General features: G+C 42.4%; 6 protein-coding genes across 9 annotated transcripts in view; 4 read left to right on the forward strand and 2 right to left on the reverse strand.

Annotated features, from left to right (window-relative positions):
* Positions 1-3,880: 3,880 nt before the first annotated feature.
* slc51a (solute carrier family 51 member A) lies at positions 3,881-22,110 on the forward strand. The gene is made up of 8 exons (XM_085362967.1): positions 3,881-4,224; positions 10,125-10,276; positions 10,358-10,431; positions 10,737-10,895; positions 12,571-12,682; positions 18,074-18,220; positions 18,353-18,458; positions 20,235-22,110. Exons 1-8 carry the CDS (start codon positions 4,104-4,106, stop codon positions 20,378-20,380), a joined length of 1,017 nt encoding a protein of 338 aa, XP_085219093.1. The 5' UTR covers positions 3,881-4,103; the 3' UTR covers positions 20,381-22,110.
* Positions 22,111-24,035: 1,925 nt separating this feature from the next.
* On the forward strand, positions 24,036-34,636 carry pdk3a (pyruvate dehydrogenase kinase, isozyme 3a). 2 transcript variants are annotated; one of them, XM_085362968.1, is made up of 12 exons: positions 24,036-24,368; positions 26,570-26,711; positions 26,855-26,926; positions 27,366-27,550; positions 27,648-27,737; positions 28,429-28,506; positions 28,729-28,805; positions 28,939-29,040; positions 29,151-29,258; positions 29,387-29,500; positions 32,587-32,711; positions 34,506-34,636. In XM_085362968.1, exons 1-12 carry the CDS (start codon positions 24,266-24,268, stop codon positions 34,585-34,587), a joined length of 1,278 nt encoding a protein of 425 aa, XP_085219094.1. In that variant the 5' UTR covers positions 24,036-24,265; the 3' UTR covers positions 34,588-34,636. The 2 variants fall into 2 exon arrangements, with proteins under 2 accessions (XP_085219094.1, XP_085219095.1); XM_085362969.1 differs by lacking the exon at positions 34,506-34,636 and having other exon boundaries at positions 32,587-33,993.
* A 3,164-nt stretch (positions 34,637-37,800) lies between these two features.
* On the reverse strand, positions 37,801-47,855 carry pcyt1ba (phosphate cytidylyltransferase 1B, choline a). 2 transcript variants are annotated; one of them, XM_085362447.1, is made up of 8 exons: positions 47,775-47,855; positions 42,560-42,659; positions 40,237-40,353; positions 39,981-40,132; positions 39,037-39,115; positions 38,811-38,953; positions 38,345-38,533; positions 37,801-38,025 (listed from the first exon to the last, which is right to left on the reverse strand). In XM_085362447.1, the coding sequence occupies exons 1-8, from the start codon at positions 47,853-47,855 to the stop codon at positions 37,801-37,803; spliced, it is 1,086 nt and encodes a 361-aa protein (XP_085218573.1). The 2 variants fall into 2 exon arrangements, with proteins under 2 accessions (XP_085218573.1, XP_085218574.1); XM_085362448.1 differs by lacking the exon at positions 47,775-47,855 and adding an exon at positions 46,566-46,604.
* Positions 47,856-49,583: 1,728 nt separating this feature from the next.
* On the forward strand, positions 49,584-113,846 carry pola1 (polymerase (DNA directed), alpha 1). Its single transcript, XM_085362449.1, has 36 exons — positions 49,584-49,677; positions 49,933-50,029; positions 50,135-50,212; positions 50,294-50,409; positions 50,617-50,679; positions 50,944-51,045; positions 51,150-51,321; positions 51,420-51,588; positions 52,354-52,526; positions 52,645-52,757; positions 52,989-53,102; positions 53,177-53,251; positions 53,353-53,491; positions 53,605-53,759; positions 53,872-53,956; positions 54,128-54,189; positions 54,925-55,014; positions 55,116-55,232; positions 55,342-55,517; positions 55,688-55,817; positions 58,505-58,624; positions 58,724-58,814; positions 58,907-59,031; positions 59,164-59,313; positions 62,120-62,242; positions 76,615-76,647; positions 76,963-77,055; positions 77,159-77,364; positions 77,480-77,612; positions 77,750-77,881; positions 77,982-78,156; positions 78,935-79,116; positions 83,163-83,294; positions 93,594-93,710; positions 100,911-101,007; positions 113,495-113,846. The coding sequence occupies exons 1-36, from the start codon at positions 49,654-49,656 to the stop codon at positions 113,629-113,631; spliced, it is 4,296 nt and encodes a 1,431-aa protein (XP_085218575.1). The 5' UTR covers positions 49,584-49,653; the 3' UTR covers positions 113,632-113,846.
* A 5,809-nt stretch (positions 113,847-119,655) lies between these two features.
* Positions 119,656-125,405, reverse strand: arxa (aristaless related homeobox a). Its single transcript, XM_085362450.1, has 5 exons — positions 125,057-125,405; positions 124,174-124,738; positions 122,704-122,749; positions 120,713-121,044; positions 119,656-120,023 (listed from the first exon to the last, which is right to left on the reverse strand). The coding sequence occupies exons 1-5, from the start codon at positions 125,244-125,246 to the stop codon at positions 119,756-119,758; spliced, it is 1,401 nt and encodes a 466-aa protein (XP_085218576.1). The 5' UTR covers positions 125,247-125,405; the 3' UTR covers positions 119,656-119,755.
* Positions 125,406-136,348: 10,943 nt separating this feature from the next.
* Positions 136,349-142,911, forward strand: part of hgd (homogentisate 1,2-dioxygenase) — a 7,602-nt gene continuing 1,039 nt past the window's right edge. Inside the window, exons 1-12 of one of the 2 annotated variants that reach the window (XM_085362971.1) lie at positions 136,349-136,527; positions 137,331-137,419; positions 137,705-137,776; positions 137,915-138,003; positions 138,107-138,212; positions 139,131-139,190; positions 139,276-139,367; positions 139,462-139,496; positions 139,597-139,676; positions 139,966-140,065; positions 141,014-141,138; positions 142,842-142,911. The exon at positions 142,842-142,911 is cut by the window's right edge and continues 35 nt beyond it. In XM_085362971.1, coding sequence (XP_085219097.1) covers positions 137,708-137,776; positions 137,915-138,003; positions 138,107-138,212; positions 139,131-139,190; positions 139,276-139,367; positions 139,462-139,496; positions 139,597-139,676; positions 139,966-140,065; positions 141,014-141,138; positions 142,842-142,911 — 826 coding nt within the window. In that variant the 5' untranslated portion in view covers positions 136,349-136,527; positions 137,331-137,419; positions 137,705-137,707. The remainder of the gene's footprint in view (positions 136,528-137,330; positions 137,420-137,704; positions 137,777-137,914; positions 138,004-138,106; positions 138,213-139,130; positions 139,191-139,275; positions 139,368-139,461; positions 139,497-139,596; positions 139,677-139,965; positions 140,066-141,013; positions 141,139-142,841) is intronic. The other variant, XM_085362970.1, reaches the window with a different exon arrangement.

Here is a 142,911-nt window from a genome sequence, read left to right on the forward strand (position 1 = left end):
CAGGATGATGGGGGGGAGTGGGGCTGTGTGCTTCCTGAAGTCCACAATAATCTCCACTGTCTTCTGGGCATTCAGCACCAGGTTGTTGTGGCTGCACCAGGACACCAGACGTTCAACCTCCCTCCTGTAGGCAGACTCGTCCCCGTCCGAGATGAGTCCAATAACGGTGGTGTCATCTGCAAACTTGATTAGCTTGACAGACTGGTGGGTGGAGGTGCAGCAGTTGGTGTACAGGGAGAAGAGCAGAGGAGAAAGAACACAGCCCTGAGGGGAGCCGGTGCTGATGGTCCGGGAGTCCGAGACATTCTTTCCCAGCCTCACATGCTGCTTCCTGTCCGTCAGGAAGTCAGTGATCCACCGGCAGATGGGATCAGGCACATTCATCTGGGAAAGCTTGTCTCGGAGATGGTCTGGAAGGATGGTGTTGAAGGCAGAGCTGAAGTCCACAAACAGGATCCTGGCGTAGGTTCCTGGGGAGTCCAGATGCTGCAGGATGAAGTGTAGGGCCATGTTGATGGCGTCGTCTACAGACCTGTTGGCTCTATATGCAAACTGCAGGGGATCCAGGAGGGGGGCCGTGAGGGTCCTGAGATGGGAGAGAACTAGGCGCTCAAAAGACTTCATGACCACAGATGTCAGAGCCACGGGTCTGTAGTCATTTAGTCCAGTGATCCTAGGTTTCTTGGGGACAGGGATTATGGTGGAGGACTTGAAGCAGGCAGGCACATGACATGCCTGCAGTGAGGAGTTGAAAATGCCAGAAAACACTGGGGCCAGCTCGTTTGCACAGTGTCTGAGGGTGGCAGGAGACACACCGTCTGGGCCGGGAGCTTTCCGAGCATTCAGGTTCTTAAACTGCTTCCTCACATCTGCTTCATGAATATGAAGAGTTGTCTTGGGAGGAGGTGGTGTGAAATCCTCTTTTGTGTGGGGTGAGGAGGGGGGTGTTGTAGGTGAACGGTTTGAAGGTGGTGATGGCTCTATGGAGGGGGGAGAGGTGGGGGAATTAGTGTCCAAAGTGTCTCTATTGTTGGGGCCGTTGGAGGTGTGAAGGCTGCCTGATGGCTCGTCAAAACGGCAGTAGAAGTCGTTAAGGGTGTTGGCTAAGAGCAAGTCATCAGTGGAGTGGGGGGTTTTAGGCTTGTAGTTTGTGATATTCCTAAAACCTTTCCACACAGAGGCCGAGTCATTCTCTGAGATCTGCTGCTGCATCTTCTCAGAGTGCTGATGTTTAGCAATGTCCACTTCTTTAGTGAACCTGTACTTGGCCTCTCTGTAGCAGTCCCTGTCTCCGCTTCTGAACGCCTTTCTCTTTTCCAGCCACAGCTTTTTGAGTTTAGGAGTAAACCAGGGTTTGTCATTGTTATAACTCACCCTGGTGCGTGATGGCACAATGCTGTCCTCACAGAAGTGGATATAGGAGGTGACAGTGTCCGTAAACTCGTCCAAGCTGTTAGAAGCAGCCTTCAATGTGTCCCAGTCTGTGGTCTCCAAACACATGCGAAGCTCCTCCACAGCCTCGTTGCTCCACAGTTTTTTAGTCCTCACGACAGGTTTGGAGAGCTTCAGCCTCTGTCTGTACGCGGGGATTAGGTGGATCATGACGTGGTCAGAAAGTCCGAGTGAAGCGCGGGGCACCGCACGATAGGCCCCGCTGATCGTGCTGTAACAGTGGTCTAATGTCCTCTCCTCTCTGGTCGGGCATTTAATATACTGCTTATATATTAAACATGCACTATGCATGTATATAGTGTTGTACTTATGTTGCTTTTCCTCTGTGTATATTGATTTCTGTACTTTTGCACTTTTGTGGTCTTGCTAATATCGCTGTGCAAGCAACTGTACAATGACAAAAAAAGTTCTAAGTTTTTCTATCAAAGCTACAGTGTGCACATTGAATGGGTATCTGTGTTTAGCCATGTGCTGTCAGAAGTGATTAGAAAGAGTAAACACTCGTTGTGGACTTAGATTCAGGAACCCTGTTGAGCATTGACCTTTGCTATCTCTGTGACACCCAGGCCCTTCACCTCTGGTGATGAGGTTGTTGTTTGCTCATTCTTGTGTCTTTCACGGACACTTTCTCTGTAAAATTGCTTGCAGCGCTTGTCCGCAAATCAAAGCGTTGGCACACGAAGACAGAAGAGCGTGTGTCTATTTCACGGGTCAGTTTAAGCAGCTACTGGAGCAAAATGTAGTAAAAAAGAAAAAAACGTAAACAAAATCCAAACAGTTCAAAAAAGAGGAAAAGAAAGAATTTCAACACAATAAAAACAGAAGAACTTTTGGTTTTCGCCCGTTTTCTACTCTCATCTGTAATGTGAGTGTTTGAGCTAATGTTGAGCCACCTAAGATAATAAAGTCTGAGTCACTTTTCCAGGGAAAGAAAACAGTATTTGCTTGTAAAAGAGGGGGGGGGAAGTATGAAAAGCAAAGGCAGCCACAGTTTCACTAAAGACCACTGTGTGGCTTATCCATTCAAGGGAAAGGCATTAAATAGTGATGGTGTTGACTGGATGGTGACATCAGGCTCTACAAACAAAGCCAGCCAGCAGGAAATTAGATGCAACCAATTGACAGTTTTATTTGAAATTTATCAGCTAAATTTAAGGTTGAACCCAAATGAACTTTAACCTAAATTTCTGGCTTCTAGATGCGAAATTGCTCAAATCAGTGATTTTTCGCCTATTTTGTGAATCACTGGCTGTAACAAGATTGCAGGTGTGAAGAGAAATCTGTTCAAACCTGTAAAACTGTGTCAGGGTTGAAGGCTGTAGAGTGTTGACGTTTTCGATCAATTACCCAAATGCAGGCTAGTCAGGGCAAATCAGTTCTAAAGAGTCAGTCTGTAGCAAACAAGGTGAGCCTTGAGAGCCAAGAGAGTTGCACAGGCTTGGTTAAAATGACTCAGTGTTAACTCATTCACTGCCAGCCATTGGCAGTGAATGAGTTAAACCCATTAACTCATTCACTGCCATTGACGGCTATAGAATGAGTTAATATGAGGTCAGAAAATGATGTGTTATATCATCCTTTTTTTGTACAGTGAAAGATGTGTACTTGTGTAAATCATCTGATGTGAGATGTGTCCCTGTTTTTGTGCCCCTCAGCCATCTCTGTTAATCATTCCTGTGACGGGTCTGTACATGAAACTCAAGGATAAAGGGGTTTAGTCTTGGTGTAAACAAAAAGAAAGGATCCAACCTCGCGAAAAGACAAGGTTTACCTGAACCAAAAAACAAACAAACCAGATATCCAGTGAGGCGTCCTATCATTGTAGTTGTATTTGGTGCTGTTCAGATGCTGTAAACCCACCTGGGTGGTCTCAAATATTTAACAGCCTTTTGAGTGCTGCTCAAAAGTATTGCAAAAAAAGTGAAAGCAGAAAGATGTGTGTGCTTTGTAGGCGCCTCAGTCCAAAGAAATCCCAAAGAAATCCACCACCGACACCACATACACATGCAGCCCCAGAGCGCAGCCCTGATGTTGTCAAACTGCCCCTCCTCCTCCGTCCTAAACTCCACTGCCTTGGTACTGTTTTGTAGTAAATTATAAAAGATGTTCCCACTTAGCTCAAATCCTCATCTGTGAAGAGTTGACAGTAACAGTGAAGTGAGTATAGCTAACCCTCTATCAGATTCCACCTTATATATGTGAGTGTGTCATAATGAACAGGAGAGGAGAACGGCTGCTTTTGCGTTCAACGACGCAGGACAAGTTTAAAGTGAGCAGCATTTACAAAAGGGGTCACAAACTACCACTATCCAAATCAGAATATGTTAACCAGATTGCCACCTGATTCTAACGAGTGGCACAAACAGGAATCACATATCAGCTCAGTGTTATCTAAACGGTGAGCAAATCAATATTGCACCAATTCAAAGGAAGCAAGAGTCTCTTAATGAGGGACTACTTTAAAGTCATCCTTTGTGCGTAAGTTCCCCGTCAGATGCAGACAGCTCACCCTTGTCGGTTATTCAAAGGAGGCGGGGTCCAGTTGCACTGACTGAGTGTTGCAGGGTATCTGAGAAGCAGATATGCCCTTTTAAAAAGTTTGAGGAGACTCTCAGGAGAAGCCACTTCGGACTTTTACGCATCGAGCGTCCATGGATGGAAAGGGGACCGAGAAGGCACCGACAGGAGCCAACATGAGCAATAGATCCTTCCCTATCTCTGACCCGATATGTCAAACGGAGGACGCTCCTTTCGCCATGGATGTCATCCGCAGTGAGTAAAGCGGGTTCCGCACGGCAGATTTGCCCGTTTTCACGGTTCCCCCCCAAGAGCTCCCTACGAGCAGCAAGAGTAGATCCACGGGATTGGTGGGAGGGTTTTTGTGCACCACTGGGTCGCAGTGCCCTGGCAACGGTGGCGGAGCAGAGAAACTAAACTGCTGGTTGTACTTCATTAGGACTTAATGGGATTCCTGGAAGTCTTTGAACCACACTGGGGAACGAAAGACTGAAGTTGTGCTATGTTGCTGCCCCTTTGCAGCACGATGGTCACTACTTTGAAGTGAGGATTTTTCAGACATATGAAATAAAACAAAATATAATATAATATAATATAATATAATATAATATAATATAATATAATATAATATAATATAATATAATATAATATAATATATAGATTTGGCGAGAATTACATATTAATACTGTGTTGGAATACACAGACGATAACATATACGTGTTTTATGGTATCTTGCTCGTGCCCCCCTCCCAGCAAACTATTTAAGCTCAGTTTGACGCTGTCTCAGAGCCAGGCGTGTGCCAACATCTGCTCGGTTTTTTCCCTACCACTGAAGTGTACAGCAAGTGATCTTTTAGTACAGTTACAGACTCCCCCTCATTCGCTTTACATTACTGTAACCCATCTGCGAACAATTAGACAAACCGCACAGCAAAGGTAAACTGTATTCCCCCTAAAACTTTCTACAGATGTGGAGTTAATATTGTTATTGTAATAACAATATCCCAATAATAAGAGCGTGAAAGTGTGAGCCATGTTTACACTTTCAGTTTTATTCTGTGGATGGCTTCCATTTGGCCCGAGGGCGTTTTTTTTCTTTTCTTTTCTTTTTCTTGATTTTTTAAAAAAAAAATTCTTTTTTGAAAAACGTGTTTATTATTTTAATGTGTTTAATGTCTGTTTTGGATCATGCGCACTGCTACACATGATCAGCAACGAGACACACTAAAATAAACAATATTTTGCCCAAATTTCTGACTTTAACTAAATATTTACGTGTAAATCTTCTTTGTGGTTTGCTTACATAAGAACAGTGTTAACTATTACATTTAATGGGATCTAGTTACATTTAAATTTACCTGATATATATTCAGTTTATACTAAGCGCATTTTCCTTAATTATTTTTATGAATTAACCTTCGATTCTACGCTAAATTATTGCTGCATCCTTTTTGTTGAAACTTCAAATTTTTATTTTTTGTAGCGCTGAGATAAATGTCCTTCAGACTGCATGTCTCAGTCAGCAAATGTGCTACAAAGATGTGTAATATTACGTTAGAAAATGAAACCAGATGATTGGCCAGTGGGTAATGTTGTTGTTGTTGTTGTTGTTGTTGTTGTTGTTGTTGTTGTTGTTGTTGTTGTTGTTGCTGTTGTTGTTGTTTAAATTAATTCTCAAAAATCAGCCCCAAAAATCAAGGATTGATTATCCACTGCAGGAGAGCGTAAAACCGTGTGGCCTCGTCACCACTTTGCTGAATTACCCAGACGGTGCCACATACATATCTGGCTCATCGTATGGTAGCTTGAGTGGTCAAAGAGAACACTTAAAATACCGCTAGAATTTGTGATTTATAGGCTCCAGATTTCAGTCACTGTCTGCCTCATCGCAAACAAATAAACGAACGAATGTCTCTTGTCTATCCTGTGCGCTCAAAACCATGAACAGAGAAGAAATGACACATATTACGAGAATCGTCTTAATTATATCAGCATGCCGGAACTTTTACTCAGCCCTTCCTCCCATTCTTGTTCAGACACAAACCGGATTGCAGATTTCTTATCACACACTGTTCTTTCTGTGAAAAAACAGTTTGAACAATTCAGCCGTAATTACACTTTCTAGCTGCTGGTTTCCAGCTGCTGTGGATGTTTCTGCAACTTACACTTTGCCCCGCATTGCTACTTTCCACTGTGCATAATCCTGCCCACATGCATGGCACCTTGTTTCAGAATCATTAACCAACTTACAAGAAGCTTACCTACTGCTGTTTCATTTTACGTCTGTGATGGCACTTATGTTTATTGACTACAAAGTAAGTTCTGCTAGCACAAAGATGAATATCAACAGCCTAACAGTGGGCAAAGCCACAGGAGCTTGGTTTGGTCTGGCAGTATTTGGCTTTAGTTTATTTGAATGGTTGTTGAATCATTTTAACAGAAGCCCACAAATATATTAACCTAGTAATACACTCCCCCATTAAACCCCCCATTGCCAGGATTTAACTAAGCAAACAGATAAGAGCCTTCCACTGGACAGTTACTGCAGCAATGATTCACCTCACAACAGCTGAATTCAGCACTGAGATTTCTTCAACATCTGTGTCAGTAGGCATATCCTGTGGTCGCGGTAAAAGATGTTTATCATTTTCAGAAGAGTCAAAATGTTGGCCTGTGTCAAGCAAAGAAAACGCCCAAGATTGCTGAAACTACTAAAACTGGGTTAACTCTCTGACACACTATTAAAACTAGGAAAGATAGCGGTGACCAAACATCTAGAAATCAACTGTAGAGCTCACATTTATGAAAATGAGAGCATTTCAATATACAATATCAGAATCAGAATCAGAATACTTTATTGATCCCTGGGGGAAATTATTTTTTGTTACAGTGCTCCATTTTAAACCAACATTAAGACAAGACAGACAATACGCTAACTAAGAATAGTACAATATATACATATATATACATGCATACATAAGTCACTCATAAATAAATAGCTGGAAAAGAAACATGTGTAGTTGTAGCAGCAAACAGTGTGTTAAGTGGATGCGTTGTACAGGGAGATGGCCACAGGCAGGAATGATTTCCTGTGTCGTTCAGTGGTGCTTTTCGGTAATCTCAGTCTCTCACTGAACGAGCTCCTGTGACTGACCAGCATGTCATGGAGTGGGTGGGAGGTGTTATCCAACATTGTCTTTATCTTGGACAGCATCCGCCTCTCCGACACCACCTTGAGGGAGTCCAGCTCCATCCCCACAACATTGCTGGCCTTACGGATCAGTTTATTAAGTCTGTTGGCATCTGCGACCCTCAGCCTGCTCCCCCAGCATGCAACAGCATAGAGGATCGCACTGGCCACCACAGACTCATAGAAAATCCTCAGCATTTTCTGGCAGATGTTGAAGGACCTCAGTCGCCTCAAAAAATAGAGACGACTCTGGCCCTTCCTGTAAAGTGCTGTGGTGTTTTTAGCCCAGTCCAGTTTATTGTCAATGTGTACTTCAAGGTATTTATAGTCCTCCACAATGTCAACACTGACCCCCTGGATTGAAACAGGGGTCAAGTGTTTCCTGGTCTTCCTGAAGTCCACGATCAGTTCCTTGGTCTTTGCCACGTTGAGCTGCAGATGATTCTGCTCACACCACGTGACAAAGGAGTCGACCACAGCCCGGTACTCTGTCTCATCATCCCTGCTGATGCATCCAACCACCGCAGAGTCATCAGAAAACTTCTGAAGATGGCAGGTCTCTGTGCAGTGGCTGAAGTCTGTGGTGTAGAGGGTGAAGAGGAAGGGGGAGAGGACAGTCCCCTGTGGTGCCCCTGTGTTGCTGATCACCTTGTCAGACACACACTGTGGGAGACGTACATATTGTGGTCTTCCTGTCAGGTAATCAACAATCCAGGACACCAGAGAAGCATCCACCTGCATCGCTGCTAACTTATCACCCAGGAGGGTCGGCCTGATGGTGTTGAAAGCACTGGAAAAGTCAAAAAACATGACCCTCACAGTGCTCGCCGGCTGGTCCAGATGGGTGTAGACACGATTGAGCAGGTAGATGATGGCGTCCTCTGTTCCGAGACGAGGCTGATAAGCGAACTGAAGGGGATCCAGATGTGGTCTTACTATGGGTCGCAGCTGGTCCAGGATGAGCCTTTCCAGGGTCTTCATGATGTGGGAGGTCAGTGCCACGGGCCTGTAATCCTGGGGGCCACTGGGACGAGGCGTCTTTGGTACAGGGACGAGGCATGATGTCTTCCACATCACCGGGACCCTCTGCAGACTCAGACTCAGCATAAACAGTTTATGAAAGACTCCACACAGCTGGGGGGCACAGGCCTTGAGGACAAGGGGACTCACTCCGTCTGGTCCAGCAGACTTGCCTGAGTGAAGTCTCCTCATTTGCATCTCAACCTGGTATTGAGTGAAGGTGATGGGTGGGGGAGGGGTGTCAGGAATCTCACAGGAGGCAACATGTGAAGAGACAGGCTGGCACAGTGGTGTGGCTCTGGATTCCAGGCTGACTACAGGTGAGGTTGTGGGGGTGGGAGCAGACACTGTGGTGTCGAATCTATTGAAAAACAGATTCAACTCGTCGGCTCTATTCTCACCTCCCTCAGCTCCCCTGCTGTTGGTTGGCCTGAATCCAGTGATGGTCTTCATGCCCCTCCACACCTCTCTCATGCTGTTCTGCTGGAGTTTCCACTCCAGCTTCCTCCTGTAATTGTCCTTAGCCTCTCTGATCTTGTCCTTTAGTAACACCTGGATCTTCCTCACCTCCTCTTTGTTGCCCCCTCTGAAAGCCCTCTTCTTGTTGTTGAGGAGGGCTTTGATGTCCTTAGTCACCCACGGCTTGTTATTTGGGTAACAATGAACAGTCTGAGCTGGAACAATGGAGTCGGTGCAGAAAGTTATGTAGTCTGTGATACACTCAGTAAGCCCATTGATGTCCTCGGCGTGAGGCTCACAGAGTGTTTCCCAGTCGGTCACCTCGAAACAGCCCTGTAGTTCCGCTATTGCCTCCTCTGACCACCTCCTAACAGTCCTGGTGGTCACAGGTTCCCTCCTCACAATTGGCACATAGCGGGGGGTGAGGTGAATCAGGTTATGATCTGACCTACCAAGTGGGGGGAGGGAGGAGGAGCTGTATGCATCCTTGACGTTAGCATACAGTAAGTCTAAAGTTTTCTCTCCCCTGGTGGGACAGTCCACATATTGTTTGAAGAAAACTCAACAAACTGGGATTAAACAGCTGTGAGCCTTAAGAAAAGTACTTATCAGTGAGGCTTGAAAAAAAAAGCCTTACTGAGCATAAAGGTTGGCATCTGGAGTGATGTGAGAAGATCATGTAGTCTGATAAAGATTAAAGTGATGGGAGCATCAGTGTCAGAGGAGAGCTGATGAAGCAATACTCAGCTGTCATGCCTGGTGTCTACCGAACAAGCCTGAGCAGTGCAGTGGGTGATGCTGTGATCTGGGGCTGCGTCAGCTGGTCGGGTCTTGGTTCATCGGTGTAATAAGGCCAAAAAACTGAGCTCAGTTGACAATATGAATATACTGAATCAAACAGGCACAGGCATATTTAGATTCAGACAAAGCCAGAGTTCACTGGGCTCAAATTGTGCAAGAGTGATTCAGGGAACATGAAATATCACGTTTCTCTTCGGCCCACTGAGAACCTTTGGGACATCCTGGAGGAGACTTTGGGCAGCAGTCACACTTGACTGATCTCTTTGACATCAGAGGGCTCTTGTGGTTTACAGGATCAAACCTAATTGGACTTTTTCCTCTAAACAGCATGCGAGCACTTAGCTTCTCATGTTGCCATATCAGGGTAACACTTTGCTGGCTCTGCACTTTGACATAACATTTTCAGCTGCAGGTAGTATTTTGAGCAAATGGTAAAAATATATCAGCAACAATACCCATGAGGAGAACCAAGTTTACATTTTATTCGCCACATGCAGTGACAGGTTGCCCTGCAGTGGAACGAACCCGTCCCCCGACCTTACGCACACAACACAGACATCACACGGGGATATAAGTGAGTGCTTATCAGTGTGTGCGTGTCCATAGTTCAGCTGACGAAGATCACATCGACCATCTCAGATTTAATGAAAGCAAATTTATTTTCCTTTTCCTTTGTTAATTTCAGGGTTTGGTGTCTTTGACTACATCCTGTATGGCATCTTGACCTTCATGGCAACAGTTTCTTTGCTGGTCTTCTTAGAGGAATGTATCTACATCTATAGGAAAGTACCTGCCAATAAGAAGAGTCTCATCATCTGGGTGAATGGAGCAGCACCGGTGAGAACAGTTTGCAGAAAAGAAACAGATGACACAAACGTATACCTGGATCTTTAATTGACGCTTGTCTCATTTTTTCAGGCGATTGGCACCATGTCATGTCTGGGGATGTGGTTCCCCAGAGCTACCCTGTTTACTGATATGTTCTCTGGCTGGTGGGTTTTTATTTCTTTTCCCCACTCGTCCCTTCTCTTTTACTCACCCTCCGTTTCCCACTGTGCTGTGTGTCTCTCTGACCAGCAGAGTCCTGCTGTGAAAGATAATAGTGAAACCTGAACCTCAGAACCTACAGAAAAACTGAAAACAGGAGTGCTGTTAAGTACTGTGTGACGTGTCATTTACTTTTCTACTACTCTTCCTGAGCCCTCCTCCAAAAACCTCTTTCTCTTATTCTTCCTACATTCCTAGATTTCATTCCCATGTTCCTTGTTTCCATTTACCTGCCTCTCTTTCACCGTAGTTACTTTGCCATCGTGGTGTTCAAGTTCCTGATCCTGATGGTGGAAGAGTTGGGTGGCGACGAGGCGTTTCTGAAGCGTGCAGGAAAATATAAACTGAAGATCAGCACGGGGCCTTGTTGCTGTTGCTGCTGTTGCCTGCCAGAGGTGGCCATCACACGGTAAATCCACAAGTGACACCGTCACTTTTCTGCTTTAGTTTTCTGTCGTGTAAGCTGAAAGCAAATCTACTTGTTTTTTAAAACGCAAATGACTAACTTCTGGAGAGCACTCAGCAGATGCATATCTTCAGAATAGTCACTAAAGCTGATGATGATGATGATGGACGTCTTCCAATCTTGGTTTTTTGTTATTCTTGGCAAAAGAGCCTTTTTCTTTGGTAGATTTTTTTCCTCCTTGGTAGGTAGGGGCGGAGGGGGCTTTAAGGCTATAAACACCAGATTAAATAAACTAGATTAAACCTCATGGCTAAGTTTGGCTTTTAAAGGAGCATGTCAACATCCGCAAAAGTTCTCTGAAAGCAGTCAGAGAGATCTGAAAGCAATTTTGCCAGTGCAATCAAGCATGAGCTCTCGTGTTTGCTTGTAGTCCAGGCTTATTTTATTGAAGTTTTACGTATAAGGAAGAATAGCCTTGAAATGGCGCATTCACCTGCGCCGTAGTTTCTATTTATTTACTGTCCACATTTAATAGTTCCAGCGAAGGGTGGTCAGTTTCCAAATATGTTTCCACCGATGCTTTGATATTGGGCAATTGCTCGAGAACAGGCAGATGGCAACAACCTGGAATGCTAATGAAGCACAGACCATGGCGGGTGGCTTTGAAGTAGTTTGCACCCCCGTTCAAACATTACACAAACACAGAGCCTCTTTGCATAGAGCATTGAATTCACACTAGAGCTTCAGTCTGGTTCTCAGAATCCAGGTTACACTACTGGTCATTCAACTTGTTCGGGGTGGGGCAGCATTTACAGAACAGACATATCACCCCCCTGTTTTGCAGAAAAAAGCCAAGTGGCACCATGTGTTGCAATGGACTTTCTGATTTGGCCATTTTAATCAGATACAGGAGTCGCACACTGGTTTGTCTGTCTGTCTGCAGAATGCATTATCTGAACAGAGCTGACCTGGCGTCCCAGTTCATTTTCATCCCTTAGAGAAGTGCCGATCTATGAACGCATTACTTTTGAAGCCTAAAGATGATGACCAGACAGAACAGCCGCTGCAATTAAAGTTCACAGTTAATGGCGATAGAAATGTTCGCTCCCAGTTCTGCTAATATGAACTTGATTGTAGTTTCAGTGTATAGAAAGGATAGATTCCAGGCCAAAGATCAAAAAGACCAAGGGGTCTAAACAAATAAGAAAAAGGGTGAACATGCCACATATTTGGCCACACAAGCATTATCTTCTTCCCACGTAGTTTCTTGGAATGAGGCCACACTGTTGCCAGGCAGTGACAGGCAAATGTGCAAAGTTAACAAAAAATCCTTTTAAAGCCTTCATTCTGCATTGCAAGATGATGACAATCAAGCCAGGGCATGCTCAGCTACTTATACTGTGCCCCGTTTTTATGTTTAAAAAACCCCCACTAATGCACCTCAGAAGCACAATGTTGTTTTGGTTGCGTAACCGCAGTCAAATCTTGACATGCCAGCAGCACACAGAGATGTGTCCAGATCCACTCTTTATTGCTCCAGACATCCTGAAGTAATGTTCGAGGGCAGGTACAGTGGAACTGCACAATGAACTTTTTGTGTTTTTTACTGTAAATCAGAGGTTAGATTATTCCGGGTCATCAGCAGATAATGAAATGGTTTCCTCTGTTTCGTCTCCAGACGCTCTCTCTTCCTGCTCAAACTTGGCTCCATCCAGTTTGCCGTCCTGAAGACTGCCTTCACCATCTTTTCCATTGTTCTCTACACCAACGACAACTACCATGTGAAGGATGTGAGTTGAAAGCACAGAAATGTAAACAACTATCTCTCCAAATACAAACCCAATTCTGAAACAGTTGGGGTGCTGTGTAAAGATTTTAAAATCTCACAAACAAATTTAATATTCACAATAGAATATTTTTAAAAGACATCAAATTTCTTAACCGTACCATTTTAGAAAAAAAAAATCATCTCATTTTGAATGTGGTGGCAGCAACACGTCTCCAACAATTTGGGACAGAGGCAACAAAAGGCTGGAAAATTCAAGTGTTTTTTTTTGGGGGGGGGAATATAGACGCCACATTCTCTGGACTAAAGAGGAGAGGAACCATCCAGCTTGTTATCAGTGTTCAGTTCAAATTCCTTCATCCCTGATAGGATGGGGTTACATTAGTGCCTGTAGAATTGGCAACTTGCACATCTGGTAAGGCGCCAGCAGTGCTGAAAAACATATAAAGGTTTTAAAGACACATATACTCTCATCCAGATGTATTTTTCAGGGAAGGCTTTGAATATTTCAGCAAGATACTGCATACTGCAGCTATTACAACAGATGGCTTTATAATAAAAAAGTCCAGGTGTTGAACTGGCCTGTCTGCAGGCCCAAACCTTTCACTAACGGAAAACATCTGGCACATCATGAAATAGAAAATACAGGAAAGAAGGACTGTTGGGCAACTAGAATCCTATATGGTGTAGAGCAGGGCTGCGTTAACGGTTCATTAAAATTTGGCTTCTGAAACAGAAATAGAAGCAATCAAATTATTACCCCATCAGGGACATAATTCAAAGACACCATTAAAAAAATTATGCATCAGATTTCCCACAAATTTTAAAGCAACAACTTAATATGGTACTCAGTTGTCTGAATGGCCCCCACGAGTTTGTATACATGCCTGAACATCTAGTTTAGATTTTTGGATTTTTGTTTTAATTGGGGCATGCTCCTAATGAGATGAAAGATGGTGCTCTGGAGAATCTACTTCCTAAATCTGGACCAGAGTATCACTGAGCTCCTGCACAGCTTCAGCTGGGACCTGGAGGCGTCGTTTAGACCGAAACATAATGTACTATTGCTACATAAGGCCAGGCATTGTCGTACACCAGGAGGAATCCAGGACCCACTGCACCAGCTTAGGGTCTGACAGTGGGTCCAAGGATTTCACTCCGATAATGGACGTTAGGGGGCCGTTGTCTAACCTGTAGAGATCTGTGCGTCCCTCCATGGATATGCTTTTGCAGACCATCACTGACCCACTGCCAAACCGATCATGCTGAACGATGTTACAGGCACCATAACGTTCTCCATAACTTCTCCAAACTCTTTCACATCTGTCACATGTGCTCAGGGTAACCCTGCTCTCATCTGTGAAAAGCACAGGGCAACAGAGATGGACCTGCCAATTCTCTTATTCTATTGCAAACTCAATCAGGCTCAATGGCGCTGGGCAGTGAGCACAGGGCCCAAAGGACATCCTGTCCACGGGCCACCCTCATGAAGTCTGCTACTGATTTTTTGGTCATAGACAATTACGACAATGGCCTGACGGAGGTCATCTTGTAGGGCTCTGGCAGTGCTCATCTTGCTCCTCTTTGCAGAAAGGAGCACATACCAGTCCTGCTGATGGGTTAAGGACTTTCTTTGACCCTGCAAAATTACTTTAGGAGAGATGTACATGTAAATTCCAGGAGCACGCTGTTGAAACATAGCAAACCTTCTGCTACATGCTGATGTGCTCTCCTGGAGGACTTGGACTACCTGTGCAACCTATGCAGTGTCCAGGTATACCCTCATACTGACCCTAGCCAAATGCAAAATCTAGTGAAAATCTTTCAGTGGTCGCCATCTGTAAAAGCAGTCCTGTCTTGGTGGTTGTCTCATTGTTTCATCTCTTGTGCACCTGCTGTTACTGTCATTTCATGAACACCAAAGCAGCCAAAACTGCTACATAAACGATCAGATCAGTGTCCCAGTATTTTAACTGACTTAATGCTATCCTCTGATTAAAAATAGTTCATTTAATTCTTTTAAGCCGTGTGTAAACTCAAGTTACTCATGTCCATTTATACTCATGCACAGCCCTCAACACGCTCCTGGAAACATTCCTGTGAGATTTTTGCCCATATCCACATGATTCTATCACAGTTAGCATCTGCAGATTTGTTGGCTGCACGTCCATGATATCAATCTACCGTTCCACTGCATCTCAAAGATGCTCTGTTGCATTAAGATCTGGTGATTGTGGATGGTGTTTGAGGACAGCAAACTCATTGTTGTGTCCAAAAAAGCAGTTTCAGATGATTTGAGCTTTGTGGCATGGTGTGTTATCTTGCTGAAAGCAGCCGTTACAGGATGGGTACACTGGTCATAAAGGGATGGACACAGTCAGCAACAATACTCAGATAGGCTGTGGTGTTTAAACATCTCCCACACCATTACACCAGCAGCCTGAACTGGGTGAATCCAGTCTTTCATACCAAATTCTGACCCTACTGTCCAAATCTCAGAGCAGAATTGAGACTTATCAGACCAAAGAGCATATTTCCAATCTTCTATTGTCCAATTTTGGTGAGCCTGTGTGAATTACAAAAGTATCACTTTTGAATTACTGATGCCTTTCTTTCCATTCAAAGCAATTCACTACCAAACCTAGGCATCAACCAGGCATTTTAACCCAGGGAACAGACAAGATATTATTCTTTATAAACCCTAGTGTGAGAAAATCCCAGAAGATCAGCAGTTTCAGATCAGGGCGTCTGGCACCAACAACCATGCCACATTCAAAGTTATGCAAATCGTCTTTTTTCCTCACTCTGATGCTCAAACTTCAGTAGGTCATCTGGTCCATGTCTACATGCCTAGGTGCAATAGCAGTTGAGTTGCTGCGATGTAATTGGCCAATTAAACATTTGTGTTTAGGAACATCCCCATAATTATTATTAGTCCTTATACACCTCATCCCCCATCACACTGAACACTGGTGCTCCACAGGGGTGTGTACTGAGCCCTCTCCTGTACTCACTCTACACCTACGACTGCACAGCCACTAACAGCTCCAACATCATTGTGAAGTTTGCGGACGACACTACAGTGGTGGGTCTTATCACCAACGGTGATGAGACGGCTTACAGGGAGGAGGTCAGCGCCCTGACCCACTGGTGTCAAGACAACCATCTCACCCTCAACGTCGCAAGGACAAAGGAGTTGATAGTGGACTTCCGGAGGTGCAGAGAAGTACACACCCCCATCACCATCAACGGCGCTGCTGTGGAGAGAGTGAGCAGCTTCCGGTTCCTTGGCGTACACCTGGCTGAGGATCTTACGTGGTCAGTACACACAAACAAAACAGTGAAGAAGGCGCAGCAGCGCCTCTTCTTTCTCAGGAGACTGAAAAGATTCGGCATGAGCCCCCGCATCCTCAGGACCTTCTATCGCTGTGCCATTGAGAGCATCCTCACTGGATGCATCACCACCTGGTATGGCAACAGCACCGCCTACAACTGCAAAGCTCTCCAGCGAGTAGTGCGGTGCTCTGAACGGATAATTGGAGGTGAGCTTCCCTCCCTCCAAGACATCTACAGGAAGCGGTGCCTGAGGAAAGCGGGGAGGATCATCAAGGACTCCAGTCACCCCAGCCATAAACTGTTCAGACTGCTTCCATCAGGAAGGAGGTTCTGCAGCATCCGGTCCCGTACCAGCAGACTGAGAGACAGCTTCTTCCACCAGGCCATCAGACTGCTGAACACGTCATAGACACCTCAGCTTCACTACTGGAACTTCAACATTATGCACTCCACACTGTATATAAATGCCACTTGTTTTGCACATATTCAACTCTGTATATTTTATATATTTTATTATTATTATTATTATTATTTTATTTTATTTTTTTACTATTTAATTTGTAAAAATGTGTATACACACACACACACACACACACACACGTAGGAAAATATTTAGTATACACATCCAGAAATGCATACACTATTATATATTGTACATATATTTATTAGTTTCAGGTTGGCCATTCTTGTATTTTGCTCGTTTGTGTTGTTGTGTTTGCACATCTCTGTTGCTTGTGGGGCTCGCACACAAGAATTTCACTCGCATGTGCTGTGCCAGTGTGCCTGCACATGTGATGTGACAATAAAAAGTGATTTGATTTGATTTGATTTACAATATAATATGTATATTATAGCTCATTATGGCTGTAGCTCAGGTGGCAGAGCAGGTCAGCCACTAATCAGAAGATCGGTGGTTCGATCCCAGGCTGCCTCCTCGCTGCATGCCAAATATCCTTGGGCAAGATACTAACCCCATGTTTGCCTACTGGTGGTGGTCAGAGGGCCCGGTCAGTGCGCCCCAGGGCAGCTGTGGCTACAACGTAGCTTGCCATCACCAGTGTGTGAATGTTTGTGTGAATGGGTGAATGACTGAATGTAGTGTAAAGCGCTTTGGGGTCCTTAGGGACTGAGTAAAGTGCTATACAAATGCAGACCATTTACCATAATATCCTGTACAGACATGTGAAAAATATACAATAACAAATGAAGTAAGAGCGACATTAAAAACAATCACACTAACTAAAAGAATTATTCTCTCGTTCCGTTAAGATGGATTTAAACTCTCCCAACGTAACCAGTTGAACTGGTATTCCTAATAAAGTGCCCAGTGACAGTAAAATGTAATTGAAACTACCCTGAAATCCTGATAAAGCCGTTTTCATTTCTGTATTTTTGTTGTTAGTTTCTATTAAACCCTGATTCTTTTGTCCCCATGATAGAACAGAGAAAACCGATTCATAGTGTGTTAAAACATTTATATTTCTTTTTATTCAATCATCTTCCGGAAGAGAGAGACCCCTGCGCAGCCCAAACGCCAGTTGCAGGATCTCTCACATTAGAATCATAAACTGTGTCTCATATAGGTATTATTATGGTACTTTACACTTCACAGTTTCAATACAACCATTGCTTATATGGCAAAGTTCCTCTTTTCTGTCTGGTTTCCTGTATTTATTAATATACTGTACAGCTCTACACGTCCTGTTTTCAGTCTGGCTGAGCACTTAGTTTATGAGTCAAAAGTGGTCTTGCTCTACAAACTTTCATTATTAAAGTACATAAAACAATATAATAAGAAAATAAGGATACTAAGGATATATTAATTACATGACATTTCTCATGTCAGCTGACAAAGCTCTGCTTATAGTACTGTTAAACCAATATTATAACTCCAATTTTGTATGAAAAAGATAAATCACCATATTCATATGTTAAAGACAATGGCCAAGCTCTGTTTTGACCATTTTTATATAAAATGTGTGTGTGTGTGTGTGTGTGTGTGTGTGTGTGTGTGTGTGTGTGTGTGTGTGTGTGTGTGTGTGTGTTGTTGTTGTTGCAGGTAAGTGCTACAGGAGATGCAATATGGATCAACTGTTTTGTAGGCGTCTTGACAATCACAGGTTTGTGGCCTGTTGGCATCACGTTTATACACCTGAAGAACACCCTGCGAACAATAAAGATCGTCCCGAAATACGCCATGTATCAGGTAAGACACTGATCAAGCACATGTGCACACTTTTTGGATAAAGACTAATAACAGATTTGAAAGACTGTTTTACCAGGATAACACAAGCTGCAACTACATTTAGTCCTTATATGTTTTCATTTGTGTCGTTAGCTGCTCCTGATTCTTACCCAGCTGCAGACAGCTATTATCAACATCTTGGGCATGAATGGCATCATCGCCTGCTCTCCACCTTTCCCCTCATCTATCAGAGGATACAGTGAGTTTACATCCATCTATCCAGTCAGACCAATCATCCACATATTTACAGTTCCATATATATTTGGACACTGACACAAGTTTTATTTTTGTATGTGTTTACTGAAACACATTTCGATCATAGTTAAATAATATACTTGGACATAATGTGTAAACTCCTTTCATTTGCGGGTATCCACATTCAAACTGGAGGTAGGGTTTAGGTATTCCAGCTCCTTAGCATATGCCATCTTCTTTTTAAAGCGACCAAATGTAATTGGACTATTAATTCAAAGGCTATTTATTGGGGCAGGTGTGGGCAATTCTTGAATATGTCATTATCAGTTAAGCAGATAAAAGAACTTGAGTTGATTTAAGGTGTGGTTCTTGCATTTGAAAGATTTTGCTGTGAACAGACAAAATGTGGTCAAAGGAGCTCTCCATGCAGGTGAAATAAGCCATCCTTAAGCTGAAAAAACAGAAGAAAAAAAAACATCTGAGAAATTGCTGCAATATTTGGAGTTGCAAAATGTACATACAGTTTGGTGCATCCTGAGAAAGAAAGAACGCACTGGTGAACTCAACAATGTAAAAAGACCTGGACGTCCAAAGAAGACAACAGTGGTGGATGATCAGAGTCATTTCCACGGTGAAGAGAAATCTCTTCACAACAGCCAACCAAGTGAACAACACTCTCCAGGATGTAGGCGCATCGATATCCAAGTGTACTATAAAGAGAAGACTGCATGAAAGTAAATACAGAGGGTTCACTGCGAGCTGCAAGCCACTCATAAGCCTCAAGAATAGAAAGGCTAGATTTGGGTTTTGCTAAAAAATAAAATAAAATAAAAAAAACATCTCAAAAAGCCAGCACAGTTCTGGAAAAACATTCTTTAGACAGATGAAACCACAATCAACCTCTACCAGAATGATGGCAAGAAAAAAGCAAGGAGAAGCGTAAAACGCCTCATGTCTCTGAATCCAAAGCAAACAATATCTATAACACACGGCGGAGGCAAGTGTGATGGCTTGGTCGTGCATGGCTGCCAGTGGCACTGAGACACTAGTGTTTATTGATGACGTGACACAGGACAGAAGCAGCATAAGTTCTGAAGTGTTCAGAGGCATACTGTCTGCTCAAATCCAGCTCAATGCAGTAAAATTGATTGGGCGGCATTTCAAAATACAGATGGAGAATAACCCAAAACTCGCCAAAGGAACTCAGGAGTTTTATTAAAGCAAATAAGTAGAGTATTCTTGAATGGCCAAGTCAGTCAGCTGATCTTAACTCGGTTGAGCATCCATTTCACTTGTCGAAGACTAAACTTTGGACAGAAAGGCTCACAAACACACAGCAACTGAAAGCCACTGCAGTAAAGGCCTAGTAGAGCATAAAAAGGAGGAAACCCAGCATCTGGTGATGTCCATGAGCTCAAGACTTCAGGCTGTCATTGTCAGCAAAACCATTAAAAATAAACATTTTATTTTCACTTATTTAATTTGTACAATTACTTTAGAGCCCCTGGTATGAAGGTATTGTGTTAAAAAATACTCTAGTTCCTCACATTTTTAGGCAATCTTTTTGTTCCCCCACTGAATTAAAGCTGAAATTCTGCACCTCAACTGCATCTGAGTTGTTTCATCTAAAGTCACTGTGGGTAATTTACAGAACCAAAATAAGAGAAAAAAAGCAGTCCCAATCCAACTGTATCATATTTAGCATGCATCAGTATCCTTATTTTTTACCAGTAACCCTGTGACAGCTGAGCTTCGTTGTGCCCTTATTCTGCTTTCGCAGTGATGAGCCAGCAGCTGCTGATCATGGAGATGTTCATCATGACGATGGTGACACGGCTGCTCTATAGACGACAGTACGATCCTTTACCTGAAGAGCAGGATGCCAATGAAAACACCAGGATGACTGACTTAACACAGTCTCCATGAGAACTAAATTGTGTTAGTGTGTGTGTGTGTGTGTGTGTGTGTGTGTGTGTGTGTGTGTGTGTGTGTGTGTGTGTGTTTGATTCATATTTTCTTTCTAAGTAAAAAATTGGCAGAGGTTCACCAATCTGCAAAAAAATCAAAAATCAGAATGATGTTCCTCAATGTAAAATTGCAAAGACTTTGACTATCTCAGCATCTACGGTGCCTGATGTCATCCAACGATTCAGAGAACCTGGAGAAATCTCCGTGCACAAGTGACAAGACCAAAAATCGATATGGATGCATGCGATATTCAGGTTGTAAAACGACACTGCATTAAAAACAGGTGTCATTCTATCATGGAAATATCTGCACAGGCTCAGGAACACTTCCAGAAATCACTGTCTGTGAATACAGTTCACTGTACTGTACACAAAAACAGGTACAGGCAATAGCTTGAAGAGTTCAAATACAGCTTTACTAAAGACTCCGACATTGGACTTGTTTTGTCCTAGAGCTCTTAGTGCTACATTTGACACCACATTCTCACATTTTCGAGGTCATTTTTTGTGTAATAACACTTGTATACACCCTTTCCCCCCCCAGAAGAACCCTTTAGTTTTCCTCCAAAACATAATCTGCATTGAGACACAGAACCACATCTGACTGCCAGAAAACATGTTCTTAATTAAGTGGTATCGGGGGGGTTGTTTTAGGAGATGTTTTATTTTACAAATATGGGATTTCCCCATAATTTACCAGAGATGTTGCTGAAAGAAATATGTAGGCTAATTTGATACCATTTGAGTAATGGCTTGTAAAGTACACAAGTGAAAGAAAGCCTTTGTCTGTGGAGATTTCAATGCATGATTTCCTTACACTTGCGAAACAGATAAAGGAAAAAAGCTGGAACAGCATCATAAATCCTCACTGATGGATGCTGGTTCTCATCTACTTGAGGTCATTGCAATGGTGCTCAGTTACAAGAAGACAACACTACAGAAAAATAAAGCAAAGCAAATGTTTTAAAAAAATCACCAAAGTTCAGATGAGTGAAGTATCAAGTACTGTGCAAAAGTCTTGAGTTAGCCTCACTAACTCAAGACATGAAGCAATATTCGATCTACACATAACAAACTTAAAAAGAGGCTTTTGTTACTAGCAGACAGTTCCCAAAACATATCATTTGTTTGCATTTCTTTAGGTGATTCGATAAAAAATGTTAAACTTAAAGTGTGACAGGCATAAAACGGTATTTTCTTCCTCCACTTGTCTAGTTTTCTCTATTTTTAGGACACACTGCCCATAGATACGCCAAGTCTTCGACTATGTACAGCAAATGAACAGTATTTAAAAGTCGTGTTCTTAAGAAACAGGAAGAAAAAAATCAAAGACCTGACACGTGCATCTTCTGAGCCATCTGCTGTTGACAGAAATGGTCTCAGTGGATGTTTGGCTCTGAAAAAGCTGTACTTAAATATTTCAGATTATCAAAAATGGACTTAAAATTAGTGATGGCAGGTTTTATGACAGTAAATAAATGTAATATTTTTTTCTTGAATCGTCGTCAATAAATGTGGAAGAAGTCTGGCGAGATGGTCAACATTGAATGTCTTCAGCTATCTCTGTCATGATTTGGAGATGCGGTGTTGCGGATCTTCTCAAAACGGACGGATTACACGTGCATAAAAGGTCATATTTTGATTCATTATACCACAACCGTGAGTACCATGATTGGCAATAACTTTCTTTTTCAGCATGACAATGATCCCAAACACTCTGCCACTGGCACCAAGTTTACAATGAGCTTTAAATGCTATTTGAGAGAACTGAAGACTGCTTCAAAAGTAATGACAAGAAAGCTTGGCTAACGGAATTTAAGCTGTATTGAAGAATATAGGTGGTCATACCAAGCACTAACAGTAAAGCTTGTTACAGCTGTACTTCCAGTACATTTGCTTATATTTCAGTGTACACGTTGAACCTATTAATCACTTTAGTAACAAAATACAAAGAAATGAGGAGTGGCTTTAGACGTTTGTGCAGTACTGTATTTTAATATTCATTTATTATTAAAAAAAATTTGTCCATTACATGCTGACATTTTACAGTTTAACATCAGCGTACCTGCAATCCTCCGACTCCCTGGGTTACAAAGAGAATTGGAAATAACTAGCAGGCCAATTTTAAAGTCTTTCTAAAAAGTTGAATTAGCATTAAATTTAAAAAAGGTGATTGTTTTTTGTTTTGTTTTGGGTTTTTTTGGAAAACTATAGGTGCCCAAATAGAGTATTATTAAATGCATATAATGCACATATGTATGCATGAATGTATGATATGTTGGCCTACTTTAACTATTCACATGTGGTTATTTTAAAAAGGTAATGTTCTAACAGTTCTCCGCTGTGGTGTTTGCTCTCTGGTCCAATACAGTCATTGCTCTGGCCACTGTAGATTTTTAAGATATTGCCTCGCTAGGGGGCAGTAAAAACAACAAAAACAGTAAGGGCCTTGTTTTTCGTTTCAAAAGAACCACAATCTGTTTACATCGTGTTAAAAATGGTGCCCAAGCCTGTTCTTCACCCACAATCTAACGTTCTGTACCCCCCAATTCTAACATCCACTGCCCGCTGACTGCGCATGAACAGATAAACAGGTATGTAGACGTTAATGACGTTGACTGACAAGCCTCTGACCAATAACATTGTCGAATTTGTCGCTCCTCTCTTGGAGCCAATCGCGGCTGTGAATCCACAAGCCTGCACCAAGTGCGGTTGAGTCGACGTTTTCGAAGGTACGTGCTGTCCACAAACGTCAATGGAAATCAATTGCACCGGATGTTTATAGATCAGCTCTTCAAATTAAAAGCTTTTGCCTCTACGCAGGGATACATTTAACTACACCTAAAAGTATTTCATTTATGAATTGGTTTACGGTGTTATTATTTATTTTTAATGCGAAAACACAAAAAGGAAACCTGTTGCAAGACAAAAAAATAATAATTTTACCTAAAAAAAAAAATAATTTTTTTAATACGAACTTCATACAACCTTCAACAAGGATATGTCCAAAGACATTTGCTTTGGGTTTACATTGATAATGTCATTGTAATTTTAAACGAGTGATAAGTGACCCTTATAGACCACGTATACACCAGTAATTAAGTAAATTCCTTTTTTAAAAAGCATGGTGTTTCTGTTAAGCGACAGAATTTGTGTATAAATGCAAGTCATGGGTCGGGAGGGAGACTTTAAATAATAATCCCAAGTATAAGAACATAATGTTTTATCCGTTAAAATGAATAAACCATTTAAGTTTAACTCTTTATTGTCCTTGCACGGTCATACTTTGCACAACAGTACACCAAAATTGTTGTATTGACCCACATCAGTGCTAAAGAAATACATGCAAAACACAATAGATAAATAAGTACCATATATACAGAATTAAATATATACAGTATGTGCAGAAAATGAAATATGCAATATGCTAATTGATTTAATAAATATTAATCATTTTATTTGATTATATAAAACTAATAAATGTTGTTGCCAGGTTTTCCAATTTACACCTCCTTGCAGCTTGCAGTGTTGCCCTATAGATGGTATAAAATATTACGAAATATACTGCGCATTCTTTCTTTACTTTGAAAAGTATGGCATGAAGTCGTCACGTCACTGCGAGGGGATTTGCAGAGCTGAGCGTGCAGCAATGTAGATCCAGGAAGCCGTTCCTGTCGCTTGTATCCTATCCTGTAACCTTATGGAGCTGGCTCTGTCGCGTCGCATCGTCTCCTCCGCCGTGGCCGGTGGAAATGTGGCCGCCCCTGGGAGAAACGCACCGTCCGAGCATCTGTCCGCCTTCTCCTAATTTCTTCTCTCTCACATCATCGCTAAAACTTTCAATATGAGGATCTTCTGGTCTTTGCTGAAAAACAGCAACCCCAAAATCGAGTATTACTCCAGATTTTCACCGTCCCCGCTCTCCATCAAGCAGTTTTTGGATTTCGGTGAGTAAAGGCATCGCCTGGCACCTTTAGAGGACTTTAATGACTTGTAGAGGGTGGAGGATTTGGTGGAAGGCCCTTTTGTGTGTTTTTGTCATCTCATCAGTCGCAGCTGTGGACCTGAAGAGTCACACGCAAGCCCCGGCTCGTTATTAATAGAAGGGAACATTAGACTTTCTTACGGTCAGGTGTGTTAAACGTAGAGATCGCCTGCAGTGAAGCAGCCACATATAAACAGAGGACGGTCCTCTGTCCTGTGCGGATTTGTTTACGTTGTAAACAAGTATTGACAGGCACCCTAACGCATGCAGGTATTCTCAGTCAGACTGGCACAGCAGCACGTATGCAGTGGAGGGGCCAGCAGCCCTGCTCCTGTTGCCAAGATGCTCAGGAAGCCTTTAGTCATTTTATTTATTTTCACTTGTGTCTTAGTGAGGTCGCTCTAGAGCATGAGTCATTGCAGATTGATGTTTTTTTAAACGTATTTCTGGTTAATACCCCCCGATTTCAGTTCCCCTCTATTGCACCAAGACATGTAGAAATCACACCAGTCGCAATGTGTGCCACAAGACGACGGTTATTAATGGTGCAGAAGCACTCAAGGCTTTCCTTAATCCGCCTCTTGATTAAACGCTGGCATGTCTGTTGCGTAATTTTTTCTCGCAGCTGTGGATGTAGAATGCGTGACGGCAAGTGTGCCGCACTTGTTTGCTTTAAGTAGAACCCCTGCTTGGCACCAAGAGAGCCAAAACATATCGGTGTCTGTGTTTCACTCTGGAGCACGTTAGACGTCATCCAGGGATAGTCGCCACGGGCTTCCGTGTTCTCACGCACAAGCTTCCTCATTCTGCATTTCACAAGATTTCCCCCTTTAAACTGCTGAGTCGGGCCCAGCTTTTCCCTCGTTTCCTCTTGCGTGATCATCCCAAGTTCTAACACTGGACGTCATGATCGTCTCTTCTGTGTTGAGAGTTTTGAGGTCGTCCCCAGGGCAGCACTGTCCACACTCTAGAAGGCTCTACTTTATGTTAAGTTCCCCCACAACAGATCTAAAACGCCAGTCCCTCTAATGTCTCCCTGACCACCCGTCCCTCTTTCCAGGCAAATTTTCCTGCGTGAACTTTTCGAGCTAATGTTGGCACGCACGTGGATACAGCTGCAGTCAGATGGCAAAGTTTAAGATATCAGGTTAAAGGTTGGATATTGAAACCGAGTGCTCTTCTTAGATGAGTTCAGCACACTTGCTTTTTAAGCAGCTTCTTATATGAAGCTTTGTCTTTCATTTGACCTTGATCCCAGTGAGCCGGGAGCCTCTCTGATTGCCAAAGCAAGCAAAGAACTCTAATCACGGTATTTTATTGATGGCAATAAACGGGATTGTGAAAGTGTAAGAAAGCTGATATTTATTAGCAAGAGAAAACTAAACTGGAAGATGCACATATGCGGTTAAGTTTATAAGTATTTGGACAAAGACACCATTTTTTATTATCTTTGCCTTTTTTACACCACCACAATGGATCAAGCAGTTAATATGGTTCAAGTCTAGGCTGTCAGCTACAATTCAAAGGGTTCTAACTGAAGTTCTGCATTAACCACGAGGTGCAAACCACAGGTTAAGAACAGAAGGGTCAGATTAAACTTTACTGGAGTATAATCTAGTTACTCAAGAAGAAGCAGCAACTGAAGCATCTTGAGGGAGGAAACGCAGCCTTAGGTGATCTCCAGGGGTTCTAGACTTCAGGCAGTCACTGACTGCAAAGGATTTTAATCTTAGTATTTAAAACAGTCCTTATATTTCATTTTGATATTGACTTGCTTAGATGTGGTAAAGTAGTTTTCCATAACCGTGGAAATAATTTTGCGATCGTCCACTTTAGTTGACTTCTGTGGTCTTTCAGGTTTTTCAGTGTTGCTGAATGCTTGCAGTGCATTTGTTCTTTTTAAGGTGGCCCAAATTATTAATTTGGTCATTGATTGATTGCTAAAGTTATTCCTATCTAAAAGGTTTATTTTGGTTTGGTGGTTTATTCATAAGAAAACCCGCAAAACCTGTTATTCATAAATGGCTAATGCAAAACTTTGACTAAATTAAAGCTGAAACTCTGTATTTCAGTCTCATATGGATTGTTCGATTTAAAAAAATCTGCTGTCAGCGTTCAAATATTCCTGGCTTTATCTGTGCCTCTCACTTCTGCTTCCCTCAGGCCGGGACAATGCATGTGAGAAAACGTCCTTCATGTTCCTGCGTAAGGAGCTGCCCGTACGGCTGGCCAACACCATGAGAGAGGTCAACCTTCTCCCCGATAAACTGCTTAGCCAGCCCTCTGTCAAACTCGTGCAAAAATGGTAAGACACTCCCTCCAGAAATGTTCTTTGTGCGCCTGCCAAAGGGCAGCCTTTATGGCAGCAGGACTTGTTTTAAGGTTTATTGCCATATTGTTAGTAAGCATGTGTAAAAGTTGCCTTTTGACCTCTGTCTGTTTGATCAGGTACATGCAGAGCTTTGTGGAGCTGCTCGATTACGAGAACAGAAAGCCAGAGGACCCTCATACTCTGAACGAGTGAGTGGATGTTAGCTGTATGAAAAATTAATAAGCACGCTGTATGTACAGTAAATAAAGCTTTACAACACCCAGCTGTTCTATACTTATGTCATTAAGATTAGAGTCCCTCTAACACTGCTAATCCTCTTAGTGCACATAGATCTCTGTTGACTGCTCAGGTAACACTGTATTTATACAAAAACAATGCCCGTCTGTTAAACAGCCATGTGTCACTGATAAACGCAGACAGGAATGTGCTTGGGTCTTTCTGTTTAGAGAACATGTTTCCAACAATTGTTCAGGGAGAATGAAATAACAATGCAGATCCTCATTCTTGTGCTGCGTTGTGCAGAGAAATCATGGTCACATTTAAAGTTCTGGCTTGTTCTTTGTGCACATATAAAATATGTTTCTTCTTTCATGTGATTTTTATTTTGGTTTGTTTTTTGTTTTTTAGTTTCCTGGAGCTTTTGATTGAGATCCGCAACCGCCACAACGATGTAGTTCCCACCATGGCTCAGGGGGTCATCGAGTACAAGGAGAAGTTCGGCTTTGACCCGTTCATCAGCAGCAATGTCCAGTATTTCCTGGACCGCTTTTACACCAACCGCATCTCGTTCCGCATGCTCATCAACCAGCACAGTGAGTCGCCGAAAATCCCCCAAAACATTTATGTCGTTTAGCCGTTGGGATCCGTCTGTGCAGCTGAAGTTTATATATCCACACGTCTGTGTTTCAGCACTCCTTTTTGGTAACGATACCAACCCAGCACATCCCAAACACATAGGCAGCATTGATCCGAACTGCAACGTAGCAGAAGTCGTCAATGGTAAGTTTGGGAGTTATTTAACATGACCGATTTAACCTGGTTTACTAAAAAGACAAATATTCTTCACCCTCAATAAACATGAAGCAATAATTTTGAGTAAAATGCAGCTGAAATATATAAAATTCAAGGTTTATTTGGTGAGATCCTGAGTCGTTATTAAGGAAAACTTGGTATGAACTGATTGTATACCAGTCCAGTAAAGTTTGTTAGGCCAGATTTCATAAAATGTTATATTTTGCACTGTAATTATGTAACAAAATGACACGGAAGCTTTACATGTAATCAAATTAGAGGCAGCATTTTGGGCATACAATTTGTTTTGTGTCTTCATCCTCCTAATGCTGTAATTCCTCATGATCATGCTCAAGTCAGAGGGAATATTTTTCTATCTATGTTTGACTTATTTTGTTATACTGAGCAAATGTATTCATTCTTCTCACAGGAAGCGGGGATTAGCTATGTTTTATATCACATCGGCCGCTCTCTGCAGTGACACAAATCAAACAAAAGAGTATCAATCTTTGCTGAGCGGGGTGTTTACATAATGATAGTTTTAAAGGAATTCAGCAGCGTGGGTCTGGCGCTGCACTTTCAGTGACTCAGGAAGGGACAGAAGATGCATTAGTGACCTGTGAGCAGAAATGTGTGCCGTTCTGTGGTCTGACTTATGTTGTTTTGCCTCTTCCATCAGATGCTTACGACACCGCCAAGATGCTGTGCGAGAAGTACTACTCGGCCGCTCCCGAGCTCAAGATTGAGGAGTTTAACAGTAAGAATGCTTTGTGCTTTTGTGCATTTATGCAGTTTAAGCAATCTCCTCTGCAATTAGTCACAGCACTGCAAAAACTACAACCATGTTACCCGGTCTTTTTAGAGCTTGTGGGCACAGATTGGGGCCAGATTTAGTCCTGTAATGATCCACCACCTCATTTACTTCAAAAGAAGCTGCTTTTTAGTGTGTGTTTAGTTTTCATGCTCCTTTTCTTTGCAGTGAAGGCTCCCAAAAGGCCCATCCAAGTGGTGTATGTGCCCTCTCATCTATTCCACATGTTATTTGAGCTCTTTAAGGTAGGCAGGCCAGTGTCAGTGCTCCTAACCTAACTGGCCCGGGTCTAATTAAATGCAATTAATCCGTAACAGGACTATAATTCTGTAAGGGCTGCTGCTGAGCTGAGTTAATAAACTCTTGGGGTGTTTGCAGAACTCCATGAGAGCCACAGTGGAGCTTCATGAGAACAGTAAAGAGGGATTACCACCAGTAAAGACAAAAGTCACTCTGGGTAAAGAGGATCTCTCGATAAAGGTAAATTTGACACACATTTGCATCATTAAAGTATTATTTAGAGGTGTTTTAGCTTTTATTGTCTTTAAGCTGTTCCATTTGTCCATTGTCCTTATCCTTTTGGTGTCTAGATCAGCGACAGAGGAGGAGGAGTCCCTCTCAGGAAGATAGACCGTCTTTTCAACTATATGTACTCCACTGCCCCGACACCGAGCCTGGAGCCAGGAGCTGTCCCACTGGTACCTGCAACCATATAATCGCATCAATATCGACCCTTGTGATCAAAAGCATCTTTTGGCTCCTGCGGTTTTTTTTGGTTTTTTTTTATATGGTATGACTTTACATTAATTTTCTTTTTACTTTACAGGCTGGTTTTGGCTACGGTTTACCAATTTCCAGGCTGTATGCCCGATATTTCCAAGGGGATTTGAAGCTGTACTCTATGGAAGGAGTTGGCACGGATGCAGTCATCTATCTGAAGGTGAGCTATTCAAATTTGAGTGTTGCAAAGATCTGTAAGGCATGACACAGATTGGTGATGAATTAAAGGAAAAAAATGAACCCTTGACCTCTACAATGCCTCAGTTGTGCTGGTTGGGATTGAGTTGGCACAGTTTGGGATTATTTCCGCCCCTCCTGCTGTTCAAACTTTCCTATTCCAGGATTTTTCCCTACTATTATTTCATGCATCACTTGTGTGATCATCTTATGGTTATTTGAACGGCACCTGAGATAGATTACTGGGGAAAAATGATACTCGGTGTTGTGTGCCGCATTTTGGTGTCTTGGGTTGTAACCTGCCATCAGTAAGAGCTGACAGCAAAGAGATGGAACTGGTTATGGTAAAAATAGGCGAAGCAAAAGTGAAATTAGAGTTGATGTCAGTCAGTGCCAGTAAGAGTTCTTTCTCTTATTTTTTTGGGACTGGGTTCATTAATCAGGCATGAAGCTGTCAAAAGAGTATGCAGAGACTTATAGGCTGGGATTTTAGCTTGAAGTTCAAGTCACGGGCTTTGCATCCAGGCAGCCATATACACAGCCAATCAGGTCATCACGAGTTCTACTAAATCTGTCAGGAGAATTGTAATTTCGATTGTGGATTCTGCCACAAAAGGTGATGTTCTGGGCAGATGGCCGAACTGTACTGTGGGGTTTTTGTGTGAGATGATTTCTTTGATGACTTTTAAATCGATACCATAGAAAAAGTCTTGAATGAGTTTACTGCAGCCAACTGCAGTCTCTGGCTTCAGTTTAGTCTTTAATAACTGACCGTTATGCTGTGCTGGGTTGAGGTCAGGTGTCTGACTTGGCTATTAAAGAATAGCTCACTTTTTTTGCCTTGAGAAACTCTTGGGATGCTTTTGCAGTTTGCTTTGATTCATTTACTCCATGAAACGAAGCTCCGTCAGCATTGAGCTGAATCTGAGCAGAGTATAGCCCCGTACACTTCACAGGTCATCCCAACACTCGTACCAGCAGTCACATTGTCAATAAACACCAGTGGCTGGCCCTGAACTACGGTGAGCCTCATGAACTTTTTCTTTTCTTCTTCCTTTTCTCTTCCCATCATTCTGGTACAAGCTTTTCTTGATTTCATCTGTCCAAAGATTTGTTGTTTCCAGATCTGTGCAGGTTGTTTAACCCAGCCCTCCTGTTCTTGAGTGCAGAGGTTTACATTTAGTTGCAACAACCTCTGTATTCAAGGCGCCTGTTGATTGTAGACTGTGATAATGATACGTCTACCTCCTCGAGTGCTCTTGACTTGGTTAGATGTTGCAAAGTTGTTTTTCTTACTCATGGAAATAATTCTGTTGTCATCCATGTCAGCTGTCTTCTGTGGTCTTTCAGGCCTTTTGATGATGACCAATGAATTTCTTCTGTTTAAGAATGTATCAGATTGTTGTACAACTGATTGTGGATGTTTGTCATGGAGTAACAAGAGAACAGGCTTCACCTGAAAACTACCTGCCTGTCAAATGTCCAGTTATTTTTAAGACTGAAAATTTGGTGCTGTGGTTCCTCATCAGTAAATGCAATACTTTGGTTAAATCCATTGAACTAAAGCTGAAAGTCTTCATTTCAATCAGTCAAATACTGTAAAAATATCTGGTGTATAGCTTGATACCTATGAACTAGGGGTGCAACGATTCATTCACGGTTCGGTTCGATACTTTGGTGTCACGGTTCGATATTTTTTCGATGCAAAAAATGTTCATGCCTTTTTAATTTGTCATTTATTAAAATTATAAATGTATATTTTAACTCAAAAGTACGGTTTTTAAATGTAATGTTGCTGAAACAACAAAATAAAAAATCTATCTGATCGAGAAATCACTCATCTTTGGAAAAGAGAGTTTATTACAGAGAAATGGTTCTTTCCAAAATAAATGCTTGTTGTTTTTGTCTGCTTCCACTTGTCTTTGCACTAGGATGATGTCGGTGTAAATGTGCAGTGATATTCGTTGTGTTCCCACTAGTGCTGTCAGCGTTAATTTCGTTAAAATGACGTTAACGCCATAACGCAGCAAATCGCCGTTAATGAGTGTTGGACGGCCTCAACACGTTAACAAGCTAACTGCGCTAATGCACTAGTTCCCACCAATTGAGCGTTGCGTGGCACATCCGACATACTGTTTTACTTTTGTCCATGACGAGCTTACCATCAGAGTCATGCTTCACATGAAGATCAAAATAGTTCCAAAGGCCAGATCTGAATGGGGGTGGGGGAGGCTCAATTTGCCATGTTGCAACGAGCTTAGCTTCTGTCTTGCTAGCTTGCGCTGCGCTCAGTGGATTTGCACTCGAAAGTGCAGCCTAGGCGGAGTAGTCGAACGCAGATTCACTGAGCGCTCAACACAGACAGCATCGTCAGAAGAAAAGTTGATAAAATAAATAAAAAATGTTGTATTGGTCGATACATATGCGTACCAAACCGAAAGCACTGTATCGAACGGTTCAATATCGATACGAGCATTGTTGCACCCCTACTATGAACATCAAGGTGCTAATGAAAAAATCAACCTAGTAGTTCACGTTTCAGTATACTCGCTGGCCTATGCTGGTACTGCAAGCTGGTATTTGACTGTGATGGAGTAAATGTGGTGTTAATTGCAAGCGGTGTGTTAACTGTGGACAGATTGAGGCTGACTTGACCGATTTTAACTACATGCTGTATGTATGTATGTAGGCTGATGTTCTGCAAAATATGTGTATCTGTAACCTAGGCACCCCCCCCAAATAAAAAGTGTGATGATTAAGCCAGAAGATGAGTAGCTTAGTTAAGCATAAAACTTTAAGCAGTGTAAACACCTTGCATATCACTTTTCAAATATTAAGATTTCTTAGACTCATCACTTTATTACCTACAAAACTGTATAGAAGCTGGAAGCCACCAGAAACAGTGTTCAAAGTCTTCATGCTGAGCTAAGCTAATCATCTCCAGCTTCGCGGTTATTTAGACCCATCCAACTCTTGGCAAGTAATAAAAACAATGATAATAACTCCTCTAATAAAGATAAGTCAAAGTTGCTTTTCCTTGACTTGGATGTCTTGTTTCTTTATTTAAAGGCTCTGTCCAGTGAGTCCTTTGAGCGTCTGCCTGTCTTCAACAAGTCAGCGTGGAGGCATTATAAGACGAGCCCCGAGGCGGACGATTGGAGCAACCCCAGCAAAGAGCCACGTGATGCCAGCAAGTCCAAATACAAAGCCAACAGATAACTCTGCCCAGCTCGCTAGCAAAGCCTTCCCCAGGGAGCCAAAATGCCGGCACTCTGCATAGAGCATGCACGATGAAATGTTGCCCTTGGGTAAAACGCCTGGGTTAGGATTAGACCTGCTTTCACATTCCAGTCGCTAAAGGTTCTGAAAGGATGGATGTCCTCCACTCATATCGGTACCCAATGGCAATGGCCTTCATCAGCGTAGCTTTCACTGTCGTGGCTTCACCACTGGCTGTAAGACGAGGTTTAAAAGACCCCCAGTGTCCGACCCCTTTAAAAATATCTGGTTACTCTCGTGAACCTTTACAAAGATGAACTTCATTTCTTCAAGTTTACTTTCTAGCAGTACTGCCATCTCTTCCTCTGTCTCACTCACATTGGCCTGCTGCTGACTAGGCTACTGCTCTGTGCAGCTGAATAAGCTCCCCTCCCCCTGCTGATTGAGTGTCTTTCTCAGTAAACGCTCGTGTTCTGTTTCTTTCTCGCCACACACAGGCAGAGTCAGGAGAAAGGGGTTAGTTTGAGTGCAAGTTAGAATAGGAGGAGGTTTTACTTCCTTCCTTTCGGATACACTCTTCACTGAACGCACAATTAGGTCGGTGTGCCCTTGGCATAGAGACTTGTTTTGGCTGCCCTGCGTTTTTAGCTTGGGAAATAGGAACCAATGGATGAAGCATACACTTTATTCTTAAAGCTTCTAAAAGTCATGTTTTTATTTAATGAAAAAGACAGCGAGCCTTACTTCTGGTAACGTATGGCATATTTATTGTTTTTAAAAAGCCCGCCTTTGAAGGCTGGAACTTGAAGAGCATTTAAAAGGGACGATGTTAGAAGTGAAAAGTTGAGTGTTTTTTTTACTCAACTTTGTTTAGCTTTACGCTTAGAGGATAACCAGCCACCTGCAGACCATTAACAAATGGTACTAACCCTCATCAAATATATTTGCTCTTTGTCCTGATTTAACAACTACTAACAGACAAATGGAGCATCTCTCGGATGCTTAGGAAATGAGTTGTGTATTCACTGTGATTCAAATGATAGTAGCATCATCATTATTACTTTTTTATCTTTTCCAATGATCATAAGAGACTTTGCTTGAGTAGCCACGATGCACTCGCATAATCTGAATTGCTCATCAATAAATCGTAATTAAGTTTTTTGGGTTTTTTTTTTAGTCAGTTTGTCCTCTCAGCAAAACACCGGATGGAGGAAAACGCAGGGTTGCAGTAGGAGTACTGCAGTCGTGTCATTTTTCAGCCACATCAGCACCATGTATTGCTTAGAAAAAAAAACCCTTGCTAAATGCGATGGATCTGCTGGGATCACACTTGGACTATTTAAAAAAAAAAAAAAAAAAGTGGGATTAAAGCTTTTATTTCGACACTTCCTATTTCGTCCTGCCAGCACGCCACGGTGGATAAGCAACTTGCTCGCATCTTTGCCCTTTTTTATTCCTAACAATGCTTCATCGGGTCAGCGTGTATCTATTTTGTGGTACTACTAATCCTCATAGTCTTCTGAGTTTGAACAAAGTTTTGCTTTTTTTATGTGCTTTTGCTTTTTTTTAACTTTAGTGAAAATAACTGAATTAGAAGCTAAATGTAAGAGAAGATACTTGACAGGCTTTTAGTTTATTTGTACAATTGTGCACAATTTCCCTTGGCTTTTTTTGTCTTTTGGCACTGACACGTGATTGCTTTTAATTCATCTTTTAGTGATTTGTAAGTTTTTAACTTGATTTTCTTTCCTTATTTATACAATAGGAAGTCATGTGGCACACACAGTTGAGGGTTTGGATAAGTCGGCAGAGGAAAATGTGGTCAAAGAAGCAGAGTCTCCAGGGCACTGAAAGTTGTGCATCAATCCATCCACTTTTTTTTTCTCTTTTTTTTTTTTTTTTTTTTTTTTTTGAGGCTGCTGAAAAAGACCAAAACTTAAATGAGTCATGGCTCAAACCTGGATTTATTTAAAGCAAATGTTGGGAGATTTTCGCAAATACGAAGAGACTTATTTTTCTCATGTCATTTAGCTTCACCTGACGTGTAAAGAGAGAAACTCGGTGTGGAAACCGACATATTAACCATCAGATTTCATCACTGCCAATTCCTTTGTGACCTGCAAGTGTGGCTGATACCCTGTGAATAACCTACCTTAGAGGATGAGCTGCATTATAGGTTAGTGGTTGATGTGTAGGCCAGTGTGGTCCTGTTGTTGACCAGTCACCTAAAAACCACATCTTGATCAAAGTTATACTTCCAGTTTCCATCATTTATTGAAATGAAGATCTTCTACTTGTAGTAGTTTACTGTTTAAAGACCTTCTATGTAGTAAGAGTATTTTAGAAAATCATAAGCATGTATGTATGCATGCATGTATATACTGTACATGCAGCCAGTGTGGAGTGATGAGTGTATTTTCCAGCCTACTGTACATCCAGCTTAAATACTGCATTTGGAGTCTCCTGGATAAGAGGTGGCCGTGCAACATCAACTTGAGTACACCAAAAAAAAAGTTTTACAATGGTCTTATAATGTGATTCAGCATGAGATGAACTTCCAATACCAACTGTCAAACATTACAATAAAAGAGATTTGCTGTTGTGTGTAATCGCTGTGTTCAGTTTTTATCCACGCTGTGACCAGATCGGGGGTTTTTTTCCACAGTGTTGAAACATTCTGGTCCACACCACATACGGCGCAATTATGCATGATTACATTAAACAGTTCATATCCTGCAACAGTATTTCAATCAGTTTGTGATCTGGACTTTGACTTATTCTTTTCGTTTTCAGCCATTCTGTTGTAGAATTGCTGCTGTGCTTGAGATTGTTATCCTGTAGCATGACCCAGTTAGAGTCCAGCTTTAACTGACTGAAAGGTGACCTCACATTTGACTCTATAATAGTTTGGTTTACAGATGAATTCATGGTCTGCTTAGTGACTGGAAGGTGTCCTGGTCCTGTGGCTGTAAAATAAGCCCTAATCATTACCGCACCACCACCGTGCTGACAGCTGTGTTTGGGTTTCTCTGCTTATTATGGGAAAAATCCAGAGGTCTTGTGGTTTGTTCAAATGCAGCTTTGCAAGCCTGAGCTGTGCGGTGTTCTTTATATAGAGAAAACCCCTCCAGACCAAAAAAACTGCTGAAACCTCTGCTTTCACACTTACTTATCCTTCTAATTGTTGTGGAAGGTGGAAATAATGATACAGTCTAATAGGTTGTATCTTGTTTCACATACGTAATTTTTTAAAACAGCTAAGGATTGGATTATTTTTATGTCCTGATATTTGAAAAAGTAGAAGTGAAAGACTCCATACCTTCTTTTTCACATGACCACTACCTACACCAGTTTCCATATATGTGTGCTATTGGGGTTTTATATTGTTTTTAATATCAAACTAAAGTGTAACAGTGTAGGAAATACCACACAGACCGTCACTGGAGTTTAACAGTGTTCTTTGCACATTTCCCACTAATTCAACTCTTTATTTGCACAAAGTTGAGTCAGCTATTGAACTAAAGTCATTCCCCCCCCAGTCTCTATTGACCTTTAACTTTTTAGCGTCAATTAAAAAGTCTAAAAGTCTGCTTCATATTCTGTTATACATTTTTTTTTCTTTTATTCACATTTTGATTCATTTGAACATTAAAATAAATAATAAAAAAAAGACACACATTCCCAAATTTTGTTCATATAGTGCAGATTAACATGTAGTGCGTACAGGACATTAAGATCTCTACGTTGCATTATAGGGTACTTACTGTGTTGTTGGGGTGGAAGAGAGGTCTGCTCAGATGTGAGCAACGTACATTTCTAATCATCGCAGCGAGAACAGCGCTATGTTCAAGCCTGACGATTCACCCACTGAGCTTTAATATTTTTGAGATATTTCAAGTATCGTCAGAGTTTGTCAGGTTTTTGTGGACGGCTGACATCAGATCCCAAAGAGCCAAAGAAATCTCTGCTAAACATGAAAAAAGACTTAAAAAATGACATGGCTTTTTTTTTTAATGGTGAAAATCCACAAGTGCTTCCTTTAACAGGTGAGACGCAACCTTTTATATGGCTAGATGTGAGAGTGATAACATTACCTCTTTGTGGAGTCTAAAAAATGCAATTTACATTCAAGAGGTTAATAAACAAAGGCTCTATTTTTTCTATTTCATCAAACTATTTGTTGCATGAAGCCTCAAGGATTGGATTTTGTCTCTTTTACAATCAGCAAAAAAAAACCCAAAAATGTGATCTTTAAAAGTTGTGTTTATGTCTTTTTTTCTGTATCTTGATGGGTTTTGCTTAGGATTTTTTGCACATATCATCTGCATTTCAGAAACTTGACAATATACGTTCTTCTTCTGGGCTCCTGCAGAGAATTTCATATGAATATCTTAGAAGTAACTTGTGATTAGTGAATTTCAATGTGATCGTTTTTGTGAACACGGTCTAAAACAGCAAAGGCCGTGCGTTATCCAAGCATCGCCTCAGCTACTCTTAGGGTTCGCAGGGGTCTGTCGTTTAAATTCTGTTTAACTAGCACAAAATTACACAAAATGAATGAAACCAGTTTCAGTGTAGACAATATGTAGAACTGAATGTAAGACGAGGTGTTTCTGTAAGTCTGTGCCTACTCACGCATAGCTATCACACCGGTTACAAGAAAACTAGGCATCGTGAAGAGAAAATGATAATCTCACATAATAAGACAAAAAAACAAAACTGATGATATTATAAGCAAGCTGTTTGACAGTCTCTATCAGTGCTGGACAGTCAAAGATGCTGCACAGGATTTCTGTCCTTACAAAATCTGACACTGTGTCCTCATCTTCTTCCTTCCTCTTCCTCCTGTCTGCTTGGTTGCCCAGAAACAACAGAGACAGTGATGGCTTCTTAGCTCTGCAGCTCAGATTCCCCATGATCACCGTCTGCATTGCATATTTGCAACATCCTTGAGGGTAACTGTTTTTCAGTTTGTCAGCCAGTGTTTGGAGGAGTGTGTGCATGTGTTTGTGAGTGAGGTGTGCTTGCGTGTGAGTGTGCGCGTGCGCGGGTTGGTGTGACCGTCTACTTCTCGTCTTCATCCCCTTCGCTCATGCTGCTTATAGAGGCAGACGCTCCTTTTGGGGAGGTGGGGGGCGAGGGCCGCGCGTTGTGCCAGCGGGCGGGGGGAGACGGGGGAGAGGGTGAGCGCAGGGGGGAAAGTTCGCGGGGAGGGCTATTGCTGGGCGACTCTCTGGGAGACAGAGCGTAGGAGAGCATTCGACCACTGCGCTCCTGAAACACTTGTTTCTGCACAGAGAGGGGAAAGAAGATTGAAATGTTAGGAAATCAGATCACCTGAGAAAACTGAATGTGACGGGGCGCGCTCTGTGGCGCCGCTGCGGGGAGGCTGACACACCAGAGCTGCATCGGCTCATCACGCCTCCCCTGCAGCGGCGCCACAGACTGGGCCCAACCACACTGGACTTGTTATCACATCAAAGTACAAGCGACAGGGATTAAAACTTGAAAATGTGTCAAAGACATTCCAGTGACCAAACGATATTAAGTATTTTAAAGTTTTTTCTATATTTAGTAAGCGTTGACATTGCATTGCATAGTTACTTACCCATGTCCCATCAGGTCCAAATAATTCTAGGAAGTTTCCGATGAATTCTCTGGATTTTTCTTCCCATTTCTGAATCAGGTCGTGACTCTTCTCCTCCACGCGGTAAACAAAATGCTTGCTCTTTTCCTCAACTGTGCGAACTTTCTCCTTCATCCGATCCACTTGGTTCTGTAGCCGGTACTTCTTCTCCTGAAGGCACAAAATATTGCGGATAATTGCCACGTTTTTGGAGAACCAGAACCTAAATCAAAAATTGTGAATGTTGTAAATAGGAAGCATATGTCTGAGGTCAGTTTTCAACACCGCAGCTTTGTAGTCACATCGCAAATTAAGCTCCATACAACTGTGATGCACAATATCCAAAGACCTGTTACTTTCTCAAAAGAAGAAAATCAGCTTTTTTTCACATTAATCTGTGCTAAGCTGATGTTTAGAAATACAACACAGTGCAGTAAAATGTTCTCACATTGATGTAGCTGACATTAAGCTCCTTGGCCGTGTAGCCACGTTGAAGGTTGCGTCGGGCGTAGACGTCATAGTCTCTGACAATTCTCGTAATCAGGTCAGAGGTGGAGATTCCTTCTGTGCGTTGCGTGGGTACAAACATCCCTAATATACACACACACACAGCAGGTATGTTTTATGGTGGAAAACACAGTTATTTTATGTCCTTTTAATCATCAGACACTGACCTGCCTCCTTGATGTGTTTGTAAACGTCCTCACTTCCTGCTGAGGAGTATGGAATATCATCATGAGCCACAAAATCGATCTGAGGAACAATCAAAGGACACGCACTGTTGGCACACACAAAAGTGAACGTGCAGCAGAGGTCTTTCAAGGGCAAAATATGCATGCTTAAAGTTAGACATGGCATGGTTATGAACACATCATTGCACACAGAATTTCAGGGTGATAGTCACAAGCGTCTCATCATTAGAGGTCTCCTAAATAGTAAAGAAAATTTCCTTACTCACAGCATAGCATCCTCCTCAAATACTTTACTCACTAGCTACAGGTATTAGGTCACAGGTGACAGGTTTGTATAAGTGGATGTGTGCAATACATATAGTAAATTTACTAATACTTCTACTCGAAGCACTCGAGCTTCATTCACCCGTTTACACACATTCACATAGCGCGTTTGTTCTCTTCCTCTAAGCATTTCATTCGTACACTCTGACAGATGCACTGATGGGGAGTTGGGGTTCAGTATTTGCTCCCTGGGGATCAAACTACTGATCTTCTGATAAGTGAATGACCAGCTCTACCTGTATATCAAAGCACAGCAGCATTAAAGGAGCTAAACTAGATTAGACTAGATCTGAGTGAAATATAATTGAATTTAATAGCAAAACTAAACTAAAATAAACTTAATTGCTAACACTGCCTGCACCATTGACTGAATGTGAGCAGGTAAGTTTCTTTCAGGTAACTTCACCCTGAAACCACAAACTTTAAAGCCCAAGGAACTGTCAAGATCCTAATTTTGAGCAACAAGTGTCTCAAAACTTAGCCGATTAGTGAACAAAATATTTCATCCACTTTAAAGCTTATATAGTTCAAACCCCCGCCTCCCCCCCACACACACACACACACACACACACACACACACACACACACACACACACACACACCTTGTGTTTCTCAAGGAACTCAGGCGTGAGAGTCCAGGGTGCATCTCTCAAGACCTCATCGACATAGCGGCAGTGTCTCAGCGCCTCGTAACGTTCGTGCTCCGTCATGACCGTGAAGCCCTTGTACTTGTGGGTTAGTTCATCACTGCACACTGTTTTAAGAGCACAGCAGCGACATACATAAAACTCGTGTGAGGTGTGGTGATTAAATAACAAATCTGGACAGGTGAAACCGTACCAGTGTGGTCTGTCTTACCTCCTACTATGAGGTAGGTGTTTGGAAAGAGATTCTTGGCCTGCATGAGAGCACGAGCGTGTCCAGAGTGGAATAGGTCAAAGATGCCATCTGCGTAGACTCTGACTGGCCGGTCCACTGAAAATACAGAAACACAAAAACAGTACAACATCACGGGAACAGGTAAGCATAAGTGAAGTGGTGTGCTGTTAGAGTAACAGTGGATATAGCCTCGAGTCAAACACAGAAACAGAGAATACTTACAGTACTTTTGCACAGCTTCATCTGGAGCCACAGAGACTCATTTAAACATTTTTAAATATTTCCGAGCATGATCAAATTGGCAGTGCTTTTGGAGTCAAAGGATTTTTTTCCTCTTTATCGTTTTCTGACTGTTTTTCACCAGCTTTGGATTCGACTAGGGTCAGCATCACTGCTGGTAGCATGAGCCAACACCTGGACCCAACAGCGGTTGCACAGGTTGTCCAACTCCTCCAGGATTGCACATCAGTGGGTGCCATTGTCAGAAGGTTTGGTGTCTCCCAGCACGGCCTCAATAGCACGCAGGAGATACCAGGAGACAGACAGTTATTCTAGAAGAGCTGGACAGGGCTCGGTATCTGCTCCTTAGTGCAGAAGGAACAGGATGAGCACTGACCCAAAGAAATGACCTCCAGCAGGCCACTGGTGTGAGTACAAGCTACTGAGTACCATAGTGAGTTGGTGCAATTAAACTTCAGCAAAATTGACTAGCCTCCTGCTTTCATTCCTAAACCATTACACAGTCCACATCAATGTAGATATCCAGCATGATTTTTTCTAATGTGTTTTCAAAGCGTTACAATAATTTGTTTGAGCAGTTTATAGCCATACCTTTTTAAATAACATGCTAACAGACAGAAAGACAAAGACAAAAGAAAGAAAGAGACTCTTTTGTGGAAGTAATGAGTGTAGTTGAACTGCCAGCAAGTTACTGCAATATGTAGTTAAACCCCTACATTAATTACAAGTTCAGTCGTCCCCAGCAGTGGTGGTGACATGAAAAGGACCAGTAATGACTTGCCCATTTCAGTCCAATTATCTTGTAAAAACACATGCTATTATCTCACATACTATAATTAATGTAGCAGTGCAAGTACAAGAATACATGGGAAGTGGCAGCTGTAAAAATGGCAACAGCAGACAACAACACATTTAGTGGAAGGAGTTAGCACAGAACTAGTGGTGGTAATGGGGCCTGGGGCTCGCTCGGGCCCCTTTGGAGGTGGGGTGCCCCCGGCCTCTCGGCCTGGGGCTCGGTCACTCAGGCGCAGCTGGGGGCCGGCGGAGCTCACGGGCGCGTCACTGCAACTCCCCCTGACTTCTGCTCCGCGGCTGCTGGGCGAGCCCTCATCTGGGACTCTCCTCAGCTCTTACTGGAACAGTGGCGCGGCTGCCCCTCTGTTGGTCTTCCATGGTCTCTTGTGTTCTGGGGGCCTCTGGATGTCTGGAGTTTTGATCTCCTCCACACCCGCTTCACACCCTGGAGGACGGGGCTGTGGCCCCCCCACACTCCCTAGCAGATCATTACATGGAGAAACCTTTGGAATGCAAGCATGCTGATCCACACAGGTATGCACACATGGGTATTCACAGACGCGGACTAAAGCTTTCTTGGCTGCTACCTCAAAGCACACTGTGCGCTGTCTATCTTGCGTGCTGCACAATATCGTTTATTATTTAGTAAATATTGATATCTATGACTAGCTAGTTTATTGTGATGGTGCTTTGTTTTCTCTATTATTATGTTGCTCTTTGTTGTTTGCTGTCTCCTCTGTTTGTTTTTTTTGTTTGTTTGTTTGTTTTTTCTCCATACAGGTGACCCAGGAGTTCCTTTTTTTTTTTTTTCTCTCTCTCTTCCCCCCCCTTCTCACCGTCTCTTCTCCCCTTTGGTTTTCTTTCTTTCTCTCCCCCTCTTTCTCTCATTCATTCCCCCTGTCCTATTTATTAAAAAAAAAAAAAAAAAAAAAAAAAAAAAAGACAAAGGATGAACTGAAGCTCTGCCATCACGTAATGTCGCATACTGCTGTTTCTGATGTCATTTAGAAAAAAAAAAAAAAAAAAAAAAAAAAAAAGAGTGTAGTAGCTGCTCTGAGAGTTCATAGTACAAACACTTGGAACAGAACCATTAGTTGCAAGAGCAATAGGAGCTGTAGCAGTGGTGGTAGTAGTAGTAGAAAAAGAAGTGATTGTGATAGAGTAGTGCAGTAGGAGATGTTGCAGATGAATGCTGTAAATGGAAAACATCAAAGCTGGGAGAAGACTGTGCGCAAGACAGGAGGATACCAAACAGCAGGAGGTCTACCTGGGGTGCCTTTGCAGGCCTGAGCAATGGTGAGCTTCTCATGAGGCGCGCGACAGTCACAGCTGGTCTCATTGGCAAAGATGGCAGGCTCCGTGAGAGTCTGGGACAGAGAGTGACCAGGTTAAACAGAGAATGAACGAGGGAGACTGATGATAGTTACTTCAGCATCCAAAAGCATTGCAGAGAAACACACTCATCTATCACTTCAGCTATGCACAGCATGCCTCCTTTTTCACGCCCTTCCCCACTTACTGTAACCTCCATTAAGTTATTGATCATAGCTGATGTCTGCGCTCTATTGGGACAGCAGCGCATGAAACAGACAGCGCTGCACTCAGTGTTATCGATCAGTCAGTGTGTGCGGGCAGACATTTACCTTTTCGCAAACCTGTGTGTGCATTGACATGACGGCACAGATAGATAAAGAGTAGAGCTACTGATTCAAAAACCTCCCAGGAAAAATGCAAAACAAGAAGAGCACTTGTGCAGCAAACTCAACAAGGTGAGGAGAGTTATCACTAGGAAAGGAAGCACAGGTGAGATATGGGTGCCTGTTAGCGTGTGTCAAAGCTACATCAAGGTTAAAGTGTTGCAGCACGCCTGAAAATGTGTCTTTTCGTGCCATCTGTTAACTGCAGGAGAAACGCTGAATCTCATTCACACAGATAAAAGGGACCTGGAGTCAGCACAGAACAGAAAGCCGTGGGAGTGTGAGAGGAGGAAGAAAGGATGGAGACAGATTCAGCCTCTTTGGAATAAACAGGCACCTGACGTCAACATGTATCCTCCAGGAGCAGCAACCGGCCTGGCATGGAGACAAACCAGTAAACGTGACACAGAGAAGGTGAGTCGGAGGGGGTTTTAAAAAGGTAAATAGATTTTAAAAAAAAAGAAAACACAGAGCTAGAGGGCAGATTCTATTTGCATATATGTATGCATCAGTAGTCCATTATAATGAAGGGAAAAATGATGCCAAATATTTTATATTGACCTTAAAACAGTACCTCACTGCCATAAATCAAAAAAGAAACATGCCGCTATTGTTTACTGAATTTTTATTACCAACCTCGAATTTGAGTAACAAATCAAGACCCACCTCGGTATCCTTATGAACCTTTCTCACTATACCCTTTAACAGACAGCTTATAAACTCTTGTGCCACTTAATGCATTGGTCAAAATTTCCAGTTAGGTATCTCAAAACTTTGATTGCTTAGAAGTCAGTAAGTTGACATTTTGAGACACCTGACTCAAAATGTCAACATTTATCCCTGCTGACTGATAGTGACCAGAAAGGTGGAACCAAAGACAGAATGCAGGAGAGAGTTCATGAACTGCAAAAGCAAGCTTTAGTGGCAGCTATCCAAGTTCAAAACACAAGAAACTAAAATAAGCAAACAGATGATGTGATAAAAGATGAAAGAAAGACAGAAAACTGACAAATAATGAGAAACAGGGGGAGAGGCACACAGGGGAACACAGTCAGCAACAGGTAAAAATCATTAGGGAAGGCAGACAGGAAGCAAAACAAAAGAAAACAATTTTCAAAGTAAAAGCCGGTAATGATTTAAAGAGGCTGAGAGATACCAACAGTAACACTTAGCAAGATGACAGAGAGAAGGGAGCGGAGAGGGACCAAGGCATAAACACAGAAATGCAACAGAGAGAAGCACAAAAAGAAACACCAGAAATGTGCTAATAAACCAATAATAGAACCAAAACAACTTCTATTAAAAACTCTAAGACAGGGGTAAGCAACTCCAGGCCTCGAGTGCCGGTGTCCTGCAGGTTTTAGATGTATCCTTGATTCAACACAACTGATTTAATGGCTAAATTACCTCCTCAACATGTCTTGAAGTTCTCCAAAGGCCTGGTAATGAACTAAGCATTTGATTCAGGTGAGTTGCCTACCCCTGCTCTAAGATAATAAAATAAAATAAAACAGCTACACACTTAACACCACCACAACTAAGACTTGTAATATCCTAGAATTATAAAAGAAACAAACAGAACCTCGAACTTAAATACATTAAGTAAAGAACTCAAAACAAGTATCGAAGGCAAACAGTAGACAGTTAGATCCTGACTGGTCCTGTCTCAGTATTAGAGATAAGTAAGTAATTTTGCCACCTTTGTGCCACATGAATGCATGCTTGTACTTCTCTAACTTTGGAAATGCACATGGCTGGATCATAGATGAATATTTGTTTTCCCAAAAAGGAGTTCAAATTGCACATGTATAAGCTGCACAGTATAGCCTGCCTATGTGCAACAGCTGTGCTTTGTGGTCATTTCTTTTGTCCTGTCTTCCTCCCCTCACCACCAACCGGCCCCTCCCTGTGCGTGGTTCTGCCAGAGGTTTCTTCCTGTTAAATATACGTTTTTCCTTCCCACTGCCACCAAGTGCTTCCTCATAGAGGGTCATCTGATTGTTGGGTTTTCTCTGTATTATTGTAGGCTCTTTACATTACAATATAAAGCATCTTGAGGCGACTGTTGTTGTGATTTGGTGCTATACAAATAAAACTGAGCTGAATTGAATTTCTGTATTATGTGAGCTTCATCAAATGATTACATTGAGTTTAAGGAAAGAAGGAAAGGTTTCCAATACATACTGTGTCAACAAAAACTAAAGTTTTCCTTGGACATTTTGGCACAATATGAATGAATTTACGCAGGTAATACATTAAATCACAGTGTGGACTAGCCCCTCAAAGTACTTTTTCCATCCTTTATCATCCCTTCACTCATAAGTACCTTTCCATCTCTATCCTTGAGCTTCCTAACCTGCTGCACATCCTTTCCAGCTTGATCTCTCTGCTTAGCCAATCAATACAAGTCCTTTTCCTTCCTTAGTGTCCAGCCTCACATAGAACTCACTACAAGCCTTTTCCTTTGCCTCTTCTATTATCTACACATAGCCTCCCAGTAGTCCTGCCTACTGTCTTCATCAATCTGACAATCTAACTTTTGCTTTGCTAACCTCTTCCTTTAAATGCTTTCCTATACTTCCTCATTCCACTGCACTTACAGACAACACTACAGCCAGGAGGTGTTGGTTAAAAGTGTTTATTAGAGCTTAAAAGTGAATACATGCATAACTCCTAATATGCACTATGATCCAGAAAGCATTAAGTTTAAAAGGTTTATCACAATGTGCTCTTTCTGTACTAGATTGCAATTTTTTTTAAGATAAAGCAAAAGAGGACCAACCTGCATGCACAATCTTACCCTAATGAACATTTTGCTGTTCGTCATGTTAAACAATCCTACCTGTCATAAACTGACCCACCAATTTCCAATTCAAGGACATTAGAGTTAAATCAGGGCTGCAACAGAACTGGAGGAGCAACCTCATCACCTGTGATTCACCTATGGCCCAGGAAGAACAGAGCTCCACCATCTGAACACAGCAGATAGTAAAGACTGAAAACCAAGTGACCAGAGGTACAGGCACCTGACCTATCAGAGCAGGCGCTCAGTAATGCCCACTCTGGCACAAGCAAAGAACATCTGGCATAAGAAGGATTAAGGCTGGGGGGAAAGAGAGAGCCACAGGGACATGGGACATGAGACTAACAATGAGATTGGCTCTCAAGAAGAAAAAATGGCTTGATGGAGTGGAGACAGAGGTGAGGAAAAGGCAAAATGGAGAGTTTTTAGGAGCATTAAAGCCAGAAATCACACCAGGGTGAGCAATCATCAAAAAGATAGAAGAGATAAGAAAGAGTATCCTAAAATAGGAGGCTCTGTAATCCTCGCTGCAGCATTTTCGCCCTCAGCAGGACGTTCATGCTATGTTGGCTACCGTACGGACCCCTTCCCTCCTTTGGCAACACACTCAGAAACACCCACACACACACTGTCCACTCAGCACTCCAAGCATATCCCACAGCCACATGCTGAGGGGATCTGTTTCATAACAGGACCCTTTGTCTCCCTCTCTGTCACACACACTCTGTGCGCAATGGAAGACGAGAAAACGCACACAGGCGCGGATGCCCTACCGTTCGGGGATGAGGGCAGGTGTGTTCAAGCTCCTCCATTATTCCCAAAGACTCATGGGATGCAGCTGTGGTCCCTCTGATATGTGACTCAGCATCAGTGAAACGATGCCTCTCCTCACCACTCTGTCTCCTTCCTCTGTTCCCCCGCCCACTCTCCGCTCTGCCTCTCTGTCTGTCCTCTCCTCCTCATCTGATCCTCTCTGCTGCAGAGACGCAGACTCATGGCAGAGGCCTCACTCTGACTATTTTTTGGAATAAAAAAATCTGCCTTCCGCGTTTTAATAGCAATTTAAAAAGCGCCAAGCGCCGTCTGTTAAAACACAGTTATATTCCCGTTAGTCTTGCGCCATATTAAAGCTTTAACATAAAACACTTCTCCGAGTTAAAAGGCTTTTAACCCTGTCTGCTCAGGGGTGCCCCTTTAGGGTATACGGGGAAACACCAGAGCACTCTTCTTTTGATTGCTTGACTCTATGTTGAAATCCTCACATGGGAAAACATATTTGGCACGACCTGTCTGTTTATTACTGTGTACTAACAAATGAGCACAGATTCAACCCAAAACAGTGAGGAGATGAATTAAGAGATCACACTGGCATCTTTTCACGAGCCGCGAGTGAATCTGTGTCTGCGTAAACGATCTCTGCGCGCTGAGGAGCTTTCTCCATGGCGACGGAAAAGAGGAGAGAGAGCTCCATGAGGTAGCCAATGAGAGAGGACCGCCAGTATACCCGGTGAGGATTGGTTGAGCAGGCCATAGCACCATCAGTGAAAAATGGCACTGAGTGGCACCGTTATCCGCCAAACACTGATTTAAATAGATGTATGTGGGTTTTCACGTGTCTAGTGTATGTGCTTATCTCTGTGTGAGATTTGTAAACAAACACGATTGTGGGAAAGAAGAAGCTAAAAAAAACTGTGCTGACTAGTTTAGTATCCCTCATTGCATAACTTAAGGTAGACCAAGCACCTATAAAGTACAGCAGTGCATTTGACTGTAATATGACCGTCGTATTTTAATATTTGGAGCATTTTCTTTAGGGTTAGATTCCGACCACTCACAAAAGTTTACCCTCCAAGCTAACGGGCAAAACTTACCCCCGCAAATCCTCACCAAAAAGAAGAAGAAAAAAAGTCAACAAATGGAATAGGCATATAAATTGCGCATAAAGGAACAATTATTTTAATGTCTATATAGGGATGTCTTACCTTTAGAGATCCTCTTCTGCGACAAAAAGGCGCGACAGGTGCGCAAGAGGAATGCGCTCTGACGCGTCGTTGTTTCACCATGGCGGAACAAACAAAATATCACAATCAGACTCACTTTTTCTCTGCTTTGCTCTTTATAAAGTGAGTGAGCTGCGCAGCGGCAAAAGTGCAGCAGAGCAACAGCAAGCTGTTTGTCTACTCTGACCAAAGGACGCATCAGCTGCTCAGCGCTGATGAGCAGCGACAACTGTGGGCCATAGTCGATATAGCAGAGCTTACGGTAGACTTCCTCAGATTTGTACCTCAGCAAACGGCCTAATTCATGCAATCTGCAACTTCTTACCCTAATGAGAACAAGTGGAAAAAGCGTAATGTTGTAAAGACAAAAATAAGATGAATACTACAAAGAGCGTTTCTAACCTGGAGTGTACTGTGCAGTCCTCCGGAACCCGGCGGAGTAATCACTGTCTTTTAATGTATAGAAAGCCAAAATAAGCTGTGTGAATGAAGGACAAAACACGCTTTGTGTTCTCATTATTGGACGCACTGTGTCTCTGTGGCCCCAATCTGGGACAGGAATCTATTGTCCTCTCCATGGACCGGTTTGGTTGCTGTGGAAACCAGCTTCACTGGGGTAGCCAGGCTTTGAAAAACAGGGCAAAATAATGGCCCCAGTTCTAAAAATCCCCGGATTTATAGAATGGTTTAAAAGTTTTTTGTTTTATAAATTTATATTGTTCTTGTTTTGTTTCTTTTAGTCAAATTGCGATGCAATTTTATTAAATAAAAAGAAATAAAAAGTCACTATAAACTCGTTTGAACCTCATACAATATTTAGGCTAATATCATATAAATTGACTTTTTGAGACCACTTTTGACAAATTTTTTGCTCAGAAACTTTCTCTGATTTGCATTTTAAACTTCTTTAAGTTACATAAACGTGGTTTCTGTGTAAATTCTGAAAACGGTCGAAATTGTGAATATATTTTCAGCGCATGCTCTGTTTGCCACATCGCGCCAGACCTCAGTAATCACACACACTTACCTGCCAGATAAATGTAATCAGGTAAAAAGGGGAGAAGATAGGGCGCAGCCCGTAGGGATTGTACAACACTGCCACCTTGCGGACAGAGGTGAGATAGCGTGCCAGTTTATTGGTTGGGCGCTCTGTCGTCACTTCCGACATATGACTTTCCCCGGGAAGACGATTTGGCGCGAGCTGTTCTGTTGTTGTGTTGACCTGCCATAACCGTACGAATAAATAAGACAAAACCCCCACTTCTCCCCATGGCTCCAGTGTCAAACCCTGAGAAAGACATGGACGCTCCGGACGGCGGTGAGTTTTGGACCTCGCACTTCTGTTTTTGTTGACTTTTGGCGACATTGCGGTGGCAAAGCGAAGAAGCTAGCTGACACGTTAGCTAGTTCAGATTATGTTAATACGCCTGCTATCAGGCTTCGCTCATTAACACCCAAAGTGCCCACCGTTGTCTGCTTGCCAGCGTTTTCCACTGTAAAAGGAGTATTATTAAGGTTCAAGCAGGAGGACATGAAGGTAGCTACCAGAAGAGCGTTGATGCAAAGGTCTGTTAACTTCTGTGGCGCTTCGAGAACGACAAAAATCTATATAATGACCACCAGTAAGTCTGCAGACGTTTACATTGAATGGTAAAAGAAACAGGGGTCAGGTCGATCTGGCATGTGTGTATTATATGTTTGAAGAAACGAGTCAAATGGCCCTTCCTCATACTGCGTTGTCTTGACCCTCTCCTCAGACGATGGAAGTGAAGCCTGTGGTTTGGCGAAGACTCGCTCCAGACGGGAGAAACGGGAGAAGGTGGGGAGGAAGTCCGCACTGGAACAGCTCAAAAAGGCTAAGATGGGAGAGAAGATCAAGTATGAGGTATGAAAGGCAGCCATATCACTGGTTCCTGGTTTAAGGTGTGTGAAGAATGTGTTAAATTGCATCAAACACCTGTTTTAACTGCGTCACTGTGGCTTAATAAACAAAGCTGGTTAAGTCTCTCCATACTTCCTTTTACAGCATCTGTTTTTCACTCATTAAAATGATTCATGCTTTTCTCTATCCTAGGATGCTGTATGCAGGTGTCATTTCACAGTAGTACACCTGTGTTTTAACCAGTGTTGTGTTTTTCAGGTGAAGGAGTTCAGCAGTGTGTATGAGGAGGTGGACGAGGATGAGTACTCAAAGATGGTACGAGAGAGGCAAGAGGATGACTGGATTATTGATGATGGTTAGTGTCAGTTACCTCAGCCTGCTGTAGGAATATTTATACTGTGCCAACGTCACAATTGTTTTGTTACCTCTCCTTTTTTTTTTCTTTTTCTTTTTTTGCCAGATGGAACAGGATACGTGGAGGATGGACGAGAAATCTTTGACGATGATTTGGATGATGATGTAGTGGAAGACAAAAGGGGTAAACACAAGGAGTTGATCACATTTTCTGGAGTAAGTTGTCCAGATCAGGTGCATGAATAGGTTTTGTTTGTTTTATCAGGAAAAGGAGGCGCCAAAGGAGCTGACTCAAGGAAGAATGTGAAGAAATCTGTCGTAGCCAAACCCAACAGCATTAAGAGCCTATTCATGAACAGCAACGTCAAGAGGCCTGCTGAGGTATGTGTTTGTTAGCATCTTTGATTTGCTTCTGTGAAAAATGCCCCATGCAGTCTACATGTAATGATTTCTGTGCCTGCATGGTGCTTTGGATATTCCAGTCAATGTAAAGCTTAACAACATCCAGCTTTTTTATTTTTTATTTTTTATTTTTATTTTTTGTCGTTATGCATTTGTCAGATGTTTTTGTACTTTTGTCTCTTACAGAAAGATGTGGATCTGTCCAAAGATGACCTGTTAGGGGATATCTTACAGGACCTGCACTCTGAGGTTGGTAATTCTTCATTTAAACATGTGACAGTAGTCTGTAGCAAGGCGTTTTCATCTATTAACCACACTTGTGATTACACATACTATTCTAAAATCTGCAATGTTTTATTATGTTTCTTTTCTCACCATTTTTTTACTTTTCTCCTGTTTGGGCATGATGACATATTCCCTTCTACTTTTTTTTTCTTTTAAAGGCTGTAATTTCTTTCTTTTGGTGTCTTAGCCTTTGTTAATATGGCTTTAAAATATGCTCCGTCTTTCCAGAAACCAGCTCTTCTGACCCCGCCACCTGTGGTGACTCTAAAGAAAAAGAAATCTGTGGGATCACCCATGAATCCCTTCTCTATCAAACCTCAGTTGCCAAAGGTAACTCACTCCACCCTCCTAATCAAAGCATATTGATTAGCTCTTTAGACATGTTTATAAAGTGGCTTACCTGAAATTATAACGAATCATCATCCCTTTGATAGCAGGACTCACCCTCAGCTGCTGGGGTAAAGGCAAAAGTGATTCGAACGCCACCATCACACTCTGCCCCCAGGTCATCAGTCCGTCCTCCTTCGTCCACATCTGCTTCTCTTGTGGCAAAGCAGAAGGTAAAAGTGGAAGAGCTGAATGAAGAAGACAAGAACGAAGAAGAAGGTAATGAAGATAGTTTCTAATCTCTTGCCTTTTTTTTTTTTTTATTTTGCTTTGTGAAAAGTTTATGCACTAACTTTACATTTTAACATGTTCCTCAGTGAATGATGCCATGGCATTTGATGAGATGGACTTTGATGAACCGATGGAGGTTGGCCTTGAGGAGGAGGCCCCTGTAGTGAAAGACGATGCGGAGTCTAAACATGAAGTAGCAGCAGTGACTGCAGTCAAAGTTGAGGCCAAAGGTGAACCTCAGGATCCAGTCCTCATGTGAGTTTTTCATGCCTTTAGTTCAGCCTCATTTTATTTCCCATAGTTGTAGTTCTATGGGTTGTGCTAAAATTGCTGTCTTTCAGTCCCGAGGAAACGAAGCAAGGACAAGGAAAATATAAAATGCATATAGCAAAATTAACCCGGTGCTTATGTGAGTCAATTTAAATGCCATTTAAACAGGTGTTTACTCCTGTGGCATCTGTTCCTCCCGTGTTTTACCTGCACATGCCGGTGTTTCTAAAGGAATTCGAAAAGCTAAATGCGATGGCTGATTATTGCATTGGGCTATTATGAAAATGACTGCAATTCAGTTCACTTCAGTGGTTCACAAATGTATCTGGGTCAAACATTAGGGCTCCATACATTAAAGAAGAAGACAAAACATGTCACTCTTCTGTGTCACACCTGCAGTCAATCCCCCACAAAACATTGCTGGACTCATTAAGGTCTGAAATGATTGTAGCTTTGAGTAACTCCAGATTAAAAATAAAGATCTAAGCCGTCTTGTTGTGTTGTTAACTTGCAGGAAGTCAAAAATGAATTCCCCAGCAAGTGAGCAGCATTTAAAGTTGTTCACACTTGCTTTTAAAAACGTGGGAGTCTTGTGTTGCCTGATTATATATTGACTGCGTTGTGCAGTCAGTTTGATGATTGCAGGTGCAGTTAGCATGACCCACAGAACTAATTATGTTCTTAAACTGGAATAGTTCACATATGAGCAGATGGGTTTTTAGCAGTTTCTTTGCTGTGTTCCTTGTCAAGGTCCAGCAGAATTGGAAGCTCTTGGGGACAAGAGGAGGAGGGCGGAGGTAACGACGCTCCGGCCGAGGTGCAGGTCGATTCCAGCCAACTTCCTCTGGTGGAGGGCCCGGACGGGGAGCAGGTTTTCCGCTTTTATTGGTTGGATGCTTTCGAAGACCCATACAACCAACCAGGTGGGTCCCATTTTCACCCACTGTGAGGATAAAATACAATGCGGTTACGTTTACTGTTTTTAAAAAAATCATGGGCAGGTTTGTAGAGCTCACCCTGATATGTGAATTTAAATGAAAGGTGTGGTGTACCTGTTTGGAAAAGTGTGGATTGAGTCTGCAAAGTCTCATGTCAGCTGCTGTGTTAGCATCAAGAACATTGAGCGGACCATGTACCTCCTACCTCGCGAATATGTAAGTTTCATCTGTCGAAAAATGAATTACCTGTGAAAGTAGAAAGCTATGTGATTGTGTTGTTTAACTATGATTGAGTTAAGTAGTATTTATATTTGTTTTCCACTACACAATATTAGCAATTGAATATATGGAACTATATTTGTTGGAATCTAAAAAGTGAGATGTAAGTTTTATACAGAAATATCTACTGATTAAAAGTCTAATTAGTGTTTGTATTGCATTTAACAGAAGACAAACCCCAGGACCGGGGAGGTGTCCAACACTCCAGTAGGGATGATGGATGTGTACCAAGAGTTCAACGAGCTCTCTGAGAAGTTTAAGATCATGAAGTTCAAGTCCAAGGTCTGATTAGACTGTAAAGTGTGAATGTAGTCATGTTTTTAGCTTGTGTTTGATTTCTTTTTCTTGTCCTACAGAAAGTGGAGAAGAACTATGCGTTTGAAATTCCTGACGTGCCCACTCAGTGCGAGTACCTGGAAGTCAGATATTCTGTGAGCAGACTTGTATATATGCTATTCCCTCATTGTCCTCGCTTTATCCAGCTCTTTATGTTTAGATAAGCTTTAATCCTTTGGGAAATATTGTTTCGCAGGCTGAGTTCCCCTCGCTGCCTTCTGACCTCAAGGGGGCGACCTTTTCCCACATTTTTGGAACCAACACATCCAGTCTGGAGCACTTTCTCCTCAGCAGGAAGATTAAAGGCCCTTGCTGGTTGGATATCAAGTCACCACGTGAGTAGGAGATGTAGACTTTTACTAAGTTTAACTTTATCTGTTGGAATTTTGCAAAAAAATTCAGATGACATGTTAAACTTAGTCTCTAAACTTCACTGTGTCAATGTTAGAGCTAATGAACCAGCCGGTCAGCTGGTGTAAGGTGGAGGCGCTCTCTCTGAGGAGTGATTTAATCACAGTCGTCAAAGATCTCCCACCTCCACCACTCACTGTCATGTCCATCAGTCTCAAGACTGTCCAGAACCCTAAAACTCACCAAAATGAGGTCAGAACACACACGATCAAATATCCTGCCGGATACTGCGATTTTATGCTTTTTGCAAACAGACTGAAATACTAAAGAAGTGAGGACTCAATGCAGTCATTTTCCCCTGCAGATTGTGTCTCTAGCTGCGCTTATACACTATCGCTTCCACATGGATAAATCTCCTCCTCAGCCTCCGTACCAGACTCATTTCTGCGGTGAGTTTTTTCATGGCGTCGCACATGAGAATGTAGTCTTTGTATGCATAGTTATTTATTGCTGTTTATTTTAACAATCCCCAGCCTTAACGTGTAAAACAAAATGTCATTTAAGAAGTAAAACCAAAGACTAAATGAGTGGGCTTGTCATTTTATTATTTGTCTTCTCAGTTATCAGTAGACCAGCTGACTGCATCTTTCCTTATGATTTCAACGAGGCTGTGAGAAAGAAGGTGAGCGCGTATCCAGATGTAAACCTCAGCGTGTTGGCACTCATTCATAAACTGCAGCTTTAAACATGCATACTAACGTTTAGTGCACAAATCTGGGATTCATCATCTTCTGGATGTTGTCCGTACTCTGCCTGTGGGACATTCCTGTCTATTTTTCCTCTGTTAATATACAGTACAGGTCACTTCGGACGAATATTTGCACAACGGGGTGCAACATGCTTTTTTGTCCAGCATGTTAACAGTTTTCCTTTTGTTAATCACCATGTTCATTGGACACTTACGGATGTCTTAGTTGATTTTGACAATTCATATTAGCAAGCATTGGAGTTCCTCTTGTTTTTGCTCCATTCATCATACTGGACTTTACTAGAACAAGCTTCACCTTCTGCTGTGCCAGTTATTTGTTTTAATTTTTTATTTTTCTATCGGTGGTCTGTTATCAGTAGCGCATCGCTGCTATTGAGCGCGTTTAGGAAATTTCATTCTGCACAATGCAGGGAACAGCTGTGACTGGCAAACACAAGCGTATCCGTGGTTATTTAGGGAGCGCTTGATTTGCTTTTTGTTTTATTTGTGTAGCACGCATTTCCAGTATCACTCATTGAAGTCTGGGAAGCCAAAATAGTGAATGTGATTAAAATTCAGTTAATTTTGCTGCTTTACATGGAACTTGAATAGAAGAAGCAGGGTGCTGTATTTTAGTGAAGACACTGACGGTGTGACTCTCTCTGTTAGAATGGGAAGGTGGAGATCGCTTCTACAGAGAGGACTCTGCTCGGCTTCTTCCTGGCCAAGATGCACAAGATTGACCCTGATGTGCTGGTGGTGAGTAGGAGACGTTGAGATTGTGATAATGATTTTTAATTGGGTTTAAAGTTATTGTTTTGTCTCTGGCTAAAAACACTGTACATGTTTGTTTTCTGTAGGGTCATGACATCTTTGGATTTGACTTGGAAGTTCTTCTCCAGCGCATCAATGTGTGTAAGGTTCCCCATTGGTCAAAAATTGGACGCCTCAGGAGGTCCAATATGCCCAAATTAGGGGTAAGGAAACAAATTTGCTGAGAATGTTTTCTTCAAATGTACTAGAAAGAAAGAAAAAAGAAAAAAAGAAGCTTTATGTTCTGTCGTGCTGGTGCTTTTGAATCCGCAGGGTCGTAGTGCCTTTGCAGAGAAGAACGCCACCTGTGGCCGTCTGGTTTGTGACGTGGAGATCTCAGCCAAAGAGCTGATTCGCTGTAAAAGTTATCATCTGACTGAACTCACTGCTCAGGTGCTGAAGACGGAAAGAATCACAGTCCCACAAGAAGACATTAAAAACCTCTACAGGTAAATACATGTAAAGGGTAATTTCACCAAAAACACAGGATAAGAAGTACAAGTCATTTCTTTTGTATTATTCATCTATAAAGTTTCTACATGTTATTTCTTCGCTCACAAATCAATGTGGGAAATAATATGTGTACATTAATATATATATATATGAATATGTGTGTCAGTGACTCTCCTCACCTCCTGTACCTGTTGGAGTTGACATGGACAGACGCCAAGTTGATCCTCCTGATCATGTGTGAGCTCAACGTGCTGCCACTCGCCCTGCAGATCACCAGTATTGCTGGAAACGTCATGGTAATGCCGACAATGCTGCTCTTTCTTTAACATAATTTAACATGCACAATGATCTTATAGTTTGGCTGAGCCACAAAACTCAAATTGACAGTTTGCAGCATACCAGAGTATTAACAGTCAATTAGTCACATACTTATAATTATTTATTTATTATTTTATTTATTCATATAGCACATTTAATTATAACAGGAACATTGACCAAAGTGCTGTACAAGAATACAAAATACCTATTAAAATAACCTATAATATTGATACCAAACATCAAATATGAATTAACAAATAACTCTCATGCTGTATTAAAAGCCAGTAAATAAAAATGTTTTTTAAGATAAGATTGAAAAAGATTGACAGCAGGAGCCTGTCTGATGTGTAGGGGTAAATTAATCCACAGCTTGGGCGCTACGATTGCAAATGCTCGATCGCCTCTGTGAACCAGCCTCGACCTCGGTATGGCTAAAAGCAAAAGACCCCTTGATCTAAGAGACCTAAAGGGTGCATAAGGCTGCAAGAGGTCAGACAAATACCTGGGAGCCTGTCCATTCAGGGCTTTGTAAGTCAACAATAAAAATTTTTTAAAGTAATTCTGAAGTGGTGAGGGAGCCAATGAAGAGAGGCAAGCACCGGGGAAATATGTTCACATCTTTTAGTACGTGTCAGAAGATGAGCTGCAGCATTCTGGACCAACTGCAGTCTTGTCAGGCAGGTCTGGCTAACTCCAGCGGAGTTGCATTAGTGCAGCTGGGATGTAATAAAAGCATGAATCGCCAAAAAATGATCTCACCTTAGATAACAGCCTCAGTTTGAAGAAAGACCACTGTACAACTGAGCTAATCTGTTTTTCAAAGGTGAAATTGCTGTCAAATATAACCCCAATATTTTTGGCATGCAATTTAATAAAAGGCTAAAGACTGTGCAGGTTAAAATGGGAGGTGCTGGGATTGCCACTTGGTCCAAAAATTATCACTTCGGTTTTGTTCTCATTGAAGTTAAGGAAGTTTGAGGCCAACCGGGATTTAACTTCACCGAGACACTGAAGTAAGGGTTCTAGTAATGCAGTCTCTCTCAGCTGATCAAGAAAAGCATAACAAGTCTAAGCCACAATAGCAATATCATCATCTGACATTTTGGTTTTAGGTTTCTCACACAAGTTTCCACACTTATTGTTTATTCCTTGGACTCCATATTTTTAAAAGTGATGCAATTCAGCCAATTTCCAAAAAGATGATTCTGTTCATCTTCAGTTTCAGCTGACTGCAGGTTTCTCCAACCTTATAAACAATGCATTTGCATAATGAATGAACCCAGCACCACTGATAGAAGACCTCAAGACTGATCTGTAGAAGTCACTTGGATGAGTGTCGAAGCGTTTCTCCCACTGAAAACACAGTCAAGATAAACAATCAACTTTTTTGAGATTTCCTTACCTACAGTATATGATTGAGCGTGCATCAAGACAAATGCAGATAATTATTTAGTAAGCAGGCTGAAGGTGACGCTGGCTTTATGGACAAAAAACACCAAAATTAGATAAGCTACTGAAGTGGGTCATGTCAGTAGCACTGTATGGGAACAGCCACAGTCATTTAAGCTGTATCGTTATGAGTCTGCATGGCGTTAATGTCAGGGCTGTGTGCTGTGGGTCTGGGTAAGATGTTGATATTTTTATGCTGGATTGTCATGTGCTTTCTGTATCTTGGTATTTTCTGCAAAGGCAACAGGTGAGATGTTGAAAGCAGCTTTATTCAAACAGAGTGCTCATTTCAAAAAGCATAAAATTTAATTGTAGGGTCGTATTTTAAAGCAGTTGGTTTCAGGAGCTACAGTTTTACATATTTGTGTTGGAAATGATAACTGTTTCACTGAGTTTTCAATTAATTCATTTTTTACGAGTTTCTTGATATCATAAATTTAGCATTTAGTACCAATAACAGAATTACATGACCTTTGGTATCCAGCTTGATTCAGCTAAAATAGCAAACATGTATTTCAGGGCGATCACACCGTAGTCTTTCTGCCTTTCTGATTATTGAGTTGAGGCAGATTTACAGTGACTATAGACCAACTGATATCCAATATTTTAGCTTTTTTTTAAGAGCGATTAAAAATATGACATTCGAATTTATCGGCTAATATATAATTTTTTTTTCCTTTTGTCTTTTGGACACACAATACAGTAAACAGACTTCCCACTCCCAACGTTTGTTATTTTTACTTGTTTATTTACTCATTTCCGTTTTACTCAGCTCTGCTTGGATCAGCTCTTCGGTCCAAATGTGTGTGTTTCCAACTGGGAAGTTGCAGTGTGCCCTCTGGTGGGCAGATTATACAATGTCAGCACTCGTAACATGGGTTGACGGGTTTTTCTCCAATCTTTTATCTACTTTTTAAAATTTTTATAATGCTGATATCAGTAAAAACAACTAAAAATGCTGTCACAATCCACTCACACTTGTCTGACAAAGACATCAGTTTTACTTCACAAAACTATTATTCTTTCAAACTTCTGCCTTCATTCATTCGTGTTTTTAACCGACTTGTTTCAAGTCCAAACCAACATGTTTTCCCATTTTCTTTGAGGCAAAAAAAAAAAAATCCTTTTTTGACATCTTGTTCTGGAAGCTCTAATCGCCGTATGTGACAGAAAATGTCCTGGAAAATGAGTTTTTCTCCCTGCTTTGTCTCTGCAGTCTCGTACTCTGATGGGAGGCCGCTCTGAGAGGAACGAGTTCCTGCTGCTTCATGCCTTCCACGAGAAAGACTACATCGTCCCTGACAAACCTTCTTTCAAAAAAGCACAGCTCGAGACGGTGAAGATGCAGCCAAATAACACACGCAGCTGAATTTTTGTTTTTTCCAAATTAGTTAATTGAAATAAAGCTCCTTCTATTTTTTTCTTTTTTTTCCAGGCTGAAGGCGAAGATGATGTGGATGCAGGCAAAGGCAAGAGGAAGAAGAAGGCAGCCTATGCTGGAGGTTTGGTGCTGGATCCTAAAGTTGGTAAGCACTGGGCATGTCTAAAAAAATGTATTTACTCACCTTGTTTTTTCATGTTTACGCAATTATTTTAACTCTCTTCTTCTCATTTTTAGGTTTCTATGATAAGTTTGTGCTGCTGCTTGACTTCAACAGTCTGTATCCTTCAATCATCCAAGAGTTCAACATCTGCTTCACCACCGTGCAGAGGGAGGCTCAGAACTCCCAGAAGAAGAAAGAGGTAGTGTTCAAAAACTGGTCACAAGTTGTGTTTATAGGTTGAGCCTGTTGTCCAGCTACGTTAATGCTAAATGCTTCGGATTCGAGATTCAATTCATTTACACACTTTTGACTTGTGTTTTCATGGCAACAGGTGGATGACCCAGAGGAAATTCCCGAGATTCCAGATCCTAACCTAGAAATGGGAATCCTGCCCAAGGAAATCAGGAAGCTGGTTGAACGGCGTAAGCAGGTCAAAGGGCTCATGAAACAGCAAGACATCAACCCAGATCTCTACCTGCAGGTACACACGTGAACACACACTAGCGGTAGGGGTGGTATTTGTGAGCTGGTGTCAGAATAGAACAGAGAAGCTTTATTGTTATTGCATGTGACGTCTTTCGTGAATGAAAAGTCTTTTTTCCATTGGTACCTACTCGGATCGACTCACCACGGTTTTCCATTAGGTCATAGTACCTGGTACCCCCTGCTCTGACAAGGGCTCCAAAGCGATCCGAGCAGGTAGGGCTGCTCAATTAATCGAATTTTAATCACGATTACGATCTGGGCTTTCAACGATCATTAAAAATGACTGAGCCGATTATTAGCCCCTCCCTCATTTATCCGCGACACCTTAAAGGCCGGTCCGTGAAAATATCCAGTTGTTAAGTGATGACGTGACGTATCCTACTTCCGGGTCTAAAGTAGTCTGCGTTTAATATGGCTTTTGTGTTGTTAACATGTTTAATGTTATGTATTTTCTTCTATTTAATCTCAAAAAGCTCCTAAAACAGTCAGTGATCCCTGTTGACCTCCCTCGGCTTTTATTACCGCTAATCATTTATTTAAGCTCAGTTTTTAAAACCTTAGGATGTAACTACAGCCCAGCCCATGCAGCAGTATATGAATGACTAACCTCGTATTGTGGATGGATTATCTCAGTTGTTCTCCTGGCTGAAGTTTGGTCCTTTTACAGCATCCTGCCATGCGATTACATTTGTTCCTGACCACCGAGAACACTCACGTTAACTTTTATCGAGTGGGAAAAAAGTTAGCTTGTTTATATTATGCTAACATAGCTGTGTCGCTAGCAGTCACGTAGCACATCATTACATACCAGCTAGCCAAACTTCAGTAAGCCTACAAACGTCACTGCTGTTTAGTTTTCTGTCTTCATTTATGTTGGAAGTGATAGCAGAGCTGTACGTTTTAATTTGTTTCCAAAACCCCGCAGTCAGGACATGCTATATTGTATTTAGATAGAAGCTAGCGAGCTAACTTCCTGCTAACTTCTAACTCCGTTAAATGTCATAAATTCCGTTTTCATAGATGCCTGGATGTTAAACTCAATTGTTACACCTGGTAGAGCAGAACACTGATCATTTTATTAAAGATGAAAGACTTTAGACAGTTTTTCAACTCTCAGTAATGCCATAGTGATCATTTGATATATGGACCTGCAGCGGAGTTTAGACCCAGACACGGCTAGTGACGTCAGACTGAACAACCGGATTGTCGGGCATAAACCGGTCCGTGGCGCAAAAAAGGTTGGAGACCGCTGATTAAGAGGACCCGAGGGAAGCTCGGAAAGCTAAGCAGAAGTTATTTGGAGAGTGACTGCCGTTGGTTGAAAAGAGAGTTTTAAAAAAAAAAAAAAACTTCAGTGGTGTTGCACACTATTTTATATTATTTTTTTAAAGTCATTGTTAACCCTTTAAAGCCGGTCAGAGCAGCACGCTCCGTTTTGCGTAACTATTTTTAAATCCCTGTAGAACCTGAACTGTGTAAGCTAGCGCAATAATTTGTTTTGCATATGAAACCGGAGGAGTTGTACTTACATCTTATGCCATCAGCTTGTCCTCGGTCACAGTTTCCTTCCACATAAAGCTTTGCAAAAATTGCATAAAAAGCGCTTGCAGGAACAAAAACATAATATTCCAGAAACACGCTTTGCCGTTCCTATCAGCTGTTCGTAACACTTCCCACAGTGAAATGAGGCACATGCTGTTTTCTTTGCAAATTTGCATCATAGGATTGTTTTTTGTTTTTCCTGCAGTATATAAAAATTGGTGTATCTCCAAAATAAAACTATGAAGACACTCAAAATAAATTTCCTGTGGTGGGAAACTATTTTTTGCAACTTTATTGTATTTAAAGTTTTGAGGGATAAACCTCTTAAATTTCTCCAAGTAGAAATATATGTAAACAAAACAAAAGCGATTTTCAATTTTTTTTGTAGTTTATTGCACTTTTTTGCAATTTATGTAATTACTATGCACTTAATGCATACATATTATTAAAATATGGGCTATAACAGTTGTATTGATGTATAGCAACTTGAAATGCTCCCACAAATGGCACTACAGCATGTAAAAAAAAATAAATAAATAATATAAGCTCTGGTGGACTTGGTTCCATAGTAGGTCTTAAAGGGTTAAATAAATATCGTCAAATAATCGTGATCTCAATTTCAGTGAAAATAATCGTGATTATCATTTTTGCCATAATCGAGCAGCCCTACGAGCAGGTACTGAAATGTGACGTCATCAGACTTGTAAACAAGACGCCACTGATCAGCCAATCAGTGGCGTCTTGTTTACGAAATTCAAAACCACCCCAGCAACGAGGGAAATGGCTACAAGAAACAACGCCGTGGTCCCCAAGTCGGACGAAAAGTCACAGACGGAGCAGCAGGTTTATCGTCGCCTCGATGTCCACCTTTGTTGTAGCGTTCGTGTCGCATACTAATTACGTCACGGGATGCTCAGACGTGTTGCTATAACAACAACCAAGCACATTGGGTGGTATTCAATTGTTATGCAAAACCAGACTATCCGAGTCAAGCCCTGGCAAGTCGATCCGAGTAGGTACTAATGGAAAGACGGCTAAAGTTGCACACATACTCAATAAATGAAAAACAATATGTAATAATATATAAAAATCAGTGCAGTGTATAAAACAGTGCACCTAAGAAATGGCAGAAACTTAGATGAGACTGATGGAAAGCGCCACACCATATCATATCGGATTAATTAAATCTGTTGTTGAATATTTTGCTGCGCTGCACTCATTTTAGCCGGTTTTCCCATTGGAATATTTTTGTCCCTCAGTACGACATCCGTCAGAAGGCTCTGAAGCTGACTGCTAACAGTATGTACGGTTGCCTGGGATTCAGCTACAGCCGCTTTTACGCCAAGCCACTTGCTGCCCTGGTTACACACAAGGGTAGGGAGGTGAGTACACAAACACACTGCTGACTTTAAAGGCTATGTGGACCTCGAGCGTTTTAGCTGTAAAGCTTTGTTTTTAGAGCAGTATCTGGATCTATAAAAGGCACCAAATACACTGAGACTGATTAAATACAAGTTTATCCTACTTTCTTTTGAAAAGTGTAAAGAACAGTCCAACGTTCATCCACAAGAGGGCACTGCTACATTATATTCAGCACTGTGCAACACTCCTTACTCTGGCCTATTTTCTTTGACTTGTCATTTGTTTTCTGCTTTATCCTGACTCACATTTGTTTCTACAAATGTCTTTGTTTCTCCCACACCCTGTGCCCTTTTCTGTCTCCCAGATATGATTACATCTTCAATTTCATTTAGTCAGAATAAGAGACTTTCCTTATTTTCGGTGATATCAGTGACACTATGCAAGTATTTTCCAATAACAGAATGCCACGGGCACTCTTGAATCTAACACTCTCCATTTAAAGTCTCATTGTGTAAGCACTTCTTTCAACACACAAATGGAATGACAGTGGCATGCACGCTCAATAAATTGGTGCAAAGATGCATGTGTACTGCATGACATAAACAGCTAAAGCTGGTATTGTAACTGAACACCCCACACACACACACACACACGAGCACACACACACTCACACTCTCCCACTATGTCAGTGGTAGTACTCATGTTCATTTAATGAGCTCTAACAGTACAAGTCCTCAGCAGAGGCATCAGGCTTTGCCTCAGGGGAGTCCTTCATTAAGATCCCCTTACACACTCATTGTGCTCCCTAATAGAGGGCAGGGCAGTAACTCACTGTGCGTGTTTGTTATTTTGTCAGTCCGTTTGGGCCTCCAGTCATGCTTGTTGTTCAGCTGACAGAGCTACATTGTTAAAGTTGTGTATTGGATTTGCTGCTGCAGGTGGGAGTTTCTGTCCCTCAACACTTCACCGCTTATATCTTGTAGTTCGTATTTATCAACAGCCTGAGGTAGATGGGTTCATTTACATTTGTACCTCCTGCTTGCTTTACATAATCCGGGAAGCATCACCATTCTCGTGTAAAGAGTAGACTAGATTTCCATTATTCGAAGGCTTTGCTCTTGCCCGTGTTGCTAGATTTAGAAGCCCTAATTTAATCATGTGGAATAGACTTACAGCTAGCAGCTATTTTCACAACCTTTCTTGTTGATTTATTTGTTGTATAAAAACTGAAACCTCAAAGTTATTTATCACAGGAGGGCCAGAAATCCAAATTTAGTTGGAGAAAATGCTGACACAGATGTCACCATTAGTGAGTCACATTAAGATAGTTATATGCTACACCTTCAAGCTGATCACTCTGCTGGTGCCTGGAAGTAAGAAGGTTTCACTAGAACAGATTCGATTGGGTACATTGAGAATACAGATACTGATGTCCAATGTCCCTGAAGCAAAAGGGAGTTCGCATCATACATAATGGGATTATACATATCTAACCAAGGCTGTATTAAAAACCTGTGAAGCATAAGTGGTGTAACAGTAAAATGATGCAGCTGGAGCTCTTTTGTAATGGTGGGACTGGAAGGATGTGAAATTGTCCTTGCTTTTGAAAAAGTCTAACAACAACTGATGTGTATATAAAAGATGTTTTGCTTTTGTTTTTTGTGCTTCATGAACAAAACATTTTCATCATGTCCGCACAGAAATGGAGCATTTTTGTTGCCCATTATCCATAGCATGCTAACAGGATTACCATTAAGAGCTGAGCAGACATCATCCCAATCTATATCTGAATCTGGGACTCCTTTGCCCCCATATGGAGCTCACACTGACGGTGGCGAGTCCTTGTTACGGTCAGTATAAAAGATGGAGGTAGCTACAGCGATTGGTTTCTGAAGCCTTGAAGAGTGTTTTCATTTCAAATGCAGGTTTATTTTTATTTTTGTTTTTTATCCTGAAGCTATGCCCATATTTAATACTGTTTGTGGTACTTTGTGTAGATGGCTGTATCCTCAGTGTTGAGAAGAGGGCAGGGTGTAGATTAGGTTTGGTCGACTGACCCGTTTGCCACGGAATATCGAACCGTCCTCGAGGCCTGGTGCGAGTCATGCGCGTCTGCCCCAGGCTTCTTCCACCCGTCCTATCAAAATAAAGCATAAAAACATAAATTACTGTTATTGAAGAGTCGCTTGGTTACCTGATTTCTACCTGATTATCTGTTGCAGTTACTCCTCAATGAAATGATTATTCCTTAATTAGTATTATTAATAATTATTACTCTAATTAGTATGTTCAGCGGTAAATGGGCTTGTTCTTATGTAGCGCTTTTCTACTCTACTCAAAGCGTTTTATACAACACGCCTCAGTCACCCCAGCACTTTTTTCTTCCTAAGTGGTGCTTTCTAACATTCACATTTTCATGAACGCATCAGAGGAGCAACTTGAGGTTCTGTATCTTACTTAGACATGCAGATGGGAGCAGCCAGGCATTGAACGGCCCACCTTTCAGTTAGTAAAGTCCCTACATCCTGAGCTACAGCCACCCAAGTATGAAGTCAACCTCCAAGCATCACAATGTGACACAAATACATTTGCCAGGATCAAATACCTTACTACTCTACAGTTATCCTTACACAGTTGCTGAACATTATAAGCCTTTATACAGAAGGTTATACTGGTGGTATGTCTCATTAGACTGCATTGGGTTTATCAAGGTGTACTTAATAATGTGTCAGCTGAGTGTTTATACTAATAGTGATTCAGATGCTTTGCAGGTTTGTTGGAAACTAAAATTTCCTCCAAAGTTTTCTAAAACTTCTCAAGTTGTCCTGTGTGGCGAGGAGGCTGTAAGCAAATTGGATGTAGGACTTCAGTACACTACAGAGAGACGTGCGTCAAAAAGGTCATCAGTCAGTGTGCGGTGTACACACACGTACCTCGGCTTGCTGATGAAGCAGGAGATCCCACTTCACACAATCTTAGTGTTTTGTTTACTTTGTATCTATGATCCTACCACAACTCTATTTATATAGCAGCTTGTGTGTTTGGAGAGCGCGTGGCTTCAGCACCAGCCTGCTGATAATAAGGCAACATGCTGTGGAAGATATTCTTTGAAATTTACTTTTTGTCAGTTTTACTTGTATATAAGTGTGTGTGTGTGTGTGTGTGTGTGTGTATAAATCTTATAGCATCTAAAATAGGATTTTTGTAGGACAGTTTTTCCAGCACTTGAGCATCGTATGCTCGTCAAGGAAAAGCAGCAGATCAGCAGTAGTACGAACCAAATGTGTCTGTTTTACTGAATTGTACAGAGTCCTAAAGTTAACAGGAGGCAAGCCGAGTAGTTCTCGGTAGTTTCCGACTGCAGCGAGCCAGAAAAGCCAGCTGGCATTTATAACTGGGTTTCTAGTGTATTTGTGGGCATTGCCATTTGCACTCCCACCCCCATTTTAATCGTCACATTTGCACTCCACTTTCATCTCATGATTTAGGAGGCTTTTTATTTTTGTAATTGTAACATGTACACTGATCACCACAGTGTAAATCCACCCTCCTCTCGCGCCCCTGCGTTCCCTTCATCTGTTTGGATGAGTGTCCAGAGTGAATGTTCATGTGTTCTCTGTATTTATTGATTGGCCCGGCTCTCATCTTTCTCTCGCTCTCGTTTTAAAATGAGGCCTAACCCCCCAGTGTGGCCGGATGGCTCAGGCTGCAGGCCACGGCAGTGTCTCAGCCCTGGGCTTAGATGGGACCCTTGGCTGTGGACCTTCTGATCAAATTTGCCAACTTAGGAGGGGAAAGCCCCCCACTTACATCTCCTCCTGATTCTTGTGCGTCTTCCTTGGGTATGTCTTCTATCGTGTGTGTGTGTGTGTGTGTGTGTGTGTGTGTGTTACTACTACCCATCTGTGTGTGCGTGCACAAGTGCTACTGGCCGAACTCTGCCCTTTGTCGGGACCATTTGTTGTGGCCCTGTTCTGTCCTGGTATGTGTGGGTATTAAAGGGGGGGATGATGGGTATTAAGAGGAAGGTGAAGGTTTAGGATTACACAGTCAAGGGTCCTCCACAGATTGATGTCCCCCTCACTCCCTCAGCGTTATTTTGGGTTCTTTTGTATGTTCGCCAGAGAGCATTTGGGTGCAGAGAAATGGTTGTATGACACAGACAGACAGCTTGCACACATGTGATTATTTCGTTTTTAATTTTATTTATTTATTTTTTGTTAATGGGTTGATAAATGCATCTGTCACACCAGAAAGATTTTTTTTGGCCACAGGCTGCTGGATCTCCGAATTCATCCACTAAATGAGGAGATTTTAATTTGGGGGGGAAAGGTTTCCGCAAACCTGCTTAGGGATGACGAATCAGCTGCAGGTTTAGAACAACTACATGATTTTTCCTTTGTTGACCTGTGTTATTGTTAATGTTTCTAGTCACTTGAAATGGCAAAGAGTCTGTACTTGAATTTAATTTGTGTTTATGAAATCAGAAGCTCGCTTTTTAAAATTCTCAATTGTTTAGTTTGGCCTGCTTCTCTTGCATGATGGTGTGTTTACGTCGTCCTAATCGAGTGATGTTCACAGCGCAGGCCGAGGGAAGCTGCTTATTGTTGCGGATCGCAGATTGGTTTGACCTTTGACCCTTTTGCCTGCAAATCTGACAACCATTAGCAGGTGTGTGTCTCTCCGGATGGAGGGTGACTCCTAAAAGCCATTCTGCTGTAATTGAGTCTCTGTCCTTGTGTTTAAAAACAGCCTGACAGGAGCTCGTAGTTGACATTATTGGCTGGCATGCAGAGTGAAGATAGAAGCTGGCTTCTGTAACGGAGCTGAGGGTGCAGAGAGGTCAGAGTTTGGTTTAGGTTAAACCCTCTCCCGTACGTACGTGTGTGCAAGGGTGCATGTGCTCGTAATGAAGTCTAAGTAAATATTGTTGCCCCTGGTGTCCCTTGTTCTGCTTCTGTATCATCTCTCTTGTCTCAAGAATCACAAATCAGTTCCCAGAATTAGACACAGAAATACCTGAACCAACCTATCACGTCTCATTTGTGGTCGCATCTGTCAGACTGCATGCTCTGATGTCATGTGAGTAAATACTGTTGCCCTCATTTCTTTCATTGAGGGTTTCAGAATCACAGTGGTCATTTTTACATTTCCCTGAATTAGACATAAGAATACATAAGCCTGCCTACTCCGCCGGTGCATTTGGGGAAATGAGGGCTGCGATGTTTCCATGATCCTGTAGTCCTTTTAAAGAGTGGGCTTTTCTCTTGATAGGAGTGGACTTAACAAATAGTCACATGGGAGCAGCGCTGCTATTCTGGCATCAATAGCGTGTCTGTGAGGGCGGACGGTGGACCGCGCAGGGGCTCAGAGTTTAAACGGCGACTTCGTAACACCTGCTAATGAGGCCATGTGAGAATGAGCTTATGGCAGAGATTATAATTGATAATGGATTCATCTGGCGTGCATTTGAATTTATTTGTTTACTTTATAACTTTATTTTGAAAAGTTCTATATAAATACTAATAAACTAAATAAGGGTTTGTTTTCCCTCAGAATTATTTATTCTATGGATTTTGTTCCCACATAAACATGTTTTATGAGTGAGCAGCTATTTAAATTTTACATAAAGAAGAACCACATTTTGAGTCTTTTCAAACGCAGCTTTTAACATTTTAAAAAAGATTAACTTCAGTAGCACAAGTTTTTAAAATTCATTTTAGTGACTTTGTTCTAAATCAATGGCAGCCATACTGAGTAATAATTAGTATTAATAATAGTAGTAAATAATTCATAATAACAATACTAAATCATCAATAATTATAGTGACTGACCCCCAAAAAGAGCATTACTATTTACCCTGTGGAGTGAGTTGAATTTATTTATAGTGTTAGCTTTTAGTTAGGGGTGCAATGATATTCGTATCGATATTGAACCGTTCGATACAGTGCTTTCGGTTCGGTACGCATATGTATCGAACAATACAACATTTGTAATTTATTTTATCAATTTTCCTTCTGACGATGCTGTCTGTGTTGAGCGCTCAGTGAATCTGTGTTCGACTACTCCGCCTAGGCTGCACTGTCCAGCGCAGATCCACTGAGCGCTCAACACAGACAGCATAGTCAGAAGGAAGAGCGCAGGGCAAGCTAGCGAGACAGAAGTTAAGCTCTACTTGCAACAAGCAAATTGAACCTCATTCAGATCTGGCGTTTGGAATTATTTTGGTTTTCATGTGACGTATGACCCTGAAGGTAAGCGAGTCATGGACTAAAGTAAAACAGTATGTTGGATGTGCCATGCAATGCTCAATTACATTGGTGTGAACTAGTGTGTTAGCGCAGTTAGCTCGTTAACGTGTTGGCCGTCTAGCCCCATGCACGGAGCGATCGGCGGTAGCTCGTTAACGGAGATTTGCCGTGTTGTGGCGTTAAGGTCATTTCAACGAGATTAACCTGAAAGCACTAGTGGGAACACAACGAATATGACTGCACATTTACGCCGACATCATCGTAGTGCAAAGACAAGTGGAAGCAGACAAAAAAAAGCAAGCATGCTACTAACTTTAGCCGAGTCATTTAGACAGCTGTTAGCACAGGATTCTCCTTATGCTGCTGAGAATATAGCCCAGAAGAAGCGGATAGTATAGCTTTTATTTTGGAAAGAGCCATTTCTCTGTAATAAACTCTCTTTTCCAAAGATGAGTGATTCCTCAATCAGATACAGGGCTTGCAATATCGCTAGCCCGACGTCCCGAAGCTAGCGATTTTTTCAGTCGGGCTACCAAAATCTATCTCTGCCCTGCCCGTCGGGCTATTGTAGGAAGGAAAAATATATGTCAATGCTTTTGCATTCTTTCAGAAATGTAGCTGGGTAATTATGTCATTGGCATCGGTGAGCCACTGTCAATATGTGACATATTGAAATCGCGTTTGAATTTGCGCTTGTTTTTTTGCTTTCACTTTGCAATCGTGCGAACTGTGTATAGAGAGCGACAGCACTGATCTGTGAGTGATGATAATTTGCGCACCAATTCCTCTGACATCGTCTTATTAATCGTTAGCTTACTATGCAAACATGACAAGTGAAATCTCCCGCAGCTTAAACATGTGAGAGGTTGATCGCGCAGAGAATCGCTGAGCTTATGTGAGTGCGCGTGTAAAAGCATTTCAGTTCTGCTGAGCCAAATAAGACAGGTCAGGGTGAAGAAGTGACAGCCAAAGAAAAGCTTACCACAAAACGGAGAAGTTATGACAACTCAGACTATAAGGCAAAAAGAAAGTGCAGCTTTATGGTTTCATGGACAAAAGAATTTCTGTGGCTGCAATATGACGAGCTAAATAACCAGGGCTGCACATAAGTGGTCCGCAGGTGCGCATTCACTGTCAAAATAAAAAACACGCACAAGGGTTAGGGTTAAATTTAAAAACTGTACTTTTGAGTTAAAATATATATTTATAATTTTAATAAATGACAAATGAAAAATGCATGAACATTATTACAGATATTTGAGATTAAATCATCATTATTCCACATTTTGTTGCATGCCAGTGCTTTTTTTTCCTTTGCTTTGCTTTTTGGGAACCATTTCTTTCTCAAATTCACTCCCCACCAACCAGTGGCATATTTAGTTGAGTACTTCGACGGTCTAGCATCTTTCAAAAGTTAGTAAGTCCCTCTGACTGTTGCTTTATTCCCCAGGCGCTCACTCTATTCGATAGAGCCATAGATTTGATTTGGTGTAGATTTCAAAAGCATGAATAATCATTTAAATTCATGATAATCATGATTTAATTATTGGCCACAATAATTTTCACTACTTTTTTTTTTTTTTTTTTGTCTTCATGACAGCTGTATTGCACCCCCATTTAAAAAAAAAAATAAATAAATAAATAAAAGTAATAAAAAGTCTGGCTTCACTGCTGCTCTTGTGTATCTGCCATTATATTGCTTATTTACTTGACAATGTATTAAAAACTTGGCTGAGAAAATGCAGTGACATACCAGGATGCGCCTTTTCCTGCTATTAAAGTACAGTATTATAATTGAGCGGACAGCAGGAGGATTGTTGTCATTGTTGAGTTATTTTCAATCAGTGTCGGCGTTTGTGATCTTGGCCGGTTGTATTAAATCAGTCACAGCTTTACAACAGATTGACCTTCCCGATGGCAGACATGAGAACACAGCTATGGCATCTGCCAGGACAGGTGTGTGTGTGTGTGTGTGTGTGTGTGTGTGTGTGTGTTGTGCTCTGTGCTCGTGAATTCTTGCGTGCAAGTGAAATCATTTTAGTGAAAGAAGGACTTTCGGTCTCTGTGGGTGTGTACGGAGGTGTGTGCAGATATAACTTCACGGTAGCAGAAGAGAGCCTGTAAATCTTTTATGCATCTTTGCGTGTGCGAGGCTGTGTTCGTGAAAGAGTTTTACAAACTTGTGTGTGTGTGCTCAAGTGCCTTGTGGACATGTTGTGTGTATGTCACCCCGCCACCCCCCAGCTCTGACAGTGGTGTGTTCCTCCACAGGTGCTATTTCAGTCGACCGACTGTCATCCCAAAATGCTTTTCAGCTGAGTGCTTTTCAAAACAATCGTCACTGGTGCCCCAGACTCTTTTTACAAGGGCCCTCTGCTACACAGAGGTTTAACATGCCGCTTCTGATCTGCTGATCAGTAGAAGGATGTATGTGGTGTGTATGTGTGTGTGCCAGAGTTCAAGATGTAATGATAATGGGGGGGGGGGGGGGCTCGCGCATTTATCTTTTGTCTTTACTGCTGCCTTTCAGTCTGCAAACCACTCATCACTCAACCAAGCAGGTCAGTTAAGAGTAATATTCTTATTAAAATGACAGCCTGGCAAAAGACAAAAGATATTTTGATGAGAAGTGTATGAGGGTTGGGGGGGTAGTGGATTCAAATAAAGAATACACGAGATTGACGTGACAACAAGACATGTAAGGCCTTAATAGATGAGGCCAACAAAAAGCTGAGCAACAGCTGGGAAAAGGAGGATATCACAACAAGGCTGAACCACTCATCAATTAGCATGACAGGGTGCAATAACGCACAGCTAATGGGTACAGCTCGTGTGCAGGCACACAGGTGCACATGCAAAGACATGAGGCGCTGTTAAAAGCACTAAATGAAAAGCTGTGAAAAGTCAAGTCAAAGACGGCGGGAAAATGCAGCTTTTAAAGTGAGATATTAGGACGGGTATTGAAAAGTGTCGGTGGGTTTGTGTTAAGCGGCTTTGTAACAATATTCAGTCTGAAATCCATTGCTCCCTTTTAAACTTTGATTTAAAGTCTGAGTTGTATTCAGCTGGACAGGAGGTGTTATTTCCCTTAGACTTTGCCTCCTGTAGTTGTTACTCCTGGTCACTTTTTTCTTTTCTGTTTTTTTTTTTTTTTTTTTTTTTTTTTTGGCATCTTTGAATGTTGCAAACTAGTGGTAGTACCACTTAACCAAAGTACATCTTCTGGAGCCCTGAAGTCTGTGTGTTCGAGGCACAAGGCAGATTTGTTGGGTACATTAGGTTTTAAAAATGAGTAGTGCAAAGGAAAAATGCCACATGGAAGCTGCATGTCAGTGTAAAACTCGTGCAGGAATACCGCACTAATGCTTTAACTGCTGAATCTAAACTTGGAGCGTCTGAAAATGCTGCTGCTGCTGCCAACTGCAGTGTCTTGACTCTGCTGCAAGTCACAGGTTTATGTTTATTGCAGGGTTTGCATTCAAGTAGGGCACACTGGTTGGATAGCAAAGCGTTGCAGATGTGTTCTTGATGGCCAGGTGAAAAATGTTGAGTTTGTTAAATAAATCTTTTGCAGTGATCACAAAAGCTATTTGTTTACATGATTAATTAAACTGTGGGTTGTGGAGCGTTCACCTCTTTCAGATACTAAAGTAGGACATGGTAGAAAACATTTGAGAACCATTGATGTAGGTCAGTGCAGATCTCGCGATACCATATGTGACTATGTGATATTCAGTATGACCATATTAATGTGAACTAAACGTCTGCAGTAGCTATGTGATTATTTCTTTCAAATCAAATGAACCAAAGCTAGGCACTCTAGGGTCGAAGACTGTGGCACATAATCTCAGTGCTTTTGAAATGGCTGGTTTGAAGGCGGGGCTAGGACTTTGACCACTCAGAGCAGCGGCTGATGTTGCTGCATACGCACAGAATAGAATATATTCTACTTATTGCAAGGTATGTCCTTTTATTTGGTGTTTCAGTCCAAGGAATGCAACCTGACATGTGAGCCCTCACATGCAATGTGGCATCAAAAGGAAGGATGAGGTGAAACTGTGATTACAAACGTGAGAAATTCAGTCTCATGTGTTCTGTCCTGATCCTTCACTTTGCAGGAGCACTTGTCAGCGAGCTGCTCAATTACTGTCCGGTCTATTTACACTGTATTAACACCAAGGAGCCGGAAAGGATGAGAGGCAGGAATGTTAGAAAATTGGTTTTATAGTGTGAGGGAAAAAGAGCGACTCTGTAATTGGAAGATTTTGAATAGATTATCTAAATTCACTTTGTAGAAAATGGTTAAACTAAGGGAAGCAGCTTCACTGGTTGCAGGTATTAAGATGGCAAAACTCAGTCAGAAGTAATGATTGTAAAAATTGAAAGAACAACTCTTATTTCGTAGCTGGAGCGAAAATGCGATCGGCGCAAAAAGCCGAGCGAGGGTACAGACTGATCCGATCAATTTGATTGATGTTAGCAGGTTAACATTAAGCACTGTGAGCCCCTCTGCTGAGTTTTTTCAGATGTTTGGCCCAGAATGAGCGTCATTCACGGTGCTGACGAGTGCAGTCATCACGGTGAAGACATACATGCACTCTTTTTACCCCCTGGATGTGTGTTTGCATTGGTTCGTATAGTATGTGTATGCCGGTATGCGTTTAAAGATGAGCGCACGTGCACACACACTGTCAGTTGCACACATTCCAGCGTCATGGTCAAACGACTTGTCTTTCACACAGTTCATTCCTTAAAAGCAGTCTGTCCTGCTGGAACTGACAGCATATGGAAAACCTGTCTAAATGAGTCCACACATCAATTACATCAACGCATTCTCACCTCCTCGCTTGTCTGTCTTTCCCACATCTCCCCATTCATCACGTCTGCACTTTTTATTCAGTCCGTTCCATCATTTCAGCTTCGTCTCCTGGCTCTTTCTCCTTTCAATGCTTTTATTTTGCTGTTTTGTTATTATAAAAAAAAAAAAGTATTACTGGAGATTTCAAGATGGAGTACAAAAGCAGAGTTTTAGCCGAGTTTTGTTGATGTGATGATTGACACTGTGAGGATAATGAGCATGGCTAAGTTTCTCTAAGATGGTTCTCGTTTACTGTCTGCATCAGCAGGCCTGCATTAAAACATTGTCCTGGGCTCTGTTGGTGGGCGTGTGTTGTGCCAAGTAGCAATAAGCAATGAAATACAATCCATGGTGTCTATTTGATGACTGCATTTGTGAATTTTAAGATCTATCATACCCGGACTCTGTGGGTTTTTTCAAATTATTTTCCCCTTATCTTTATTCTCCTACATGTTTTGGCTGTTAGCTGGAGAACTTGAACTTCATCTTGTGATGTTTGCACTTGCTTTCTTTCGAATGGGACATTATGATGACTTATTTAATTTTTGCATTTAAGGAGTGGGAAGGTGACGTTTAAGGCTTTATATGCTGGCTTTATAGACAGCTAAGGTGAATGATTGTGGTTGAGGGTTAGATTAATCAACAAAGGTTATATTTTTGTTATGTCTGTAGAAAATACAAATAAATAAATAATATTAATGCTTTCTGTCACATTCATCTGTAAGTTAATTTGTCCTTTTTGGCAAATGAGGTCAACTCAGACTGTAAGTGTGTAGAGAATCAAAAACATACAAAAAGAACAGTTACACAACTAATTGTGATTTTTGGCTGATGTGGTGATGTGGACATTTCATTCTTATAAATGCTCTTTATTGTGATGCCTGTGCCTGCATTTTGTCCTGCAGTGGTGTCTGAACACCATCAGGATACGTTGGGTTTTGTTTAGAAATGTTCAAGTCAACAAACGAGGGATCTAATTATCAAATTAGCATTCCCATTGGGGTAGTTTATCTTTAGTTGCATTTGAATTTCCATGAGTTTTACTATGTCATGATTTATATCCTGCTGATTTTATAGTGTATTTTTTACTTTTTTGTCATTTTCCAACTTGGCCGGGGTCTTTCTGTGTGGAGTTTGCATGTTCTCCCCGTGTTTGCGTGGGTTCTCTCCGGGTACTCCGGCTTCCTCCCACTGTCCAAAGACATGCAGCTTGTGGGGATAGGTTAATTGGATAATCCAAATTGCCACTAGATGTGAATGTGCGAGTGAATGTGAGTGCGAATGGTTGTCTGTCCCTATGTGTTAGCCCTGCGACAGACTGGCGACCTGTCCAGGGTGTACCCTGCCTTTCGCCCCATGACAGCTGGGATAGGCTCCAGCACCCCCCGCGACCCTGAAAAGGATAAGCGGAAGCGAATGGATGGATGGATGGATGGATGAATTTTAGCGTCTGATGCAAATAATTTGGCTTGAAACGGCTCCTTTGTCTGATTATGTGACACTCGCATTGTTATCTTTATTTCTGATAATCCTCTGCTTCGTAAAATCATATTACCCAAGGAAAAAAAATGTGTTGCTTCAAGTTTTACTTTTAATGATTCAAATATGGGAGGAATCTTTGCTGCAATTTCACACGCCTGTTTTGGTGCTTTTTTTTTTTTTTTTTTTTTTTTTTTTTTATTAAACAAATGGACTGTTCAGCTCAGGCACAGCTGAGTTTTTCTTACTCAAGAGCTGCTGCTCAGTGGCAGCTGTTAACAGAGGAAAATGTGTCTCGTATACAAGGTCTGATTTTCCTTCCAAGACAGATACTTTGTTATTTGTGCGAACTTTGGTTGCACTTAGATAACATTGTAACATTGCAAGTGTACAAAACAGCTTAGTCACATGCACATGTGCACACACCAGTGCAAGGTGCTGGCCTAGTGTCTAACCAAGGACTCCTTAGCAGATGAGCCTGAACCATCACAGCTGCTTGTTGTGGTGTTTGTGTTTAGTAGGTTTAGAAGGTTGATGTATTTGAAACATCAACCTTCAGTTATAGTGTTTCGTATAGTTAAATGTCAAAATTATTTTCAAATGCATGGAATTTTAAAAAAGGAATAAATAAATGTGACCTTTAGTCTGACAGACTGAGCACATTTGGTGTCATCTTTACATTTTATTTTATACCTCTGAAAGATCATTTCCTCGGGCTCGTTTTCTGTCGTAAATAAACTACTCTACACTCGCTGCAGGCAGCTGTCATTCACATTTTAAACCACGAATTTACTTTTGCTTTTGCAGTGTTAAAAATGTCTCAAATTAGATTTGTATTCATGAATTATTGGAGTGGAGCACCTGTGCACTCAGTCTGAAGATTTATAAAGAGTTCTTTCATCTTCCTCTTTTCCAACCTTTCTTCTTCTGCTAAACAGGCAGGGGTCATTTTGTCTACAGCGAAATCCACTGCATAAGTGCAGAGGTGAAAAACTGTGTGTGTGTTTGTGGTAAGACCTTGACCTTGACTGCAGTCCCTAATGGAGAGGCTGTTCCCCTGAATGACTCAAACTCCCCCCGCCGTACAGCGGTATGTAGCAGCCCATAAAGCATGCTTATGGCCCACTCTGGTTTCAGGGAGTGGAAGCCCGACCCCGCCCCTTCCTCACACTCTGAAATAGCCGCGTCCTTGTCCCCACACGGAGCACAGTGCGAGTCGGGGTGTATATATGCGGCTGTGGTTGATTGAGGAGCAGATTGCTGGTGACAGGTCACACTGCGTTCCGTCCCTCAGACCCCCCCAGATTAGTGACCTGAGGTCCCCACACTGCCCTCCCTTCCTCTGGGCCCCCACCTGTTAGGATCCCTCTGCTGCTCAGAGCTGTCCTCACGCACACACACAGTGGTCAATCTGCATTTACAGAATTCTCTTATTTCTCCGTCAGTCAACCAGAAGGTTATAAAGGCCATTACAAGTCATTATGGTGTGTGTGTGTGTGTGTTGCCTGACTGTGAATTTGTGTGGGTTGAAAAGACGCCTGTCACAGCATGCTCTCATAATTGCCCTCTTAGCCAATTATCCCCCGTTTAAAGCAAATCACCTGCTCTGCTCCCATGTCCACACAAATGTGTATATATACACACACACACACACACACACACACACACACACACACAATTAATAACGCGGAAACTTAATATTTAATCATTTCATCTTCCTGAGTGACGTGTTTGTTTACTGTGCTTGTGTTGTGTTGTTTTTGTTGTTGGCATCGTTCAGAGTGTTGTCTCCTCTTTTCTCCAGATTTTGATGCACACGAAAGACATGGTTCAGAAGGTCAGTCATTACCAAGTTGTTCCTGTTTAATATCTCTAATATGATATGTAATTATGTGCAGAATAACGTAAAATGTACACAACAAATAATCCTTTTAATAATGACTTCTTCACTGGATCAGGACGCCTGGATTCTTGCATCTGTATTAAGCAGCTAAATGATAAACTTTGGGTTAAATATCATTTAATGAGTCAAATCTAACATTAGATTGTTTTAGAAATTGTGCAGTTTGATGTGTGTAATATTCACTTTATTATCCCAGTTTTAACTGTATGGATTCTTTCTTTCTCTCTCCCCCCCTTTTGTGTGACTCAGATGAATCTGGAAGTCATCTATGGAGATACTGACTCTATCATGATCAACACAAACAGCAAGTGTCTGGATGAAGTTTTTAAGCTTGGCAATAAGGTGTGTGCTTTGGGTGTTTTATCACTTTTTACATGCGCACCATGCAGTGGAGATTATAACCAGATGTTGACACTGAATCCGTGTGTTTGCACTTTGATCCCAGGTGAAGGCAGAAGTAAACAAGCTGTACAAACTATTGGAGATCGACATTGATGGTGTGTTCAAGTCTCTTTTGCTGCTGAAGAAGAAGAAGTATGCCGCCCTTGTGGTGGAACAACACGGAGAAGGACGTTTTAGCGTCAAGCAAGAGCTCAAAGGGTTGGACATCGTCCGTAGGGATTGGTGTGACCTGGCTAAGGAATGCGGCAAGTACGTCATGGGACATGGGAAACAGTTAGCGTGTCAGTATATGGAGCGCTGGAAGCACCTTACAAAAGATTTTCATTTGTAAGGAAAAATTCATTGTGTTTATTTATTTTTCTAGCTACGTGATTGGGCAGATCCTGTCTGATCAGAGTCGTGATGTCATTGTGGAGAACATCCAGAAACACCTGGTGGAGTTGGGAGAGAAGGTGGCTAGTGGAGACATACCACTGAACCAGTATGAGATCCACAAGGTGAGGGAATCACTGTTTGTGTTTACTTTTCATTTGATTAAAATGAGGCTTAAGACTCTGGACATGCTGGGTTTTTCTTTTGTGTTTTGCCATTCCCATTCTCATCTATTACTGCTGTCTTGTCTTGACTTCACCAGGCACTGACAAAGGATCCTCAGGACTACCCTGATAAGAAAAGTCTCCCTCATGTCCATGTTGCTCTGTGGATTAACTCTCAGGGTGGTCGTCGGGTCAAAGCTGGAGATACCATCTCCTACCTCATCTGTAAAGTGTGTATCTATTAGAGAAACGGGAATATCTCATTTCTTTGTGTGTTTCAGTGATATTTCAGTACAAATACATTGGAAATTCATCTTCTTTGTCCACTAGGATGGCTCCAACCTGCCAGCCAGTCAGAGAGCCTATGCTCTAGAGCAGCTCCAGAAACAGGAGAATCTCACTCTGGACACACAGTACTACCTGGCCCAGCAGGTCCACCCTGTGGTGTCTCGCATCTGCGACCCTATTGAGGGTATTGATGGTGTACTCATAGCCTCGTGGTTGGGTAAGTGAATTACAAGTTATTGCCGTCCCCAGAAGTGAGTAATGTTATGCCTTATGGAAAATAATTACAAAAAAGTTTAAAGGAGCCGTGTTACTTAGAAATAAAATGACCAAATCGCTCGAGGAAGTTCCTACAGATGCAAATACTGCTTTTGAAAAACTGTTCGGAGTCTCGGTCGTTGTGTCCTTGGGCAAGACACTTCACCCGTTGCCTACCGGTGGTGGTCAGAGGGCCCGGTGGCGCCAGTGTCCGGCAGCCTCGCCTCTGTCAGTGCGCCCCAGGGTGGCTGTGGCTACGATGTAGCTTGCCATCACCAGTGTGTGAATGTGTGTGTGAATGGGTGGATGACTGGATATGTAAAGCGCTTTGGGGTCCTTAGGGACTAGTAAAGCACTATATAAATACAGGCCATTTACCATGTTCTATGGATTAAATCATTACTTGGGTTCACATTTTATGCACGTTTCCTCTCTTGTCGCAGAAGACATAATACCTACTTAATAATCTTGTCAAGTGCTGCAAATTATTTCCAGTTTCACTACAATACATTTCCCGTAAACACTCAAATGAAGTGTCTGTGGGTCACAGTTAAATTTTTTTAGAATAATAATAACATCTGTCGACAGCCGAACAGCTAAATACAGAATGCTTAATTGCAGCATGACCACCTTTCATTGGTGTTTATCAGGCATGAAATATTTTGCCTTCAGCCGTGTTTCTGAATAAACATTTGCTCTGCTGTAAACCTTAAAAAACAAGTCTTTGATTTCCATGTCAGGTCTGGACCCGAGTCAGTTCAGAGCTCAGCAGCAGTTCCAGAGGGAGGAGGAAGCCGACGGCTTGCTGGGTGTTCCCGTCCAGCTGACTGATGAGGAGCGCTATAAAGACTGTGAGAGGTTTACTTTCACCTGTCTTCAGTGTGGCACTGACAACGTCTACGACAGCGTCTTTGAAGGAGCTGTGAGTAGATGAACACACCGCTGTCCATCATAAAACTCCTCTGTATTGCTTTCTCTGTTTGTGCAGGACCAGATAATCTTTCTTAGAGTTGTATTTGAAGTTGTATTAAACCCTTGGCAGTTTAGACTTCAGCTGAAGAAATGTGCTGTCTGTTCTCGGCGCACACACACAAAGCGCCACACAGATATGGCCCAAGATTGAAAGGGAAAAAAGGAGATGGCTTTTATCAGTAATGGTGTGTTTCACTGGTCTAATGGATTAATCAGTAGAGACACAAATAAAGAGCGGGAGAATAATGTTTCAGAAGGCATTTCAGTAAAACTTCCTGTGAAGGATTCATGCGTTAGTCATCCTCCATATTGTGTCTCTGTCTGTATTTTAAGACAGCTGCCTGGCTCCAGTACGGACTCTGTTTTCATTGGCATAGTTTGGACTCCACAACTTGAAAAGCCTTTCCTTAACCCCTGTGGCTCTATGGAGACACACACACTCACACTCACACTCACACACACACACACACACACACACACACACACACACACACACACACACACTGATCTCCTACCATTTGTCAGGCCAAGGTTTTGTGTGTGCGTGTGTGTTATCAGCTTCTAATGAGGAGCAGGACACACAGCTTTTTCTTGTCTAGAAGACACTAATAAAACTGACAAGCCTTTGGCCTCGAGTGGTGGAGAGAACTTGTAATAATTAAAACAGGAGTATTAAACACACTCTCCATAAAAGGATAATATCATTACACACTTGAACAGATATGCTGGTGTGTTGTTGCACAAGAAAAAGCAGAATAATCTCGCCCGAGTGATCGTGCTTGTACTAAACGGCCTGCGTCCTGCTATTAAGAGTACAATGCATGAACTTGAAATGTCAGAATAAAATATAGCATTAGTCTAAACGAACCAGGAATCATCTGATTACTGATGTTAATTCTCCTCTCTGTTGCCGGAGGCCGGTATGCACGCACACACAGTGATACGGATAAGACGGTAAGTTAATTAAGGTGGTGAGCATGGTCTAACAGCTCAGAGAGAGAGGGGAGGACAGATGGGCCTTGACTCCTCCGCTGACACAGAGCCAGAGATGGTAGGAGGAGGCGGTGATGTATGATGGAGGACAGACAGAGGAGGAAAGTTGTTTGATGGAGGTAGCGGGAGAGGAGGATGAAAAGATTAAGTGCAGAGAAGGGAAAAAAATGTGGATAAGGCTGCAGGGGAATACCCTCAGTTCAGTTTTAATAGAGCGTTAGGTATCCCACGCAGGCAGTTAAATCAGCACGCTGTGAAAGCTGCACAAACCAAGACGTTGACAAAATGGCCCGCTTAGGCAGTTGGCATGGCAAACCTTTTTAAAATTGTTTTTCAAAAGCCTATTTAATGTGCGGACATGAGGCGGTCCAGATAACGGCTGGGGTTTGTAGCCAGACATTGAGGAGAACTGGGAGTGTTAGAAGATATCATCCCTTTCTCATAAGTCTCGCACAGTCACAAGACGGTACTTTGAGTGTTTCATATTTTCATTTAATTGCCCGGCGATAAAATGACTAACAAGAAAGTGTTGTAGTAGATACAACTTGTTTTGAAAGGAGAGTGTGCTCTTGAAAGTGAACTTTTGAAAGAAACACGTGAGAGATACAGGGAGTGCAGAATTATTAGGCAAATGAGTATTTTTTCCACATAATCCTCTTCATGCATGTTGTCTTACTCCAAGCTGTATAGGCTCGAAAGCCTCAATTAAGCATATTAGTGATGTGCATCTCTGTAATGAGAAGGGGTGTGGTCTAATGACATCAACACCCTATATCAGGTGTGCATAATTATTAGGCAACGTCCTTTCCTTTGGCAAAATGGGTCAAAAGAAGGACTTGACAGGCTCAGAAAAGTCAAAAATAGTGAGATATCTTGCAGAGGGATGCAGCAGTCTCAAAATTGCAAAGCTTCTGAAGCGTGATCATCGAACAATCAAGCCTTTCATTCAAAATAGTCAACAGGGTCGCAAGAAGCGTGTGGAAAAACCAAGGTGCAAAATAACTGCCCATGAACTGAGAAAAGTCAAGCGTGCAGCCGCCAAGATGCCACTTGCCACCAGTTTGGCCATATTTCAGAGCTGCAACATCACTGGAGTGCCCAAAAGCACAAGGTGTGCAATACTCAGAGACATGGCCAAGGTAAGAAAGGCTGAAAGACGACCACCACTGAACAAGACACACAAGCTGAAACGTCAAGACTGGGCCAAGAAATATCTCAAGACTGGTTTTTCTAAGGTTTTATGGACTGATGAAATGAGAGTGAGTCTTGATGGGCCAGATGGATGGGCCCGTGGCTGGATTGGTAAAGGGCAGAGAGCTCCAGTCCTACTCAGACGCCAGCAAGGTGGAGTACTGGTTTGGGCTGGTATCATCAAAGATGAGCTTGTGGGGCCTTTTCGGGTTGAGGATGGAGTCAAGCTCAACTCCCAGTCCTACTGCCAGTTTCTGGAAGACACCTTCTTCAAGCAGTGGTACAGGAAGAAGTCTGCATCCTTCAAGAAAAACATGATTTTCATGCAGGACAATGCTCCATCACACGCGTCCAAGTACTCCACAGCGTGGCTGGCAAGAAAGGGTATAAAAGAAGGAAAACTAATGACATGGCCTCCTTGTTCACCTGATCTGAACCCTATTGAGAACCTGTGGTCCATCATCAAATGTGAGATTTACAAGGAGGGAAAACAGTACACCTCTCTGAACAGTGTCTGGGAGGCTGTGGTTGCTGCTGCACGCAATGTTGATGGTGAACAGATCAAAACACTGACAGAATCCATGGATGGCAGGCTTTTGAGTGTCCTTGCAAAGAAAGGTGGCTATATTGGTCGCTGATTTGTTTTTGTTTTGTTTTTGAATGTCAGAAATGTATATTTGTGAATGTGGAGATGTTATATTGGTTTCACTGGTAAAAATAAATAATTGAAATGGGTATATATTTGTTTTTTGTTGAGTTGCCTAATAATTATGCACAGTAATAATCACCTGCACACACAGATATCCCCCTAAAATAGCTAAAACTAAAAACAAACTAAACACTACTTCCAAAAACATTCAGCTTCGATATTAATGAGTTTTTTGGGTTCATTGAGAACATGGTTGTTGTTCAATAATAACATTATTCCTCAGAAATACAACTTGCCTAATAATTCTGCACTCCCTGTAAAGAAGACGAGGGGAGGAGATTAGACAGACTAAAATGAGAGTAAGGCTAAGATGTGCGTACGTGTGTGTGTTCTTGGTGTGGCTGGCTATTAGAGAAATCAAATGAGTTGATTGACTCCAACTGGTAGAAAACTGTGTGTTTCTTTTTTTCACTCCTAAAGAAGTGATGTAGGCAAACAAAAAGCCAGTGTGTGGCTGGGTGGGGGGTGTCACATGCATTCTTTTATGTCACAGACTTCCCTGCAGAAACCTTTTTTTGCGGCTGTCAGTGCGACAGGTAAATGGAGTTGAGGTTTAAAGGAGCAAGTGTTTAAAGGCGTTATATTTAGTGTAATTGGTATGTAGTGCGTCTACTTTTTTCATTGCATTAACTATAAAGCTCGCTGTCAAGTGGACAATTCAGGGGAACCGGGGTCATGTTGACCTGTTTTCTTCTGCCTACAATAACGTTAAAATCTACTGGACCCAGGGTTTCTTTAAGCTCCTCTGTGTTTGACATGGTCTTTGTTAAGGTTTAAAGGTAATGGTTGTGTTTGTGTGTTGCAAAACTAATTACAGGGTTAAATATGGAGCTGTGATGAATTCATATAGTATGCATATAAGGCAGTTAGACTATAGTTGATGTTTGCCCTTAGAGGCTATTGTATCTGCTGAAGCATTTTAGTGTATGTGCATGCAAACTGTAGGAGGAATTTTAAATGTCTCCTGATTTGTGGTTCCCTTTTCTTTTTGTTACCATCAATAAAATAAAGCTACTTTGCTTCATTACAGGATCATGCGAGCTTAGTGTACGTGGTTACATGCGGTTTCTTTTCAGGAATGTAATACACACTCTCTTTGTCAGGGTTCAAAGGTTGAGCCTAGTTTGATGCGCTGCTGTCACATCCCTTGTGGAGGTTCTCCAGCTGACTACGTCGTCAACATCCGCAACAAACTTGTGCTTGACATCCGTCGCCACATCAAAAGATACTACGCGGTGAGTATTTCTTTGTATTCCCGTCTGCCTCTGATAGTCACATTTTGATGTGCAGCTGATTCCAGATAACTGTTTTTCTGCTGTTTTTTATTTTAGTTTTCTTTAATCCTTGTACACTAATGCCAGGTGGTTATTCATTGTTTTGCTTTGAAGCCTTAATAGGTTGATCTCTTATTTAGTACTTCAATTTGACATGTGTTTTTGTGCATTAATATATTTCATTGGCTAAAATATGCCCAATATTAAATATAGTATTACAAAACTGCGCATCAAGGTTCTAGGGTTAATTAGTTTGACTGCTTTCCTTATTTATTTATTTAAAAATTTTCTCTGTAGTAATACAAATTTGTTCATTCAATCCAAAATGTTCCTTTCTGAATGTTAAATAACAAAACAAAAAAATAAACAAGTGTGTCTTGCGTCCACAACGCTGCATTTATGCTTGTTACCTACGACAGCAGCACGTTACTAAAGTATTAAATAAAGGATTTGGCTGACAAAATACAAGCTCAAGCGGTCACAGAACATGAGCTGTGTGTAATGAAATCGTCAAAACTCGCTAAAATTGGCCTTCCACAAAGTGTCTGTGAAAGGGTTGGACTGTATTTAACACAATGGGGGATGCAACAGATGCAGTCATGTTAAGAGAAGCTATTAAAAGGATGTTGGGCAAAAGATGAAGAAAACCTCAGCAGGGCACTGTGCTGACATTTTCAACCAAAGAGCACACTGAGCATGTAAAATGGAAAAGAGCTCCAGAAGGATATGTCGGCGCATGATCATGGAAATAGTTAAATGGCCATTTGTACTCTGAATACCAAGTTTAAAATGCACACACAGTTTTAGATGATAAGGTGAAATTTAAATGATAGGGGTTAGGGTTAGGGTTAGGGGTCATTAAGGTATGAGCAAAAACTTAAATTACTTTAAATCAAACATAATGGACTTTAAAGATCAAGCAGATTTGTCTCAATACAAGACACCCACGTACTTGAAAGACTATTTACAATTTTTATTTGCTGTATGTTTTTCTAGCGTAAATCATTTTTGCAGGTTGTATTTAAGCATTTATGGAAGGCGTGAAAGTGTGAATCATCATCTCTCGCTGGTACCTATTCATATTTTCAGCTGTGCATTGAAAGATGATGACATGTGTTACACCCCGGCCTAGGCAACCGGCGTGCAACACAGGAAAAATAAAAAATAAGGAAAACAAAACAAAAACAAAAAAACTACTACGGTTCGCCACCAAAATCCCAAAACGAAAGTATCTACAACTATTTACATCAAAGCAAAATAGAACATTTATTTACACCAAAACACCAAACTATTTACAACCAGGGGGAAGATCGCGACCATGACACACTGAAACACAGGGTTTAAATACCTAGAGGGAGCAATCAGGAAATGGACAACAAGAGGGAAACACAGCTGGGGCAACTCAGAACTGACGAGACAGGGAAACGTAAACTGAAAACACTAAGATAACACAGACTTTCAAAGTAAAACAGGAAACGCATAACAGTCACGCCAAAAACAACACACTGACAACACCGAAACGTAACAGTTCCCCCCACCCAAAAATCAAACATTTAACACCCAAGTGAAATGTTTGATTCGCCAACTCAGAGGCCTGGAAAATGGCCGGCAGACGACACATGAGGCTGGACGGGCAACTCGGGCCCTCCAGCAGACGACGAAGGCTGGAGCGGTCCCTCGGACCCTCCAGCGAAGGCGGATGAAGGCTGGAGCGGTCCCTCGGACCCTCCAGCAGACGACGAAGGCTGGAGCGGTCCCTCGGACCCCCCAGCGAAGGCGGATGAATGCTGGAGCGGTCCCTCGGACCCTCCAGCGAAGACGACGCACAGCTCACTAGCTGCAAACACCACGCACAGCTCACTAGCACGACGCACAGCTCACTAGCTGCAAACACCACGCACAGCTCACTAGCTGCAAACACCACGCACAGCTCACTAGCTGCAAAGGCTGGAGCGGCCCCACCGACCCTCCAGCAGACGACGAAGGCTGGAGCGGTCCCTCGGACCCCCCAGCGAAGGCGGATGAATGCTGGAGCGGTCCCTCGGACCCTCCAGCGAAGACGACGCACAGCTCACTAGCTGCAAACACCACGCACAGCTCACTAGCTGCAAACACCACGCACAGCTCACTAGCTGCAAACACCACGCACCGCTCACTATCTGCAAACACCACGCACAGCTCACTAGCTGCAAAGGCTGGAGCGGTCCCACGGACCCTCCAGCAGACGACGAAGGCTGGGGCGGTCCCTCGGACCCCCCAGCGAAGGCGGATGAAGGCTGGAGCAGTCCCTCGGACGCTCCAGCGAAGGCGGATGGCTGAAGCGAAGGCAGACGAAGCTGATGACCGCCCCAGCCTTTGTCGTCTAAGAAAAAAACACCAGTTGACAGTTTTATCAGTGCTATGTCATCAGAAAACGACAGCCATTACAAAATGAACGAAGAAAAGAAGGAACAAGGCGCAGAAGAAGACGGGCAGTGTGTTGGTTGGACACTATTATGACAACAAGAAGAAGATTAGTCTTCCTACAAAATGTTTATCCACCGTGTCTCTATGGTTTGGAAATGAACAGATGGCCTTGACTAACTAAATATTTTGTCAAGTTGGGAAAGCAATGTTTCCTTTTACATAGAAATGTTTCTCTATTCCTTACGGTGAGAAGTGCAGTTTATTAATTACAGTTCTCGGTATCGACAGATGCCTTAAGCTGAGGATCAGCATGCTCCTAATGACCAATCACAAGTTAAAGTGGCTCAGAGTGGTCGGGTAGATCCTGGATTAATGCCATAGTCCTGAAGATGGTGATGCTGTCAGCACTGCCTAAGTGTTAAACGATTTACCCACAACAGTCCTATGCAACAATGTTTCAAACCAGAACTACTTTGACATCTTATGACCCAAAAAAGGTTAAAGCAGTCATTACAGTGCAACTTAGTTTCATGCATGTTCTGCATGACCGTTGTGGCAGTGTGGGACATTGAAGACGTTTGCTACATCAATATAGACCCCGAGAAGATGATTTGTAGTGCCTTTGCAAAAGACTTTGATTTATTTCTGTCGTTTTCAAAAGTCTGTCATGGCGTGGCACTCTGATTTATGGCAGTAAAGTATGTGAACACTGATATGCAGATTCCTCTTGGACAGAGTAGATCGAGAGGCTGTGACACATGTCGGTGTAAAGGACGGTGTAGTCAGTTTGCAGCCTGGGAGTGAATTAAACAGGATGCCTGCGTTGTCTTCGTAGGGGACTCTATCTCCTCATGGCTTCCAACACCTTGTTCTTGAGTGAGTGGAATGGTGTGTGTGTGTGTGTGTGTGGGGGGGGGGCAGGGGGCAGGGTAACTCTCCCACAGTGCTGAACAGAAATCAATTAGCGTGGTGAATGTGTGGGTAGTGAGTCCCCCTCAGCCCCTTTGTCACGATGTGTGAAACAGCTGCTACCACTGAATACTTACACGTCACACAGTAACACACATTTATACACATGCGCACACACACACACACACACACACACACCGAGGGCTGAACAGCAGTGGACACAGCACACACAGCAGGGCAATGAAGAGGGGTAATATTGTGTAATTAAGGATTCCTTTCAGGCCGAGGGAGAGTTCAAATAGAGCTGTTTGTCTGGGCAGATAGAGTGAAAGCTCTGTACGTGTGTGTGTGTGCGCGCGGATATACGTATATATGTGTTGGCGTCTTTAGCTCCAACCACAGAGACATTAATCATTAGTGAAATTACCTTCTGCTCCCCACCTCACCCCCACCATTATCAATAAACCAGCACCCTGAGAATGGGCAAACACTTGCTCACTACCTCTCTCTCACACACACACACGCAGCCATCATTCCCTCTTCTCATCCCCGCTGTCTTTGGCAAAATGAGAGATTCGCTTGTTTCCTGAACCACCCAATTCTTCTTTTTTTTTTTTTTCTTTTTTTTTTAAAGCCCCTCCCATCTAACAACCGTTACCATGGCATTTAACAAATTATTGCAATTACCCTCGTCATGCGGGTCGCCCCTGGAAACAGGCTGAGGGGCAAGAGAAGAAAGGGGGAGGGAGAAAGAGAAAGGGTGAATGAAGACCGGAGAAGGTGATAATCCTGTTTTGAACAAAAGGTCAAATTGTTGAATAGAGAAGCTTTGATTAAGCGGAGGAGGTACAAAGTGGAACCGTTTGAGCTCTTTTCACTGTGTGTGTGTGTCTGTGTCTGTGTGAGAGAGTGCGTGTCTGTGAAGTAGACCGATTTTTAGGTCTATTCACTTTAGAGCTGGAAGTGTTGACTGCCAAAGCACAAAAAACAGTTAGAGGTCTTTCTGCGTGCGTATGTGTGTGTGGCAGGTGGATTCCTCTGCTGCAGAAGTCACATCAGAGAGGCTTCTCCACTTATACAGTACAACAATGGAGCTCAAATTGTCTCATTAATCAATTATTTGATTTACAAAACATCAATTATCAATAGTTTTGTTTTGTTTTTTTGGTTTTTGGTTTTTAGATGTGAATGTTTGCTCTCTGAGAGTAAAATAGGAACAGCGCTGGAAAAACAACTTTAAACTGTCGTTTTTTTTTTACTCTTTACATCACTGTAAGGTAAACTGCAGTTTTAAGAGAAATGATCAAACGGGAAATGTATACAGGATTCGAAAGTGTAATGGTTTAGAGAGAAGTATAGAAATGGCACCTAATTGAGTTTATTGGACCTTGTTGTTCCTGGAAGAGTGCCGTAACATCAGATTGACTGATAATCTATCAACTTCTCTGAACATATAACCAGTGCAGGTTTATCCATAATGATGGTGCTGTGTAAGCCCTGAGCAGCACACAGCCTTACATGTGGTCTGCAGTGTGGTGGATTCCTCACTAACACATTGCCATGGTGAGCCATCAGAGCAGAGGATCGAGACTAAAAAAGGGGCGTGGCTTATCAGCAGGAGTCTACAGTATAGAAGTAATGTAAGAAACAAATCTAATTTTATTGTCAGTTTTAGCCACGACTGAATTAATTGAATCAAAATCGTCAAACCTCTACTTTAATTACCATTTAAATTGGCTCAGTAGCAGCACTTTAAAGGGTTATCTGAGACTTGCAGGGCACTCGATCAGTCATTTATGGAACATTATCAGTGGATTATTCAGGCTGAACATTGTTTATAGGATTGCTTACTGAAATAAATAAACATGGAGATGACGAGGGAAGGTTTATGAACTACAGCGTCAAGAGTGATGTTGAATTCTCAGAGCCTAAATTATGAGATTGTAACAAAGCGGAGGGTTTCGGATGAGATAAATGTGTTTTAAAAATAAAAAAACAAACAAAGAAGAAGCTGTAGAGGAAGGGTACACTTCGTGGTGGGCCCTGTCGTGGCCTGGTCTTGCCTCTATTTGGTTAAATTATGTGGAACTCATTTGACATCTGCATTCAGTGTGTCAGGTATCCACTGCTGTAATTATGCAATTATGAGTCTTTATTCTCGCGTCCGACTGTACACCCCCACCCACCCCCACCCCCGCTCTTGCAATATGCCTCAATTAGACTTTTTTTTTTTTTTTTATCCTTCTTTGGTCCTGATGTGCTTCTTGTTTTCAGTCTTTTCTATGTGGCTCGCAGGTCTGCCGCACTTGATCCTAACTTAATTTTTTATTTCTTTCGGTATGTGGCTTGTGTGTGGACGGGTTTTTGGGGTCACAGCGGCAGAGCAGAAGGGCATTGTGGGTTCCTCCTTTGAACCTCCTCAGTCTTTGATGTGTGCCTTGTTAATTCATTTTAATTCATGTGAATGGGCGCCAATGAATATGTTTGTACGCACACTGAATGTTTGTGTGCCAGTGAATCAGGCCCATGGGAACAGCAGTGTGTGCCAAGGCTTGTGTCATAAGAAGTACACAAAAAAGACTGCGCTACAGCCTCCCACTCTCATACTCCTTATCTCCCACCTCCATGAACTATTGTCCTGCATGTGTCTTTATCAGACACGGTGAAGCAGTCTCATTTCCCATGATGCCTAGCTCTTTGCACAAGAACAGCAGAGGTGTTTGGATAATTAGTCCTGGCGCTGGGTATTGTGGGTAAAGCTGTGAACTCTGTGACTTTCTAATTGATTTGGGACATATGTGTGTGTTTGGTTTTCATTTAAAAGAGATTGGCCGAATTTCTCTCTGTTTGTGTGTTTGTGTGTGTGTAGCCTGTTTGTGTAGACGACATGTCTACGCCTTCATCTCCTGTTTGGGGGAGAAAAAAACTGCAATTTTTTTCTTTAATAAAATGCATATTTTTCTAGTATTCATGTTGAACGCAATAAATAAATTTGCAGATTTTTGATTGATGTGGTGAGGTGTACATGAGGTTACTGGAAATGTGTGCAGTTGCAGAAGGAATACTTGGGTTAGATGTATTTGTCTCTGGTTTGATCTAATTGGTTTGTTAAATTAAATGTATGAGAATGGATGAACCTACGCTCATCAGCCACTTTGTTAGGTGCACTTGTTCAACAGCCCATCGGTACAGATATCTAGTCAGGACAGTGCATTTAGGTTTGAAGACATGGTCAAAGTGACCCGCTGAAGTTCAAAGCAGGCATCAGAATAGAGAATAAAGGTGATTTTTAAGTGACTTTGAACATGATATGGTCTGAGTATTTCCGAAACTGCTAATCTACTGGGATTTTCCCGCATAATCATCTCTAGAGTTTAAAGAGGATGGCCTCAAAAAGAGAAATTATCCAGTGACCGCAGTTCTGTGAGTGAAAATGAATTGAAAAGGTCAGAGGAGAATGGAGCTTTAAATTGACAGAAAGGCAACAGCAACTCCAATAACCACTTGTTACAGCTAAGATATGCAGAGGAGCATCTCTTGTCAGCTAAGAACAGGAAACCGAGGCTACAGCTCAGTGTAATTGGTGAATATTGGAAAAAGTTGACTAATCTGGTGGGTCTTAAGTTTTCCTGTGACATTCAGGCGGTCGGGACAGAATTTGCCGTGAACATAAAAGTTGGATCAATCCTTCTTTGTATCAACGGTTCAGCCTATGGGGGATATTTTCTTGGCACGCCATAGTTATCTTATTAACAGCTGACTATCTTTCAAATGCCACAAGCTACCCGAGTATTGTGCTGACCATCTTTTTATGATCAGTGGACCCATCTCCATGGTTCCACAGTCAGCAGATCTCAATTCTGCAGAGCACCTTTGGGATGTGGTGGTACAAGAGAGAAATCATGGATGTGCAGCCACTAAATCTGCAGCAGCTCTGATGCTATCATGTCAATATGGAACAAAATCTCTGAGAGATGTTTCCAGCATCTTGTTGAATCAATGCCATGAAGAATTCGGATTGTTCTGAAGGCAGAAACCTGGTTTTAGGTACTAACAAGGTGTAACTAATAAAGTGGCCACTGAGGATGGCTCTATAGCAGTCCAACTGCTAAACTGACCTGCCACTAAAAATATTTAGTACATTATGAAAATTAAAATGGGACAAATTTTGCAATTAGTGATCCACAATGTGATGCTTTTTGGTCAGAAATTGCTGACATGAAATACTAGTCTCATATAAATCTCATAGCATCACAACGTCATTGGAACCCGGTGAAGCCCAAATTGCATAAAGAAACAGTGGCTGAACTGAAGTGCTGTTCATTTGTACTGGGTGGCTCAGTGGGGTGGAGTGGGTGGTCTGCCAGGCACATGGTTGGCAGTGTGATCCACAGCTCCTCCAGCCTGCATGCCTGGGTAACATACTAAACCCCAAAGTGCTCCACTGGTGGAAGAGTGTGTGATTGGAAGTAGGGCTGCCATGAGTAGTCGACTAGTCACGATTACGTCGACTATCAAAATCGTCGACGACTGATTTAATAGTCGACGTGTCGTTTGAAGCTTTGTAAGATCACAAAAGATGCAGGAATAAGTAGTAGGATTTAAGAGTGTAATAACGGACTGAAACAGAAGATGGCAGCACTGCATGTACAAGGATGCCAGCTGCCGTTAAACCCCGAAGAAGAAGAAGTAGCTCTGTCCCAGAATTCATAGCGCAGCCCAGCTAAGTTTCCAACGATGGCGGCAGCTAGTTAGTTTTAATATTACTCTTATTATTCTTTCTGGGTCACAAAATAAACGTTTAACATATGTTCAGGCAAGAATGTAGCTGTGTAAACCTCAAATATCTGCTCAGTTTATCAAGACACCACATATTTTTAAAAGCGCTCCGACATTTTCGGAGACATCTGTTACCCACTAGCTCGATAGCTAGCCGGGGGCAAGGCTCACTAGAGCCTGTAAGAACACCGGACTCCTGGCAAATCGTTTTCAAACCCACCGCCATCTTTCGCTACTCAGGTTAAACATATGTAAGTCATTTAGATAACTTAAAAATGTTATTGTTTGGCTTTTTTTAGTATTTTATTTGTTCCAGAGTAAATCGGTTTGGCTGAGATTAAAGTTATAGTTTTTACACATAGTTACATAGTTTTTGAATAAATGTCAAGCAGACAACTGAAGTGGGAGATGCTGGAGAAAATACTCCGGTGTCCTGTTATATTTTAGATAGCAAGGAGTTTATTAAACTCCACCGAAACAATCTGCAAATTTCATTAAAATTTAATAAACGATCATCTTGTCTTTATTTTTAGTTAGCACATACCTTAAACACTTAAAGCTGTAAGCTAATGATAGTTATATAAGAGCAGATGCATGCTGGTTCAATAAGTTGTACGTTTTACGTCCAATGGATGCATGATCTGATTAGTCGACTAATCGCAAAATTAATTGGTGACTAGTCGACTATCAAAATAATCGTTTGTGGCAGCCCTAATAGGAAGTGTATGTGTGGGTGTAAATGGGTAAATGTGAAGTAATAACTGGATTAACTGCTCAGTTAGAGTAGAAAAGCTTTATGTAAGTACCAGTCCATTTACCATTACAGTATTGTTCACTGATGGTTTACTATAGAAACATCGTAAAGATTTTGCAGGAGAAATGCATCCTTAAAATCAAACATGCTTTTTACAATAACCTTAAAAAAATCTGACAGATTATTAAAAGGACCAATACAGGGGAAAAAGTTGTTCATATAGGGTTAAATCAGCTGTAAAGAAAATAATCCTCACCATTTCTTTTGGTTGCTGCTTTTCAAAACTGATTAGAAGACAAAGGCGGACCTAAAAATCAATCAGAGCTACCGTGTGTGTGTGTGTGTGTGTGTGTGTGTGTGGTGGGTGAAGGGGGGTGGTATTGATAGGCAGACAGGTGCAGCAGTTTTGAAGGGGTTTATTTTGACTGAATGGGGAGAACGAAGGCTAGCTGGATGTAGGAAAGGAGCAAAGGCGTTGATGGCGGTGGGTCTTATGCTCTGTCATTAGTTGGGCATTAACCCCCTCCCCTTTAAACCGTCTTTTAGTAATGACAGGGCATAAGAAGCAGAAAGGGGAGGAGTGATCTGGAAGAATATGGGGAGATTGAGAGGGTTAGCCCACAGCACCTGCCCAGGGTAACTACCTCACTCCAGGAGGTCCTAACTACTGCCGTTTTGGCTGTCTGCTGCTCTGCCTGTATGACAGAGCAGGACCCTGACACACAGCAGCTGAAGATGCATCAAAATGTAAAGAAAAGGAAACATGAAAAGGCAGTATGCGAAGTCAGTAAACTTCTTTTTATTTCATGCAGTTTTTTTGTTGCATTTTACAAATCCTATTTGCAGTGCGTTTCTTGTCAGATTGTTGTGCAAAATTAGAGCAGCAAAATGGAAACAACAATTTTCAGCAAAATTTCCTCATTACCAGAAACAGTTTTTAAAAGCACCACAAGACAACAAGTTTTTTTCTTCTCCCCAATTTTTTAAGAACACCTTTAGCAACAAAGTGGTAAATCAACACGTTTTATAAACGAGTAATGACATTGGATGCTTTGAATGTGTTTTCTGTGTTCATCTGTTTGATGGAAATGTACATTAATTCATGTGTTTTCATCAAGAATCCTTTAAACATGATTTCTAATCACTGTTGCAGTAGCAGAACTTCAGAGTATAATAAATGCCTTAAAAATTGAATGAAGTATTTTAAAACTTATTTAAAACTTTAAAAAAATGTTGGTTTTGTTTTGTTTTTCCTTTGTGTTTTTCTCTGTCAAAGCAGCAAGTTGAGATTTTCATCCAAAAACCTCACAAAAAATTTAACTAACAAGCAACAAATCGCAACATTTGGAAAACTTTGTGTGTTTGCAGCTGTTTCACAGCTGGCCGAACTAAGCCAGTTTCATGTGTCATAGGGCTGGTTGGTGTGCGAGGACCAGGCCTGTCAGAACAGGACCAGACGTTTGCCCATCGCCTTCTCCCGGCATGGACCCATCTGCCCCGCCTGCAGCAGGGCGACACTTAGACCCGAGGTAACGCACCCGCAAACATCAGAGTTCACACTGGCACACACGTGGCTTTGCATTCCCATTGGCTTAAAAGAAATATACCCCAGGCTGAGTTAAATCTCCACAGCAGCATGGGTTGTTGCATTCTGTGGGTCTTTTCCAGTTGATGGTGCTATGGAGCTGCAATATCCACTCTCATATGTGCTGTGCATTTCTGCTCATTAGCGTCACATTTCCTCAAATAAACACTCTGATAAAACCAATCTTTGTCGTGTGTGTGTGAGCGACTGTGTGTCAGCGCACATGTGTGCCACTCTGTCTGTGTTTGGAAGGCACTAAGAGCTTGGATGGTAGTTTAGCCATTAAAAGCATCTGTCTGTCCAGCTCTGGTAGCCGCCTTATGAACACTTTGTTAGTTTGACCACTGGATTTAAAAGAAACACTCTCCCTTTCAATTTGAGCGTGACAGTTCAATCTGCTTTTTGTCTTTTACGCCTCTGTCCCATTCTTACCATTCCTGTCTCAAGCCTTTGCTTTAACTCTCTCCTGTCAATTCTTTTTCTTTCTTTCTTTCTTTTAACCATGCGTGTTCTGCCCCTTCTGTCCCCCCACTCCACCCCCCCACCGGCTGCTTTGCTGTGTCTGGCTCTGTGGCGACAGGTTGTAAACCAGAAGGCCAATTTCTGCTGTCACTGTAGCCACTTAGGCAGCCATTGCTGTGCCTGAGGGCCGTGGCACTTTAAACTGTGGGCTGAATAAAACATTTAACTCTCTGTGCTCGTTCATGCACCCTTTCTCTACTTTAAAAACTGCAGCCTGTCTTCATTTTACTTCACGGTTTGACTCCACAGACTTGGCCTTTTTATCTAAATCCATGGGTTGCTGATGATGAAGACAGATGTAAGCAGTTTTGTGTAAAAGTCAGGATGAATACTCAGAGGATATTATTGATACCAGTGCAAGACCACCGGGTCTGTGAGGATTTGCATGTGACTCAGATGTTCAAAAATCTTTGTTTGGCAGTGTGCAACTGTCAGGAAAAGATGCCAGCATTGCTAAAAGGAACTTATAAGCCTGGAACCATACGCTTCCAATGAACCAGACAATTTGGAACAGGTTTTCATCTGGAGCTTGTTCTTAATTCCCCATCCCTGCTTGCAAGGTGCTTTGCATACATTTAAAAACGTTGAACGAAATTTTATTTTTGTTTCAAATTCAAACATTGGGTAAGACAACATCTGTGGAGATCAGGCTTGGCATTTTATTTTAAGAACAAGGAGTAAAAGTGGTCTTTATAGAATAGTTCTCCAGATTTCCTGATTATTTTTCCTCTGTAAATTGGCTGGTTTTTGCACATATTTTGAGTCCTGTCCTTGTGCAGTACATCCATCCATCCATCCATCCTTTCTCTTCCCCTTATTTCCCCTTATTCAGGGTCATGGGTGGGTGCACTGTTGCAGTCACACCTATGGACAATTTAGAATCACCACTTAACCAGTTAGTTTGGACTGTGGGAGGAAGCTGGGGTATCCCAGAGAGATCATGAACGGTCCCAACGATGGTAGATGGTGGATTTTAACCCAGGAGCTTCTTGCTGCAAGGCAACAGTGCTAATCACTACATGTCTGTGCTGCCCAAGAAACTTTTTTTTTCTTTATAAAGCCTAAGGAAACATTATGAATCATTAGTAGTTGTTTTTAAGCCCTTAATTACAAGCAACGTGTTGCACAAACACCTAACTTGTTCCCATTTCTTTACTTAAACCCATGAACAAAGATATTTACACCAATAATGTGATTCTCAAAGTGCCATTAGCTGAAAATGTGGCAAATCTGATGCAGAAAATAAACAGTATTTTAAAGTTTTGTGCTGGAAATAGGAATTAATCATGGAAAGACCTGACAGATGTATCTGGCCCTTTAGTTGATCCATCTGTTGTATTCTTAAGGAAGGGAAAGGCTGAGATATTCTATTTTGCACTATTGCTGAACTGAAAATCAGTGGCAACAGGTCTTATGGAGTGATGAACCCACATTTGAAATTTGTAATCAATCCATATGAAGAAGGTCAGGAGAGGAATACAACAGTGTCTACAACCATCTGTATAAGGTGGAGGCTTTGTGGTTTGGGGGAATTATGAATATAGAAAAGTACCATCAGACTTGGATCCACCATGTGGAAAACATCTGATTGGCAACAGCTTCGTTTTCCAGCATCTAAGTGACCCCAAACGCTCTACCAATGCCATAAAAAGCATAGCTGGATAGAAAAATCACTCAAGACTTTCCAACAGTACTGCATTTCTTTCCTCTGACTGTAACGTGCAAAGACCCATCCCTGCTTTGACTCTGATTGGCCTTTCTAACCAGCCATGTAATTTGAAGGCTAACTAAGCAACAAACCGCAAATCAGAAGCAGGATATGGGCAGATTACATTGTTGTGTTAATGAAATAAAAGACAGTAGACGTTTCCACACATTGCAGGTGAATAACAAACAAATAATTTTGGACACTGACATGAAACTGATCTATTGTTTTAGTTGTTTGTTGAGGGATTTGAACCTAGATGGAGGCGCTGTGTGCAAAATGCTGGCTTTTACTCTTTCTGTGGCTCACGTCTGTGTCACTACCGACTGCCGCTACAGTGTGAGGCTGGAATAAACAGACGTGACACAGGGGGTAGACATGATGTAGCAAGTATTAGAGCAGTAATTGTTTTACAGTGTAGTTGTTTCTGTGATGTTCAGATTTTGGCACCTTTTCTGTGGTGTCCTGGTTTTCCCACTCACAAACATTTTAGACAAGTGGAGGTGTGACAGAAATATGCCACGTCTGGTCGAAATATAACACATGGGAATAAACTTGACTGTTTTCATGATGTTGAAGCACTTTTTAAAGATGGCTTTGCTGCAAAGTTTAAAGTCTGTTTTTCTCCGTGAGTGTAAGTAAACAGATTCATTAGACTAATATTAAAAATACTTTTTATTATGTTATGAATTCATCTCGGAATCCCTTCGCAAGTACATCACTAAGTCTTTATTGGCCTTTAGTGTGCTAGCTTCAACATTACAGCTCTTTAAATACCTTGTGAGCACAAAGGGCTGCCACTTAGCAATATAGCAAAGGCTGTATTTGAGCAATACATTTAATTTTGAATTATTGCTGCTGATTTCCTTTGTTTTTTCCTGCAATAGTATAAGTCATGATTCGTAGTAGGCTAATTTTGACTTTTCAGCACTGTTGTCTGAATCGAGCCAGTGCACAGAGATTAACAGTCCAGCAGCTTACGTTTTTAATTGCTGCTAATTATGCAAAGTATTCAAGAGACCATTCATGGCAGTCTGAGCTGGTGTGGACCGCTCACGCTAGCAATGAAGAAGACGAGAAATTAGCCAATTTCCACTGAGAGGTGGTCTCCTTTTTTCTTTTTTAAATGCATTAAAGTTCTGATTCTTTTTGAAACGTCCATCAGATTCATGTGCGTCCTGCCTGCTTTATCACTCTGGACACATTCCCTTCTTGCTTTTCGTCTGCCAGCATCATCATAGTTTATCGGTCTCAAATATGCAACAGCCACATAGACGATTAGTGGTTCTGCTTTTGTGTACGCTGCACCAAAGGCAGTTTTTGTGTGTGTCAGAGCTTCTGTAAACGGAGTATCTTGTTTGTGACTCCTTGTTCCCGCGTCTCTCTCTCTGCATCATGGTACGTTTACTGTCACTGTGGGGCTGCCTCTTCTCCTTCCTCAATCTCTCTCTCACTCTGCCTCTTCCTTCTTCTCCCTCCTTCTCTCACTCCCTCTCCCCCTCTCTCTGGACACAGATTCAGAGCGTGATCTGATCTCCATGTAATGGGAGAGTAATAGGCACTCTGCCTTGATTGGTTGGTAATTTGGGGGAGTTATGCACAGGTGCAATTTGTAATATTTTCAGTAAATTAAATTTCTTTCTCTTCCTCTCTCCTCTCGCTCCCTCTGCAGTGCTTAACTCAAATAGGCTATTTTTTTCTCACCCTGTCTCAAATCTGTCCTGACTTTTCCTTCCCCCTCCTCCCCCCACCTCTTTATTCACTGCTTTCTTTCCCCGTTCCTTTCTTTTCATTTTCTTTCCCTCCCCTCCCTCCCTCCTTAGCTCCTACACTTATTCTCTCTTCTCTTGGCTCGCTCTCTTTCTCTCCTCCTCTCGCCCTCCCTTTCTGTCTCTCTCTCCCTCTCTCTCTCTTTTTCTCCCCTCGTTTTATTGATGTACGCTCAGGCGCCCATTAGAGCTCCCTTTTTCCCTCTAGTGGAAATTGCAGCATGTTAATTTTCACACAAATTACGGCAATAGCAGGTATCTCTATTTGATACATTATAGCGGGAGCAATCAGAGATAATTGAGTGCCTTTCAGAGGGAGACGGCTGCATTCACTGCCGGCTCAAAGCTGCCCCATTATCGCCTAATCGCTCTTTAAACACTGAATTTTGCCGAACAAAAATTCTTGTCATAATTTTGCTTAAGTGTATTTGGAAATCACAGTCCTTTGAGCGAGGATAATTGAAATCAAATCCCTTTCACTGGAGCTGACATTTCTACATTTCCCCCCAATTGAAATTAATTTCAAAAATTGAGCATGAATATCTTCAAATAGCAGGCAATTATGCCTTTCAATGGGGAGAAATTACCGGTGCTGAATCGTTGGAGGCTTGCGGGCGAGAGCACCAGTTAAATGCCTTTGTTTCCCGCCGTGTTTGCCTAGTAAAGATTTACATATATTGACTCATTATGGTGTCTTGTGAAGCTGATCGGCGTGACTACCACAACCGGCAATAACGCTCATCGCATCTAAAAAGCTCAAGAGTTTTAAAGCCTTGTGGCCTCACAGCTGAGGGAAAAATGTATGTTTGTTTCTCTCCATCTCCCTCCCTTTCTCACTCCCTCTCTCTTTCTGCAGCTGCAGTAGCACGAGTGCTTGTAGACTCAGTATTTACAATGCATGTTTGCAGCAAAGCCAGAAAGAAGCATGCAAAGCCGAGGCCCTTGTCCGTGTCACCGGTGCTGGGATGTTTTCTGCCATGTCAAAGCCACTGGATGCTTGTAGTTTCACAGCAGTTCACACATGTTACAGCCTCTGTAACCCAAAAAAGCGGGGGGAAAACTGGCTGTGTTTTTGTTTTTGTTTGGCCTGCTCTCTCCCTCGCATGCTCGCAGAATATTGTCTGTCTGACTACCTTTCATTAACTGCTTCACTGGTGTACCTGAGCGACAGTGTAGTGCGCAAAAGTTCTCTGGAGGTTGGATATGTGCGCGCACCTGTGTCACGTAAAAGATAGAGGCAGGTGTTTTTAAGACTGAGGAAGTCTTGAGTGCTTGTTTTATTGCCATTTTAGACTGTTGCTCTGTGATTTGGATCAGTTTGTATGATTTAGCCTCTTTTCTTATTTCTTACTTTTACCTTTTATTGTATACATCCTCTCCCTCACTTTATCGTCCTCCTGACACATCTTCCTTATGGCGTAACTGTGTTTTGTAGCTGGGTCGGGGTTGTGTGCATCTGTGGGGAGGCAAGGGAAGGGGGTGGGGGGGTAGTCAGTCAGGGATGAGGGAGGCAAAGGAGCAAGGGGTACGAGGTGGGGGCTGGGGGGTCCAACACTCCCAGGAGAGAGGCAATTTCACAGCTGGTTTGCTCCTTAGGCAGTCAGGCTGAAAATGCTGCAGATTTGTGGAGCAAATTGAAATGGTGTCAGTGCAGGAACAAAGCGCCGAGCTGAATGACGAGGTAGGTGTGTGTGTGTGTGTGTGTGTGTGTGTGTGAGTGTGGGAGAGTGAGGTGGGGTTGAGGGGCTCTAAATTCAATAACAATCCTGTAACATTTTAGCCACGCCTTTCTGACACCTGTCAGTCAGTCAGTGCGGCACGACTGGCCCGCCCACAATCAGCATTATATTGTTCAAATGTGTGTGTGTGCATTTTTTTTTTTCTTTCCCTAAGAGGAAGAAGCGACGCGCTGTTTGTGCCAACCGAGCTTGTTCAACCTTGGCAACCGTAACCGAGGCTCCATTATGGGATGCGCATGGTTTGGTTGTTGACTAGGCAAGTGCATCAGCGGTCAACAGCTGTGCGTGCCATGTGGGCAAGCCATAGAAAGCCATTAAACACACACTCGCTTTCACACATCACACAGTTTGCGTATAGCTGCATTAGATACTCTTGCCACTTGATTATGCCACAGCAGTAAAAACTGAAATTACAATTACGCACATTCCCGATTGGCAGGTATAATGGGCGCACACATACTCGCTTCACTCACACACACACACACACACACACACACACACACACACACACACACACACACACACACACACACAGAGACACACACACACACAGAGACACACGGATACTGACACACAGGGATTGTCGGGGGATTCTTCCTGGTGGTAATAATAAAGCACTCGGCGCACACCTGATGGCAGTGTGGGGTCGGGGCTTAGCGTGCCCTCTGCAGCGTAGCAGGGAAATGACGAGCCAATAACTGCAATTAAACATGCAGTATAATGGCTAATCAAATTGACAGCCTCGGCTGTTCACATGCCTCTCTCACAATGGCTTATCACAACAAACTATTATGAGGGAGGGTATTTCAGGCCTGATCCCCTCTTTTCGTTCTCTCTCACCATCTCTCACTTCTTTCCGAGTCTTGCTTTCTTTTGCTCTGTTTTTCTTCTTTTTTTTCTCTCCTCTCTGTCTCTTTCCCCTCTCTCCCTCTGGCAGGCTGTCGTGTGGCTCCATTTAATTGCAGTGGAGATTAACAAAGCAAGCAAATTTGTTTTCTCGCTTTACTGTGTCACACAGAGGAAGGGAGATGTTTTCAGGGAAGTATAGTCATTTGAGCTAGGTGCACCCTCTTAGAATTATGTTTAATGTGCCTGTTTTTCAAACTGGTAAACCACTTTTATTATTCTGTTGTTGATGGGTTTTTTCCCCTCCTGTCATGATCTTGACTCCGTTCTCGGCGGAGTGAATAATGGTGATTAATCACTTATTAATGCAGAAATGGAGCAGTAGTGTTGTTGGTGAGGTGGCTGGATAAGACTAGTAGTGACAGGGATATTCCACACATGCAAGAAAAATATACACGAGGCTCCTCATCCGCTTCCAAACAACACTTTTGCCTTAATCCATATCGGGTGGGGTTTTCTTGATGAAGTAAATCTTTTTGTGTGTGTCTGTGTTCTCTCTGCAGTACTCGGAGAAGGCCCTATACAACCAGCTGTGCTTCTACAGGTTCATCTTTGACTGGGAATACGCAATCACAAAAGTACTAAATACTGACGAAAAAAGTAAGATAACACACACCCAGCATACTTGTTGCAATAAATCGAATTCATTGTTTTTCACGTGGCCTGTAGGTGGTTTTGGTTTGAGCTGCACAGTTAGAGAGCTCTTGTGTAGAAATGTCTGCCTTTACTAGAATATAACTAGTTACATGATGCAGAAACCTTGTTGTGAACAATTTCATGCAGGAACTATTGTCTTTATACTGTTTACATCCACCAGCTGAGGGGGAGTGGCATTAATGTTTACGTCCTGTCACAGTGTTAAAAGTGCTAAACCTTTTATAATGGGTGTACAGATGTTTTAATCTTCAGTGACACAGATGTTGAATGTAGACAGTAGAAAGAAAATGCTCACGATATGATGCTTGGACTTTGGTTTTTTGTGAGTAAGGTAAGTGCCATCCACTTCCATTATATTCAAAAGAAGGCTGATCTGTCCCAAACGGGCCAGCTTTTACACCAAAACAATCTACAGTTGATGATTGAACCCCACTACGGGACAAATGAAAAATTAAGGCCAAATTAATACATCAACCAATATTGATTGATGATTGATTTCTTTGTGATAAAGAATAAGGTTTGGGGCGAGTTGTCCTCCAAAGTTTTACTTTGTGTTTGTTTTGAAACTGGCTCTGCTTTTGTAAATTTAGTCATATTTTATTCATTTTTCTTCCTTCTCTGCTATACAGCCACTGAAAGTGAAATCAAGTTAGTAGAGCCACTGCTGAACTTTGAATTTTAATGTCCTAACAAAGCTTCCTCACAAATACATGTACAACATAGCATGAGCAATCAATGTCTTAACATAAACCTTTTACCCAGGCTGCACTTAAAATATTCACCAGTGATGTGACACACACATGTACGCTCACACACACACACACACACACACACAAAAGTAGCGGAGCCTGGGCATTGGATATGGGAAGGGGGGTTAAGGACATTCAGCTCCTCGACTCGACAGCCCTAATTTAGGAGTCGGATTCAATCACACACACATACAGAATGCAAAACGCTCCAATCACTAGAAGAAAGAAGGAGAGAGCCCTCCATCGCTCTGCCTCTACCCCTACCCTCACTGTCCATCTCTACTGCTTTCTCTCCCTTGCTCTCTCTGTCTTTTTGCTCTCTCTCTCTCCCCCTCTCTTGGACAGGCACTCGTTTGGCTGTGTTGATTGAAAACAGGTTTTAGATTTGGGGAAATGATAGGGGGAGTAATGGGCGCGCTGACGAAAGGATAGCCCTTCTCATATAATGGGACATGGAGCGTATATTTCCCCCCTTGGACTCAAATAGACGCTACTCCAGTGATCTGGGCGCACTCAGTAGGCGTCAGCCGCAAGGCCTCTTTACCCATAGTTCTCCCTGATTGATGTCACTTGATTCGAAAGGGCCGCTGGGCCGAGTGATTTATTTATTTGATTAAATTTTGTATGTATGTATGTTATTTATGTATGTATGCTTGAATGCTGCGGGTGTGCACACTGGGACCTGAGTAAGGCAGGGAAAGAGTGAGACAGCAGAGTTAAATATAACGTGTAATCAACAGATGACCACTCAGAAGATGGAGGGAGCTAAAATGGAGGGATTGGACCATTGTGGAGGAGTGGGGGGCGACTAACATGATTATAGCCTACATTTTTTTGCTTTTATTTCCGTCTTCGCCCAGATGCAAGAAATCGTCGCCAATCAATCCTCGACTCTTTCTTTATGCTCCTGTGCTTTGCACTGTTTTTGATCTCTTTGAACTTTCTCGTCCACAGTTTCTCATTTTTGTGTTTCACGGCGCAATACTGTAGAGTATATCCACTATAAGGGTACAGAGTTTACTATACAGTGTTCAGTAAACAGCAAATGGTTGGATGGTTGTGGGTTTGTTTAACATCTGAACTTATGATTCTTGAAAGCTTTTTGATTTGAGATATTTATCTGTTCAGTTAAGTATCAGAGGGGCTGTTAATCTGCTTCAGCTGCTTTGGAGTTTATGACTATGAGACAACTCCTAACACGGCAATGTATTTACAGACCACTGACACATTTTCCTCCATATTTTCTGGGTGAATATTACTAATGATAATATGAGGAGATACATGGACCTGGCAGAGGTTCCAAAGGTAGTCCACCTCCTCCAGGATGGCACATCAATATGTGGCATTGCCAAAAGGTTTCCTGTGTCTCACAGCATAGTCTCAGCAGCATTTAGATTCCAGACACTTAGTCTAGCAGAGTTAGACAGGGCAGTAGAAGATCCTTAATCCAACAGCAAACCTGGTATCTGCTCCTTTGCCCAAGGAGGAACAGGAAGAGCACTGCCAGAGCTACAAAATTAACTCCAGCAGGCCACAGGTGTGAATGTCTCTGACCAAATAATCAGAAACAGACTTCATTAGGGTGGCTTAGTGGGCCCTGGGCTCACTGCACTGTACAACCTGATTGGCATTTGCCTTTGAATACCAGCACTGGCAGGTCACCCTCTGGCACCCTGTGCTTTTCACAAATGAGAGCAGGTTCACACTGAGCACATATGACAGATGTGAAAGGGTCTGGAGAAGTCGTGAAGCCTATAACGTCGGTAAGCATGACCAGTTTGGTGGTGGATCAGTGATGGTCTGTGGATGTATATCCTGGTAGGGACACAGACTTCTACAGGCACCCTGACTACCATTAGCTACCAGGATCAAATCGTTGGACCTGCTGTCAAGACCCAGGTGCACTGGATCCTGGGTTCCTCCTGGTGCACAATGTCTGGCCTCATGTGGTGATCTATGCAGGCATTTCCTGGATGACAAAGGGATTGATACCACTGACTGGTCCCCAATCTCACCTGACTAAAATCCAATTTAAAAAACAAAAACTGGGACGTTATGTTTCAGCCCATCCAACACCAGCAGGTTGTATCTCAGGCTCAGTGATGCGATGTTCCAATTAAGTGCAGAGATCCACTTAGAGCAAAAACTAAAACTCTGCTTATTAATTCATCCTGATTATTTGTGTCGATATCAGCTTGTTGTCAATTCTCAGCTGGGAAACTACTGTTAGCTCCCTTTTAGAGCAACACTGAGTAAGGTGTAGTGCACACACTGTTCTCATCTCATGGCCAGAAATTTTATTCCTGCCAATATGACAAGAGCTCATTGTCAGTATAAAAAAAGAAATGTAGCAGACATTACACATCACACTAATAATTGCCGTGTTTCTTCAGGTTAAACATGAGCATGTTGCAGATGTAGAGTACAAAGAGTAGCTACAAGTGTGGAGAGAAGTGGTCCAGTTTCCTCTTGACATGGTAGAAAACGTGCCTCAGTGAAGGGTCACAGATCAGTGGATACACAGATCAGAAGGGTCCTGGAGGGATGTGATGAGCCACCAGACGGTGGTCTTAACTGCAAGTGGAAGTCATGTTAACTTGCTACTCTACTCACTCACCAGACCGCAGCACAATCCGCTGTTCTTCACCACACTTGGATGCTTTACTTTCATAAATCACATCTCCACTGTTCCATTTTCTCTTTTCATGCTTCTTCCCCTAAAACCTGTTTGAGAGACAGAATGTGTGACTGTACGCTGTCTGTCACACCCAGTGTTGTTCTGCACTGCCCAGCACTCTGCAAAGTTAACACTGACATGACAGATGCAGTGATAGCTGCGATTCTGGGGATTCGCCTATTAATTGTTGGGCAGCTCCTGCATGGTCAAACTTCTCTTGCTGCTCTAATGCCCTGATGCTAGAAACCATCAAGGTGACAGCTCTCAAACAGCTATGTTAGGAATACTGATCTAAATTAAAAAGTGAAAATAACGATGACATTGAGGCCACATTTATCAAAGCTCTGTCAATAATTCAACATGTCATGTTTCAGTCATCACACATACATCACTGTGTTAACAGTGTTTTGCTTTGTGTGTCTGTATCCATTAATCCTGTCTAGAAATACTAACAAACCAAATGTGTCCACTGCAGTTCTGTGCAAAAGTCTTGAGCCACCCTTCATTTCTTTTCATTTACATTCAAGGATCCAGACTTTCTTTTAACCTTTTAAAGTGGTCTTGAGAAAAAGTTCTCCAGGTTTTCTGAAGATCTTTCAAAGTTTTTCTTTGTACACTGGTTGCTTTTTCACTTATTTTCAGTCCAGTCCATGCACCCGACCATTTTCAGTGACACTGGATGCTGGCCTATGAGTCATTCAAGCATAAAAAAGGCACCTATATTTAGAGCGGGGCCATATGACCAAAAATATTTTTCATGATATACATTTGAAAATTTGCAGTAACGATATAACTGACGATATAATTGACACTAGAAAAAATACTTTACAACTCCACAACTTTAATAGTGCAAAAAAAAACATAAATGTATTTTCACTTAAACAAGCAGCTGTTTTTTATGTGCATTAAAGTTATATAAAAATTTAACAGTGCAAATGCAAATTCCTTGCTGACAGTTTAACCAAAAGGCATTTCCAGTGGAAACTGGCCGACATATCCTCAGCATAACCATGTATAATATCCACAAAACTTAAAAAGAGGTTATACACAAACAATACGGTAATATTATGTTGAAGCACAGTACGTATCACTCCGTGAGGCTCCTGCCTACAATACCCGTAATTCTCCGACAATCCATCAAGCGGTGCGGCTTCGTAGCTTAGCAAAGTCGTGTTAAAACATTTGCTGAGCACCATGTACCACATAAAATCGTTTCAAGGTCAGTAAACACAACCAGAATTCATACATAAGGCACACGGGATTTTAAGGGGCACTGTCGATTTTCAGAAAAATCAAAGGACTGATTTTAAGTGTGCCGTATTTTACAAAAATACACGGTAATAACGACGGCCCGCTAGCATGCTCTACCAAAAGTAGTGCTTTGTTGTGTATCTGACGGACCAAAGCTAAACCAGTTCCACACCACTGAAGTTGCACCAGTTCTGGTTCATCCGCTTCATTCAACGATCCGCTTTCGCTCTTCTCATTCTCAGTTGGCGCCATGTGCGTATGAAAACAAAGGCACTGCACATGCGCGTTTTACCCATATTCTATCGCCATATTTCATTTTCTTATCGTTGCCCAACATTATACTGGTATTACCGTGAACGGTACGATATGGCCCAGCCCTACCTATATTAAGTGTTGTGTACACATGACAGATGACTTAGCAAACAACCAGTTTGTATCTTAAGGCACTTTATTATCAGCCTGTCACAAACATGCAAATATAAATATATAAGTGGACAAGTATACAACTATATAGTCAATAAGCTTCCTTAAGAAAAATGGGGGGTGGAGAGATCCAGTAAAGACCTGAGAGATCAGGTTGACCCAGTTGATCCTCCTGCAGTTTCCTGAAGCCTTATCAGAAATGGTCTCAGTGGAAGGGTGGCTGTCAAGATGCCATTTTTAAAGGCTGAGGCATCTCTAATTACACAACAACTCAACTGAACAACTGGACTGAAAATCAGTGGTAGCAGGCTTTATGGAGTGATGAGTCCAAGTTAGAATTTTTTTAGTTAAAATCAGGGTGTATGGAGGCAATCAGGAGAGGGATGCAACATAAGGTGTCCACAGCCATCTGTGCGAAGGTTTGGGCTTTCATTTCAGCTAATGGTTTTGGCGACCTTGTCAAAAATGATGGAAATATTAATACAAAAAAAAGTATTGTCAGATTAGCAAAATCTTCATTTTTCAGCATGACTGTGATCCCAAACACACTGCCAAAGCAGTAAAGGATACCTGGATAGAAAAATAAAACACCACTAGCCCTTTTCCACTAAAATCTGCTTGGAATTAATCGGCTGACTCTGTTTTTAGGGTTTTCATTTAGGTGGTAGTACCTGGTACTAGGTACTTTTTTCTTTTTTTTTTAGTACCTACTCAAGACTTTTGCACAGCACTGCAAATTACTAATATACAACACACGCAACTCATTTCCTCAAAGTCAGCAAAATATAGACATGCGCACGCTCACGCTGCTATAAAATATAGGTTTACGGTGTTATCCCTCAGTCCTGGGGCAGTAATAACCCATATTACTGCATTACACACCCAGGGGCCAGCACTGCTCAGATTACAGGGAGCAGACATATGATCCTATACTCTATACTGTGTCACTGTATACCAGCACTGATTTATGAGCATTGTTTTTCCACAAACACCATCTAGGCTTTATTAATATAATTTTTTCTGGGTGGTGAGCGGAGACAGAGTGCTGCTACTAAAAAGAGCTGGTCTGGCTCTGTTTGGGCTCAAGTTTTTGTTTTCGACTCTTGAAGGAAATCAAGATTTTAGAATGAAACGTTACTCAAACTGAGTCATCTTTTGGCAGCTGGGCCCATTAAGGATCAAAGTGCTGCCGATTTGCTAGGCAGTCACCTTAAAACACCTGTGGGAGCTTGTTGTGAAGCGTCATCTAATTAAATGCATAGAATCACCAGTCGAATCTGTTTTGTTTGTTTTTTAAATATTTTTTTTATGCTGTTTTTTTCTTCCAATGTTTTTGAAGTTGCAGAAGTCGCAGGTTTAAGTTCAGGATTCCTCTTGTTATGTCTGAGAAATCAAAAACCATCTATTTTTATACTATTTAGGTATTATCGCCTTATCAATGTCTATCATCCAGCACTGTAACTCTACCAGCCTTACTGTAGCACTGCCTGACTTCTTCTTTCAGCTTCTCCTCCCGTCCTCTGCTTCTACCTCTGTCTTGCCAGCCACCTGCATCTCCTCTCTCGCCACATCTCTTTGGCCTCTCTCTTTTCCTCTTGCCTGGCAGCTCCATCTCGCATGTTCTTCTCCCAGTACACACGCTCTGCACATCCAAACCAATTCAGTCTGGCATGTCTCACTTTGTCCCTGAGCTGTCCATCTGATACACACATTTCTAATCGTGTCCATCTCCGTCACAGCCAACACAAAACTCAGCATCTTTAACTCACCTGCCTCCAGCTCCGCCTCCCGTCTCCAACCGATATAACGTACATCATCTCTCTACCATCGTGTAAAATATTCCTTTCACACTTTCGGTGGTAAATCACTCCCGACATGCTTCTCCATCCACTCCACCCTGCCTGCACTCAGCTTGCAAAGCATGAAATGTTTCTTTATTGCTATAAACATATATTCATGTCATTTTGCTATTCTGCACACCTGCTGATAAAAATACTTACCAGCCTACGAAATGTGCATTCGTCTGTAGGGCTGCTCAATTAATCGAATTTTAATCACGATTACGATCTGGGCTTTCAACGATCATTAAAAATGACTGAGCCGATTATTAGCCCCTCCCTCATTTATCCGCGACACCTTAAAGGCCGTCTGTGAAAATATTGTCGGCCATAAACCGGTCCGTGGCGCAAAAAAGGTTGGAGACCGCTGATTTAAGAGCAGAAGTTATTTGGAGAGGAGAGTGACTGCTGTTGGTTGAAAAGAGAGGTAAAAAAAAAAAAAAAGCTTCAGTGGTGTTGCACACTATTTTATATTATATTTTAAAGTCATTATTCAATACATTGTTATTGTTAACCCTTTAAAGCCGGTCAGAGCAGCACGCTCCGTTTTGTGTAACTATTTTTAAATCCCTGTAGAACCTGAACCGTGTAAGCTAGCGCAATAAACCGGAGGAGTTGTACTTACATCTTATGCCATCAGCTTGTCCTCGGTCACGGTTTCCTTCCACATATAGCTTTGCAAAAACTGCATAAAAAGCTCTTGCAGGAACAAAAACATAATATTCCAGAAACACGCTTTGCCGATCCGATCAGCTGTTCGTAACACTTCCCACAGTGAAACAGACGTCAGCGCGAACTATCGCATGTCCGCCATTTCCTGCCCGAAACCGGAAGTGACGTCATCTTCGCGGAAAATGTAGTTTTTTACTTGTAGGCCTTAAAAACCTCTACTGGTCATGTTTGACTTTTCTGAATAGTTTCTGTGATGCTTAGAGCTGTTTTCTTTGCAAATTTGCATCATAGGATTGTTTTTTCGTTTTTCCTGCAGTATATAAAAATTGCTGTATCTCCAAAATAAAACTATGAAGACACTCAAAATAAATTTCCTGTTGTTGTTGTAAACAATTTTTTGCAACTTTTTTGTATTTAAAGTTTTGAGGGATAAACCTCTTAAATTTCTCCAAGTAGAAGTATATGTAAAAAAAAAAAAAAAAAAAAAACGATTTTCAATTTTTTTTGTAGTTTATTGCACTTTTTTGCAATTTATGTAATTACTATGGACTTAATGCATACAACTTGAAATGCTCCCACAAATGGCACTACAACATGTAAAAACATAATATAAGCTCTGGTGGACTTGGTTCTATGGTAGGTCTTAAAAGGTTAAATAAATATCGTCAAATAATCGAGATCTCAATTTCAGTGAAAATAATCGTGATTATCATTTTTGCCATAATCGAGCCGCCCTATTCGTCTGTAGCTGATGAAACTCTGTATACTCTGTTGTTTAGAACAAGGTTGCTTTGGGGGGTTTTATGTTTGGTTCTCAACTTCACAGAATTCCAGGTTTCATTTAATTGCACTGCTAGTTGAACTTTAGCACGGGCGAATAGTGACTGAACAGAGGATACAGGAAAATACACCAAGAAGCCCGTGATACTGATTAACACTGGAAACCAGTAGCTGCAGTACTAGAGGTAGTATTTCTACTACTGCTACTCTCAGCAGGCTGCTCTCAGTCTTTCATGCTCCGTACTGTCAGCACTCCTGATAGCTGTGTTTATATGTTAGAGAGATTGACTAACAAGATGTTGGTTTTGGTCTTTTGAAGGGAACTTATTGAAAAAGCGCGATAAGACGCCAGCGGCTTCATCCTTTTGTGTTTGCATTTCCCGTTGTTTACTAAAAGTACACATGCATCGTGATATGCTGCCCGTTGTGTCACATACTTTTGATTGTATCTGGGTATTTATGCATTGTCCAACCATTGTAAACGCTGAATGTTTACCATTATGCTGAACATATATAATAAAGCCCATTAAAAGAAAATAGCTTTATATAAGAGCTCTGATTCAAAGCAGAATGTAATTTGATCAGCTCGCGTGTGTGCGTGTGCTTTTGTGTGTGTTGTGTGTTATGTGTTTGTCCTCTGCGGTGCTTCAGTATGTTTGTGAGTGTGCGCACATTTGCAAGCGTGCTCCTGTCTTATCTACATGTACATTGCATTTTTGTGCCTGATTGCTGCGACTGAGTAAAACATGGAGGTAATTTCATCCGCTGCAGGAGATCTCTTAATAGATTGGGCACACACACGCGCCCGCTCACACTCACACACACTCACGCGCCGAGTCACACACCGCTATGATAAAAAAAAAAACCATGCTGTCCATTCCTTAGCTGGGAACATCCCGTATCAATGACTTTCAAATCATTTCATGTCACTTTTCTTCTCTGTCTCCCCCCCGCTCTCCCTTTTTATCTCCCTCCCCCCTTGTTTCCTTGTCTGTTGCTTTTCTCTTCCTTCCATCCGCCCCCCACCCCACCCTCCGTAGGTCTCAATCTTGAGTGTGGGCAGTATGATTGCGTGTGTGAGCAATAATGTAATTTTGCCGCATTGATAAAATATAAATTGTCCTTGAGCTGCGCTTTTCTAATGATCCATTTACCGGCAGCTTCCCTGCCACCTCTCAGTGCTCTGCATTTGGTCCTCTTCTACCCTCCCACTCGTCGTCTTTTTTTCTCTCTTTTCCCTCACTCTTGTCTTCTTTCTCCTCCTTTCCCTCTCTTTCCTCTCCATTTTCTTCCCTCACTCTCCTCATCTTCCCCGCCTCCCCTCCCTTTCTCCGGCGATACAAAGCGGGGTGGCAAAATCCGCGGGTGCGATTGTCAAATCAATTATTCATTCTGTGCAATTACACTCACACAAAGAAGTTTCCCTGTGCTCCGAGTGGTGATTAAATTAACTGCTATTCCAGCTGCCCGTCGCCACCAGCCTAATAGAATATTCATGGAGGCGGCCGACGGAATGGCCGATCTCCATTAACTTCATCATGCTCACTTAATTACAGGCTTGTTATTGTATTTACACCTAGTTAGAGCGTGCAGAGCCCCGATCTACTCGTGCCCAGCACCGCCAGCGTGTGCGCGAGTGTGTGACAACACCTAGTTAGAGCAGAGATAACCCCTGATACACTCGATGTGCTCGTGCGCGCATGAGAGACCATGTGCACGCGTGTGTGTGTGGGTGTCATGGAGACAAAGATGGTGTCCTGGTTGACAAATTTCCATTCAGGTTCATCAATTTGACAAACTTTTCAGGATGCGTGTGCGTTCTGTTCTCATATCTTTGTTCCTCTTTTCATTCTTTCTTTTGCTATTTTTGCCCCTTTTTTCCCTTCACATCTAGGCCTTCCAATATCACCATCTCCCCTCCCCTCGCTTCTCCTCACACCTCCACCTCACGCTCACTCTTTAGGGGGAATCTATTTATTTGAACCGCACTCCCCACTGTGCCCCGACTTGCAGCAAGGTGTCTCCTTCTTTCTTTTCCTCTCCGTGACTTTTAAATCATTCTTTTATCCGTTCGCCACGCAGTGATTGAGGTGGAAAGGAGTGAGGAGGGGGGGGGAATTATTTTCTCCTACCTTTCAGAAATGATGACATGATTGCTTTCGCTTGATCATGCATCATCACCCCCCCCTTCTATTCCCCAGATAAATAGACTAGTCTGCCTCTGCCTGCCTCTCTTCTCCCTCCATCCCTGTCCATCCTTAGCTAACGTGAGGATTATCTGGTAATAGTGGCTGCTGGTGTTAAAGTCAACCACACCATCTTCTATATGTGTGCGTGGTGTGTGTGCACATGCATGTGTGATTGCTGTTTCTGTCACATAGATGTCTTTAGTGACTGAGTTATTGTGCTTTTTAAGTGTTTAACTACCTTCGTTGTCATGTATTTTGTGTGTGCGCGCGCCTCGCTGTTGATCTCTGTGTATTTAACCTTTGTTCCCTTGGGCAGTCGGTGGGCTGGTATTTATCCAGCAGCCACTAATGCAGCAGGCAGGAAGGACGAGACAGGAGATAGGGCTGTGGAGATGGCGAGGACATGACAGTCGGCCATATGGAGGACTTTGTGTGTGATTTAGATAAACACAGACACACTTTGTTTAATTAATCACATCGATGTCCGTTTAATCATTTAGTCATTTAAAAAGATGAAGCCTTTAGTATTTAATGGAATTATACCACCTAAACCAGCAATGTGAACTCATCACTTTGGGCTGAGGGTAGCAGTGACATAAGCAGTTTTCACACATGCACTGCAGCCCTTCATTCTTAAAGACATCACCCACCAGACGTGATTGCAAGAGCGTAAATGTCCGATGTAGTCCACTTGGACGTTAGCCGGCTCCCACCCTGCTTTGGCACCAAGTCTTTGTTGTTGTCTGGTGCATTCACTGCTAGCAAGTGAATCTCATGTTTGTATTTCCAGTCCTGAGAATGAGTTTGGCTGCACATGTAGCACCCGGACCCCTGCTGGGTGCTACAATTGGGGGAAAATATCCGTGCCCGATCTTCTGAAATCGTCCAAAGTTAAACATCTGAAGACGGCCACAGTCCCAGCTGCAGCCAGCTTGTTTTTTTTTTTTCTTTTTAATCAGTTAATATGCAAATTATTTACTCAATTTATCATTTGTTTTATAAAGTGTCAGGAAATAATAGTTTAAAAAAAATGCCCCATGCAATTTTCCACAGCCTCACTGCTCATTGACTTTAATTTGCTGCTGACACCCTCTGATTGTTGTTGTTTACAAATAAGTGGTGCTGGTGCCTAAATGATTTTTATTCGAAGCTCCGAGGACCAAGTTGCAAGTAAAGTGAATAAAAGTGATGACTGCGGCTTGTGAGGGTTTTTTTTTCTTTCTCCCCTATAATTGAAAATGAAAAGATTAAAAACACAGTGCCCATTTTCCTGCTTCTTCACCTGTATCAGCTCGCTGTTATACCTGATGTCGCATGCTGCACTCATTGGTTTGACGCTGTGTTATTACTTGGTAGATGATACTTCATCTACACTTGACGCTTGGTATAATACTGTAAAGATTTGGTTGTAGTGGCCGCCCTGCCCGCTCAGTCTTCTCTCTGGCCTTATTGCGGCCCACCTGGAGAGATAACGGGGGCAAAATATTGACTTGATGCTCTCGTTGGGGTTTTCTATCGATCTTGTGTGTGCGTGCGTGCGTGCGCGCCATCGACCCATCAGTCCAATTCTGTGTGGTCTCCCTCCTAGCCCTCAAACTTGATAGCATTACTTGCAGATAGCATTGGATCTGTTAGCTCTCTCCACTTAAGGTTAAAACACTCTTTAAGTTTTTATGAGTAGAAACAAAGTCATTGTGCTCTCTGTTACTCTACAGTAGGACTCTGCACAGCTTAATCCCACGGATGGAGGGCAGCTGAAGTCATCCAAGAGTGAATAGTTAGGTTGAAATGCATGCATGATCCTTCTACAGAGCTCTAACAATATCAAATCTTCTTTCTGTCCTCCTTCAGAACCTTTTAACAAGATGAATGAAGAAAAAGACGTCTATCGGAAGCTAAAGGATGTACCAGACAAAGCCTTGGCATCCAGCGGGTACTCGGAGATTAACCTGGCCAAACTCTTCCAGGCTTTCTCCTCCCTCAAGTAAAACAACATAAACCTCCATGAAGACGTCACCACCAAGAGGCTCCAGTTTCTGACTCAAAAAGCTGGACATATGCTCACACAACCACATCTGTTTTCTTTGTTTGCAGTTTCCACATATAGACCTCAGCCTCCTAACCCTTATGTCATCTACCCTGTAGCTAATGGTCTTGTAATATAGCTTAAAACCCAATCACAGCTTCCCCATCCGCACACACACTCTCTCATTATTTGACCCCGTCACCCTGGCTCTGTATGGTAAAGGGGAGCAGCAATCATACCTAAATGACAGCCTATTGTGCGTGCAGAGGCTAGCTGTGCCCAGATGTGTGTGTGTGTAAGTGTGAGAGTGTAAAAATGACTTATCCTCAGAGCAGCCAGTATAGTCCAAAAGCAGCTAATTACCCAATGATAGTGACCCCAGCCTCTAAGACCACTGGATGCCTGCAGCGATCGGACACTTGTTCTGATTACTACCATTCATCCTGTGTGTGTGTCTGTGTGCGTGTGTGAGTCAGATCAGTGGATGAAAGAAAAGAGTAAAGGAGGATGCAGGGAGAGACGGGGTGAGGCAGGCCACACGCGCTGCTCCCTCGCTCTTTTGTCCCAGTATCGAACAGCTGATCTTCTCCTCCACTGCGTCTGTTTTAACTGATGTCATTTCATCTCTTTCACCTCCCCCCCCCCCCCCCCCTCTCTCTCTCTCTCTCCTCCTTCCTCCTCTGTGCAAATTGTTTTTAAAGCATTTAATGTTCTGTGTAACAGAGTTGTATCTCTCGGTAGGATTTTTGTCCTGTTTCTTTGTAATGATCAGAATATTTTGATATTGAACAATTTAATGTTTTTCATACTGAAACCTCAATAAAAGGCTAAATGGATAAGAAGTTAGTCCTGTGTTGTTTGGGGAGTGGGTGGGGGAGACGACAAACTGGGTGGGTGGAGATCCTGGTTTGCCACTGTAATGGCACTGTGATGGCACTGTGATAAAAGTCAGATTTATTAAATTGGGGGAAAAAATGTTCACAACATTGGGACATCTGGGTAGCTAAATAGAGCGTCATTCAGCATCATTTGCTCACAGGACCACTGAAAGCAACAATGAATCAATCATACTACCCAGTAATCTGTGTCCAGAGCCTGATGTAGCTCGTCATTTTCCTCCGCATCTTCAGGATCATATAGATTAGAATCTGCTGCAGCAGGTTATATGTAGTGTTAATAATATAGCTCCTGCATCAAACTGTTGCTAATAAAGTCTATAATGAGTACTAAATGAAATGTCCTAATATTATATACATTAATTTTTTAATCTTATTTTCACATAAAGACCAACACAGAAAAGTCATGTCCCAGAAATAAGTCTAATCAGGAGCTGAGAGAAGACTTAAAGCCTTCTATTAGGACATTTTATAAGCCTGTATATTGACATGTTAGTTTGTTCTAGGTAATCATTTGAGGGTAGAGTATTTTACCCAGTTAAATCCCAGTGCACGAAGCATTCCTGCTCACTGATTGCTCCCAGTGCAAGCACACCGTTAAAGGGATTAAACTATAACGTTTGCCCAAATGCATGTTAATCTATAGTAATGCCAGCCTGTGCGTACTAAATGCTGGCTGTATTTACTCAGCTCTACTTAAAGTTCAACATGTAACCCGCTGCTTGAGTGTTTCTCGCGTTTTTCCTCCCAAGAATTCTCCTTTGTGTTAATACAGTCGAGGGATTTTTTTTTACTCCATCCTGCCGTGTGCATTTCCATAAACACTGTACGCCTCACAAATCACTTCAAACCACTGTGACTTGTGAAGGCAACCTTAAGTGGGCCGAACACTTAAACCGTGATTCACTATGCAATGGATAGAACATGCTGAGTGTGTGTGAGAGAAAGCGTCTGCATGCATTTACAGACATAACTTTACATATTTATTAAAGCATATTAGTTCCACTACTTCTCCCTCACTAACTTATTTTTTTCCTTCTTTACTTTCCCCACCATTTAATCACCCTCAGCTCACAGTAGCTGTGCTCAGGCCTCCTGTTCCCTCTATCAGACTGCGGGGTTTTTTGAGTATGGGCCCTCGTTTTGTCCTCCCGCTTTGCAGTAAACCAGTCAAATGAAGTCCCCTGCATTAATTTGACCCTGCTAAGCTAATAAGGTCGAACAAGTCTCTTTGTATTGTCGTGTTAAGCTTTATTGCTTGTCGTTTTGACCAGCGATGGACAAGGTAGGCTTTGATGAGGGAATTAGTCCCCTATTCTGTCGCTGTTATTCATAGCGCGGTGGAACATACAAGCACCAGAGAGGGTGTCAAAAGGAGAGCTGGTCCTATTGCAAAGTGTCTCCCTTGTTGGAGCTGAAAGGGCGGTTATGAGACGATAAACCGCTTAATACACTGAGCTAATTGGATGAGAGCAAGAGAGACGGGGGAATTAAGGGGCGATCCGAGAGGGGAGCGGAGAGCCATGGCCCTGCTATTCAGGTCTTTCATCGGGCCTGGTTCTCCGCCTGGGGGGAAAGGAGGGGGAGCCGTTCATCAAAGCGCCTTTTAGAGCTCCTCTCCCGGGGACTGAGTGAGGACTGATCCGGCTGAGGCTGTGGAGTGATTGGACCTATTCTCTCTGGCAGGGACGTGGTGGGGGAGACGAGGCCCGGGAGAATCCAAAATCACGGACCAAATCAAGTCCAGCAGCTCGGGGAAGGAGAATGATGAAAATGGGCAGACAAGTCAGTGGGGGGAGATTTTCTGGACGTTTGGATTTACCTGCGAGAGGCGGGCAGTAGCATTAAGACCCGCTGCACTGACGCAATCCAGCAAATAATGCAGATTTGGCGTCTTTTTTTTTTCCCTTTCTTTTTTTTTCTTGCAGCCAGTTTGCAAGAAAACAGCTCGCGATTGGACAGCCGGCCCCATTTTTATATCAACATTCATTATCATGGTCATTCATGCAATAAGGAGCCTCCTGGCCTAATCCCAAGTGCAGGCGCTGTCTTGAATGGAAGGGCACACATCCAACAAGTGTGACTTTATAAATCCAGAGCCATTGGCCTTCGACAGCATTTCAATTTTCTCGCCTTTTTGCGCTGCAAAGAAAGTTTAAGCCTCGCTCCCAGCGGGTCACCCGCCTCCTGGCATTCCCCAGATATTAGGGACAAATTGGTTTGCCATTCATTAGTTATATTCACAATAAGATTAAAACTTCCCGGACAATCTCATCAAAACCCTATACAGGAAAAAAACACACACGCTCCACCGAGCTTGAGCAAAAGAATGGGGGAAATTTTAAAAAACATGGAGCTCTCACACATCGTGGATGGTGGTTTGGGCACATAGGAGAAAATTGGTTTTTATCTCTTTTTTTTCGGCATTATGCTCCAAGGGGCGGCTGGATGACTTTGTCAGAAGCTGCATTGGGATAAATTCAGATACATCTTTCCATCAGTCTACTGCCGGATCTAATTCCTGCATGTTTGGAGTAAAATGGCTGATTAACAGGTATAAGATCATAAAGCAAAGAGCACTGAAGGGACAAGAACAGGTTTTCTTCTTCTTCCATAGATGCACACAATAAAAACATGGGCTACATTAATCCGCAGGGTAATTTCACGCGATTTGGTCGGGCACCGAGGAGAGTAACCATTGATTGCTGTAATAGTCCTGCATCAGTATAGCGAGATCCAATGGAGAGAGAGAGAGAGGAGGGGAAGAGGGGGGGATTGAGGGGAATTAACTCTACGAGGTTGTGTGTGTGAAAGCAGTTTGATGAAGTGGTTTGTTACTTCATTAATGACAAAGGGGACTCGCTTCCATCGAGACGGCATTACAGATGTTAAGACCAATTTAGCGCCTTTAAAGGGTTTTAAAGGAAGTTTTGTGACGGGCCCCCCAAGATAAAGTGGGCGATCTAATTGAAAACCCCTCTCCTTTGTCGCGCGTTTCACATGTTGGGGATTAAGCTCATGAATATATGGTCAGTATTTTGTCAACTCCACTGAAGAGGATAGACGCACGCAGCGCACCGGATTAAACACCTCGTGGATTTTGGCTTTCTGCAGGTGGAGCTGCATCTCGATAGATTCCTCTTCTTTGTTTCAGCTGGCCTGCAGGCATGAGTGAACACCAGGCAACCTGTGAGTGAAGCTGGCTGGATATTTATTTTACATTCCAGCATTGCTCTCTAATGGCACCGGTGGCATACATTTAAAATAAATAAATAAATAAATATTCAATTTAAGACAGAAAGCGTATTTTTTTTCCATAACACTTTTTATTAATAGTTCTATAATATTCTATTTCGCATTATTTAATTTTCCTGGTTTTAGGCCTATGTGAGTCCTAAAGGAATCTGAAATAATAAACGATAACAAATTTTACCAATGTAATTTATTCAAATTAGTTATATTAAACCAGGAAACGTACAATCACTTAATAATTATAAGAAAAACAAAAACAAAAAGCGTCCTTCACTCATTTCCTTAAGGGGGGTAGGGAGGGTGACATAAATAATTATCTAAAAACCTAATAATTGATAATCACGGGTGGAATTCTACACAGGGCGACATTCATTACACACTACACCGAGTGCAAAGGATCAAAACACGGTCTCTTGAAATATACACGACCTTGTTTTGACTTTTTTTTTTTTAACTCCCCCCCCCCCCCCTTTTTTTTTTATTTTTTATTTTTTAAACGCAGTATGTACAGTTTTCTCTCACACAGTCAGGTCATTAAAGAAACACCAGATCTCTACGCTGCTCGCGTGCCCTGCAGTCACACTCAGCGGAAATGCCACCGCTGCGATAATCAGACAGGGAGGAGAAAAATTGCAGTAAATTTACAGAAATCTCGTGCTGACGTGGACTCAAACCACCTTAAACCACACTGAACTGATACAGGGATTTAAAAAATATAGGCCTATATATATTTATATATATATATATACGTATATATGACGGCTGAGTGTGACGGTCGGGTAGGCGAGCAGTGGAGAGGAGTCAGGCTTGTAGAAGAGAAGGCTATGGAAGGTCTATGGACAGTTTTCCTTTGGTTCAGGGTGGACCTCCTCCAACACGCCTTTGTCATAGATGCAGACCTGCTCAGCCCACATCAGTGCATACAGATTAAGCAGTGTTAATGTCGAGCACTCGCCGTTGTCCACATTTGAAGTAGCACAAGATTTCTTTCTAGAAGTCTGGGTTCCCCTGCGGTTCTTCAGCTCTCACAGCGCGCGCGTGCGTGTGTGTGTGTGCGTGTGTGTGTGTGTGTGTGTGTGTGGAAGATGACAGACTCTTAAGTAAAAACAGCCTGAAGATGGTCGGTTAAAAAAAAGAAAAAGGTGTTTTTAAAATAATTGAATGCAGAGAAAGAATTAGAAAAATGCACAGAAACTGTGGATTAAAAACGGCCTTTTGGTGTCACCCACATTTATTAAAAACAATTAGGTTAAAATGGATTACAATAAGTGGACACAGTTTTAATCTAGTTAAATTGTATTTAATATTTAAATAACGTAAAGGCCTTTGGAATGTCGCAAAAGTGAAGTAGAAATACTCAAAATATTTGTACTTAAGTACATTATTTTAGTAAATATACTTCCACCTTCCTCCAATGGTGATTTATTTATTTTATTTATTAATTTAATTGTATTTTTTTTTATCTATTTGGTAGTTAGACTGTGTAAGTCACGTTCATGTATACTATAAAAGAATCAAGAAATATTTAAAAGTCTTCTGTTAGACTGTGTCTTAAAATAACCAAATGTGGAAACATTTAAAAAAGTTAAATATGTAATTTAGTGGACTGTCTGTCAGGGAAGTGTGTGTATGGAGTGTAAAGCAATGTAATAATAACTGCAATTACCACACACACACACACACACACACACACACACACACACACACCTTTATAAAACCAGTGCTCCTTTAAATTTGGTCGTGCTATTTTTGGGGGTGGGGAAACATGAGGTAACAGGGATGGCTAAACATGGAGGGGGGGGGGGGGGGGGGGGGGGCAAACAGGACTTCAGCTTCCAGAGGTACAAATGGGGTATTTGGAGAAGTTTTGGGTGGGTGGGGTGTCGTGGGATGGGACATAAGCCCAGGATGGGGAGGTCTAGAGCTGGTGTTGAGTGTTCAGCACACCTCCTTCCCTGTGGCTCCGGTGGGCAGGATGTTTAGCTGGGTGAGCTGAGCTGAGTGTTCCTTGGCCTTGAGGCGCAGCGCGGCGATACTCGAGGCTCTGCGGTCCGCTGCGGCTGAAGAAGTAGTAGTGGAGGAAGATGAGGAAGGGTCAGGGAGGACGGGCCCCGTGTGGGAGGGGTTCTCTACAGGAGGTGCGGGCTGACGGAGGAGAGCTGCAGCGGTGGAAGCACTGGTCAGAGGACCCATACTGGAGAAGAGCCTGAAAGAAGAACAAAATGCAGAAATCTATATATATTATTTGAAATTAAAACCATATTCAAGTTTAATTTATGCATTTCACTCTCTTTGCTTCCTACATCAGAGTGCAGGATGACCCAAAATCCTGTCAGTGTGATGGCGTACGAAGAGGAACAGTATTGCCTGCTCATTAGAATTCTCAAACCTCCTCCTTGGAAAGATTTATGTCATGTATTCCATGCTGACTTCTTTTATATTAAAGCTAAATAGAAAGCATAATGGTGTATAATGGAGAAGGTAACTGTGGCATATGGAGAGTATCGTGTCACCCCTCCTCACAGCTTGTCTTGCACAATCACACGTTCTGTTAATTTATTAAGGTGTTTGACAGAGTGATTACATGCCACTGTGAATGGTTAACAGTATAACATATTTGTAATCAGACACTGAGATAAACAGTGAGGGAGTGTGACTGAGGATTAGTGTAAACATCACCCATTAGAGTTGCTGGCAGTTTATTTTAAGCTCTAATGCTGCTCTGCATTTTCTGTCTGTGTCTGCCTCTAAAATTGTTGTCATTTACTGTAAAACACAGGAATAAACATGAAGGTCAATTTTTTATTGGAGGAACAAAGTCCAACGGGAGATGCGTTGTCCAAAGAATTATCATTCATTAGATCCAAGGGAAGTCTGTCAATCGGTGCAGCTTACCTGCCAAAAGTGGGTCCAATAAAGGCAGGGTGGCGAAACATGGCAGCCGTGCCCAGGAAGGTGCCCAGGCCGAGTGGGGCAGCCAAGGGTGGGCCAGAGCCGTTGTGAGGTGGTGGAGCCAAGCCCGGGAAGGCTGCAGCTGCAGCTGCTGCAGCCGTCCATGCAGACTCCAGAGCTGGATGTGGGTGAGGAGGGAAGGGTCCTCCCTCTAGGTAGTGGCTGAGAGGATGGCCCGCTGCAAGAGGGCCTGGAAATGGCAGGCCTGACGGGTGGCCCTGCACCCCGGCCTTCTCGCGTTTCCTCCACTTGGCCCTTCGGTTTTGAAACCACACCTGAGGGCAGAAAAAGATGAGAAACACATTAGTATTAGGAGCAAGATGGCAGATACAACACAAAAAGATATTACTTTTACACTAATAAGTGATAAAGGAGAAAAGAAAGAGCAAATTTCCTACATAGAGGCAAAAGAGGCGTCTGCTCAAAGCTAGTTGTAACCCAGGTTAAAATTAGATCTATAACTCTCTATCCTGCTTACTTCACAGCAATGTCGCACTCTAATTAACATAATCTCTATTGAATGTTGTGTCAGTGTAGTCTAATAGTTGTCTAGTTCAGGTGGTGGCCAACAGGCGGAAAGTCACCGGTAATTACATGCAAGGTAAACCCCGCCGCTCACGGTCCCTTAAATCTACTTTCTGTCTAATTAAACCCTCCTCCCTGTAGACGGGCTTCGGGTGGGGAGAGATAATTAAGAGCGGTGTTAACAAAAGATCCAGAAAATTACCGCTGAACTGGCTCCAATAACAATTAATGCGCTTTAAATTAAATTCTTAAGAGACGTCGAACGAGTGACTTCCATCCAAGAGACTATTTAACTTTCCCACGCATCCACTGTTGCCCAGTTTGCACTGCAGAAGCACGGGACTCTCACAATGAGCAAAATGTCAACATGTGGAAAGTGACTGAACAGAGCAGGGGCTTGAGCGACAGGCACTGTGCGCGTGCACACACACACACACACACACACACACACACACACACACAATTCCCAGAGGGCTGTTTAGCATTACACAGCCCCTCGGGAATTTATGAGTTTTTATCACCTCCTGATGGCGCCCGTTAAGTGATTTGTTCACCTACGGCCCCTAAAGAGACATCTGTTGTTTTACCTTCGGCCATAACATCTCGGAGCTTCCACCGTGTTTGAACTGTCTCTCTGGTTATGAGCCCGGGCTTTCGACATGCAAGCCACGCTTTCAGTGCAAAGCGAAGGAGAGAGGGAGGGAGAGAGGAGGGGGGGCATGGACGGATGGATGGATGGAGAGAGAGTGGGATTGGGGGTTGTTGGTGGTGGAGGGGTGAGGGGGAGCAAACACCTTTAATGGTCTCTCATTCGCTCCCAAGTGCAGAGCATCGGATCAATGCAGGTCTATTGCAATCACATAATGGGAAATCAAATAGCATTATCCCTCCCCTCTTTCTCTCCCTCCCCTCCCTCCACCTCCTCTCTCTTTCATTCTTTTTTTTTTGCACACGCACACACACACCTCGGCCTCGCCCCCTATCTGTGCCCTCTGATGGGAATTCAAACACCATCTCATCCCGGGAATACAGACAGTGTTTGCTCCTGCACTAAGTATGCTTTTTATGAATCGCCGGCCTCGGCTTAATAGCCACTAAAACGTCCCCCGTTTGCGTGTAATAACATTCAATAACAGGAAGGACCTTCCCCGCGCAGCGACTGGGGCCATTTAACACATTTTACTGTAATAAATTATTGCCTCAAATTGGCCCGTAATCGTTGATCCTCAATCAGTGACGCATATCACCGGTTATTATCCAGCGCTGCATATCGGAGACATTTTATAGAGGACAGATAAAACATTAGAGGATGCTGCTTTTCCTTTTCTCCCCTCCACCCCCTCCCTTATATTTGATTTACAAGTCAAGCTTCTCTTTTTTTCAGATAAAAGAAACACGGAGCCACTTACTTGAACGCGGGCTTCGGTGAGATCCAGGCGCATTGCGAGCTCTTCTCTAAAAAAAATGAAATAAAAAGAATAACAAAGACAGAAAGAGGAAGGGAGAAAAAGCAGAGAGACAGTAAGAAAAGATTCAAGGTTACAGGCCACCATTTGGAAGCAACGCAGAATTGCTGTTTTGTCCCCTCCTGTTGTTCACTGTCAACAATAGACGACCAAAAATAGGCTGGATTTTTCCCCCTCTCTTCCCCGACATGAACTGCAGAAAGACGCCATAGCCATATTCGATTTTCCCTGTCACGGATGGAAAGAAATAGGCCTAGTGATTGTTAGATTTTCCTTAGCCAAGGCCTGTCACCGTAACAACATAATGGTTGAAATAATGACATCTAAACTAGCCTGCCACAAAGCAATTGACGCTCCCTTCAGCTATACACAAGATGAGCTCGCGGTTCAAATTAGACCCACGAGTCGCCTTAAAGTAGATCGACTGAAAAATAAAATAAAAAATATATATGAATAATCCCCAATAGGAAAATTGGAAAAATTAATTTTGCGTGATGTTTCAGAAGAAAAGTCAGAAGTGTCAATTTAACAGAAAATGAATGAGATTGATTATTATTATTTGGTTATTTTATTTGGTTTTGGTTCAAACTACTAAAAAAAAAATAAAAATAAAAATCCTGGATAACATAATTTTAACAAAATGTATAAAATATCAGCTTGTAAAGCTCTGGATTTCTTTCAGTGTGTGTGTGTGTGTGTATGTGTAGGAACAACGCGTTTGTACACCTGCCCTTGGGCTTGAGGTTAGGCCCTGACTTTGAGCTCGCAGTATCATGTCCAGCAGGTAACCTGAGCTGCTCCACTTAATTATTCCTCCACGCAGGAACACCGCTGCCATATGTAGAAGCAGGCACTGGGTTTCTTTCCTTTTTTTAATAAGGGGGGGGGGGGGGGGGGGGGGTCTCCCCGTTAGCACTTACAGGCCCATTGTGCTCAGTTATTTAAAGCACGGATTTAGTGTGGGGCATTTTATGAGCTGTGATCGGCGCAGTGTCCTGTTACACACGCGTGGAATTACTGGGACTGTTTCTGAAAAATTTTTATGGGCTAGGGGAAGTGTTTATTTAAAAATAAATGCAATTAATTATCGCCTTCAGTTATGGAAGTATGAAGGAACATATGGCTCGTTTAAGGTTTAAGCGTGTTCATTTAACTCTTAGCTATAATAATAATAATAATAATAATAATAATAATAATAATGTAGGGCAACGCAGTTATATATATGTTTTACATGGAAATTAAAATTCAATTTAATAGGCCTACAATCGTCCCTTTTAAATTCGTTAAGGAGTGATGCAGAATAACTGAAAATAAACTGTATTTAATCAAGTTAAAATTTTACAATAAAAAAAACAACATTTTTTCCAAACACTTCCTGTTTTGTTTTGTTTTTTCTTTTCTCTTTTCTCTCACCTGGTGAAGACATCGGGGTAGTGAGTCTTCTGGAAAGCTCTCTCCAGCTCCTCCAGCTGGTAACTGGTGAAGGTAGTCCTGTATCTTCTCTGCTTCCGTTTCAGCATCCCTTCCTCCGAGTCACTGCCCGCCGACAGACACACGCTGTCTTCCCCGTCCCTCACGTCCCCATCCCCGGCGTTCAAACTCTCCCTCTCCTCGTCCTTCGGGGATAGCGCCACCGCGTCCCCGCAGCCCTCTTCTTCCTTCCCTGCGTCCTCCTCGAACTTCAGCGGACCGAGCTCCACCAGTCCCATGCTGCCGTCCTCCGAGGCCTCTCCGGGGCTCTGGTCACCCTCTCCCCGGCTCAGCGACGCGTTCTCTCGGTAGGACTTGCTACGGCTGATGCTCACCTGTGGCGCCTGGCTGATTTTGAGGCTTTCGCTAGCTTGCTCCAGCAGGAGCCTTTCCCTCTCCAGCTTCTCTGCGTGCTCATGGAGATACTTCCCCCCAGGTCCGTACAGCCGGCGGAGCTTTGGAGGCAGGTGCATGTCAGCGCTGAGAGAGATTGGCTCTTTAGTTGGCCCTGAGAGAGAAGCGTGAGAAGGATGTCAAAAATAATGAACAGGCACTTCAATTTTCTTCAAAGCTAAAATAAAATGTAATATTTTCACCGGCCTTTAAAATGACCTGCTTAGTCGTGGAAACACTTTAATTAATCAAAGCGAGATTCTTGGGGCTATAATGGGCTCACCTACAAGCTTCATTAGAGCAACTCCTGCAGAAGCGTTACTCACATACTTTAGGGCTAAATTAGTTTGCTTTGTTACCAATTCACCCCTCCTTACAAAACTGCCAACCGATGTAAACTATCATTCCAATTTTCCCTTTAAAATAAACTCACCGTCGGCGGTCCTGTCGAGCTCCACTCTGCCGGGCAGACCCGTCAAACTTTGAGCCCCTATCAGTCTGACCTTACAGGGACTCCTGCGGCCCAGAATGCTGTCTATGCAGTAAGAGGAGAGCAGTGTCGGGGATTTACTGCTCTTCCTCTCGCCCCGGTCGTGGATATCTTCCTCAAACTGACCGCTCATGTCGACGCTTCGGTTTGTCTTTCGGTAACGCCTGTCAGTCTCCCTCTCTCTACCTCTCTGCCCTTCCTCTCTCTCGGGGTCTTCTTCTTCTTTTTTTCTTCGGCTCCTCTCAGGCCGGCTCGTATGTTTACCGGGACCGCTCACTCCTCCCTCCTTCTCCTTCTCCTCTCTCCCCTCTGTCACTCCTGTGTCACACTCTCAGCTAATGACAGACAGCGGTTTGGCTGCCTCGCGTTGTGCTCCGGGTCTGCCAGGCGTTTCTCCGCTCCGCGCGCTCGCTCAGCATAGGCTACGTGTGGGCTGTTGCTGCGCTCTTGATTGGCTGGTGTGTGTATGTGGGGAGAGAGACAGCGCGCAGCTGCTTTATATATTTTACATTAAAGTTAATTTGAGGGAGAGGCGACAAAACCCGACATGGATTTCGCATTCCTCCGCGGAACGGACTCAAGCGGATGGAGCAGCAAAATCCAAAGAAACTAAAAAAAACAACAAAAAAATAACGACTTCTCCAGCTCGTTGGTGTAAAATGTCTCTAACACCTTTACTTACTCTAATTTATTAGCGATATAGCCTCATAAAGCAATGGGGTGCTGACAGGCTAACAATGTCATTAGCACAATGACTTTGGAGGAAAGTACCACACATAAGGCTACAAAGCACAATTTCACAGCTTTTTTTCCTTCCCCAGGTAACACGCCATTTCATTTCAAAATAAAAGCACACGCGTAAACGATAAAAATAATAATAGCTGACTTTTAAGTTGATGTTGCTGGCTTACTGGTGCTAGCTAACCGGGTATGTGCATAAAAGAGAGTTGGGGCCTATCAGCTTTTTTGGGGTAAAGGCCCACTAACAGCTAGCCTACCTGCCAAGTACATTGTATATATAAAATATGGTATTAGCAGTATAATTTATAATACTACTCGGGACTAGTAATGCCCATAATGACGAGGATATTTAGATTTTTTTATTAGTAATTTTATAACATAACGATAACATTAAAAAATACTATACTAATATAATAATAATAATAATAATAATAATAATAATAATAAGGAATAGGCTTTTGTCTTCTTTGATCATTTCCATGGTCTTTATTATTACTTTTCTACTATAATGATAACTATAACATTTTAGGCTATGAGTTTAGTTTTAAACTCATGGCTAATCCTTGTGCCAACATGCAAAAAAAAGAAAACAAAAATCTGGCGCGGAGTTTGTGTTTAACCACTGCACCTGCGTGAGCCACGTCACAGACTGAGTCACATAGAAATATAAAAGATCAACACAGAGATCAGAATTTTGTAGCTTTTAAAAACAAAAGTTTATTTTGACAGGAGTATAAGCATTAATGCATGCATCTAATTAGTCTATCTATCTATCTATCTATCTATCTATCTATCTATGTCTTACTTTCTGTCTCTCTTCAATTGCCTGCTCTCTGCTGGAGTTGGGGATTGACTTAAAAAGTGAGGGTGGCGCGCGGTGATGAGACGCCGCACGGGGAGTCGCAGGGACTCCGCTGTGGAGAGGGGGAGAGATGGAGAGATGGATCGAGAATGTAATTTTAAATGAAAGTCTATTTAACCCGCTGTGAATGGCATGACCCCTATCCTCGCCTCAGAGCCCATCACTGTTAAAAGGATCATTTTCAGAATTCAATCCAAAAACTTCAGCAAGCTGCAATTTACTCTCTCCCACTCTCTCTCCTCTTCCCCTCAGTATATATCTGCCCAGCTAGAGCTTCACAGCAGACGAAAAATAACAATAAAATATATGTCCAAGATTGCACAAGCTGCCCCCCCCCCCTTCTCTTCTCTTTTATCTATTTTTAAGTCAGAGCTTTACGGCCCCTTTTGTGATTGGAATTGGAATAAGAGCGCAATTGATCTCAGCAAAGTTAAGTTAAGGTGCAGGTCGCTTAGTATTAGAAGAAGGTAAACCCACCTAACTCGGTTTCATCTCCTTTTTTTCTTTTCATTTAAGAGCCTTACAAAAAGTTAACATAGCTGCTTTTATAGAAGTATCGGCGGGAGTGTAATATGAGAGGAAAAGTAATGCTTTTTTGATAGCATTAACCTTTCGTGGCGCACATTTCCTCAGAGGCCTGTGAAATCTGCGACACGAGACGGCACAAAGACAACAGCCAATATCGTCTCGTCATCCGCGTTCACGATAAAACACGCAGTCCTGCATGCTGTCACCTCACTGATGGTGTCACATTTAATCTATCTGCAACTTTTTATTATCATTATTATTATTTTTCTTTTATTTTGTGGTGTCACAAACTTCCGAGCTTGTTTATTTTGCACGCAAATCAATGTAATGAGTGTAATAACAATATAAAATGTTATGCCTTTTCCCTGCGCGGTCACAAACAGACGTGCGTAATACAGACGGGTATTTAGAGTCGCTCTGTAATTTGGGGGCCACAATTTGATTCATTTATCCGCACACTGTTATTAACCCTGTGGAAAAAGAGATGTCACACCGCCATTTCAGCCAGCAGGACATCCGCGCTTTGTTTAAATGCACTAATTACGCGCATACATTAGAGGGGGACGGAATAGCCTGAGCGTAATTTTCACATTTTTCAGTTTCCCGTCTGTTTGACGTGCAGGTGAAGAGATGGCGGAAAGAGGCCGCCTTCAGTTGCAGCGCCACCTCCCCACCCCCTCCCCACCGTGTATTTTCATAACATCCTAACTTGATAATATCCAAGGGGAAACACCGGCTTGTGCGCTTTTCTGTTCGCTTAACGCTCGCATACTGTGGCTGTGCAGCTGTGAACTAGACCCTAGAAGTCCAGAGGCCTCTCAACACATTCACGCCAGTAGGAAACTAATGACGCATTTAGTAGTGCATGCGTGCATTTTAATGGCGTGCCTCGGCCTTTTTTTTTTTTTAATCTGTAACGCATGCCTCGTCCTCTCTGAAGGCCAGGGAAGTGATACTCATGAAGTCCATCTAGGGCCAGCAGGTTGCGGTGGACCTATAGCAGGTCATTCAGCTGGCGCCATCTTCTGGACGGAATAGCAAATTGCTCGCACAGGTGAGCATATTGCACCATTCATGTGTAACCGCGCTTTCCTGCTCCATCCTCACCACTGCCTGTATTGCCAGTTCATATGGGTGGATTAAATGTAATCAAAGCGGAAACCTCCACCCACCTTTAGGAGACAGGTCTGCATGTGAGGCATTTCATATTATTATATTATTATTGTAATAATTTTTTTAAACTACTAATTTGCCGTTGCGTTTTCCGCTGCCCCCTCAAGTTTGCCTCCGCTTTGCATCGCCATGTTGCACCAACTGTCCTTGGTGACGACGGCACATCCTCCATCCATCCCCGCGCTCTGACATAATTGGACACTTGCTCTGCTTGAGAGGCCAAGCAGGAAAAAGAAGGAGAGAGAAAGCGAGTGTGTGTTGGGAGGGGAGGGAGGCTTTTAAGGCGCGCGTAAGCAAAGTTAATTAGCGGTTATTAACAGCCCGCATAATGAGAGCGAGAGGGAGTCAATTTAATGACTTTGTTAGCGCGAGTTCAGAGCGACAGGCGATGATCGAAACAACAAAGACGAGCCCGCACGCAGCCATCATGCGTAATTTCCAGCGGTAATGCGGTCTGATCAGAAACAAAGGGTTCTAATTTCGTTCAACTGACTCGATAATTTGTCCTTATGTAAGGAAAATAATTAATGACTTAATGCTTCAACAGAAGTAGCTTTCCTTGTGAGAGGGTTTTTTTGGAGGCCTAGTTTGCTGGAGAAGGTGGTAAGGAAATCAATTTCCAGACCCATAATTATTTACATCATGAATTTAAAACGTGGACGTGTGCCTCTGCTCCCAGTTAGTGCGCAGACGAGGGAGAGTCTATTAGGAGAGGAGAGAAGGAGTTTCGCAGTCTCCTTCTCTCAAGCAAATTGTGTGTGGCAACAAATGGGCCACTTGTTATAATGTAGGATAATAGATTTAGATATTAGAACAAACAGCAAACCGCGAAGGATATGGACCGGATGTAGTTTGGCAAACCGTTAAATGTAATAATAAATGCAATATTTAATGCAGTTCATCAGTGCAGATCTGAAGGGTTTGGTGGCAGATGATTCCTGGTTATACTCTGGAGTCCAGCCTCATTCACGGCTGTATCCCCCCCCCCCCCATGTGCAGGTCACTGTGGCTACCGCCTCGCAAATCATCCAAGCGCCTGCATGCGCGTCTTTACGCATGATTTCATCATTCCACAGATGGGTTGAGTCGGAGGAAAGATGTGAGCGCCATTATCGATTGAGGGAGCATGAGACGCCTGCGGGCCACTCTTGGATTCATGGCAGGTGGATAGGTCACCCACACGAGAGCGGCAATTTCACGGCCCTCATTGTCTCCACTGATTACTGCTTTGATCACAGGAATCAAGAGCCCGAGACTCTCGTAAACCTCCAGCGTGGTCCAGGGAGCTCGCGAACTGAAGAGGTCATCATGCTTCATCATCACCATAACCATCGACATCATCATCACCATCCTCATCATCACCGCTAGTTGACCATACCAACCTGGGGCGCTGTGTGTTTTCACAGGCGCGTTGCCCTTTTATTGATTGCGTGCCTTAATTTTAATTCGATTGCGCGAGTGTCAAAAATTCCGCAAGAATCATCCTAGTAATGAGATAATCAAAGTAATATATGCAAATCAGTTATGTTGCCAGCTTATCAAAACCGGAGTGCCCCCCCTTGAGTCTGAAGAAGTCCATTTATTCAGTTAGTGGCAATACCTTGCGCAAATGGCGCGATGCAAATGACAGTTGATTAGACTAAATTAAGAACCTCGTTTCTCCCTGACCTTGTCTGAGTTTTATGTAAATTCTTTTTTTCCCTTTTTTTTTTTTTTTTTTTGCTTTAATGTGATAAAAGTGCATTTTTAAAACCTCGGCCTTTGTAGATCCGAACAATATTTTCCACGAGAAAAACAATGGCCAACCTCAAAACATAACTCAGTGTGTCAGTAGCTTGGATGATCCCCTGACTGGCTCTTTTGTGTCTGTCTTGCTGTCTGTCACAAATCTCAGTATACCTTGACCCTGGTGCAACACCCACAGTGACAGAAAGTGTACCGTGATAACTTCCTTGCTGTGGGGGAGTGTGCCTGGAAGATGGACTAGGTGTGGGCGCCTCTGGGTGTGGGTCTCCTTGTGTGTGCCTGTGTGTGTTTACACAATTATGTGTACTCATGTGTGTACCATAACATATTGTCTAAGGAGACAGAGAGAGTGCAGTTCAGACTTCCTCTCTGTGGGGTGTGCGGGGCCTGTAGATGGGAAAGGAATAAATCCAATATAGATTGCAGGGCTGCGCTGCCTCCCGCTGGGGACCCTCAGACTTGCAGGCCAGGATCGAAGTGCTTTTCTCCACCTAAATTGGCCCGAGAGGCCGCAGGAGCAGCCGAGCTACACCCCCAGCACTGGGACTGCCTACGACCTAATGATGGTGCTGGGGACAGACGCAGATATACTCATGCGTACACACAGACGGAGATGCACGCGTTTTATACGTACACACCCGAAACTCACACGCAATCATGGCCAGATTGATATAACATCAGTCACACTCTTGCACCAGTCAAACACACACTTTGAGAAGAAAACCACACAGATATAAACACACCCTCCTCGTTCTCTGATGTTGAACACACTCATTCCTTGTCCAAAGACCATTCACCTCAAGCCTTCCTCTTCACATCTTAGGCCACCCCTCAAACCTACCTCAGCTAAACTACAGATTTAGAGGAGGCATCCTCACTACCTGTTCGCACACTCCAGAGAGGGAGGAGTGAATAGCATAACTGGCACCACACCAAGTGTCTGGACTGATATGCACTGCTACCATTTGGTTCCCCTGCAAGGAAAACACCACCAGCTCCCCAATGCCATTACGCTTCCTGCCAAACGTCCCGGCACTGTCATTTTGGTTCTGTCCAGGGAGCTAATTCTATTTGTGATGATGTGCCGCTGGGAAGGGTCCAGAAACAGTGTGACAAAATATCCTATAGATGGACATTTGTGGCTCAGTGAGTCTCGGTACCCGCTCGCAGGGCATTAAATGAACTACATAGCTCATCTCTAGAGTGTAGAGCTGGAAGATGTCATGAAAGACCGTGTGCCTTTTGCAGATACAGTTACATTTCTGCATTTTATAAACCATTTTAAATCACTTTTCTTTTCACGGGAAGATTTACGTCATCTTTCTAAACAGATTATTCTATAATGCAGATCGTAGCGCGATCTCACCAGCTCGCACGTCACAGTCTTGCTGGCTGTCTTCTCTGTTGCAGGGAACTCACTTATTACAAAATGAGTGTGGTTAAAAAGAGGATTCAGTGTTTTTAAACTGTTTCGTGGTTACTGCAAAGTGTAAGAGTTTATAGATATGCTATACCGTTTGCTTTGTAAGGCAGGACAGAGCTTTCCCATCCTGTAATAACACTGCTATAGAGCCACTGATATCCTGCTTTTTTGTGTTTGCACTACCATCTTGTATCTTTTCTCTCCTTCGTTTTGTCTTCTCTACTATTTTCCACTTTGTATTTTCTCCCTTTCAGCTCGCTCACGCCTCTCTTGTCTCTTGATACTGACACATCTTTTACCCTGTTGTCTTCAATAGTCCACTTGTGTCTTTGCTATGGAGCAATTCATTCAGTTGTCCCTGGCTACACCCGGCTGTTTTTTTGCTTGCAATTTTCACGTATCGCCTTTTATTTATTTATTTTTAAAATTTAATAACTCATCTATGCCCTTGGGGAAAGCACATTTTGAGTTTATGCGTGTGTGTTTGTGTGCGGCGCAGACACAGAGGATGCATACTAAATATCCTGAATGCAAAGATAAGTACGTGCAGTACACAAACATAGGCCAGAAACACATACACGACAAAATCCTTTTGACATCAATAATTGGTAAATCCTCTGATTAACTTGTAAGAATTGTCCTTAGAGTGCTTAAGTAATTGTGTTTGTGTGTGTCCTTTTTTATTGCATGCACCCCCTCTCTGTAAAGCACATCTTTATAACCAAGCAATTCCAAAGCAATTTTCTCTGTGGGAGGAGAGTGTAATTTTCTATTCTGTGACACTGTGATGTGTAAGAAACTGGGAGCTGGCGCTAAAAGGTGTCTGTAGTGTGTGTCTTGGTGTGGGTGTGAGCCACTTTAATGGCCAACGCGGGGCGGGTGGCGGTGGTGGTGAGCGGGTGCATGTCAGGAAGGCCATCATTTAATGACTCCCAAATAGTGCCCTCCTCGTTAGAGCTATCGTCCTGGAAACGCGGGGCTGTGAACCACGAGAGCGCCACACGCTGCAACAGTCTTTTATCTTCATATTAAACCATTTGCATAACATTACCACGATAGATAAGATTCAGGAGATACTCAACCTACTCAGGGAGCGACAGAGAGAGAGTAGACACAGGAGACACAGAGAGGGTATACTACATGTCCTTGCAAATCTAATCAGCGTTAAATGGAGCTGTCAAATGTGTGTGTGTGTTGTGTGAGTGTGCATTTGCTACTGGAAGGCTCATGTCAGGAGTCATTTAACATTAAAGCGCAACAGTATATAACAGGGCTGTAATTACAAAATGCAAGAATCCAGATGTGACATCTAAATACAGCAGTCATTTATCGGTGATACACAAAATAACACCAAATGGCGTGTGTACTTATATGTCCTTCACAAAGTTGAGTTTTAATGTTTTCTTTTTCTTAACGTGTCGCACAAATTGTGTTTGTGGCAGCAGCTCTACAGAATACAAAGAAGTAGCTAATTAGAACAAATTACATTACTAGCATTTTCAAAATTGCAGACATTATTTACATTGACGGCAGCATTTTGTGCAGCATCAGCAGACTAACAAAAGGCTGAAATTCGTGTTTTTTATAGGCACACCGAGCTATGCTGTTTAAAGTGGTTTGCTCTGTTCTGAGGACTGTCGGATCTGCAGCTGCTCTTCCCTGCTCAAAGAAGAAAAGACTTATTCCAACAGAAAGAGCAGGAAAATGTGCAAGCACACGCTAATTAGTTGTTGCTACTTGCCACTACCCGATTAGCACAGTCAAGAGTCCTGTTGATCTGTACAGTATATTGCGATTAGTATGGATATAGTGTATGCCACTCTGCCACGTCTAAGCCACTCACAGGTGGAGTGAATAGCATCGACCATCTCATTACAAGTCTCTGTTCTTCGCAATCATGTGGATTAGTAACACTCCCCGATGGCACCAGCCTCCAGCTGGACAATGTGCCTCGCCCCCACCAGTGGCTCTGGTTATTAAAATCCTGTATTGAGCCTGAAGCTGAGCATTTCTTTGTCGCTATCTTGGCATTTTGAAACTATATGTGATAAGTGACGGATACTTCAGTTTACAGAAGGTAAGGCTAAGCCCACCCTGCTTTATCGTCCTTTTGGACACAAATAGGGAAGATAAGAAATGAAACTAGAGACCGAGAGCGTGAACTGACCAGGAAAGTACTTTCTGCAGTCATACTTCAAGAAGCAGAGGGCTGTTTTCCTATTAATTTCTATACATCTATAATTTTTTTTGTAGCCAGATCCCTGTTCTTCATTAGGAATTAAGATTTTAGGCAATTCATCTTAAGCTTTACTATGTTGATACTTTACTTAATACTCCATAAGAGCTACTTAGGAACTGCTCACAAAGAGCCCAAAGTGCTGAACTGTTCTCAAACCTCCACAGATCCCAAACCGGTCGAGCATCTGGAAGCTGTATCGGAATCAAACCTTCACCACTGCAGCCCCCTAGTTCCTGTGTCCAAACCGAGATAGATTTGAGCTGTTTTGATGACATGAAGAGGACTTGCACAATATTTGTAACAAGGTTTTAATGTTGTGGCTATAAACACACTGGATTACAATTCCCTGCTCAGACTCTGGTAGAAGTTTAAGTGTAGTTTAAGGGTATAAATAGTATATTTTAAAAGTATTATGACAAAGCTTCAGGTGAATGCTTCAGGCCCTGACACTGACTCGATAAGAGAAAATACCATTGTGCTGTTCAGCTATGGTTTTATGTATGTGTGGGTAGATGATCACTGATCGACAGCTTCCTGACTCTGCTTGCTTGAAAATACCCAGTGGAACAGGGCAACATATAATTTTTATGTGTATTACCACGCATTGTCCCTAGCATACATCTGATCAGTTTGTGAAAAACAAACAAACAACAAATAAATAACAACTGTGAGCCATACAGGACACTTAAAGAACTAATTCAACCGAATAACATACCAGAAAATCGTTTTTTAAAAGGTTAATCTCTCTTTGATATTTTTAACAATACTTTACCTGAATAATGTTTTTGTTTCTCAAAGCAGAAAAAAGGTTTTGTCCTTAATGCCTGTCACAATAAAAGACTGTACACAGAAAGGTCTGGGCACAGATTGAAAGATACGCTGTGTCCTGGATCGGGTGGTATATCACGGAGGATTTGACACTATGTTTTCTTTCTGTGTGTATTTTGAGTGAACTGAACCTTTAATGGTAAGACTAAGGCTAAGGGGGCAAAAATGAGTGTAGGCTACTTGCGTGTGATATGAAAGGCTACAGATGCCATCACAAAACAGAATACTTACTCTATGTGTGTGTGTGTGTGTGTGTGTGTGTGCGATAGAGAAAGAGAGAGATTGCTTGTTTATGCACACTGGGATAGACTGTGCCAGGTGAGTGTACCGTTTACCATCAAACCATTGAATTCAGCAGGCATCTAATAACAAAGCATTTATGGCCCACTTACGCATGCATAGATATAACTGTCAGTAGGAAACAACAGTCCCTTTTCTCCGTCTCCAGCTATTTCTTCTTCTCTTAAAACACACAGGCACCATCCGGATTGGAATTCTATCATCAGACTCGGGGATGAAATTAAAATCGCTCATTTTCTTTCTCCATACAAGGAGCAGATCAATTTCCGGAGACTGGGACGTGATATTTTCCTGCCATTGGGCTTTCTCGTCTTTGGCACAGCACCCTGACTGGCTGCCAGCAGGAGGCCCGGGCCTGACTGCACGCCTCGCCGGAGAACAGTTACTTCTGCCGCGGCGAGTTTATTTGCGCCTCGCTATGAGAATTGCCATCATTTACCCTTCCCCAGCGCCCCCCTCCAGAAAGAGAAAAGAAATAGACAAGCAGGGAGAAGCGAGGCAAGAATGAGAAAGGCGAAATTGATTCTTTTTGATACATGCTGCCTGGGGGACATTAGGCACACCTCGTTTGACCACCTATTTCAAGAAATGAACTGAATAAATTTTGCGTGAAGTAATGTATAGGCCTTTTAGAGGCCTCGCGCTGTTGTTTTCGCTTTATGAGGAACGACGGGCTCGCTGCAGCGCGCAGAGGTCATCTGAACAGACGCGAATCCTGGTTTTAGGAAAACGAAATTAATTGTAGCTGTACAAGAATGATAACCCACTTTACATGAAACAAGAAGTGAGATTGTGTTGAGCATGGCGAATGTGCTGAAAACACTGAAATCTGCAGGACTGGCGGGCCCCGGGGGTCAATGGCATATTAAACAATTCACGCAGATTGAGCAATGCCGCTAAATATTGGGCTACACTGCAAATATGGGGCCTTAAGCCATTGAACAAACTCTTGTTGCCCAGATGTTCGCTTTGCAGGACGTGGGGATGTGCATGGCGCCCGTGTTTGCACAAGTAGTGCGCATGAGGTTACCACTTCAGCAGAATGAGAACTCTGGCATAATATGTTCTGCGTATGATGCAAGCTTCTGACCGCCTACCCGTTGTTACGCCCCACTTAAAAACGAAGTGTTGTCAATACATTTTTCTCTGTATGCGCTGTCAGTGATAGGATCGCTGTGCCATTTAAAACCATGACTTGTACTTTAATCCCTCCGTGTTCCTTACCTGCATCACAAATTTCTTTTTAGTCGGTCCTTGTTTGTCCTGGCAGGGACACCGGCCCTTGTTTGTGCACACTTTGACCATCCGACCCGTCCTTTCCCTTTTACGTGTCCCCCAGCTGTTACGTCACAGAGCCAGTCAAGGCCTAATTAAACCCAGATTGGGAAAGCGTATAAATCCCAGCCCCTTTTCCCCAGTCTGTCCAAACAGCAACATGCAGACACCCCGAAGTGGATTTTAGTCGAAGGGAATACATTAAGAAGAAAACTGCAAGTCGATCCGTAACCACTGTGAAACGCTCAACAGCTGCTACAGAAAAAGTTCTGACACATAGCAAAATGGCTGGACTCAAGGTAAGACAATTCCTCGAAGCAAAACTGTTGCTAAATGTGTAAATATTCAATTATTATCGCTTATGAGCTGCGTCTGTGTCGACTATCAGACTGTGCATGCATGTGGAGTTAGGGTGCAGAACTATATCATCATTGTAATACAGAAGAAAAGTTTGTATTTTTTATTTATTTGTTTTGCACCAGAATGTGTGAAATTCATGCGCCTTAAAGCCACCACAGCTCCTGTGGCCGCAGACTGAAGGGAGGCGTTTCCTCCAACCAATCAGAGCGCTGCATTTTGCAGCTGCCCAGATGTGGTTTGAAGTGCCTAAATCTTTTTTAATTTCATTGGGAACGCTTCAATTTAATTGCAAAAACATGATTTTAAACCCCAGTTTTCCAATTTATTGCCATTGCTGCAGAATTATGGTGATGGGCTGCATTAAGTAGGCATTTGCTTAGATTACTTTTTTTTTTTATATAGAACCTTTAATATTTGACTGAAGGTTTCAAAGTCATGACACTTACTCAAATGCAAAGCTTTGTCTATAGTGGAATAGTTAACAAACTATCCAAGGACTGCTGGGATCATTGCCAAGTCTAGCTTTGCTGCTCTAGCTCTAATAAACTTTTAAGAGGACAGAAAACTGACTTTGTAAAGCATTCCTTCAACTTGGGACACTCTGGAGCTTCCAACAAGCACTTTGGCACATGATCACGCACACATGGAAACCATCTGTGTCTGTGAGTGTGCTTTCTTGCAAACTCACAATGACTCAGCAAGATGCGTGTACACTGTGACAAGTTTGATCCTCCTGTGGCAGAAGAGACGCGATCAGTAGAGGTGCAGGCGAGATGCAGAACAACACTCTTATCCTAGATGGAACATTGATCAAAACATGCTGCAGAGGATGTAAGTGTAATTAGGCTGTTTCTGTGGCACAATAACACAAAATAATGGATGACTGCAAGGGGGGAAATTTGGCATAACTGCAGTTTGTTTTATCATAGATCTAATGTGAATCAATATGACAACAATTAACAAAAAGACAAGCCTTAATGACAAGCCTTCAAGTTTAATTATAACCAGCATGAACACATTTATCCTGCATTACAATGAAGCTGCATGATGTATTTTTTTATTTTTCACTTCAACTTGTCTCCATTTGTGTGTTGGATGTGTGTTTGTCTCTTTCAGTACATGAGCGGTTTCGGGAACGAGTTCTCATCTGAAGACCCTCGCTGTCCTGGATCCTTACCCGAGGGACAGGTAAAAACCCACACTGGGCTCCTTTTGTTATTTATTCATCATTATTTTCTAATTGTTGAAAATGAGGGTAATTGAACACCATATATAGTGTACATATACACACATTACAGCATTTTTTTATGTTCCATGTGCTTGCAGAATAATCCCCAGGTCAGCCCATATGGCCTTTATGCCGAGCAGCTCTCCGGCTCTGCCTTCACCTGCCCGCGTCCAGCCAATAAGAGGAGGTGTCCTTTTCTGTTTGAAACCTAAATCAGACTTTATAGTGACTCCAAATGGATCCCAGACAATATGGATAACTAAACATTTCCCTTCCTCTTCTTTCTCTAGCTGGTTGTACCGCATCCTTCCATCTGTTAAACACAAGCCATTCACCTCGGTTCCCTGTGGAGATCTAACAGAGAACTGGAACGAAGTGGAGCCTGATCCTAACCAGGTATATCAACACAAGGAGTCCCTGCTCATTTTGGGCTTAGTTACAAATCTTTCATCGCTTTTACATCTGTGTGGTTAATGTTCAGCCGAAGCCATAACAAAGTTTAGCATAGCATAACCAAATCTATGCACTGTCTTCTCTAAACCTCACATTAATGCGGTTTAATTGTGGTAAATGACACTGTTTGGGGGCCAGCAGATTCCCTTCATTTTCAGTATTGTGCCTTTAGCTTCACATTTACCACACAGCCTCCAAAGCTATACCGATGTTTTCGACAAGGAAACAATTTCAAGCTCTTCACACTGTTAAAAGTAACAGTGTTGTTTCAATCCATTAAAAATGCTGGCGACATAAGAGCACATAAAGCCACAAATTTCAAATCTGTGATTGGTGGCGACATGCTGTACGTGACACCATCATCATCAAGTTTGTCTGTTTCAGACAAGTTTACGAAAAGCAATGATGAAGCAGTGTGTGAATGTGAGAGTGAATGAATAGTGGAATTGTAAAGCGCTTTGAGGTTCTCGAAAAGCGCTATATAAATGCAATCCATTATTATTATTATTATTATTAATAAACAGTAGATATATTTATATATAGTAACTTATTTAGAAAATATTTTCCATAGATTGATTTCTTTAAATACACTGAAGGTGCACAATAGGTACACTACAACGAACCGCTTCAAGTAAAAGTTAGTATTTTGCAAAGCAATCTACTGCTACTCATAAATAGAGGTAAATACTGTAAATACTAATAGCTGGGAAATAAATATAAACAGCAAGCTAGTAAGTAACAAAAACAAACATATTTAAAGAAGCTGTAAAGCAGGCCCACGGTGAAATAATGGTGGTTCTTATAATTTTACAGTAAAAATTTGTTACAGTGCAGATTCTGACTCTGAGGTTTCTTTCACAGCTTCGATGGCTGCCATTCACCATCCCCAAAGCTACAGAGAAGAAAGTGGACTTTGTGGCTGTAAGTCAAGCTAATTATTTCTCTTATTTTGAATTTTTATGAAAATTTCCATCTGATTTTATTTGCGTCCTTCTCCACATTTCAGGGTTTGCATACTGTCTGCGGTGCTGGAGATGCCAAATCTCGTAATGGCATTGGCGTCCACGTGTACACCTGTAACACCTCCATGGTCGACAGGTGAGAATGTATAAATTATGTGACGAAAGGATATATTTTTATTGATGAAAAACATTTCCAGCCTTCCTTTGATCTTATTTTATTCTTGTTCCAGGTGCTTCAACAACTCAGACGGAGACTTTCTGATTGGTGAGGAAAGGAGCGCTGTTGTGATAGCTCAAACATCAGCCTGCCTTCTTGTTCAAATTTTCTTTTCTCTGTGTCTCTCTTTGTCTGTTTGTGTGCGCAGTCCCTCAGCAGGGAGAGATCTTGATCACCACAGAGTTTGGGAAGATGATGGTCGAGCCGAACGAGATCTGTGTCATCCAGGTGGGCTGTATGTTTTCCATTTCCCCTGTTTTCAAAGAAATCTGCCGTTGTGTCTGCCCCAACATCCCACTTACCATATTTAGAAAGGCATTGTTTGGTGCTTTTTGAAAGTGACCTCAAAAATAAGCGACGGTGGAAAAGAGGTTTTAAGCTACCGAAAGCCTGACCACCTGGACAGCAGCACGTGTGCTTTTCAAAGTCCGTTCAGAACTGAAACAGCACACAGTTGATACTTAATAGGACACAATTTCCTCTCACTGCCACTTTTCACATTTTTTTTTTTTTTTAGCAAGGGATGCGCTTCAGTGTGGATGTGTTTGGGGAAACCAGAGGCTACATACTCGAGGTGTATGGTGCCCATTTTGAACTGCCTGACCTTGGCCCAATAGGTTTGTATGATATTTGTGAGTCTATATAAGTGCAGCATACGTCTTTGTCTTCACTTTTCCTTGAAACGTGCTCACCAAGCTCCTTTACATCTATGTCTTGGAACAGAATGTCCATGTCTAAAACTGTTCACACTTTTCTCTGCGTAACTCACTCTGTGCTCAGAGGATAAATCTTGCTTAGAAATTTTATTAAGGAGATTAACATCTGCTGTTTTGTTTATAGAGTACATATAAAAAGCAACAACAACACAAAATCCTTCTTTGAGCAGCATATTGCTGTTAGATATTTAGGAAACTAGTGACTAGCTTGTGATTTCTGTGTCTTCCTACATATAACAAAAATATTTCTTGCACCCACCAAAGATGTTTTGGCTTTCCGACAAAGCATCATGGCTCTAAAAATAATGTTTTATCATTAAATGTATTCGCACCTACAATTGTTTTAATCTTTATTTTACCTTTATTCACTAGCTGGGCCCACGTCCTCACTTTAGGTTGGACAGCGTTTTAGTAGGTAAAGCTGAATGCTTTGACATGGCTTGAGGGAAGGCCTCGAAGGGGAGTGGTGATGGCTCCCTGCCCTGGCAGACCCCCATGCACCAAATAGAAATGAACAAGTTAAAGAATTGAAAACAAGGAGGCAGGGAGGGTGGGGGAGGTAAACGAGAATGAACAGCTTGCAGAACTGGGTGAACCTATATAGACGACAGCGTGTTTGGAGGCGTGGTCCTGCTCCTGAAATTCCAATACATAATCTCCAAATAGTTAAAATATCAAAAAAATGCACAGCTAAATTGCTAAATAAGCTAACACCTTAACTACATGAAACAACCTGTGATTACATGATCTGTCACCCCCAATTGTTTCCTATTTTTTTTTATTGTTATCATTGTCATCATGGTTATGCCTACACTGCCTTTACTTTGACACTTTGCGTGTGTTTTGCAGGAGCCAATGGTCTGGCTAACCCGAGAGACTTCCTGTGTCCGGTTGCATGGTATGAAGATCGCAAAGTGCCCACTGGTTACACCGTCATCAATAAATACCAGGGGAAGCTGTTTGCATGCCAACAGGTGGCTATTGTTGCACACAACTTTATCTGTATCACTGTACTTCCACGTGTACCTGTGGTCTGACAGGGACACACACACACACATACACACATGGCTTACTTGCCCTATTACCCTATTTAGTTTTGTGTCTACTTCAGTGAACGCCATCGAACTGCCGCAGTGACTAACAGGAAACTGTCCAAGTGAAGCATATGATCCATTAGCTGCTCCTGCCGACTGAATTGCCATCCCTGATGATTTAATATCGAAGCATTAGCTGTTATCCATTCAGCAGGTTTCCGCCTCGACTCCCTTATGAGTCTTAATCACTCATAATTAGTTAAGGCATTCTGGAGCTGCAGACAGTGTACCTGTGAAGCTTTTGCTTTGTAGGAAAAAACCTTTTTCAAGTTAAGCATTAATTTCAACATATTTCAGCCGGGGAATGATCCTCCCCCTCCCGAAATGTCCTGTTGGGCGCATAATTGGATCGACACATAATGTCTGACAGGAGGTTTTTTACTGAGGCAGGGAGGAGGTGGGAGGAGAGGTTTGTCAGGGGTGGGGGTTGGGGGGGTTGTAACCGTGGAAACCATGTCAAACCACACTGTTATTATTCATCATAGGAAGTACACTAGGGCAAGATACTGTCTTTTCTTTTTTTGAAGCAAAACAGACCTCTTCCCATCTTCCTCTCTGCTTCTGCTTGAGTATCTGCCACCAGTTATATGCTCTTCCCAGAGAGTGGACCAGAGAGGTTGCAGGGTTAAGAAAATAAGATGGGGCGGTGGAGGCCTCGTATAAGGGAAGATGCTGCCGCTCCTGCCTGGTCCTGCTGTTTTGTTCCCCCGCAGAGTGCCGAAATTGCTCAAATTAACTTATTATTTGCTTGACTGGACCAATATGTTTGTGTTTTGTGTGCGTGTGCGCGCAAGTGCTCGCTCGCCTCCATTTTCCTCCCTTCATTTTAATCGAATGTAGTGGAGTTATCACAGATGAATGTCCAAGAAATTACCTGCACTGGATTTCCCGAAGGCCTCTTTGTACATCGACTACTGTCAGTTGAGTGTGTGTTAAGTTGTTTTCGGCGTTCATTAGTCACGAATGTTTGCGTGTGTGAATGCATCTGTGTATGTATATGTATTTGCCAGTATTCGTCATTGGTGTGTATTAGCTGTTCGTGTGTGGAAAAGCTTGTGTGTAAAGGAGCAGGGAGGTCAGTATGGAGGCAGCTTGAGTTGTAATGAACTATATTGATTTTAGAGTTGCTGTTGAATGTCTTTTTTCGCAGTGACATTATCAGAACAGAGAAACTATATAAAATTGCTGTGGTTTTAACAATCAAGATAAAGAAATATCTCTGCACCCACTGCTTCCCTCTCCCCATAACTGCGCTGCTGCGAGCGTCAAAATGCTCAAAGTTTGGGAAAGTTTGATTGTGAAGCCAATTACCCCATAATACCTGGAGCCTCGTATCACAAAGAAAAGGGGGGAATGAAAGAGAAGAAAGGATGAAAGAAGCACACCCTCTTTCACAATCAACCCTTTTCATTATGACCAGTTTTTTTCTCTTTATGTGAAGAAGTACTCTCTCTGGGAATTTAAGATTACAAAGACATTATTCATTGTTCCGTTTTCCCTGTGAAAAGCTCAATTTAAAGCCTTTTGTGTTTGTTGCTTGGGTAGACTCCTCTTATTTGTTTTGTTCTGTGCTCTGCACGTAGGATTTCTCGCCATTCAATGTGGTCGCCTGGCACGGTAACTACACGCCTTACAAATACAACCTGAAGAACT

Source organism: Diplotaxodon limnothrissa, linkage group LG9 (assembly GCF_057381915.1).
Source record: "Diplotaxodon limnothrissa isolate DT_005_m linkage group LG9, D_limnothrissa_male_GT1.1, whole genome shotgun sequence".
NCBI classification, from domain to species: Eukaryota; Metazoa; Chordata; class Actinopteri; order Cichliformes; family Cichlidae; genus Diplotaxodon; species Diplotaxodon limnothrissa.

Coding starts and splice junctions, on each gene's coding strand:
- slc51a (XM_085362967.1), top strand. CDS start 4,104: ATGGATGGAAAGGGGACCGAGAAGGCACCGACAGGAGCCAACATGAGC. Junction 10,432..10,736: donor ACTGATATGTTCTCTGGCTG/GTGGGTTTTTAT, acceptor CTTTCACCGTAG/TTACTTTGCCATCGTGGTGT. Junction 18,459..20,234: donor CTCATCTATCAGAGGATACA/GTGAGTTTACAT, acceptor CTGCTTTCGCAG/TGATGAGCCAGCAGCTGCTG.
- pdk3a (XM_085362968.1), top strand. CDS start 24,266: ATGAGGATCTTCTGGTCTTTGCTGAAAAACAGCAACCCCAAAATCGAG. Junction 26,712..26,854: donor GTCAAACTCGTGCAAAAATG/GTAAGACACTCC, acceptor CTGTTTGATCAG/GTACATGCAGAGCTTTGTGG. Junction 27,551..27,647: donor CATGCTCATCAACCAGCACA/GTGAGTCGCCGA, acceptor TCTGTGTTTCAG/CACTCCTTTTTGGTAACGAT.
- pcyt1ba (XM_085362447.1), bottom strand. CDS start 47,855: ATGGTGAAACAACGACGCGTCAGAGCGCATTCCTCTTGCGCACCTGTC. Junction 42,660..47,774: donor GCAGAAGAGGATCTCTAAAG/GTAAGACATCCC, acceptor TCTCTGTCCCAG/ACTCTCACGGAGCCTGCCAT. Junction 38,534..38,810: donor TTAATGTCAGCTACATCAAT/GTGAGAACATTT, acceptor TTGTGCCTTCAG/GAGAAGAAGTACCGGCTACA.
- pola1 (XM_085362449.1), top strand. CDS start 49,654: ATGGGAGAGAAGATCAAGTATGAG. Junction 51,322..51,419: donor AGACAAGAACGAAGAAGAAG/GTAATGAAGATA, acceptor CATGTTCCTCAG/TGAATGATGCCATGGCATTT. Junction 55,233..55,341: donor CCAATATGCCCAAATTAGGG/GTAAGGAAACAA, acceptor TTGAATCCGCAG/GGTCGTAGTGCCTTTGCAGA.
- arxa (XM_085362450.1), bottom strand. CDS start 125,246: ATGAGCGGTCAGTTTGAGGAAGATATCCACGACCGGGGCGAGAGGAAG. Junction 124,739..125,056: donor GCTCGACAGGACCGCCGACG/GTGAGTTTATTT, acceptor CTTCTCTCTCAG/GGCCAACTAAAGAGCCAATC. Junction 122,750..124,173: donor TACCCCGATGTCTTCACCAG/GTGAGAGAAAAG, acceptor CATTTTTTTTAG/AGAAGAGCTCGCAATGCGCC.